Genomic DNA, 103413 nt, shown 5'->3' with positions numbered 1-103413 from the left:
CAAAAACAAGCAAAACGAGCAACAAAACAAGCAACAAATGAACAAACATATATAGTAAACAAAACACAACAACAAAAGAAAACTCAAGTCAAATCCTTTCCTATTCATCTTCTTCATATTGTCTAATAATCTTTTTTTTATACCATTTTTTAAATTGATAAATATTTGTACAACATTTTAAGTCAGTGTGGAGCGAATTCCACATTCTGATTCCTACAACTGAAGGACACATTTGCCTTTGAGTGGTTCGTGCAAACTGATGCTTGAAATCATATTTCCGCCTACTGTCCCCACTTTCTGAACTACATTCAAACAGCTTTTGTATATTAACTGGCAGCGTTTTGATTTTTGCCCTAAACATGATTAATAGTGTCTGTAGTTTCACTATCTCTTCTAGTTTCAAAACTCTTGAATGTATAAATATGTGATTAATGTGGGGCTATATGATATATACTGTAGCTCCACATTATGACCAACTGACCATTATGCCCGACAGTCGTGCATAATGGTCAGTTGGTCACATGGAATGTGTCCAGCTCAGCTCCACAAGAAAACCCACAATCATCAGGCCAGGCATAATATTTTCCATTCACCTACCACTGCTACAGATCGTACACTGTGCATATCTAGCAAGACAGACTACAGTATACATGGGCAACTGGTGGCCCGGGGGCCACATGCGGCCCCCACCTTCACTTAATGCGGCCCGCAGGTTAATATCAGAATACTGATATATTATTGACTTCAGCTGTTAAAATGCAAAACATGCAAACATGACCCGCTTTAATTACTTCAGTCTATATTAGCAGCTTACTGACTAGTATACAAAAATGTATTGACTGTTTTATGTCTATGTATTTAAGTTCATGAAGTTAACATAAGTAACTAAATGCATTTGAAATTAAATAAAAATGTTACTTTTCAGGATTCCAATTCAAAAATAGCACAAAAAAGATCAGGATTCCAATTCAAAAATAGCACAAAAAAGATCAGGATTCCAATTCAAAAATAGCACAAAATAATCAGGATTCCAATTCAAAAATAGATCTACAAGCTCAAAATTGTGTGACAAAGAGTGGCAAAGTACGGCATTAATTTACGAAAAAAAGTTAAAATACAGAGATAAGAGGTGTCTGCCCGACAGCATATGCAATGTGGCCCTCTGGAGTGAGTGTGGAAATATAGTGGCCCTCCCCATCATCAAAGTTGCATCACCCCTGGACTACAGTAATGTTTCGGACATGATATCAGTTTTAAATATCATGTCCTTATTTGATGAGAAAGGGTTCATCCTTTTTTCCCCCATCACTTGGGGAAGGTCAGTGATTTTTATATTTTTTTGTCAGATGGAGGGCATTTTATATCCAGGGGTGCCTTTCTGTACATTTTGACCAGTCCCTTAGGATTAGCAGCCGTTGTGCATTTAATTCACAAAAGGTGATTATATGTCATTAGATAATACAGATTCATTTGGCTGCTTCTTGTGTTGTTTTTTATCCTCTTTTACATTTTCAATGATTTCCCCAAATCAACATCATGTCCAGTCCCACTCCTGTCACTCAGGGAGAGAAAGTTCATATCACGATGCCCTCTGGTGGTTACATTCAGAACTACGTAGAGAACCATGATAAGATTCCATAAAGAAAGCACCTTGTGAATAGGTTTGGGATCCAGGACCGGAGGCGAAGTGGATCCAACATTGAACCAGAATGGGTTCCATCACATTTGGAACCGTTTCCGGAACCGGTTTTTATCACACTGTCAGAGCTGGTATGTGGACTTAATGTCTAGCTATACAATTACAATGCCAGTGGTTCTCGACCTTATATACATTTCAAGGACCACCATAACTCTGAGAGAGTGTACAAATGGAAGGGGTCCATTTGGTTCTCAGAGTTACAGACCTGTAAGAGTCCATTTGGAACCCCTCAAGTAACCCACAGGGTCCCTGGACCTCACTTTGAGAAGCACTACAACAATATGTGTGCAATGCTGTATGTATGATTGTATCTGTGCTTATCAAAAATGTTAATGAAGAATGCATTTTTTTAAATGTAGGAATGGTTAAAGGGAACCGTTAAGGTAGTGGTTCTCAAACTTTTTCATGTCAAGGACCCCCAAAATAATATGTATTAGGCCACGGAACCCCATCTCAAAATATGTTGTTCCAGGGACCCCCAGAAGCAAAGATTTGAGTTACAAATGTACAAATATATATATTCAAAGATTTGCACAAATGTTCATGATTTTTCAAAAATAGCAGATCTACAAGCTCATAGCGCGGCACTCGGTGCCCCGCTATGAGCTTGTAGATCTGCTATTTTTTAATAGCCAAAGTATAAAATATGGATAAAGGGGTTAAAATGATTGTGACGCTTTATTAACTGATTTAGCTGGGGACCCCCTGGTAACCCCCCCCCCCCCCCCCCCAAGGACCCCTGGGGGTCCCCGGGCCCCACTTAGAGAACCAATGCGTTAAGAAATCGGCCCGATACGAGGGAATTGTTTAAAAAAAAAAGGACCCCAACCCTACTTGTCTGTCCACTATTCACTGGTGGAATAATTTATAACAATACCACAATGTTGAAAAAACTTTTGTTTACTTGATTAAAAGTACAAAAGTATTGGCATCAAGACATACTTACAGTACCAAATAAAATAAAAACATTGTGAAGCTTATAGTGGTGAGTCAAGACGGAAGGTGTGTTTCACTACTTTAGTGAGACACACACTTGTGTGATGAAGGACAGGCACTAATCTACGAAAAAGCATAAAACATTGAAATAAAAGAAACTATACATTAGAATATAAAATAGAAAACAATAATATTAATAAATTATAAACTCAAATGTAACTTTGATGTGTATATATATATATTATTATAAATATATATAAAATCTCAAATTTGTTCTGACCTCCTGAATGTTTTCAAACCACATTGAGCATAATACGTTCTTTACCATCAGTAGTTTTTCTTGTAATAACATCCACTGTTTATTATAATAAATAATTGCTGAGGATAAAAAAAACATTCATAAATCATATTGACAGTTTGATAGGCTACAATATACAGTACCAGCATTACCAACATATTTTACATGTACCATCATATATATATATATAATATATACACTAGTCGACAGTCCCTCCTCTCCCATCAGGGTCCAGAGCTCTGCTGTGTTGTGAGCTCTGCTGTCACACCCTAGTATGTCTACCAGTGGTGGAAAAAGTACTCACATGTTTTACTTGAGTAAAAGTATCAATACTGCAACGTAGAAATACTAACTTACGAGTATTGGTATCAAAAATGTACTTACAGTACCAAAAGTAGAAGGTACTCATTATGCAGAATGTCCCATTTCACAAGTTTTCAAATGTATAAAAATCTTTTGAAAAAAGCAGATCTACAAGCTCATAATGCGTGTGAGCTTGTAGATCGGCTATTTTCAAATGGCCTAAATGTATAGGGCTGAAGTGGTTAATGTATGTTTTGTAATAATAATCTAAATCTACAAAGTAACTAAACTAAAGTTGTCAAATAATTGTAGTGGAGTAAAAGTACAACATTTGCCTCTGAGATGTAATGGAGTAGAAGTAAAAGTACTGGAAATTGGAAATACTCCACTAAAATAAAAAATACCTCAAAATTGTACTTAAGTACAGTACTTGAGTAAATGTACTTAGTTACTTTACACCACTGGTGTCTACGTAGGTGGCGCACCACCTTCCCCTCCTGTAGCTGTGCCTGGGATTGGCTCCCACAGTATATAGTTCAGTATATATTCATAATAAATAAATATACACCACAGTCAGACTCGTCAAAGCCAGTGTTGTTCAGACGCGTGTCACGGTGTTCCGCTGGTCCGTGTCCACGCGGCGGGCGTCCCCAAACGCCAGGAAGACCCCCAGGCCGGTGACGTTGACCAGAACGATGATGGAGAACACGTTGACCCAGGACAGGGTCACCTCGTTCACATAGCCAGAGAACGACACTAACAGCAGGCCTGCAAAACAACGCACCAAACACACACACACAACACACCTTTAACTCTGGCAAACCTAGGGCTTTTTTATTTTATTTTATTGTATTAAGGATCCCCATTAGCTGGTGCCATAGCAGTCTTCCTGGGGTCCACACAAAAAAATATATAAAAACTATTATTACAGTTGCAAATACAAAATGATTAAATGTCTCAAGTACTCAACACACCATACATAATGAAGCTAACAAATAAGATAGATATGTGCGCAAAGAAACAGAAAACAAACACAAAACTTTACAGTGTTAAATACAATTTAAGTTGATTTTTAACAGTTAATTTACTGTAAATGCAGCAGATGTGGTAGTGTGGGCAAATGTATACAAAATTCACATTTTATTTTCAAAACTAGCGATAACAGCAGATCGACAAGCTCATTACATGTCCCATAGCAACGTGCTGTGAGCTATTTTTATTTAATTTTTGCCACCTTACTGATGGTGTTGCCTTGACTGTGTTTAATTGCTGTACTGTCTTTAGCACCTGATATTCCCCAGCTGGATCAACACAGGTCTAATCTTATCTTGTAGAACTGCTATTTATACAATTTCATACGACGAAGTATATACGCAGGTCTACATATAAGTGGTTCAAATCTGAGATGGATCTATTCCTGCTATTCTTTTCATATGGAATTTGGTTTTCCCATAAAATTGTTTTCTATTTTATTCCTTATGTGTAAAATCTCTACCAGAGTTATCAGTTTTGCCGCAATAGGCCATGTCTTACAGGCAACGTGTAATCGACCTAATGTGATACTTACCCATGAAAGCACCGCACATATTCATAAAACCTGTAGAGAAAAAGAAGAAACATAAATAATAGATGGTGATTGAAGTGACTTTTTCTTTTTTAAGTGATTGTTCAGTAAACAGGGGTCTCTCCATCTCTCCAGCAGTGGTGGGAAAAGTACTCAAATGTTTTACTTAAGTAAAAGTATCAATACTGCAATGTAGAAGTACTCTGTTACAAGTAAAAGTCTGGAATTAAACATTTACTTGAGTAAAAGTACAAAAGTATTGGTATCAAAATGTATTTAAAGTACCAAAAGTAAAAGTACTAAAATGTTTGAAAATAGTATAAAGTTTTCAAATAATTGTAGTGGAGTAAAAGTACAATATATGCCTGTGAGATGTAGTGGAGTAGAAGTAAAAGGATAGACAATTGGAAATACTCCAGTAAAGTAAAAGTACCTAAAACATGTTACTTAAGTGCAGTACTTGAGTAAATGTACTTAGTTACTTTACACCACTGGTAAACAGAACATAGATTTTCAGTTTGGGATACCAACTGTATCAAATCAAGAGAGAGAACCCATCAAAGATCATTAATCATGAATACATAACATGACATCCCTGCCATTCAGTGCCATGAGAGGAGCCTGATATCCATATACAAAATATTTTCTCCCTGGGAAGTGGGATAATAATTACATAATAATCATAGTTTTTAACCGCTCTATTAATAAATAGTTTTGGGAGCACCTTCTCTTTCTTTACAATAATTAGGACCTACTGTTGGCACTCACCATAAAGAGCCCCAGCATGGGAAGGAGCAATGTCATGGACGTTCACAGACACACCACTGAAACACACACACACACGCGCACACGCACACACACACACACACACACACACACACACACACACACACACACACACACACACGCACGCACACGCACAGAGTTATTTTTATGAGATGCAATACACAAATACTGTACCGTTGCATGTTGAATATCGTTGCTGTCGGGCAGAAACCTCATATCAACATATTTCAACCTTTTACGTTTTTTCATACATGAATTCCCTACTTCGTCATACAAGAGTGTCGCACAGAAGGAGTTAAAATATCAGATGTACAAGCTCACATGTTCACTATTTTAAAATGGTTTGAAAATAATAAAAAATGGGTTTTGGACATAAAAGCTTTCCCTCCGACAGTGACGATATATGTTGAATATGGTCAGATAATAAAGTTTGCTTGCATCCAGAGCTAGGGGGCGCTATGAGCTTGTATATCTGCTATTTTAGAAAAATCTTTTAGCAAATCTTTGAATATATATATATATATATATATATATATATATATATATTTTTTTTTTTAAAGCAAACATTTTTAACTCAAATCTTTGCTTCTGGGGATTCTAAAAATGTCTTCTAAATCCTAACAGTTTTTTTCTAAACTTATGTTGCTATAGACCCCTTAACAGACGACGTCACACTGGTTGCAAGCGTCATACTGGTTGCAAATGAAACCCATTCTATCAGGTCTCGCTAGGACGAGCATCACTAGCCAACACACAAGAGGGGGTTGGGGTGTGCTGAAACCAGCGCACCCCGAAACAACAGGTTGAGAATTGATTGCGTGAAACAATCACCTGTGCGTCCAGTCTCAATGTTGGTAAACAAATAATTGGTCTATAATATCAGTGGTTCTCAAACTTTTTCATGTCAAGGACACCCAAAATAATATGTATTTGGCCGCGGACCCCCATCGCAGAATATGTTGTTCCAGGGACCCCGCAGATGCACAGATCTAGTAAATTTGTTTTGCTTTAAAACATATAGTATATAAGATTTGCACACATTTTCACTATTTATTTTCCAAAAATAGCCAAAAGAAATAAAAAAATGACACAGATGCGTTCCCCGGTCTTAATGAGTTAAAACATTATGAACGCATGTTCTTAACAATTTTTTTTATGAACTTACCCGCTGGTGAAGGTAGCTAAGCCCATGGCGGCAGAGACCAGGGCCAGGGCAGAGGAGAAGGACAGTGGTTGGCACAGGAGCAGGATGAATATACTGGACACACCCATGGAAAACACCTGAGAGAGAGAGAGAGAGAGAGAGAGAGAGAGAGAGAGAGAGAGAGAGAGAGAGAGAGAGAGAGAGAGAGAGAGAGAGAGAGAGAGAGAGAGAGAGAGAGAGAGAGAGAGAGAGAGAGAGAGAGAGAGATAATGAGAAATGTAACCATGTATTGTACAGTGTAACCATTGGGCCAACAAAAAAAAGAAAAGCTCCCATTCTCTGAATGTGATGTAATTGATCATTACTTTTATCATGCACTTACCTGCATGGTTTTCCTCACACATACTACGCTGTATCCTACAGGAAGAAAGCAATGTCATCAACATGTTCTGCCACCTAAAATGTACTTAAACAGATCCATAAGCACAAGGCAAATGTACTTAAATACATAAACAGAAGGAAAATGTACATAAAAACATACACAAACACAAGGAAAATGTTCTTAAACACATACATATACACAAGTCAAATTAAATGTACTTCAACACATTCATAAACACAAGGACTATGAAGGTACCTTGGCTGATGAGGGAATCTGAAAGACATCCTGCTATCAGAGCAGAGGGGACAGCGACTAACCAGGGAACCACGTTAAAAACCCATCCCTGGAAGGAGCAGAGGAAGCAAGCTTATTGTAGTTAACTAACTTTTAGTTAGCTATAAGTTTTAGTGTTAGTTTTTGTAACAGAGAGGTCCTCTGTTACTCATGTGCACATGTACATGGTAACCTTTATTTATTGAGTGATTAATTGCATAGCATATGGTCACTTTGGTATTTGCACAGCGTAATTTGCACATTGTAGTTTGCACAGAAAGGAATGCAGTCATGATTGTATTGTTGATTACATTTAACTGAACATTTTGAGTTGTGTCCTGTCCAGCTGAGCTGGCCACTCGGCTAACTAGTTCCACCTGTGGAGACAGCATGTTCGGTGATAATCTGGCAAGTGCAATATGTGTATATGAGTGCAATAGAGACCAACTTAAGTGAAATGTGAGAGGTGCAATATGGGTAATGCAAAGTAATGATTGAAAGCTTAACATTTACCAAGTTGGGCTGTTCTGTTTTCCAGTGTAATTGGGCTGGACCAAGGGGGGGGGGGGGGGGGGGGGTGTAATGTGTATTTGGACTTGTGAGGGATATTGTGTAAGGTTGTAGTAGGATTATTGTATATGGTTTATTGTAGGATTATTGTAGTAGGATATTTGTATATTTATGTATTTGTGTATTTGTTGATCTACCCCTTAACATGGTGGAGTCCAAGTCCAGACTAATTGCTCCAGCTGAGTATAAAAAGCTGCCAGTAACAAGTCTATTCACTTAGTGGTAGTATGAGAGCCAGGCACCACCATGCCGCCTGTGTTGGAGCTCCTGTGTTGTTTGTTGTATTGTGATGGTGATACACCTTTTGGGTTGCACTTTAAAAGCGCCTCTGTACTGCTTCCAGCCGCAAAAGGGCTCATTCTCACAGTTTTAGTTAGTAACATTAACACTAAAACTACATCTTCACCCAAGAAAGTCATAAAGTCAAATGTAAAGTCATGTTTATGAAACAAACTAAAAGCATAGAGAATATGTCCTTAGTTTTAATTTGCAATTTATTTCATACTTAAGTCTAGTAGCCTATTTTGGGTGGATAAGAAATCTATCTTACATATTTTAGCTGTGCCAGCTTTAACTGTGAATAAAGTTTTTTAAACGACAGAAATTACAATAAAAACTAAAAACACTAATAAAAACTCAACTAAGACTTTAAAAACACAACAATTTAAATACAAAGATTGATGGAAAACACGTGTCTCAACATACTGCACAGGAAGAAACTATAGAAAAGTATAAACAAAAGAAAAACATGAATACCATGGCATGTGGGAATGTGTCTTTGAAGTATGTTGGCAGCCACGACAGCAAGGTGTATGTGGTGCTGCTGTGGCACATGTGAGTGAAAACCATGGCACTGAGAGAGAAGAGAGAGAACAACGTTAATGGAACACATGTATAAGAGAGAACAGAGAGATACCCCTTTACAAGTAAAAGTCCAGAATTCAACATTTACTTGAGTAAAAGTACAAAAGTAGAAAGTCTCATTTCACAAGTTTTCAAATGTATAAATTGTATACAAATAAAAAAAATAGCATATCTACAAGCTTTACAAGATCTACAAGACATTATGGTTGTACTGTACCACACAGAGGGCTGTTTCAGAAGGCCCAGCCAGGTAACCCTGGATAAACTGCAGCTGGAACCCTGGCTGCTCAGCATCTGTTTCAGCTGGTTGATGGGGATGACCTGACCTGTAACACAGCGACACACATCACATCACTGAATGTTAGACCAGCGGGTCAAGACCCCCAGGGGGGTCCCCACATGATTTTAGGGGGGGTCCCCAGAGGATAGTGTAGTGACAATTTAAGGACTTTTAAGACCTCAAACAAAATAAAGAAAGAAAAATGACCATTACTGCATCAAAAGTAATCAAAAAAACGATACTACCAAATTGTCAAATAATATAAGAAAGAGGCAACAAAAAAAATGCCGTTTTGAGCTTGTAGATCGGCTATTTTCACAATAATTATCTGTGGAACAGAGTCAAACTAAATACAATGCCTCAACTCCTACAATTCCAAGTGCTTGTCAGAGTGGAGGGGTCCCCAGTTCAAATATGATTATTGGGGGGGTTGTGGCCTGAAAAGGTTGAGAACCACTGTGCTAGACCAGCGGTTCACAACGGTGGGCTGTGAGGATTTTGCTAGTGGGCCCCCAAAAAGATTTCATAGATAATAACGCCAAGTCGAACACAATGGATTGATTGATCATTCAAATAAACAACACGTGGACCCTGATCCCCAAAAGGTTGAGAACCTCTGGGTTACACAACTGTGGCGGCAATCAAAATAATCAGTTTCATTGAGTATAAATAAAATATTCAATTTCAATACAAATGATCAAGTTCTGCTGATGAGTATTTGTGCTAATGTTGTGATGGCATTGTATAGTTATTCTGTTGATGTTGTGTTGGTGTTGTTGTGTAATTGTGTATTTGTGTTGATGTTGTCATGTGTAGTTGTGTTAATTTTGTCTCGTGTTGCGTAGACTAGTGTAGCTGTGTTCTGATGTTGCATTGATGTGTATTTGTGTTGATGTTGTGTTGGTGTTGTGTAGCTATGCACAAAATCTCTGTCTGTCTGTCTGTCTGTCTGTCTGTCTGTCTGTCTGTCTGTCTGTCTGTCTGTCTGTCTGTCTGTCTGTCTGTCTGTCTGTCTGTCTGTCTGTCTGTCTGTCTGTCTGTCTGTGTGTGTGTGTGTGTGTGTGTGTGTGTGTGTGTGTGTGTGTGTGTGTGTGTGTGTGTGTGTGTGTGTGTGTGTGTGTGTGTGTGTGTGTGTGTTGGGGTGTGCTGAAACTAGCGCACCCCGAAACAACAGGTTGGGAATTGATTGCGTGAAACAATCACCTGTGCGTCCAGTCTCAATGTTGGTAAACAAATAATTGGTCTATAGGCGAGTGCGCTCCAGTGCGCAATTTCCGAACGCACCCTATGTGTGTCATGACCTGTCTGTTAGATTTTATTATGTAGTATTGTCCTAGTGTTTCCTCTTTTGCCTCGTTACTGTTACCTGTCTTATCTCACCTCCCTGTGATTGTTATTTTTCTCCACCTGTGTAGTCTCCTAGCCAATCCCTGTGTTGATTGTCGGTTGTGTTCACCTGTATCTGGGTAACCCTGTGTATTTAAACCCTCAGTTCCTCATGGTACTGCCTGCCAGCTCTTAGATGTTGTTACAGTGTTCAGGTTGACTCCTAGTGATAACCTCCAGTTAATATTTCAAGCTCCTTGTGTTCCTAGTTTTTGTCATGAAATTGTTTTCTGCCAAGCCAAAGTGCAGTAACTACGGAGGAAAAACATAATTGAAAAATGTGTTTAAAAGTGATTTCAGCTGGTCAGCCAAATTAGATATCGGCATATAAGTGATATTACAATAAAGGTACATCTGTTTTTGAGGTAATTGTTCATCCCCCAAAATCACGAAGGCTAATTTGACCTTTGCGATACACAAATAAGTGGGTGTGTCCAAAAACGTAGTTACTGCACTTTGGCTTGGCAGGGACTAGTTTCTAAGTGGTACAACGAGTACAACATGTGGGGGCGGGGCATGCATTCCCATCTGGCAGCGTTCTAGAGTAGATCAGTATAATTAAACATGTTTAATCACACTGATCTTCCTTGGTAACATCCTAAGAGGGAGTGTATCATCACCATTATAAATGTACGGAAAGAGTGTGTCAGTGAAAGTGTGTGTGAAGGTGTGTAGGTGTGTGTCAGTGTCAGGATCAGAGAAGGACAGCTTTCCCCTGTTCCAGTTCAGTTGGACTCTGATCCTCCGGGGTTTCCGTTTCACTGAGAGAACAGTAGCTGACTCTCTGGAGCCTGCTGTGTATTCACCGTCATATAAATGTATACACCAGCATTGACCCAGTCTTTGTCCCTGGTAATGTCCCTTCCTCTGAAAAGACTCTGCTAACACACCCAGTGTCCAGCTTGCAACGACTCCAACCTCCACATCCCAGCTGTGAGACCCTGAGTTGAAGCCCTCAGAACCCAGGACTCTGTACCACCAGTCGAACCTCTCGGGGTTGTCGGGAAGCGGATGTTCCTCTTCTCCACGTCTCACACTGGTCAGATCGCCAGACAGGATCCGTCTTGGATGGACAGTGTTGGGGTCCAGGATGACTGGAGTGTAGGAGACAACGTTCTTCATCTTGTGCCAGACACTGAAGGCCAGGTTGCCCAGGTGTTTGGCCTCGTCTATCGGTGCTCCCGAGACCAGCTGTGGGTCCTGCAGTGTGAACTGGACTCTTTCTATTGTGGTCTTGTAGTTCTGTGTGATGCGTTCGGCTCTCAGCTCCTCCTCTATGGCTCTGATCGTGTTCGAAAACGTTGCAATCTCTCTGTTCAGATCGTCAATCTTCTCCTTCATCGTCTGACTCTTTATGGACTCTTCCTCCCTCAGTGCAGTGATCCTAGCCTCCTCTTCCTCTTGTAGAAACTGATGAAGCTTCTTAAACTGCTCCTTAATCTTCCTCTCTGTGTTCTGGGTCTGGACCTTAATGTGTTCCGCCGTTTGGTCACAGTTTGTTTTAACTTTATCAAAGACCTTCAGTTTCTTCTGTAAGAGCTTCAGTGACTCCTCGGCTGACTCCTTGGGATCCATTTTCGGACGTTTCTCCTGTATGAAGGTGTCACACAGGTTCTTTGGGGCCGGGTTACGGGACGGAGCTTTTCTTTTATTTGTTTTCTTACAAAGTGGACATTCCATTTTTTTCTTATGTGTGCGACATTTCTGTAGACAGACTTTACAGAAGCTGTGGCTACATGACAGAACGGGATGTTTAAATCTGCCGCGACATACAGAGCAGGAAAAACCCTCTTCTGAAAAAGGCTGTGAGGACATTTAGGCTCTGAGTGACGCTACAAACACTCTTCTTTTAGAATGTTCACTAAAGATGTATTTATTTGTTCAAATCACACTCTGTTGATTTAAGAGTTCTTTATTGCCTCCTACCTGTGGAAAGATAATGCTGTGTTCTTGTTTTGGTTTCTCTGCAACTAGAATTAGAATGACGTCACTGTGTGTGGGACTCCACAGGCCTACTCCATATCCTACATAATGTAATAATGACATCATAATAATGACATCAGTGTGGAACTCCATATTTGGGCAATGGTGGAGGAGAGACACAAAGTCAGAGGTATGTGGAATGTAATAGATCATTGGTTCTCAAAGTGGGGTCCAGGGACCCCCAGGGGTCCTTGGGGGGTACCAGGGGGTCCCCAGCAAAATTAGTTAATATAGCATCACAATCATTTTAACCTTTTAAGCCATATTTTATACTTTGGCTATTCAAAAATAGCAGATCTACAAGCTCATAGCGGGCACTCGGTGCCGCGCTATGAGCATAGCGCGGCTTTTGCCGCCCTCACACCTATGTTGCACCGGCAAGCCGCCTGATGCCATGAGGACATGTCAAGGTTAGACGACTCACTCCATATTTGGGCGTAGCTGCATTGGGAACTCCTTATTTGGTTACGGCTGAGTCATGGTGACTCAGCCGTAACCAAATAAGGAGTTCCCAATGCAGCTACGCCCAAATATGGAGTGAGTCGTCTAACCTTGACATGTCCTCATGGCATCAGGCGGCTTGCCGGTGCAACATAGGTGTGAGGGCGGCATAGCGGCCCGAACCTCTATATATGGGCATATCGGTCAGATCGGCGGTTCTGTTTGCGAACGCATGACCCATCCGGTTTTGTAATACACCTTGTACCCATATCTGTGTCACTTTTATGCCCATATATGGAGATCTCTGTATCTGTCTGCCTGTGTCCCTTTTATGCATATATATGGAGATCCCTGATGTCATCAGTATGCCCACATATGGTCGGATCGGTGGTTCCTGGACAACCGGATCTCCATATCTGCCTATATATGGGCATATCGGTCGGATCGGTCGGATCGGCGATGCGCAAGTCGGGAACAATGCAAGTTGGGAATGCATGCCCCCGCCCGGTTATGCAATACCAGATCGGACGCGTGTTGAGCTTGTAGATCGGCTATTTTCAATACTAAAAAAGGAACCGTTATGGACATACAAGGTTTCCACCCGACAGTGTCGGTGAGGAGCATTGATGAAGTGATGTGTTGTGACAACATACTGTACCTTCCAGGAGGAACCGCCACACAACGAAGGCCCAGACAGCAGCCAGCAGACCGGTACCGTAGAACACACTCTCCCAGCCGTACAGCTCCAGCATGAGAGAACCCAGACCCCCCATCAGCAAGGTTCTGTAACAACAGCATACCACACATGTAAAAAGCAAGCTGCTAAAAAAACTGTGTACATGCGTCCGTCCGTCCGTGCGTGCGTGTGAAACGTACCCAATGTGGCAGCCACTGTTCATAGTGCTCATTAAAAAGCCTCTCTCTCCTTTAGTTACACGCTGTGAACAAACACTGGCCAGGGATGGGTAATAAACACCTATAGGAAAACATAATGAAATCATATATTATGTTTACAAAAGCAAAGGAAAGGAAGGTATACAGTATATTGTTCAGGTCTTCTAAAGCAGTGGTTCTCAACCTGTGCGCCAGCCTGTAACACTTGTGTTACACTAATAGTAAGTAAGTAAGTATAGGTCGGCTTATTGTCGGTTCATCAGCCAGAGTGTGGGAGTTTACTCTAAAGGTATCTAAAAGCACTATTCATGTTCTTATAACTTCAACAGTTCAATCAACATTTTGTTCATACTTAGTAGATGGTAGCAGTGTTGATTTCGTCGACTGAAACTATGACGATAAATGTTGGTCGACTACCTTTTTTCACTGATGAAAACTACATAAAAACTAAGCTACGATGACTAAAACTAAGACTTAATTGACAATTTCGTCAACAAAAAAAACGAGACTTAAATGTTAGTGAGGGACGAGTGGAGAAGAGATCCAGTAGAACTAAAAGATAAGTCATTTTATGTTTGGTTGTAAATCGGCTATTTTCAGCATGCAACCAAGTGTAAAATCTGCCATTACGACGCCATCAAGGCACCGCCAAAATACATTTTAGTCAACTAAATCAACTGTAGATTTAGTCGACTATAATCTGAGGATATTTAGTCGACTAAAACTAGACTAACACTAAAACATTTCAGATGAATATAAAATATTCAAAAGACAAATGACTAAAACTAAAACAAAGTTTGCCGTCAAAATCAACACTGGATAGTAGGTCGTAGGTACCCATGCTGTGTACCTACCTTGTAATAATCCCATGAGAAACCTGGCCATGGTCATGGCAGCCAGTGAATGAGAGCCCAGGCGCATCAGCAAGGGCGTAACGGCGGTGACGGAGGCCCAGGACACTGTGGAGAGGAACAGGACGCGTTCTCCACCCAACCTGATGGAGCAAAGGACATCCAGCAAAACTAAACCTTACATCATTGAATATCCAAATGCAACTCAGTCAAATCTAAGTCTAAATTAGAAAACGCTAATGATTATACATTTGTAACTCTGAGAATGTACAAAATGTAACATGTAAGATGGACAGGTCCAGTACAGGCAAGGTTTTCTGGACCAGGGCCCACTTGAAAATCTCTAAAGCAGGGGTCTTCAACAGGGGGTCCGGGACCCGTAGGGGGTCCTCAGTGTTACCATAGGGGGTCCGCTAAATGTTTGCGTGGTATGATATTTATTTCTACATTAACCACTTGAACCCTAGCATCCCTTTTCTAAGGAGAACTTTAGCCAAAGAAATAGCAGATCTACAAGCTCACAACGCCTCGCTCTGCGAGGCGTTGTGAGGTTGTAGATCTGATTATTAATATGCAACACAATTTTATACAATATAGAGGGGGTCCCTGCTTCATCTCTCTCTCAGCTAGCCTGAAAACCGTTGAAGACCCCTGCTCTGAAGTGTTCGCGGCCCACCCATCAGGTGGGTGGGCCCCAGCCCACGGGTTGAGAACCATTGTTGTATTCAGCGTATCTACCTGTCACTGACGTGTCCTCCTAGGATCTGTGTGAGGCAGTACCCCCAGAAGAACCCGCCCAGAACCAGTCCGGACTCCGTCTTGCTCCACTTGAACGTGGCGGCCATGGTGACGACGCAGACTGGCAGTGCCATCCTGGCGCAGTAGAGGAGACACGTGCCCAGCAGCAGCATCCAGGTCCAGGTCCGCGCCACCGGTCTGTGTGTGTGTGGGCACAAAGTAACCAAGGGTTTAGTTCAGTGTGGCTCGCAAATCTTTCTACGTCAAGGAAACCCCAAGATTACTATGTATTTGGCCGCGGACCCCCCCCCATCTGAAAATATTTTGTGCCAGGACCCCCAGATTACTATGTATTTGGCCCGCGGGCCCCCCATCTGAAAATATTTTGTGCCAGGTTTTAAAAAATATTCTGAAAACAAGATTTTTTGGAAAATATTATTATGTAGACTTCACGTCTGCTATACCATTACAATACCAGTGTTTCTCTTTTTTTGTGTATTTTGTTTCCAAGGACCGCCATAACATGACTCTGAGAGTGTACAAATGGGGGTCCCCACACCCCACTTGGAGAACCACAGTTGAAGAAGAAAGCTCAAATTAATCACTTTGAGCTCCACCATGTACCTTTTTTGAAGTGAATGAAATGATATTTCGATCAATGTGTATGGTAAGTAGCAGACAAACATGTCCGTGGCAAAACTTGTCCCTGGCCCTCTTTTTTCCCCTTTTTTTGAAAAAGATATCGGCTATACTTTTTCATTATAATGTAAAAACATATTTAAAATATCTAATCTTAAAACCCTGTAGATTTGTGGTATTGTATGTGGTACTCGTACATGATTGCATCATGTGAGGACAACAAGACAACAAGATTCCCTGAAAAAAGAAAGCTTTTTAAAGACATTGAATGGAGTCAACAACAACTATATTAACATTCCACAATCATAATCCATGGAAACCCTTGATCACACCATCAGAACATCTCACCATCAGAACGCCTCCTCACCTCTGAACAAAGTTAGGCACCATTGCGTCAAACTATTGTGACACTGCATTCCTTTCAATCCTGTCATGCCCTTCATTAAGGGACCAGTCGAAATTTACAGAGGGGGGTCCCTGGAGGAAAATAGGGGAGGGTCATGCCTTTCTAATTTTAGTCCAAGGGAGGGTCAGCCAATTCTACTTTGAATCCAAGGGAGGGTCATGCAATTTTGAATTGATAAAATAGTCCGTTTTTTATATACCTTTTTAGTACAGCAAAACAGTGGTCAACAGTGGGGAAAAAGAGTGGGAGTGAAACCCGTTTTTATTTAGAACTTAATATATATTTACATTAACTTAAATAGACTTTAACGCGTGTGTGCGGGCAGGGGTGATGGCCTCCATAAGAAGAATTTGAGGGCGGAACACACACGTGTTGCATGATGAACTACATGTAAAAACGTCAGAGGCTTGACATGTTTGACATTTCAAATCTGTTTCAATATATATCAGTACATCCCTAGGTATGTGCTGAAACCGGTTTATAATTTCATGGTACAGAAAGTACATGACGTGAATATGCGTGCAAAATGCACATGCAACGGCCACGTGAATGGCAATGACGTGCAGTACAGCACGTTAAGTTACATTTCTTTAATAAGACTTTCAGGGGTCCTCTCTCTCTCTCTCTCTCTCTCTATTCCAGGAGACACACCTTTCTATCTACTCAGATAACACCCAATACAAATTCATTAATATTAATATATAATAGTTTTGTTTTAAATGTTCTAGCCTTGATGACCATGCAGTCTTATGCAAACGTTAAAATGTAATTTAGATAGCATTTTATTTAGACAGATGCCAGGTCATTGTTGACCTGGCATCCTAAGTGTGTGTATAGTTTCAATGTACATACTTTTTTTTATTTTTTATATCATTATAATGTTTAGACTGATGATAGGTTATTGGTTTATCTATGATCCTAGATTACTGAGTTTATCTTGCTTACTGTAAATCACATCTGCTAAATGCCAAAATTGTAAATTGTAATTTGGCTTTTGTAATTTACACGGTGTCCTAGTTATTTGTGTTTGTGAAATAGCCTTATTTATTATTAAATAATAGGCTATGGGGGGGGGGGGCACCAGGTAAAATGCTGCCTATATAGGTATCAAATTCCTCAGGGCCAGCTCTGACTACTGTTACCAAATACTCAACTTTCTTCAATCTGAACAGGATTCAATGGGTTTCCCACATCGAAGTTGAGAACACTATCCATTCTGCTACCACTACTACAGATACTACACTGTGCATTTAGCAAGACTGACTACAGTAATGTGGAAAGCAAAACATCGGACGGGGATGATGGGGAGGGTTAGGGGTGTCAAGATACACTAATTTCACGATACAATACATGATGTTGGGCATATGATATCGATATGATACATTATTAATGTTCTTTTCTCATGTATCATCAACATTGGCCATCATCTTTAGTTTAAACTAACTTTATAAAGCACTTTAAAAAACAATTACAAAGTGCTTTGTACACACAAATAAATACATTTGTGCAAGCTTAAGGGAGAAGTGAAGTTCTCACTAACTATAAACCCATTGTTTCAGAGGACAGATAGACTAATATAACAAATATAATATAATATAACAATGCATGACTATAAATTCCACAAACCTCATATTCTTGTCATCTGGACTTTACCAACCAAGTGCAGCCTAGTTATTTCCAACAGCTCAAAAAAATCTATAATACCAGATACAGTATAATACCATGTAAACCATCTTAGATTAGATGTAGGCCTATTTGAGAGTGCAGAGGCATAATTGCTTTGATTAACGAGCGTCAACGAGCATCAGCTGACCCACAACACCTCCTCTCAGCAGTGCTTTAAACTGAAAGTGACTGGAGTCTGTTTCTCCAAAATACCTTGAATATGATGGAAGACATGATTAATAATTACTGTGATTATGATAAGCTTTACATTTCATATCATACACCATACAGTAAGAACTCCTATAACTTTCATAGGCAAAAAAAAAAGGAAAGTGTTTTAATAACAAAAAAATATTACGATACAGTATGACATCATGACAATACCTATCGTCACATTTTAAAACCATGATAGGCTATATCGTGGGACAATATATCGTGACACTCCTAGGCGGGGAGGGTTCATCTTTTTTTTTTAATCACTTGGGGAGGGTCATTGATTTATTTTTTTTGTCAAAGGGAGGGTCATGCCATTTTAGATCAGGGCACATACATTTTCTCCAGGGGTACCCTTCTTTAAAAATCGACCTGTCCCTAACCACTCATCATACATAAGTGGTTTTGACTCTCAAGTCTTTTTCCATTGCTGCATCGGCATCCCTTAGACTTTCTCATCAACATAGACTACAGTACCGGTTCACCTTAATGGAAACCACAACTATTAAAGTTGACAAACAAAAAAATAGTTTAGCTGGTAGTACTTAATCTATTCCTGTCCTCAAGTAAATGGTGGCATTTTCTAAACCACCATTGCCAAAATGCCATTTTCCCTCCGCTCCACAAGACACCACAATAGGGTTCAGTGGTACCTGTGGTGGTGACCTCACTTCCTCCCACTATAAAAACAGGACTGGATTCCCGTTCGCCCCTTGTCCTTTGTCTCCAAACACATGCAGCCGGCCTGTGTGTTTGCCGTGTGCTGCTGACAGGGGCGGACTTACCGTTGGGCTAGGGTGGGCTGCAGCCCACGGGCCTCCAACTGGGGGGGCCTCCGATTTTTGGGTGAAAAAAAAAATAAAATAAATATATATATATATGCATATCTTGCATATATGAATGGCAAACGGGTACGGTAATGATAAACGGTTCCTAATGTGATGGAAGCGATTCTGATTCCTCAATGTTGGGATTTGGTTCCTCCAGTTCTGTATCCCAAACCCCAGGGCCACCAAAGGCCACTGTAGCCTCAGGGAATCAGGGTATCATTTTTTGAAGGGCATGAGCTGAACCTGAGGGGCCACGAGGGCCATAGCCTTCATGAGCAGAAGTAGAAAACAATGCTTATTTTTAGGGATGGGTATTGGCAACAATCTCACGATACGATACGTATCACGATACTTGGGTCACGATACGATTATATTGCGATACGCATCACGATACTTGGGTCACGATACGATATATTGCGATACGATACATATTGCGATATCATTGCGATATATTGCGATATATTGCGATACGATACATATTGCGATACGATATATATTGCGATATATACATATATCACAACTACATATTGTATATATATACACTACATATTGAGTAGCTGCAGATCTGTGATAGGTTCTTTGAATGTTTTTTCATAAAGCCTGTATCTGAAAAAGCAAAAGAAAATAAAAAATTGCGATATGACGGCCTGGAGTATCGATACAGTATCGCGAAATAAAATATCGCGATATATCGCGAAATCGATAATATTGCCCATCCCTACTTATTTTGCTGTTATGCCGTTTTATTTTGTACATATTGAGATTAAAACTGGAATCAATTGGCCTGGACCACTGGAGTAGCGGTCCGGGCACCTAGTCTCCAATGTAGCCTGTATGTATCAAGTCCTGTTCCCGACGATCTTTGCTGCATGTCTCTCCCCATCTCTCTCCCTGTTTCCTGACTGTCTCGACTGAAAACTATAAATAAAGGCCAAAAAGACCCCAAAGACATAAAAAAATATATATAGAAATAAATATTAAAAAAAATAAACTGGACTCAATGAAATGTTTTTAAAAGAAATTGCTCAGAAGGCACTAATACTAATTGCAATTATTTCACTCCATTTCTTATGTGTAGACCAAATGCTATATTCTTCAAAAGGTGGATTCCCATTCATTCATAGCATAGCATCATATGCTAGCTATGGTTTCCTCATGCTGTTTTCAAACTGTTGTTAGGTAGAGGGGGTCAGCCTAGGCCATTGGTTCTCAAACTTGAGGGAGTTCCAGGGGGTCCCCAGCTAAATGATAGTTAGGAACCAAATGGACCCTTATGGGTCTGCAACTCAAGAGTGTGTACAAATGGAACCAAATGGACCAGTCAGGGTCCATTTGTACTTGAGTTCTGCGCAAAATTCAAATAGATTTTACAATATAAATTGGGGTCCCAGAGATATAAATGCCATTAAATGGGGGTCCGTAGCGTAATGCATATCACACTGGGGGTCCTTGAAATTAAAATGGTTGAAAATCACTGCTAAAAATCCTCTCTTATGGGGGTCATTTTTTCAAATGGGAGTCCGCGGGCTAAGTGTCAATTTGGGGGTCCTTGACATGATAAAGTTTGAGAACCACTGGAGGCTACTTGGATAAATGGTCCACAATAGGTGACAGAAAGACTTAGAAAGTTTAATTATATTTGCTGTCCCAATAAGCCACTACTCCCTGTCTTAACCCATTTTCAATTAAACACATTTTAAGGAGGTTTTCCATAATTTAGACATTGCTTTAGATGTAAGCTGTATCAGCCCCAATATGTTAGCCTATAATATTCAAACTCTCTTTAAAAGGCAGACGGACACAACTTGGAATAAAGCTCGTTCTGTTGCATCATTTGACACTTGGAGAGACTTTTATATTAAAGTGAGAACAAAACCACACTGACCTGGACCACAGCAGCAGGGGTTGATCCTCCTCTGGTCTTGGAGATCCATTAGGAGTGAAAACTTTAGTATACGGTCTTGGAGATCCATTAGGAGTGAAAGCGTTCGTATCTGGATCATTGAACAAATGTTTACTGTTGTCTGATATGTACCCGTTTGCCATTCAGAGCACACTGTAATTTTAAAAAAGTTTTTAAACTATGTCTATCTAGTTACTGTAATAGTTTCTGTAGTTACAGTAAATGGCCTATATATAGTATAAATCCATGTAGTGACCACTGCCAGAGAAACTACTGTATGAAGGAGAAGGGTTAAGACTGCGTGTAAGAGCGTTTAGGGGAAACAAGTCAGACAAGTACAACTTGTGGAGACAACTTTGAAGTACAATGCCAAGCACAGATTTACATAATTTGCATGACAACTACCTGTCACCACTCTGCTGCAGTGGGTTTCTATGGCCCTGAGAAGTTCACACCTAAAAATAGAGCAACATTGGTATATGGTTCACAAAAGTCATATTTATTTCAATAATTGCAAATTTTGATCTTATAAACTTTGAATAATAAAAGATGTGAGCTTTCTGGCTATCAATATATCCATTATGAATATCTATAAAGACAATAAAACCTTGTAGTAAATGAAGGATGGACATCTAGCAGCAGGTATTAAAAAAAAAGAAAATGCCCAGACAAAATAAACAAGCATGGCTGATTAACCCATAAAAAAATCCAATAAACATTTTACATGCGGCAAAAACAAATTAAATGCTAACTGCTTTGTACAAGTCATATGGCAAAATTAAAAAGGTACATTTCTTATCATAATCCTTTACTTAATCCCCATATTCACACAACATTCCAAAGCTTATTTCTGACAGTACTAATTTCCCCAAACCATTTAACAAAAAGTTTAAAAAAAAGAATGTCTGAATGGGTTTTAATATAACATATGATTCATGTTCACACTTACAAACATATTGATGCACCTCCTCCGCAAAGGGTGGTTCACCCAAATAATTACTTATTTTCTATCGTAATTGATAGAAAATAAGTAATTTTTGGGGGGAACTCCTCCTTAAATGAAATAACACAAAACTACAAGGCAGACCTTCAGCTAGTTTTCAAAGACAGAGAGAGGAGGCATTATAAAGAATTTCCAAAAGCATGTGGTTAATTCTACCGCAAATTCAGTAAACAAAAGGCATAATCTAAAAAGAATATTATTAAAGTGTATTCTTCCATTTGATAAAAAATAAATGTCACATTTTAATTACTGTGATAAGAAACGTTTCAGATTTCAAACTTAAGTTTCTAATTTGGAACAAAAAAGGACCACAAGACCTCTGGACCCCCAATGCGGCTTTGATCAATTCAGAGAGTCATCATATCGTCTCAGTTGGGTTGGAAACCTCATTATGTCCAAAACTGTTACTCTTCAGGATTCCAATTCAAAAGTAGCAGATCTACAAGCTCGAAACGCGTCGCTTCGCGCCGCGTTTCGAGCTTGTCGATCGTCTACTTTTGCTTTTGTGTGACGCTGTAGTATGATCAGTAGGGCGTTAATTTACGAAAAAACACAAAAAGTTTAAATATGGAGATAGGAGGTTTCTGCCCGACAGCGACAGCGAATATTTAAAGGAGTAGTTCGCCCCCCAAAAATGACTTAATTTCTATCAATTACACACAGCCTGAAGCCTTGAATTCATGGAGATTATTATTTTTTTTGTCACATTGCTAAGCCAATAATTTGATGACCGGCGGAAACTCTGAGTCTTTGAGTCTCCTACAGACCGCTGGTCATTAAATTATTAGTTTAGGAATGTGACCAAAACAAAAAAATCTCCATTCAATGCTTCATTGGGTGTGTAATTGATAGAAAATAAAGTCATTTTTTGTGTGAACTACTCCTTTAACCATTACATTTAAAGGCATTGAAACACAGAAACTGCCAGACACTCGCACCGTCATTGTTCACATTGTTTACCCATCAGATGGGTGTGTCCAAAACCTGTCCATCAGTGTTGCCAGGTCTGCATAAATAAGCGACTTTGGGCTTGTTTTCCTGTAAAGTCGCTTGTAAATATTGGTAGCAGCTGGTTGCGGTTTCACGGGCTTGTTTCTAAAGTGTAGTTGCTTATTTGGGCTTGCTTCAGTTTAACCACTTTAACCCTATACATCGGCTATTTTCAAAGCAAATCGCGAAATAAATGTAAAACATCTGGAATGTTTTTGAAATATTTGACAACACAAATCTTGTATTTGCGTCCTTGGCACAAAATATTTTTTGATAGGGGTCCGCGGCCAAATACATTAATTTGGGGGCGGGGTCTTTGAGATGAAAATGTGTGAGAACCACTGCCCTAAAACAACATTAGACGATAATGTTCGACTGACCTGCCCTAGTCGCTTATTTTGGGCTGGTTTTCATAGACCTGGTTGCTTTGTTTCTCTCGCAAAATCTGGCAACACTGCTGTGTGTCACAGCTCGGTTCTATTTTGGCGCGTCGACACGCAACACAGAATGAGATCGAGCCAGAAAGGTGAGTGTGTGTGTGTGTGTGTGTGTTTTCACTCGATTGACTGTGAAGGAAACACAGGTCTGCTTTTAAATCAAACAGACGGCGTGACGTGTGTCTTCAATGAGGCTCTCAGTGCATCAAGGCCTTTAGATTCCCCTCCATCCTGACCAGGTCTAAATTTGGGCTCCAAACATTCCACTGTAGTGATGTGGGTTAGTGATTCTCAAACTTTACAGGCCACGACACCCTAAAATAATCATATTTGAACTGGGGACCCCCCAAAATAATCATATTTGAACTGGGACACCCCCCAAAATAATCATATTTGAAGTGGGGACCCCCCAAAATTATATTTAGTTTGACTCGGTTCAACAGATAAAAATTGTTTCTCAGTTAATATTTGATTTTTTTTTTGGTATAGTTTGTTGATTAATGTTGATGCCGTAATGGTCGTATAATTATTATTATTCATTTTGTTTTCATTTTAGTCCTTAATGTGCAGATACCCTGTATTCACTTATACTGTATGTTGGTTTGTTTACTGTTGAGTGAGAAAACTATGTTTGCACATAAAGCAAATCACCCCCAAAAAGGAAATTCATTTTGAAACCCCCCTGGGGATCCCGAGCCACAGTTTGAGAACCACTGGTGCAGATTTAGTAGCTTCCACTCTCATTAACTCATTCAGTGCCATTGACTTCACCAACGTCACGTTTTTATAAGCCCAGGGTGCCAATGACGTCACCGACGTCATGAAAAAAAAATCTTTAATTTTTATTTTATTTTCAGAACCCAAGATATCATGATTTGAAGATTTGCTGCTCCATTCACTTCTTGTTTAACATCTTACTGAAAAAGGCTGTATCTCACTTCCTAAGCACTTTTTTTTTACAATGTATTTTTGGCTCTGGCTCTGGCCAAACTGCCAGAAATAAGTCAGGCACTGAATGAGTTAAGACAAAAACACGAATGGCTTGGCAGAATAACAACACATCAATGTTCTTCTTGTCTTAAAGAAGCGTCTAGTATGAACCAACAAGGATAAAAGCCGTCAGTTTAACCACTGAAACCATTAATACTTGGTTGACCGGAGTCCCCCAGGGGTCTATACTGGATCCTCCATTTTGTTCCCCCTCTACATCAAATCTCTTTGCAGAAAAGAGCCAATCTACAAGCTCATCAACGCTTGTCCATCGGCTGTTTTTGGCTAATGTTCACCACCAGAATAGGCGACAGAATAGGGTTCATGTTCTGGATGGGCGATCATGGCACACATTTTCTTTTTGATCCAATACCAAGTAATATCAGGGCTAGGATCCTGATACCGATGCTTCTCTTTACATAAAAAGGGCTGGTATTTTGTATATATCTACAGTAAAAATGGGTAAATGTGCCGTAGCTAGCAAGCGTGCCAGTGTGTGCCAGGGAGAGGGCAGAATGAGAAGTGCCGTAGTTCCAATCCGATGCGTTTATTAAAACAACGTAATAAACCCATGGTATCATATGGTATTTTAATGTGGGGATCGATTCCGGTTCTCCCTAGTTCACGTGGTTAAAAGGACAGCAAATACTTGAATGCACAATGAATGAAGTCTTAGCTGTCATTAAAGCAAAAAACTATAATAAAGTATCCTTATTTCATACATATACATGTTACCTGGTTATCACACAGTCACTGACTGATCATAAATAAAGGGGACGGGGGGACGGGCGGGTTATTCTCACTTGGGGTCCTCGATGGTTCCTTTACTAAGGTCAGTCATTTTGGGATATTTGACTTTCTTCTGGTCCAGCTCATTCTGGGCCCATAGGAGCAGCTTGAGCAGCTTGGCCAGTTTGGGTGTCGACTCACGGTTTTCATAGTCCAACACGGCCTGGTTCACTTCACTCCAAACCTAAACAACAAGCACAAAGTCAGTCAGAAATCTTAGTTTTAACACTTAAGTAAATGTACTTAGTTACTTTCTACCACAGGTGATCGCCAACCCACCGTACCGTACGTACCTTTTGCCTCTGCATCATGTTGAGCAGGTCTCCGAAGGGCGACTCCTCAGGATTGTCGAAGGCCAGCAGCGCCAGCGTTCTCTCCATCTCTGTCAGGCACTCTCTGCTCTCCTCCCCCTGCTCGGCCAACTGTGTCTGAGCAAATTCCAGCGCTGACTCAGTCTCCCTTAGCCTGATTAGTTCAATCAAGTGTTGCTGCTGCAGATGCAAAAAATGAAGAGCAGAGACTGTAAGAGCAGTGATTCTCAATATTTTCTCATTTCAAGGACCTACAGTTTGATATTATTAGGCCACAGGCCCTCCATTTGATGGCATATTTTTTCTCTGGGAGGCCAATCTTTACTGTAAAATCTTCATTTAACCCATTAATTCTACAAATGTCTTCTAAATCATAACAGTTTTCTGAAAAACTTATCTATGTCAGTCAAACCTTTTCATGTCAAATACAAAATGATATGTAAACTGCTCAAAAAAATAAAGGGATCAAAGTGTTCCCTTTATTTTTTTGAGCAGTGTATTTGGCCGCGGACCCCCATCTCAAAATATTTTGTTCCAGGGACCCCCAGAAGCAAAGATTTGAGTTACAGATGTTCACGATTTTTCAAAAATGGAAGATCTACAATCCTCAGTGTTCATTTCCCATTAAGGCTTGTATATCAGCTATTTTTGAATAGCCAAAGAAATCTAAAATGAGACAGATGCTTTCCTAATCTAATAAGGATGCACCAATTGTGAAAATCTGGGCTAATGAGGGGGGATATGAAACAACCTTTAATCTAACATTATTTTAGATGACACATATTCTTTAAGTGAAAAAATAACTTTCAAATGCCTTTTGTGCCTGCCATACATCTACAAAAAACATTGTCCACTGCCATTGGAGAATGTCATCTTTTTGCTGACAGCAGTCTAGGTAATAACAATATTAATAAATATATTATTTGATTCACAATTTAAGCAGGCGAGTTGAAAATGAACATATTCCTATTTACAGCAATGGCTCAGGGAGTGGCTCAATGGGAAGAAAGGCTTGTAAACCCACAGCTGTGAGCCGCACACAGTGCAATTAATCTTAAAAGCTCAACTGGAACTGCAAAGGCAATACAGCAAAGGACTTGCAGAATCCTGGCAAAGCAACAGAGAGCATCATGCATTTAATGAACTTCTATTCCATTGCAAGAGAACACAGGGGTTGCCTTTATCACAGGGACCCGGGTTGACACACTTTGGGATTATTTATTTCCCTAGTTCTAAACCTCAATCATTGAACCCATTGCAAAGTTATGTTGTTCATATATTGACAGAATCCGTTTTGTTTGTGTTCATTTATTATATTGTTAAAATTGCTAAAATTGTGATTCTGAAATCACAATTTTTGCCACTCAATGAATGAAAAACACAATTTAACACCACTTTAAATGCCAGTGGTGTGTGCCAACGTCATAGGCTCTATGCACAGCAGCCATATTGGAAAGAAATTGGGCCTCTTCCTTACTTCATTCACAGGTCTTAACAATGATACTAATGAAGGCTCTGTTCCATTCTGGTCTAAACAGAGTCAGGGTGCTGATATTGTGCATGTTGGCTCACTGGAAACACTCTGCTACACCAGTGGGTCTCAAAGTGTGGTCCAGGGACCCCTCATGGTCACCGGCTTCGAATGCTATCAATGCATTGAATGGGAGATTATCACGTTTTATCAGACCATTGAATGGGCGAGTAGGCGAGGAGTAGGCGATATACGGACCTACCCGCGATTTGTCAGACCATTCATTGGGCGTAATCAGGAGCTACTGACCTACTTGGAGGCGGAGCAGTCCCCACGACATAATTTACGATTCTGTGCCTATCGGTACATAACTCCAACGGCGCTGAGTAGGCTCAGGTGAACGTCACACCGCTCAGGACGGCAACTCGGTCGCTTTAGCTTCCTCGGTGGTCCTTCACGGGGTTCCAGTTCGCCTGAGACTGCGCGCCTCCGTCATGGTCCGAAACCAAAACCGAAACTGAACTATTTAAGTCATCTCCGTTGGTAGGTCAGTATGTCTTGATAACACCCAATGAATGGTCTGATAAATCGCGGGTAGGTCAGTATGTCGCCTACTTCGCCCATTCAATGGTCTAATAAAAGGTGATAATGTCCCATTCAATGCATTGAAAGCATCCGAATCAGGTGTCATGGTTCCTTGAGGTGGTTCCAAATGGCCCCTTGCAGGTGTGCAACTCTGAGAGTGTTTGTACACTCTCAGAGTTATGGGGGTCCTTGAAATAAAAAAAAAACGTTTGAGAACTTTATTGGTATGAATCATTGGTAACACCTGTGAAGGAAGTATGGAAGAGGCTGAATTTCTTTCTCATATGGCTGCTGTGCATAGAGCCTATTGCTGTAGTGTATAGCACCAAAACTAAGCACCTGAGATCAAACCAATGTGAGATTTTAGAAAGAGACACAGACTAGTTCCAGACTGGATCCCAGGAGTCCCAGACAACCTTTATACTTAAAGGACAACTTTGTTTCTTTTTTTACAACCAAGGTTTATGTAATTAAAGTAAATAAAAGATGAGTGTTAATTTTTTTTGATTTACTGCTTTCTATAGTTTTAGCGGTGGCTAAATATGTATTTTTTTTACACAATAACCCGGCGTTGTCTTTATTATTATTTACAGTAGCTCTTCTAGCCCCCAATAACTCACATCTGGCCATCAAAGACCACAGGACCTTTTTTATTGTGTAAAAAAAGGCATATTTAGCCACCAGACAGAATGCCCCCCCGCCCACTGTAAAAAAAGATCGCTAAAATTGCTAAAACTATAGAAAGCAGTAAATGAAAAAAATATATAACACTCATCTTTTATTTACTTTAATTACAAGCTAAAATATAAACCTTGGTTGTAAAAAAACTAAGTTGTCCTTTAAGACCAGATCACAAGAGCATCTGACCTTACATTAAACGACTGTTTAATTGACTGTAGAATCGGCCTCAGGTCTTAACCCAATAAGACCTGGGACGCATCTGTGTCATTTTTTGATTTGAGCTAAAAAAGCATTATTTTACACTTTAAAAAAAAAAAGATCTACAAGCTCATAGCGCGCTATGAGCTTGTAGATCTGCTATTTTTGGAAAATGTGTGCAAATCTTTGAATATATCTATTCTTTTAAAGCAAACATTTTTTATTCAAATCTTTGCTTCTGGGGGTCCCTGGAACAAAATATTTTGAGATGGGGGTCGGCGGCCAAATACATATTTTGGGGGTCCTTGACATGAAAAAGTTTGAGAACCACTGATATAGAAACATACGTTTTTCAGAAAACTGTTGGGATTTGGAAGACATTAGCTAAGAATCGGCCTCAGGTCTTATGGGTTAAAATGTTGGACTGCTTCCACACAGACACAGCCTCCTTTGTCTGTTTGCATCGCTGATCATCGCTGATCATGAAGTACGAAGAACCACTGGTGTGGTGTCACATGGCATGGACAATCCCACTCACCTGGAGATGGAAGTACAGGTATCGGTTGGTGTCCAGTAACTCTGGGTGTAGACTGTTGATGAGAGCGATGGCCTCCTGGATCTGTCCCTTCAGAATCATCTCTCTGATCTTTATCCTCTCGTCCAGAGAGTCCAGGTCCACGCTGGGCTCGATCCCGGACTCCATCCGGAACTTCTCGGCGGCCTCCTTAAAACCCTCTTCAAACAAAAGTTTAAAGAAGGATGAGTAACTCTTTAATAACTCTGAGCGCTTTTTCACAAATGCTACAGAAATCTAAAGTTAGCAGAAGCTGAACAGATAACCACACACTAGGTTTACTCCATTCTACCAGGGAAAAGTTCAAAGATTTAAAAGATTGTGTTCGTCACATACTCATACACGTGTACACAGACAGACTACGGCAGACTGTGCAACTAGTAAGGTTCCAGGGAAATATGTTTTAATGAGGAGGACAACGTTTTGACGTCGTCCTCCTCATTAAAAAAAATCCTGGGGGCTTTATTAACAGTGTGCGGACTTCCCTTCTCTTTCTTCAGTGTACGTATTGTTGTCCAGCGCCTGTGCTAATGAATTTTTGGGTGTGTGTGTGCTTTGCCTTGGGATTCTATTTCCAACAACACAAGTAGGCAGTTGTTCCACAATCACCAGAACATCTACAAACGGCTATTGTCTTTTACTGCCTTTTTTATATTTTGCGAGGAGGTGCCTCTCCTTTCTGCTGCTCACCCTGCGCCTCCGTACGCCCAGGGGCATAGCACCAAATTCTGGGCCCTGGGGACAAAGATTCACTGTGGGCCCCCCTATGATTTTTTTTCTTTAAAAAATACCAAAAAAATACTTCTTTTTTTTGGGGGGGGGGGGCCTAGTAACTCTGTCCCACTTACACCCCCCGTGACGCCCCTGCGTACGCCAATGGTACAATGAGCTTTGCATCCAGTTGCGTCTGGAGCATTGGTTCTCAAATTGACCCCCAGAGGTCCTTGAGGAGGGAGTTCCAGGGGGTCCCCACCTAAATGATAGATGGTTAGGAAACCAAATTGACCCTTATTGGTCTGTAACTCTGAGGATGTACAAATGGAACCAAATGGACCCGTTGCATTTGTACACTCTCAGAGTTAATTTAACATTGATTATACAATATAAATTGGGGTCCGAGAGATAGAAATGACATTAAATGGGGGTCCGTAGCCCTGATGCATGTCAAACTGGGGGTCCTTGAAATTAAAATGGTTGAAAATCACTGTAAAAATCTTCTCTTATGGGGGTCCTTGGCATATATTTTCAAATGGGGGTCCGCGGGCTAATAAGTGTCAATTTGGGGGTCCTTGACATGAAAAAGTTTGAGAACCACTGGTCTGGAGTACTTGTTACGAAAACAAAAGATACACTGCCACTAACTTCCGTCATGTCATTAGGGGCGGCCATAGCTGAGTGGTTAGTGAGCCCGCCTAGGGAACCAGCTGGCCCTGGTTGCCCCAGGTTCGATTCCAGGCTATCCCAACATATGTGCCGATGATATGAAATTTGTCCCTGAGCAAGACTCTTAACCCCAATTGCTCACAGGTTCTCATTGGAAACAAGACCGCAAGGACTTTCATGAACGACCTGTTAAAAGGAATTATCCTTTATCCTTATGTGTACGTGTGCTTGTCACACACCTGCAATTCACCAAGTCCAAATGGGTTTCTGCTTTGAGGCAGAGAGAATAAAGCAACCAGGTGCTCACCTGAGACATTTAATTGGATTAGACTGGGCACTAGTGTAAAAAAAAGAGGGAACAGCCTTTATTAATATGAGGCCGATACCAACATGTTTTGACCTACAGAGGTCTTCATCAGGGCTAAAATGTATTTCTGCTTTGTTCCATTACATGAGTTTAAGAATGAATTAATTATCAAAGTGTATTTGCCCCAGACTCCCGTGCAGAGTAATGTAATAGTATCAGCTAAATAGTAGACCTACCAATTCAATATTTAGCTTAATACAGCTGCCAGCTACGTGATGCAAACTTAAATGAACGTACATAACTAACCTACTTCAATGTAGGTGCGCTTACACTTGACGCCCCTTGAAACACTGACAATGATGCTCCTATCAGTATAAAATAAAAAAGTTATAATACTAGTAATGTACTACTAGTAGTAATACCTGGCACTTGGGCAAGAACATCGCTACATGCCTAAATTGTAATTGTATAATTACAGTGAATGTGTAAAAATGTGTGTTGAGTGACCATAGGCAATTTAAATGTTTAACGCGGTGGTTCTCAAACACGGCCACGGATCCCCTTCTGAAAATATGTTGTGCCAGGGACCGTCACTTACATACAAAAACATAGTTGATGTATATAATGTTAAACTGGTTAAACAGATTTTGATGCTACATTAAAGAATTTTGCTGGGGACCCTGTGGAACCACGTTGGAACAATAGATATAGTATAATAATACAATTCAGAACTAAACCAGGGAAGGAAGGAGCACACTGGAAATAAGCTTTACTGTGATTTATCATTTTGACGAATAGTGTATGTATGTACGTATTATGTTTATGCATATTCATTTAGTCAATAAAGAAACAACCGCTTGCCTGGTGGTTACTGAGGTAGGATGTGTGTGATATATAGCCTACCTGTCACCAGATAATTCATAATGAGTCGGTTCATGTCAGCTCTCTGAATGTGTACATTGTTTAATTTCTCCATCCACTCTTCTTTCGTGATGTCTTCTGTCTTTTCAGCATAACTCGTCATCATTGAGCTCCTGGAAGGTTATAAAGAATAGTTATGAAGGTTGTGAGAGAAACACTGACACAAAATGTACCTTAACACCCATACATTTATACGGTTATAATAATAAAGATTGTGTGAGAGAACGACTGCAGGGTCACAAAATGTACCACAACATAGATTTATACCTGAAAGTTATACTGAAGACTGAGAGAGAAAGACTGACAGTCTGACACCGCAGGGTCACAAAATGTACCATAACACCCATAGATTTATACAAAGTTATAATAATGGAGATAGTGAGAGAAAGACTGACACTGCATTCTGCTGGGTCACAAAATGTGCCAAAACACCCATTCATTTAAACCTGAAAGTTATAAACGAAGACTGTGAGAGAAAGACAGACAGTCTCAGACACTGCTGGGTCACAAGATGCATCGCAACACCCATACAGATTACACTCCCACCCCCTCAAAAAAAAAGAACAGATCTACAAGGCATCAACGCGTCGCGAAAGCAACGCGTTGATGCCTTGTAGATCGGTTCTTTTTAGGGGGGAAACAACGCCCCCATGCGACGGAACATAAGTGAAGCCTAAAAACAGAGACAGCCAATAAACAGCTGCTTCACAATAACAAAAACGCGCTAATACATCATGTTAATAACAGTCAGGTGTTTCATTAAAGTAGGATCATTCATGTTTACTACATTCACTGACATTTTGATTTCCAAAACAACCCCCCCCCCCCCTCCTCCTCCTACAGAAGGCTACATCGTTAGCCATGTGTTTATTATTATTAGCTTTAGAACTCACCGTGCAAAACGCAGCGTCCAGCTATTATTATTATTATTATCCCGTGCGGCGGTGAAAAAGAGTCAATAAAACAATAATTCAACGGATACGTGTTTTATTAAAAATTAAACGCACACGGTCTATTATCAGCCTCTTAAGCTGCTCCAGCTAGCTGTTAGCTGAACTACAACACTAGCTAACGACACGGTACTCTCGCGATACGCGAGAAGTGAGGATACGGAGCACCTGATTGGTTGGTGCTATGACGTCATGGTTGCCAAGGATCAGAGTGAATGACTTTATTATTATTTAAATGTATGTTAAATGTTATTTATAATATAAATCTATGAGTTATTAGATTTTAATCTACATATAGTATTTATAATATAAATCTATGAGTTATTATATTTGAATGTATATCATATTATTTATAATATTAATCTATGAGTTGATGTGGGTCGGGACCCCCACATGGGGGTCCCCAGATGACAGTGAAGTGACAATTTAAGGACCTTTTTAACCTTTTTTTTTTAAATAATAAATAAATCAAAGAAAAAGACCATTACTGCATCAAAAGTAATCAACAAACTAACTGGTCAAACATTGGCCAAATTGTCAAATTATATAAGAAGCAAAAAGTTTGAAAATAGCCGATCTACAAGCTCACAACGCCTCGTTGCGAGGCGTTGTGAGCTTGTAGATCGGCTATTTTCACAAAATGTATCTGTGGAACCGAGTCGAACTAAATCTAATGCCTCAACTCCTACAAATCAGGTTGGGTGGTCCCCAGTTCAAATGTGATTATTATGGGGGGTCGCGGCCTGAAAAGGTTGAGAACCACTGGGCTATACAACATATTTATTATATAAATCTATGAATTATTATATTTTAATAATATGATTTCTGTTATAACTCTAGGAGTTAGTCTGGACATAAGCAGTATGCGGTTGCTTAGGGCCACAACCACTATGGGGGCCGGGGAGCCCGTCATAGTCACAGAAATTGTTCAGACTAATTGAGAAACCTGTGAACGTTGGCACCTCAGAAGATCACACTTCCTGAGAAACTTTCTTTCTTTCTTCCTGTGATGTCTGCTCCTATTCAGTCATTTCTGGTGATGGCAGATCAGCTTTATTCATTTCCAATGAAGAACACACCGTCCTGGCACTAGACAGAGGGAACTAGCCCAAGCAGGGTTGAGGAGATGACTTACAGGGAAGTAAATTGGGCATCACACTCTGCGATGATTGCGCGTGTGTGTACACACGCGCCCGTGTGCGTGTGTGTGTGCGCGTGCATGTGCGTGTGTGTGTGTGTGTGATTGGGAGGTTGTGCTGGGAGTGTTTTGAGGCCACAAACAATCTTGCTTAGGGCCACCAAAGTCCTAGGGCCGGTCCTGCCCTTACAGGCGTTTTGTGTTATCCTTTTAACAATCATTGTGAATCTACCTTCATCTACTAATTGCAAACTGTTAATAAAGTATCACTTAGGCCTATACTATCTGTTATTCAATCATTCATTCATGTGTTCATATACTGTCATAATAACCAGCGTTCAGATAACCTGAGCAATTCTTGAGCATAAATGTTCATACATCAAATTCACGACACAGACAAAGAATTTCACCCATTTTTTCACATCTGTAAAGCTGTGATATGACAATAAAGTTGAGGCCAGTTGAATTTGAGTTGATTCAGTAAAGTATTTATATTTAAATCAAATGTACAATTCTGATTATACTCAATAAATAGGGCCTCCCTTGTGGAATGATCTCGACTCCCTACACAAACTCAAAACTAACCTAAAAGAATGACGTTAAAATACAATTGAGCATCTGCATATCGTTTAAGTCCTTACTGTTTGCATTTATGTCTAATAAATTATGCAATCAATCAATATTGTATAGTATTGTATTATTATGTATTACTGATTAATTGAGTACAATGGAAACAAGCCCCCCTGGAAACAAGCTTTTTATGTTAGCATAAGCTTTGACTGTTCTACCTGTACTGTTAACAAACTTGTTAATAAAGTATTCAATCAATCAATCGAACCCTTCTGTTGTAAAGGCCCCTATAAGCAGGCCTTTAGAGCTGGAAATGAACTAATAAAGTAATTTATTGTGTTTGCATATCGTGCAGTGTTGGTGAATGCCTTATATAATTCTTCCTGAAATACAATTTTAACATTATTGATAAGATGTACAAGCTGGCAATTCTGCAATCAGCAAGACAAGCGTTCACCTGCATAATTTGCCAAAAATATTAATTATTTTCTCCACGTTCTGGGCCTCTATAGGTCGGTGGTTCTCAAATTTGGGTCACCCAAGGGGTCCTTGCTTCCAGGGAGGTCCACAGCAAAATGTATTAATATAGCATCAAAATCGGTGTAACCACTTTAACCCTAATTTATGCTTCAGCTATTTCGAAAATAGCCGATTTAAAAGCTGACAACGTGATGTGACATGTTGTCAGCTTGTAGAGAAATATTTTTGAAAGATTGTGAAAGATATAAAAATATTTAAAAGGATCGATGGCTAATAAAATATGCCTGAATACATTATTGTCCTCTATCCACAAGTTTCCTAGGGCATTGTGGGCATCACTTCCGGTCGATTTGATCCCTGATACCTGATCAAATCGACAGGAAGTAATGCCCACAATGCCCTATAGGAAACTTGTGGATAACTAAGAAATAGTTAATCTTTCACTCAATAGCAATGCCCGTTGCAAGTTGATGATGTCATTTGACCATGTGTGGTCTAGCCCTATGGAATTTATAGAATGCATGTGAAAATAAAAACCAACGTAATACTTCCTAAGGTTAATATGAGCATCACATCAATATTTTAAATATGTTTTTTTTTGGCACATGTATTCCATGAATTCCATAGGGCTAGACCACACATGGACAAATGACATCATCAACTTGCGACAGGCATTGCCCCTCTTGAGTAAAAGATTATCTGTTTCTAAAATAAATAAAATATTTCAGGTGTTTTTAAAAAATATATTTTTGTAATAGAGGGCAATTATAATGTATTAAGGCATTTGGCTTATTAATAGCCAGGGATCCTTTTAATAACACAAATCGTATGGTGGTTCCTGCTTGCAACATCAAATGGGGGTTCACAGCCTCTCTCTCTCTCTCTCTCTCTCTCTCTCTCTCTCTCTCTCTCTCTCTCTCTCTCTCGCCATCAATCCTTGACATGAAAATGTTTAAGAACCAATGGTGTACTCCATATGAACCAATAAATGAACTTAATGGAAGAATGTGTGAAATGAGAGAGAGTGTGGTTTATTTTCTAGTTGGCTCCCATGTATCACTGTAAAGTTTAAACAATAATCATAAAGAATCCTTATGCTACCAATGAGTCATTCTAAGGTTCTCAAACATTTTCATGTCAAGAAGAAGTTGATATGTATTAAATTGATATGCATGTGGCTGCAGACCACATCTGGAATTATTTTGTGCCGAAGAGATAATTTCTTTGTACAAATCTTTACCTTTTTAAAAAGTTTTTTCTTTTTAACTTTTTCAAAAATAGCCGATTTACAAGCTCACAACGCATCGTGCTGCAACATGTTGTGACATTTTAGTTAGGATATTTTTGAATAGCTGAAGGTGGAAAACTGATTTCGCTGGGACCCCCTGGAATCCCTTCAAGAACCCACTTCGAGCACCTTTGTTCTATATCTAGTATTGTATTGTACCCACTATTGTACCCACTTTCACCCCGGTGTCCCGATATTTAGAGCATGTCATTATAGGCAATAATTGTTTATATAGGCAAATAATAAAAAAGAAAACTATTAAATGAATTGCAAGCTTAATTGCAATTCTGTAAATCCATTCAGTTTTCTCTCACAAATCTGAGATCTGAGCGAAATTATAATCACGGTAGTCCTGGCAATTGTTGGCCATTTCTTTGTAGCCTATAGGCCTACTCTCTGGGAAAAGTATCCACAGATGCTGACATAATAGGACCTATCTTACTTACACTAGTACAAGTACTTCATGACTTTAAAAGAAAGTAGAGTATAATTTATGGTCTTCAGTTCTTTGTGTAGTAGAATCGTTCAATTGATTGGAATCAATCAGTCACTCTCTTTCATAGCTCTCTTTAGACAGCCTCTGCCGGTCCAGGGACACCCAGGGGTCCTTGAGGGTTTTCCAGGGGGTCCCCATGGCTAAAATGACTGGCAACTCTGAGAGTGTAAAATGGAACCAAAATGGACCCTTACAGGTCTGTAACTCTGAGAGTGTACACATGGAACCAAATGGACCCTTACAGGTCTGTAACTCTGAGAGTGTACTAATGGAACCACATGGACCCTTACAGGTCTGTAACCCTGAGAGTGTACACATGGAACAAATGGACCCTTACAGGTCTGTAACTCTGAGAATGTACTAATGGAACCACATGGACCCTTACAGGTCTGCAACCCTGAGAGTGTACACATGGAACAAATGGACCCTTGCAGGTCTGCAACTCTAGTGTACAAATGGAACCAAATGGACTCTTACGGGTCCATTTGGTTCCATTTGTACACTTTCACAGTTATGGTGCTCCGTGGCCCTAATAATGCATGTCAAACTGGGGGTCCTTAAAATTAAAAAGATTGATCATCACTGTAGCCTAATAAATTAACCTTAAAAGAAGCTGAGTGGCTACAATTTGCATCTTCCCCCTCCCCTCCCCTCCCCCAAAACCTGGTTGCACGAGCGCGTGGTCGTGATGCGCGCGCGCGTCACAGCCGGGCCTTCAATGGGTGGTCGTTGGGGGCGGGGCCTGCAGTGACTTGCTGCAGCTGTCCGTGGTTGTGTGTGAGAGAGAGAGAGCGAGAGAGAGAGAGAGAGAGAGAGAGAGAGAGAGAGAGAGAGAGAGAGAGAGAGAGAGAGAGAGAGAGAGAGAGAGAGAGAGAGAGAGAGAGGATGCAACCATAGAGAACACATCATCACTCTATCATTATTATAACCCGTTGGAATAGATCTATTCTCTACAACATCTAGCGGCTGAAAGGTGAGGATCCTAACATGATGCGTCCGATGACATGTTTTTATTTAAAATCTCGACATTTTGCCCTTGATGTAAAACGTCGGTCCTGTTGGTTGTTGTTCCTGTTAGCCTCTGGTCCAGAGACTTCTCTCTAACGCTCTGCTGATAGAGCCAACATTACACTGCCGTGTGAGGTCTCCGTCTTTAGTAAAAAATAAACACAAAATTTCGCTACTCACCGGAAAAAAAGGCAGTTTTGTGTTGTTGAAAGTCTATTCCCTAGAGTGGTAAGCCTCTCAGGACCCCACCTTTTAGGTATAATACACTTTTTGGGCAGAAAATAAAATATGTCCGCCAAATGGATATTATTTGATTTATTCCACTGCGCTCCCTACAGGTCTGGTCAATGGTACTTTATATTGACCAGATCTGCAGAGGGCGCAGTGGAGCAAATCAAATAATATCCATCTGGTGGACATATTTTATTTTCTGCCACAAAAAGTGGATTTTACACAAAAGGCGGGGTGCTGAGACGTTTCCCACCACGGAGAATAGTCTTTCAACATTATAAAACTGCCTTTGTTTCGGTGAGAAGCGAAATAGCTTTGTTCATTTTTAACTAAAGACGGAGACCTCTCACGGCAGTGTAATGTTGGCTCTATGAGCAGAGCAGGCTGGCAGAGCGTTAGAGAGAAGTCGCTGACGCTCTGGACCAGGGCTACGTAGGTTCCATGAAGAGAAGAGAGAAGGCCACAGGCAGCCAGTCTAATCAACATGGATGCTGCGCTATAGCTGCGTGTGTGTGTGTGGATGGAGGATGATGCTGCACACAGATTAAGATCCAAGCATCGCCTTTTATAGGTGTTTGTAATGCTTCAAATGGGCTTGTTATGCACGTTTACTAGAGATCATGCTAGTTTATGATGAAGGTATTTTAAATGAAAAACAGGTGTCAGTATAATAGCCCCATATTATCGGTGTTAAAGCGTTTGTCTGGGGGAGGAGGTGCAAACCTATGGCATCCTTTAAGGAAAGCACTAGTTATTCTTGGAAGTGCATTTTATTATGTTCACCATGCAGTGCTGCGTCAGTTCAGTTAATATACTGTGATGCTTTCTTGCAGCATGTCTGGCTGTGTGTGTGTGTGTGTGTGTGTGTGTGTGTGTGTGTGTGTGTGTGTGTGGATGTGAATTCATGACAGAGAGGATGATGATAACCTGACAAGATGTCAGACTGAATTTACAGCATGACTGGTGTCAGTATACAGGGACACCGTTTATATCAGCAGTGCAAATGCATAGTGAAGAAAGGTTGAACATGAAATGTTTATGAATAAATATACAATTCCAATTTACATTAGGCCTGCATCAGGCGTTTAGCAGACACTCTTAACCAAGCAAATCACATACATCAAATCAAATGCAGAGAGACAGTGTAGTGCCTCAGTAAACTATAGGATCATCAGTAGGCCTACATCAAGAGACCTAACATCAGTCTAAAACGATACACTAATACAAATAATAATCTGTACATTGAAATGATAGGATACCTGGTAAATAGCATCTGTCTAAATAACCTGCTATATCATTTTTTACGTCAAGAAAAAACAAGCCTCACTGTGGGATAATAAAGGTATCTATCTATCTATCTATCTATCTATCTATCTATCTATCTATCTATCTATCTATCTATCTATCTATCTATCTATCTATCTATCTATCTATCTATCTATCTATCTATCTATCTAAAAAACATGAGAACAAAATGACCATGTCTGCATGGTCTGAATGAACCATTGTCATCATTCCAAGTCATGGGTGCATTTTACACACAGTCTGGCCTGTGTCCACAGAACCTATTGATCAGTTTGGATCTTTTGGATCAGTTTGTACATGACTGACAGTTTACTATAAACATTAATGTGAGGATTATAAATAGAGTTGACAACTAGCCCACTGTATATAGTGCTGACTATGTACAGCTTTTTGTATATTATATTAACCACTTGAACCCCAGCATCTATATACTCGGGGGTGGGGGTGGTGGTGGGGGAGAGGGCATTAACCAAAAATAGCAGACCTACTGTATAAGCTCACAACACGCAGCAATGCGATGCGTTGTGAGCTTGCAGATCGGCTATTTTTGGCAGAGAGATTTGGAAAAATATATAAAGTTGGCAAGGGATCATTTTACTTACATAGGAGTTGTCAAACTGACAACCAGTCTGAGGTCTGTTAACCCATTAAGCCCTGAGATACAATTCTACAAATGTCTTCTAAATCCTAACAGTTTTCTTAAACACTGTATAATAATATCAGTGGTGCTCAGTGGTGCTCAAACTTTTTCATGTCAAGGACCCCCAAAATGATATGTATTTGGCCGCGGACCCCCATCTGAAAATATCTTGTTCCAGGGACCCCCCCAGAAGCAAAGATTTGAGTAAAAAAATGTTGCTTTAAAAAAATATATATATTCAAATATATCCTATATTCAAAATAAAAGACTTAAAATAAAAAAAATAGCAGATCTACAAGCTCTCGGTGCCGCGCTATGAGCTTGTATATCTGTAAATTTTTTATATCCAATGTATAAAATAATGGTTTAAATGGTTTTAATGGGTTAAGCAGCAGACTAGAACATGTCTATCGTCTATTAGAAAAGGTCCCAGAAGGTCATTTGTTTTTATGTATGTATATGTTACTGTCATTTATTTTGTATTGTAATGTGTTTTTCTTTTAACTTATTAACTGTTGCTTGTTGTGAGAGGAACCACAATGGAAATAAGTCTTATAGGGCTATTTTGTGTGTATCCTCAGACTGATGTAACCCTGTGGGTTTTATTGCATTTCAAATCAATCAAATGAAAAAGAGAGAGATAAAAGCAGTCCGACAACTCAGGTCCAGTTGACTAAGTCTAGAGCATACATGGGCAACTGGCGGCCCGGGGGCCACATGCGGCCCCCACCTTCACTTAATGCAGCCCTTAGGTTAATATCGGAATACTGATATATTATTGCATTATTTCAGTTGTTACAATTCCAAACATAATTACTTCTATATTAGTAGCTTAATGACTAGTATAAAACTTCTATTATCTTTTTTACGTCCAATATATTTGTATTTAAGTTCATGAAGTTAGTATAACTAAATGCTTGTAGATCGGCTATTTTTGCTATACTTTTGTGTGACAAAGAATAAATACGGAGATAAGAGGTGTCTGCCCAACAACAATGTGGCCCTCTGGAGTGAGTGTGGAAATATAGTGGCCCTCTCCATCATCAAAGTTGCATCACCCCTGGTCTAGAGGGTTTAAGTGGTTAACCACCTGTATTATGCAAGGGATAATGTACCCTTTGCCGGTTGTTGTTGATAAATAACCCCCTGACAGGATGATTAAACACAGAGGCGATTAAAAAAATAAATAAAAAAATAGCAGCGCAAGCTTGTACATCTGCTATTTTTGAATAGCCCAATTCAAAAATAGCACCACTTTATATGTTGGTTGTTGGCCCAACATATAAATGGATAAAGTGGTTAAAAATGATTGTGATGCTGTATTAACACATTTTTCTGGGGACCCCCTTGAACCCACCCAAGGACCCCTGGGGGTCCCCTGACCCAACTTTGAGAACCAATGGATTAGATGATGATTAGACTTTTTTCTTTTGCACTTTTTGACAGAATACTGGTCAAATCATCAATAATACAGTAGGTAGTCTAGGACTCTCCAAAAAAAGAAAAGAGAACTCTAATAGATAATTATTTATAATTGACTAAATTGATTAATCTCATTAACCACTAAACCCTGTATCATAGTTCATTGTACAACAGTGGCGTACAAAAACTGTGAAAATACCCGCCGAGTCACATCGCGACGCGTTGTGAGCTTGTAGATCTGCTATTTTGACTATATATATATTTTAAATAATTGATCATTAATCGTAAGTGAGGCAAAAGTTTGAACGTTTGTTGTATTGTATGTATTATATGTATTACTGATGAATTGAGTACAATTGGCCATAATGGAAACAAGCCCCCTGGGGCTTTTTGTGTTATCCTTTTAGCATAACTGTACTACCGGTACTGTTCATAATCATGTTAATAACATAATCAATCAATCAATCAAAACAATCATGATATTGATTGGAAGTCACACCGCCCAGCCCTATAATGTCAGAATGGTATTTACGCTGGTGTGTAAAGTAACTAAGTACTGTACATGTACTCAAGTACTGTACTTAAGTACAATTTTGAGGTGTTTTTACTTTACTGGAGTATTTAAAATGTTCAATAATTTTTACTTCTACTCCATTACATCCCTTAGGCAAATATTGTACTTTTACTCTACAATTACTTGAAAACTTTGGTTACTAGTTACTTTGTAGATTTAGATTATTATTATAAAACATGCATTAAACACTTCAGCCCTATATACAGTATATACTTTGGCTATTTGAAAATAGCCGATCTGCAAGTTCGCAGCTTGTAGATTTGCTATTTTCAAAACATTTTGAAACCTTGTGAAATAGGGACATTCTGCGTAATGAGTACTTTCTACTTTTGGTACTTACTTACTTACGTACATTTTGATACCAATACTTTTGTACTTTTACTCAAGTCAATTTTGAATTCCGGACTTTTACTTGTAACAGAGTATTTCTACATTGTAGTATTGATACTTTTACTGAAGTAGAACATTTGAGTACTTTTTCCACCACTATTCACTGTAGTGTGTGTGTGTGTGTGTGTGTGTGTGTGTGTGTGTTTGACACAGATCTGGGAGGTGAGACATCATGACGGCTGAACAGCAGAGACAGCGCTCTCTGTCCACTGCCGGGGAATCTCTGTACCTGGTGCTGGGAGTGGAGAAGGTAGCCACGCCTGATGACATCAAGAAGTCTTACAGGTAAAGACATGACGTCACCTCCACCAGGTAGGGTGACCAGCAGCGTTGCCAGATTGTGCGAGAGAAATAAGCAACCAGGTCTAGGAAAACAAGCCCAAAAGAAGCAACTATTTGAAAATAGCCGATCTACAAGCTCACAACGCGTCGCACCGCGACGCGTTGTGAGCTTTTAAAAAAATAATAATAATAATATTTGGATTGAAAAAATATATATATTCTAACAACACAAATGCTCCCTGGCACAAAACATCTATGGGAATATTTGAGAACCACTGGTTTAAAAAAGAATTACAAATATGTGGAAGCAAGCCTAAATAAGCAAGTACACGTTAGAAACCAGCCCAAAAAAACGCAACCCGCAACTACCAATATTTACAAGCAACTTTACAGAAAAAGTCGCTTATAATAAGCCGACATGGCAACACTGGTGACCAGATGTCCCGCTTTGCCCGGGACAGTCCCACATTACCATGACTTTTCACGCGTCCCACAAATTGAGACACTGTCCCGCATTGTGACTGGCGATCTCCAGTGTTCAAATGTGCGTCTTAAAATCTATGTTTCATCAAAGGGCTGTGTGGAGAAAGCGCTCTATAATCACCCTCTTTAAGATGGAGATAAAACAACATCAGTCGTAAATCAATGCGCAGGTTGTTGAGAGGTGCGCTGGCTGATTGCTGCTGAAGCTCTTAACGTGAGCACACAGCCAACTGGACTGGGCCGTGTTCTGTCGGTTCTGTTGCCGACCGCGATCTCAGCGACAAGACACAGCAACGAAATTATAGGGCATTCTTTCATTTAACATCACGGTCACTCACAAACGCATTTGTTTTGTCGAGAGACGATGATCAAAGGAACCGCTGCAGCATCGTTGATCTAATCAAAAGCGAAATAGGGGAACTGCAGGAGCGGTACACCTCTGTAGACTACTAAAAGAGAATGCTCAGTTCAAGTACAGAATCAAGTAAGAACACAGTTATTTACAAGCTTGTTTTAAAAGTGCACCGCTTTCCGTTTTAAGTCTATCACTGTCTCTTTTCCTGATGTGTTTTTAAGCCTGTTAAAATAACATGAGAAATATCCCCTAGCAACATACTCTCAGCTACAGCAGGTTAATAACTAAATAACTAAATAAATGTGATATATTGGGCCTATGGTCGAATATGACATCAAGGCATTTGATAGCAACTTAAGTAATAAGAGATCATTATTGTCACGCCACCCCTTCTCTTATGGGGGTCCCTGGCATTAATCTCTTCAGATACAGGGATACGTGGCCAAATTACATATCAATTTGTGGGTCCTTGACAATTTACAATGTAGGCATTTAGCAGACGCTCATATCCAGAGCGATTTACAATTTAAGCGTTTTAAGCAAGGTAAACACATACATCAAATGCAGATAGACGGTGTAGTGCCTCAGTAATCTGGGATCGCAGGTAAACCAGGAGCCTAGCATCAGTCTAAAGTTTAGACTGATGCTAGGCTCCTGGCTTACCTGCAATCCCAGATTATACTTTTTTGATAGTATATTGTTTAGACTCTAAACAATATACTATCAAAAAATTATAATATGTACATTGATACCAACTATACAATGAAATCACATGCTGTAATTACATTTTAACATTGTGGTCAAGAAAAAAGCAAAACAAGCCTAAGTAATAAAGATATGAGAACAAATAACCACGTTCTGTCTACATGGTCATCATATCTAGGTCAGTCGCTGTAGCATCAGTGGAACAGAGGGTGACAGGAAGGGGTACGGGCCAGGGAGTAGTGAAGGGACATTCATGACTGATTTGTTCTAAATGATTCGGTCTTTGGCGTGAACGTGAACAAACTCGCTCACTTCCTGAAACGGCTACGTTCAGGCTTTCGTTCATGGTCCACCCCGTCCCCCCGTCCCCCCTTCCACAGGACGGTGGGTGGGGTCCGCGACAGACAGACAGAAGTGAAGAGTTTTTCACTTGACAATAGACATTGAATTGAAATAAAGATAAAGAAATAAAGTGCTCTTGTTCTCGGACAAAAGACTGATAGTGTTAGCACCACATTTAAGTATGAAAAGAAATAAATATGCATGGTCCTAGACAAAGGACAGGAAGGTACTGGTCAATTAACACGTTTTAGTATGAATAGAAGATGCAAATAGTATGCTACACCTACTACTATTCATGAAGGAAATCGCATAGTCATGTGAGTGTACTGACTTAGGCTGCTTTGTATAAAACATTGAATTTAATTAAACAAAGACTTTACATTTTTTATTGTAGTTATTTATTACTTCTACACATTATTATATTACAAAGAAGATAGTGCAATTAGAGCGTAAAATGACAGTGCTGTGTTTCTGTGCAGTCATGTCAGTGGGATCCGATGCACACAGTTGCATGCATATACTGTGGTAGCCCATGCGCTCGCATGCACTTCCGGGACCGGAAGTGCTACTGAACGCTGAACGTACGTGAACGAATCATTTGAACGCTGAAATGAACGTTTTATCATATCACAAATGGGGAGAGTTCAGTGCTAAGGGCTGAGGTGGAGTCTGAGGAGTTTAGTCTTAGATTGCGGCGGACAATTGGGAGTGAGTCTGTTCCAGTTTGAGTTTGTTCCACAGTTTGGGAGCCAGAAGGGAGCAGAGTTAGCTGAGTGAGCGGGAGGGGGTTGAAGCTATGGAGGTGCTGTGCCTTTGGTTGCTTTGTAGGTCAACGTCAGTGGTTTGTACTTTGGTGACATGAAAATGTATGAGTATGAGTGGGTGAAATGGTTTTAATTTTTTTGGTTATTTGTAGTTAAGAAAAGGGACAGAAAAAAGAACAAGGAAAAAAGGATAGAAACAGGTTAGATAGTCCAAATTTCCTAGTAGGGTGGTAGAAAAATAAATATGTGACCGGCCGTATCTAGCCGACAGTCTTCTCTGACCCAACGCCATGAACAGACAGTCATTGAAAATGTTTTAATTTTAGTTTTTTCATGTCATATGAAAGCAGGGAATCATAGCTCCAAATTGACATATTGGTTGTTGATTTGACCCACCAGTTTTGGAGATATGGCTTATAGAGTGATGTCCTGCAGAGATACAGCGATCTGTATACATATACATATACACATATACAGGCAGTCATGAGAAAGACAATGGAATGAGTTATAAAGCTGCATATAGTCATAGGTATGTACAGGATAATAACTGCTGTCCCTTGGGGATGTGACAATATGAAAATTACATGTCACTATTATTGTGGCAAAAAATAATTGCGATATTAATAATTAACGATATTATCACGATGATCAAAATGTGCTTAAAACTTAAAATGGCACTTTTGTTAACCACTTGAACCCCCAGCATCCCTATCGTAGGGGAAATGTTCACCAAAAATAGCCGCTCTGCATTCTCACAACGCGTTGTGTTGCAATGCGTTGTGAGCTTGTAGATCTGCTATTTTTGGCGAATTGATTTGTGTAGAGTGAAATAAGAGCGTACCAATTGCAATCTTTTCAGGTCCATTTTATCAAGTACAGAGGGTTTAAGTGTTACTGAATTTGCAGCTCAACAAAAGCTAATTCATCCTAGTGTATGACAGAGGACAATTTCACGATAAATTAAAATCTCCGCAATACGATTATAGTGACCCTTTTTTTATCCTAATAAATGATAATAACGATTATCGTCCCATCCCTATACTGTCCCTTGTGTCCCTCAGGAAACTAGCGTTGAAGTTCCACCCCGATAAGAACCCCGACAACCCAGACGCTATAGAGAAATTCAAGGAGATCAACAACGCACATGCCATCCTCAACGACCCCACCAAGCGCAACATCTACGACAAATACGGCTCCCTGGGCCTGTACGTAGCCGAGCAGTTTGGAGAGGAGAACGTCAACACATACTTTGTGTTGTCCAGCTGGTGGGCCAAGGTGAGACTCAGTCCGTCAGGATAGTTAAAATAGTAATAGTAATTGATAGTGTTCTATCAATTACACACCCCATGAAGCCTTGAATTCATGGAGATTTCTTTTAGATCTTTTTAGATTTGTTGACCGCCGCCGGTCATCAAATTATTGCCGCTATTGTAAGTGTAAAGCAGGCTTAAACCGGTTCCAGAAACTTTTCCAAATGTGACGGTACCGATTCCGGTTCCTCAATGTTGGATCCGGTTCCTCCGGTTCTGGATTGAAAAGTTTTCACAAAACACCTTCCTACTCCATTTTCTAACATAAATATATAATATAATTTAAGGATGTAAAAAGTTAAAATAACTTTGGCGCTGTTTTTGATCAAATTTTCCCCTTTTATTTCCATTGTCTTTTTCTCATTTATATATATATATGTTCGAAATAAATAAATAAGTGAAAATTAAATGAAAAACCCTCATAAGAACAGCATACGTCACAACATACAATAACGCAAAGAACCCACAAGATGCGCAAGTGTAAGCGCACAGACGCTGTTTTACTTCGGCTCCCATGTTAATGAATGCAGCCGTTCTCACGGGCCGCGCACGGACACTCCACTCGCGCATGTGAAGAAATGTGTTCTGCACTGGGCGCGAAATACCTGTGCGTGTCCACACGGGTATTCTCATAGAAATACAATGAGTCATTAACCATTGTGGGATGAATCGAGTTAAATCAAGTCATACAGTTTGCGTATAACCAGTATTCCTGTATTTTTTAAATCATGCTTTTTCATTAGTATAGTATGCAATTAAATATTCTCAATTAAGGAAGACTATGTGCTTGCAGGTCAGCTATTTTCGAAAATGTTGAATTTTGCACCCCAAAAAATATTTCACATGAAAATATTTGAGAACCACTGCTATACTGTTGATTATTTTAATGTCCATTGGTTGTACTATATGCATGGATTAAAGTTCTCAGTTGCTATAAGATTAAAGAGCATTAGCATTAGCCTAACAAATATTCAGCTGTTAGATTGTTTTTTAATACCTGCGTACATTCTGATTACACTGTTCAACCTCTCTCTTATCTGTTCTCTGCCATCTCAACACATCTCTCTCCTGGTTTTTCCCCCATGTCACCTTCTCCACACACACACACACACACACACACACACACACACACACACACACACACGCACACACACACACACACACACACACACACACACACACACACACACACACACACACACACACACACACACACACACACACACACACACACACCACACAGGCTCTGTTTGTGTTCTGTGGCCTCGCCACCGGCTGCTACTTCTGCTGTTGCCTGTGTTGCTGCTGTAACTGCTGCTGTGGGAAGTGTAAACCTCGGCCCCCCGAGGGCCAGGAGCAGGCGTTCTACGTGTCCCCCGAGGACCTGGAGGCCCAGATGCAATCTGACGAGAGAGGTGAGGACAAAGCACTGGTCAGGTTAGCTGATTACCAGTGGTGGAAAAAGTACTCAAATGTTTTACTTAAGTAAAAGTACCAATACTGCAATATAGAAATACTCTGTTACAAATAAAAGTCCAGAATAAAGAATTTACTCGAGTAAAATGACAAAAGTATTGGCATCAAAATATACTTAAAGTACCAAAAGTAAAAGTACAAAAATGTTTGAAAATAGCAGATCTACACACTCACAACGCGTCACGATGCACATGCGGCCCCCACCTTCACTTAATGCGGCCCGCAGGTTAATATCGGAATGCTGATATATTATTTATTTCAGCTGTTACAATTGCAAACATGACCCGCTTTAATTACTTCAGTCTATATTAGTAGTAGCTTAATGACTAGTATTAACATTCTATTGTCTTTTTTTTTTACATCCAATGCATTTGTATTTAAGTTCATAAAGGTAACATAAGTATAACTAAATGCATTTGAAATTAAATGATAATAACTTTTCAGGATTCCAATAAAAAAATAGCCCAAAAAAATGTGAATTCCAATTAAAAAACAGCAGTTAGCTGATTACTAGAGCGATGCCTAGGGTTGTCATAATCAAGCACTGGACAGTTTTAGCTCTGCAGTTCCCAACCTGTGGGCCAGGGACCACTGGTGGTGGGACATGAGGATATTGCTAGTCGGCCCCCAAATAATTGGCAAAACACTAAAGGTGGTTACACACCGGCGAATATGCGAATATACGCGAAATTCGGACTCGTTCCGAATAATTAAAAGACGCTTTTTTCGCTCCGCGAAACTGGTGTGGAAGCTTGCATTGACTTTAGAAGGTTTTAAAAAAAAACGTATTATTCGCATCAAAAAAATCATTACAAATAATTGTAATGATAATAATAACATTAATATTAAAAGATTGACGTCACAAATGTCATGGTATTTCTTCTCTTAACACTTGATCCAAGCCAGAACACAATCCTCTGAGTGATCGTTAAAGTAAACATGCTCTGAAAATGCACGCGTCACACCCATCTGATGATTTGAGGTTTGAAGTTGAGCGGTCAGACGGCGCTCGAGTTACAATTTACAGTTTAGATACTTAGCAGATGCAGCTTACAATAAGAAAGGTAATCACATATGTAGTACATAGAATGCAGAGCAGAGTGTTGATTTCGTCGACTAAAACTATGACGAAAAATGTCTGACTACCTTTTTTCACTTAAGAAAATGAAATAAAAACGAAATAAAACTAAGCTATGATGACTAGAACTATGACTAAATATACTGCCAATTTTGTCAACAAATAAAAACTAGACAAAAATGTTTGGGAGGGACTAGAGGAGAAAAGATCCAATAGAACTAAGACAAGTCATCATGGGTGCACGCGGGTGTCACAGACCGAAAATAGTTGATCTACAAGCTCACAACGCATCGCAGCGCGACGCGTTGTGAGCTTGTAGATCGGCTATTTTTGGCATGCAGCTAAGTGAAAATCATTTTGATGCCATCACGGCCCCCAAAAACTTATTTTTGTCGACTAAATCAACTGTAGACTATAATCTTATGATATTTAGTCGACTTAAACTAGACTAAAAGTAAACATTTCAGGTGACTAAAATATGTCTAAAACTAAACAGAATTGTATTCAAAAGCCTATGACTAAAACCATATCAAAATTTGCTGTCAAAATCAACTCTGATGCAGAGAGAGAGTGTAGTTCCTAAAAAAACTAGAATCCCAGGTAAACCAAAAACCTAGCACACAGATTACGTCCATTTATAGATAGATTTCTCGTGACACGATCGGCGTTATTGTCACTCTCGTTTCTCACAACGTTTTGCTGCCGTCGTTTTCTCCCAACAACAGAGACCGGTGGCGAGCCGATCGTGCTGCAACCCTCCGCGACAGAGACGACCCAGCTAACGGCGGACGGCCAACAGTCCTACCACACCGACACCGGCTTCAACTAACCTGCGCCCTCCTGCCTGCCGGGGTCACCCGGACCCCCGCGGCCTTCCGCCTGCTTCCCTGCTCCAACCTGAAGATGAATGAGAGGGGCGAGACCCGTTTCCACTGCTGAACGAGAAGCTGTGCAACCTTTTAGCAGAGAGAGAGAGAGGAGAAGCGAGCGCGGTCCCTGACAGGAACTCATTACGATTGATTCCCTTCCATGTTCCTCTTCGGCAGTGGTTCTCAAACCTTTTAATTTCCAAGGACCCCCCATAACTGTCTCTGAGAGTGTACAAATGACCCCTTACGGGTGCATTTCGGTTCCATTTGTACATTCTCCGAGTTACAGACCTGTAAAGGGTCCATTTAGAACCCCCCTCAAGGAACTGCTGGGGGTCCCTGGACCCCACTTTTTTGAGAACCGCTGCTCTTTATTGGTACTTCTAGGCCTTTCTCCTTTACAGTTCACCCTCCTCCTCTGCTGTCTGTCTCCCTCCCATGGTTTGCATCATGGTGTAGCATGCACTGTTTTAAGAGAACTCATCCTCTCCGGTTTTCCTTTGATCCTTTTTTTGTGACATCTTTTGATTTGAGGAATCGTTCATTCCTTCACGTCGACGCCGAAGTGTGTGCAATATGTTCATATAAGTGTCGTCCACTATGGGGGTAAAGTTTACTCGATGTTTTGAAGAGAGGTGTGTGGCTCAGGGAGTTGCTGAGATTGCGTTTTATGTTGTCCTAGTTTGGTTTGGTGTTTAAATTGAAATCGACAAAGCTGTCGTACACGAGGAACGTTCTCCATTCAGGATTTTTTTTTTTTTTGCCATCGACAACACGTCATAGTTCCAAAATGCCAATTCCTCTTTACCTGTCTCATTGTCTGAGCTGTTGTGTTTGTGGTTTGGACCGTTGCTGCTCCCTCCAGTGTTTTGATTGTGATCAGTTTGGTTGTTAAAAGGGAAAAGGGACTTTATGAATATAAGGTTTATTTAAATCCGTCACTTGACACAGTCGATGTAACTAATGCCTAATTTATGTACCGTCATACAACGGTGTTGTGCGCCGAAAATAGCCGATTTACAAGCTCGTAAATCTGCTGTTTTCGGTGCCATCGTAAGACGAAGTATAAATCAGACTTAGCTTTAGTTGGGTCGGGTCTTTGGTGTCTGAGCTTTATTTCCATCGGTACCTGTAGGGTGTGATGATGAGCATTGACGTAAACGTTTTGTTGTTGTTGTCGGTTTACACTGGTTTTAAGTTAATTCATCTCATTATGGGATGTTTTCATCCCAGGTTGACTGAATGGTGTTCAAAGGTGTTCCTACATGAACTCTCACCCTACAGTACCGTAGCATACAGTACTGTCACTATGTAGGGCTTCAGTGGAACATAAACAGCACCTTTTTCATCATTAGTTTTTAATCATATCAGCGGTGTGTGATTCATTCTTGTGAAATTCCAGATCACGTTCAAAAAGCATAACTATGATTACAGTGGGAAATGCACGTGCGTGCAATTGCTTATCTATGGAAGTGCATTGCTGCCATGCCAGGAATAAAAAATAAATCCCATCACGTTATGATGTAACGTTTCTTGTTATAAGATGTTTTTCATGTTATAACAAGATATAACTTCATAAGTGATCATGTTAACATGTTAACTTATCAGGTTATAACAAGAGAAAGGTATCACGTTATAACGTGAAACATTTCATGTTATAATATGAATGAAATGATTTATTTCCTGGCATGGCAGGAATACACTTCCGCACATGTATGTATCATACTTATAAAATAAAGTGCTGCTCCTTAGAGAGCACCTAGGTAAACCAATGTTTAATATCAAAGTCTAAATCAATGCAGAAATAACACAACAACGGACATTCACTGGATGTCTTGGCATTGTACTCCATTATTATTTATGTAGAGACATTAATCTTGTGTTTTCTCTTCACATAAAGAAGCGTGGAGCATGACCCAGTAATCCTAGACAGTCCTAATCCCATCTGTAGATTGATGGTACGATCAATCTCTATCACTCACTACTCTGCACTACAGATGTCTGAGTCTTTAATACAAGTCCATGTGAAGTGGAACATCATTTTCTTTTGATGTGAAGGCTGCCTACATGATAATCTGTCAAAAATAATTCCTAGCATTGGAGAATATAATAAGATTATCCTCATCTTTTTTATTTTTTTATTTATGTCTTCAGGGGAAGTCTGGTGTTGACTTTCTTGGTCCAATGCTGTAGTTGTTTATCATTGTTGAATATTACAAATCATATAGATGCATAAAGCTCACAGAAGCAAATCATCTGTGAGTCGGCATTACAGGCAGCTTTGAACAATAACAACGACAATAGACACTAGATCTTTTCATACCACTGAATATGCATAGATATTTCCACAAAATTGTGTGAATTGCCATAATCCATAATCTTTGCCACTTTGTTTCATAACTGCTAATAATGTGTTTCAATGGTTTACAAGGGTGGGCTGCTACTTCCCACCTTGCTCTAGTAACGGTATGGGTGATGATGACCCCCTGTAACCCCTGATAAAACAATAGATGTACCTGTCAGCTGTTTCATTGACATACTGGATGATAATATTAATGTTCTACAGTCAGTTCAGTTGAATGCAATGTGTGTTCAGAAAAAAAAAATACAACTCTAATGGATCAATTATCAGGAAATGGCTCCATGAAAATATCTCGAGACAGCATAGTATATAGTGTAACTATAGTGAAATGGTTATATGATGCATTCTTTTGGACCATTATTTATTTCACTATTTTTGTCATGTTTCAAATGATGATTGGCTATAAATTTTCAATGGTATGGTGTTGTGATGTGGCCATTAAATTTTGCGACGCATGGTTTAATGGTTTAAAAGGTTGCTTGTACTGTACATACACTTAGGCCTCTATGAAGTATAAATCTTGACCTTTATGTTGTAGCATGGTAACTGTACGTGTGTCTGAAAGAAAACTAATGGATCTGATTTACTGTTGTTGAATAAATGTTCCCGAACATTTGGGCCTGTGTCGCTGGGGTGTTGTGTCAGTACATGTTTCACTGCAACTCACATTATATATTCATGGAAATGGTAGAGAAAAGTTGCACCTGGCAACTAGGGCTGCAACTATAGATTATATTCTAAGTGATTATTCCATCGATTATGTTTTTGTGCAATCAAATAATCAAGAAGACAGTTTTTTGATAATTTGTTAGATTTATATATATATATATATATATATATATATATATATATATATATATATATATATATATATATATAGCTCAACACATTGACACAAACAAATTCTAACCCTAACCATTGTTATATATAATTGACTGAATCGATTAGACTGATTAACAATTAACAGACCCTATTTAATACTTTGTTGTACAACAGTGTCACATAAAAATAGCCGATCTACAAGCTCATGATGTGTCGTGAGCTTGTAGTTTGGCTATTTTCGCTACTTATGTGTGACATTGTAGAACGAAGAAGTAGGACATTAAAGGTAGGTTAAGTGATTTTTTTCTTTTTTTTAATAAGTGTTAAATAGCTCTATATTCTGAACTCATTAATATAGAATGTTTGTTCAGCAACAGGGGCCTGTCTCCCTGTCTCTCCATCTCTTTAGTAATCACAAAATGTAGTTTCAGGTTGGGATACCAATTGTTTCGAATCAGGATAGAGAACTCGCACCGGATACAGATTAAACAAGTGAAATTGGAAGTGATGACGCAGAGAAATGAACAGACAAAATTGGAACTGGAACACAATAAAAATGAATCTGATAAAATGGGGTATAGACTACTCTTTCCTGATTGGCTGATGATTTGCAACCCACCTGAAATGTTTATCAAAGAGCTGGAGAGACAGGGAGACACCTGTTACTGAACAAACACTCTATATCAATTATTACTATCAGAATATAGTGCTTAAACCTTTTAACACAAACACTTTTGTTTTAACCAAAAAATATCCCTTACCCTACCTTTAATTTATGAACCAACTAAAAGCTGAAATATGGAGATATGAGGTTTGTGCCCGACAACAGCGATAAAATAATATCCCATGGCACACTACGGTTATTATGGCTGCGATGAGGAAATATATATTATTATTTTGTCAGCTAGAACCAGAATGTATTTTACACAACTAGAGATGTTAGTGCACTGCAGTGTTTCAATACGGCCAGCAGATGGAGTCAAATCTCTAGTTATCATCGACTTATTGAGAGTCATGTTGAGAGTCACATAGCTGTAGCTGATGGTTGTAAGCTTTACTTTACATATTTAAAGACCACTTACAGAAAATGTAAAGAGGAAAACAATTCTGTCCCAAATGTGTTCTGTTTAATTATATTAATACATTGACAATACAAAATGTGTTTGTGTATATGTATAATAATCATAATCATAATAAATTCCATGTGATTATGGAATTTATGGTATTCCAGGTGGTAGCCAGGGCATACAGCTCACTTACACATTTTGCGATTTTTTTTAAATGAACAAACTCAACAATTATTATTATTATTATTATTATTATTATTATTATTATTATTATTATTATTATTATTACTACTTTGCTTTACTTTACTTTATTTGTTTATTTAGACGAGACACCGCATGTTAATATCAATACAATGTACATACATCGAATTTTGGCAAAGATGACAATTAAATTAAAACCATAAAAACAAAAACAGGCAGACAATAGAGTATTATATTACACACACCACCAGCCACCACACTATTAACCTCATCACCTTCAGCTGTGAAAAGACTACAAAATGCGTCGCACCTGGTCACCGGGGAGTGACGTCATCAAAATTGTCGTCGTCATCATCATCATCAGCGTCCTTGTTGTTAAGCCTAGAGAACTAGCCTAACGTTAGCTTGTTCTAAACTAAACTGTCTGCGAGGACAAAGGAGCGACGATGCACAGACAAGGTAATTTTATGAAGGATTACTTCTACTGGAACATCAACTACTGCTGGTTTTGAAGTGAAACGCTGTAGTTTGTCAGTAACATTATACTTTGTGTCGGTGTTCTGTGTGAGAATTGTGTTGTGTTGTGGTCCTGAACCATGACTGTCATATCATGACCGTCATGGATGAACGTCAACCTGGTGTTTGCTCTTTCTCCATTTACGGCCCGTACATCTACATAAACGTTCAGATTTCAAATATGAAGTTCTCACCTTATGGCCATGGATGTTACAATACTGTACGGGCCCTCAGAAGTACCTAATATATTTCGTATTGTTCAATAAAAAGCATTTTAATCCGATCGTTGGCCATTTTCTCCACGCTTTCAACTACGCGACCCTATTGGTCGGGAGGCGTACTGCACTTTCTGATACATTATAACTCTATGATAAAATGGCCACCGATTGGATTAAAATACCTTTTATTGAACAATGCGGAACATACGGGTACTTCTGAGGGCCCGTACATAATTGTAACATCCGTTGCCATGGTGTAAGCACTTAATATTTGAAATCTGAACGTTTATGTAGATGCACGGGCCAAAAAGGTAAGAGGTTGGAAGTTCATCCATGACGGTCGTGACAGACGACCGTCGTTGTTGTGGTGCAACAGTAGATGCTGAGTCCATTACTGTAGCAACAGGTACAGACAAGATGGAGAGCATTCAGCATCCTGGACAGTGACACTACATATTATCATTGAATGAATGAGTTTTATTTCGAACATTATTTAAAAAAAGACAAATAGAATACAAAACAGAAGAAAAAAACAACAACAATGTCCGAAAAGGAGTAGGATGAAGTCTAAAACTTATGAACTCCTACCCCCTTTTTCACTAGTGATTTTCAGGGATGCCAACATGGCCCCTCCTCAACCAAATACTCTTAAATATTACATTTGTATATGCCTCCTTGAAGTGATTCATAATAATAGCTCTTTGTGTTATCCTTTACACCATTTGTATAATCATACCACAGTACTTTTTTGCAAACTGTTAGTGTTCAATCAATCAATCAATCAATGGACTAATACTTACATCTTAATAATTATTATAATAATGATTATTACTATGGACAGCTGGAGTCATCATGTTTGCATCTGCATTCTTGCTTTTACATGATGAGAGCTGTCACGATCATGACGTTTTTAGTTTATATATAATTGTCATACAAATAATCGTGATTAATTGGTTTTTGCCATTGAACATATAAATGAAAATTACATTTCTGTTCGCCTTTTTTAGGTTTTGTAAACAAATTGCTCAGGACAAATAACTCGAACGCCCATTACTGAAATATGTAATTCAGTTATGAATATTTGATTGTTCCATGTCAGCCACTTTGTTTTAACGTGTACTTTTCAAAGGCTTTGCTGGAGAAAATGTCTCTGCTGGACCAATGCATTACAGCACTGGACCTAGAAATGATATCTCACCCCCTGAGCTGACCGAGGAAGAGTTGGACGATCTGAGAATTGAATTATTAAAGGTTTGTATTCATAGATAATTCGTATTTATTTTTCTCCAGATAAGACTATTGTGCTGTGTGCATATTATTGCTATTGGGCAGAAACTTCTTATCTCCAACTCCATATTCTTACTTTTTGTGTTTTACAGGCGTCGCACACAAACATAAAAAATCAGATCTTGAGCTTGTAGATCTTTTGCTATTTTTGAATGTAATCCTGAAAGGTTTTGGACATATGAGGTTTCCACCCGACAGAGAGACAATATAGTATTGTGTAAAATATCCGTTATGCTTTTAAGACATTTTATTTTTCATTTGCCATTGCACAGACTGAGGATGAAATACAGACTTTGCGACAAGTTCTTTTGGCCAAAGAGAAATATGCGACGGACATCAAGAGACAGCTGGGTTTGAATCCGCTCGACAACTTCAAACAGAATCTGTCTAAAGGCTGGCAAGATGTCCAAACCTCAACCCCGTAAGTACAGGATGTTAAACAAATGATTATAGTAATAATATGATTTTCCATCTTTATGTGTGTGTGTATATACAAAGTATGTACGCACATAGAAGAATGAGGTTTGCGTGTTACACTGAATAATGACAAAGACATTAACACATTATTTACACTTTTCTCCTAAACAAATGCAATAATATGGAATCTGGCAACTATGTGATACCTGTAATTACTTTTATTTTACCACGAAGAGGTTATGAAGACCAACTGAAAATGCATGCTTTTGTAGCAATACTCTAGTATGGTCATATGTAGTCTGATCACTAATGTTGGTGTGGGGGGTTTGTTCTCAATGCTTGGTTCAGACTGTTCAGGTAAATCCCATTTTTCGCAAATCTGATCTTTAGGACTGACTGTCCACACTGTTATTAAATCTGATCTTTAGGACTGACTGTCCACACTGTAATTAAATCTGATCTTTAGGACTGACTGTCCACACTGTTATTAAATGTGATCTTTAGGACTGACTGTCCACACTGTTATTAAATGTGATCTTTAGGACTGACTGTCAGTGTCCACACTGTTATTAAATGTGATCTTTAGGACTGACTGTGTCCACACTGTTATTAAATGTGAAATTTAGGACTGACTGTCCACACTGTTATTAAATCTGATCTTTAGGACTGACAGTCCACGCTTTTCGTCAAGTAAAGCCATAATGCCACAAATTATAAATCAGATATGAATCACATTTCAAACCACCTAGGAATGTGGTTCACATCTGATTGACAAAAATAGTGTTATACCTGCTGTTATTGCGGTCATCACTGTTTTTACTATTGTTTCTATTGCTTGTATCTTGTTCTCTCTCTCCTTCCCTCTTTCCCTCCGACATGGTCTCTGCTCTAATATATCGTTGCTGTCGGGCAGAAACCATTTTAACTTTTTACGCCCTACTTGATCATACTGCAGCGTCACACAAAAGCACCAAAGTAGCAGATCTACAAGCTCGAAACGCAGTGTTCTTCGAGCTTGTAGATCTGCAATGTTTTAGGCCCACCCCACAGAGACAATATAAAGTGTCTTGAGACAACATGTTATGATTTGGCACTATAATGAAACTTGGTGATTATTTTATTTTTTGTTCAGACTTGGTTTTAATCTGATTCCAATCTGGATTGGCCAAAAACCAGGTCTAAGCTGCCAATCTGAACATGGCCCTAGTGCCATAGGGTTACATAACCACATGCATGGCTGTCATGGTCTCTGTAAGTGTTGATAATCCTCCGATCTGTGCATTTTGTTCTATTTCTGCAGATACATTACAGCCTCTGCAACGTTGGATGACATCAGTCGCTCTGATGCGTGAGTAGTAGTGAAGTATTTAATGTTCTACTGAAACGATGCCTAGAGTATAATAATGACGATGATGTTCCCTTGGAGTTGTTGTTCTGCTCCACTCACGTGTTGAAGAGGCTCTTGTTTGGAAGACTGATGGGATTTTCCAGATCAAATAGGATCAGTGAACCTGTTTATAGCCTGACTTAAGACCGAGCCGGCCACAGTGTGAGACTGCAGGCAGGGTGAGACTACTGTTTGTTTGAAACACAGATGGCAATGTGGTTCTCATGACAAGGTCTTATTGACGAGTGACACAAGCGCTGGTGATGGAGTAGACAGTAAATTGAGTGATTTTCCACCATTCAGATTCTAGGCGTTGCCTCTGAGTCACTCTGCTACACTTGTACCTGTATGAGTGAGGAACATATTAAACCCTCTTTGAGTTTAGGGGCAGGGAGAACAAATCAAACATTAAATATAAGCATGTGAAATGTTTGAAGATAGATGGACAGCTGGAGCCATATTATTGACGTGTCATTCTTGGATGGATTGGGATTTTGACTGAAAAAGGAACTATGCAATGAACGTTAGATTCTAATAATGAGCTTTAACATCCTTCCTTGATATGAATCCATGTGATTTGACCATGTGCCATAACACGCCATAACGTTGTTTCCATGGTTACAGGTACAAGAGGACCCAGGAGACCTTCTCCCATGTGGGTCAGGTGACCTCTGCTGCTCTGTCCAGCGTGGGTGTGGCCATCACCAGGAGACTGGCAGAGATGAGGTACCCCTCATACTTTACAACGTTCTCCTCGTTGTTCTTGATGTCTTCATCTTTTCTCCAGCCACCCTGTGCACCGTTGAAAGGATTTGTTGCCTCAAAATTGTAACGCAATCATAGTCGGCAGAGAGATCTGTCTTTATGTTCTCTAGTTGTGTGGAATATGATGATCCTGCATGCTGATGTCAAGAAAAGAGAAAGGAAACATGTCTGTCACCCCTAGCCTGACACTCCGCCTGAATTTTCGTTTCACTCCGTTATTCAGTCTGAATAACTGGATTAACCCAATCCCGATTGGGCCGTGCCGCCGGTTCGATGTTCAACCGAGAAAACCCCGCCTTTTACAGCGTCACCAGACTGAATGCGAGGCTAGCGATTTTCAGGGTCTGGAGCCAGGCTATGTCACCCCCACATTCCTAGAGAGAGTCATTCAGCAAAAAAAATGGGGGGATTTCTTTTTTTTTTTTGCCTCTGGGGGCACCACCTCCTTTTTTTTTTGTGTATAAACAGGAACTCTGTTTGGCTTTCTTAGTCCACTTCCTCCCGGGTGCTTCTGTGTTTATTCCTACTACTACCAACAACAACACTACATGTTTAGGGCAGTGGTGCTGACAGAGAGGTTCTAGACGGTGTGACCAGCAGCATGGAGGACAAACGTTTCCCAGTGGAATGTGTCCTGTCTTGTGTAGTAAACACAATGAACCTAATGCCATCACACCAGTAAACATTCAACATAATCCAATCACCACACCAGTACATCTGAGTTTAACGCAACAATAGCTTTCCAGTTTACCAGTCTCTGCCAGTGTTGCCAGATTCTGTGAGAGAAACAAGCAACCAGGTCTAGGAAAACCAGCCCAAAAGAAGCGACTCTGGGCCATATGAGCACTTTATCATATACATCAGCTATTTGAAAATAGCAGATCTACAAGCTCACAAGCTTGTAGATCGGCTATTTTCAAATAAAATCTTGCGGGGAAATTATAATAAGCAGATCTGGCAACCCTGGTCTCTGCTGTCCTCCTCTACTGTGTGAAGTGATGACATCATTAAGTGTGTGACCTAACGTGTGTGTTTATCTTAACCCCACGATGTGAACAGAGCTCTGCCGCTCCCTGCCCCACCCCGGTAAGACCCTTTCATTAAGTGGTAAGACCAATTAGTCTCATTGGAATGGTGTGGCGTTTTATGTTTGAAGAGCACTTTGCATGGGTATTGATCATTAAGTGTGTGTGTATCACTTGCATCTGAATTTTAATGCGGTGACTGGGTTTAACACGGACTGTAGAAACATTAAAGGTAGCGTCAAGTGATATTGTTTTGGTTAAAACTAAAAACGAATGTGTTAAAGCTCTCTGTTCTCATGGTAATCAACTAAAAAACTGTTTTGTATGGTAATCAACTAAAAAACTGTTTTGTAGAGTGTTTGTTCAGTAACTGGGGTCCACCTGTCTTCCCAGCTCTTTAATAAACAGAAAATTACTTTTCAGGAGGTTTACAATTTTCATTCAATCATGAGAGAGAACCCCTCAAATATCAGTTTGTGTTCGAGTTCCAATTTTGTCGTTTCATCACTTCCAATTTTACTCGTTTATCGTGTATAGACCAATTATTTGTTTACCAACATTGAGACTGAACACACAGGTGATTGTTTCATTCAATCAATTCCCAACATAGGGTGCGTTCGGAAATACAGCAATGAGCGCACTGGCCAATACAAACTAATAAGCGAGTGTGCTCCGGTGCGCAATTTCCGAACGCACCCTCGGTGCTGGACCTGTGCGCGCAATACTGGTTCTTATCGCTTGCAACCAGTGTGACGTCGTCTGTTAAGGGGTCTATAGGGCATAGCGGTGGCGGCCATTTTGTGGCTCCACAGATAGAAAACCCATTACTTTCCCCCATAGAGATTTCCGAAAATGTTTATATAAATTATTTTAAGCCTGGAACCAATAGCCATGCAGGCTCCTGGTGAATCATGACCATAAAACTTTTGATTCTGTGTCAAAAGGATATTTGAATATTTAATCATATTATATGGCTGCTATGCCCTATACTGTATGAGTTCTCTCTCCTGATTGCACTCGTTTATCCTCTTAATATAGTTGGTTCCTTCCTTCTCTTTATGTAAAGTGACTTTGGGTTCTTAGAAAAGCGCTATATACATTTTTGCTATTATTATACTTTATGAGTTCCCTCTCCTGATTTCACTCGTTTATCCTGTATACAGTATGAGTTCTCTCTCCTGATTGGAGAGAAGATGGAGGATCCCTGTTATTCAACAATGGCACTATAGCAATGATTAGTATGGAAATATAGAGCTATTTAACACTTATTGCAACAAAAGAATATCACTTAAAAATACACCATTGGTTCATCATTATTCTCCAATTTTATTTTCTAACCATATGAAAGGTCCTGTTTGTGAAATGTTTGAGACTAACCTACATGATGATCAATGTCAAATCTTTATACTTCTCACTTTAACGCTCTGAATCTAAAACTTCCTCTCTCCTCTGCAACCCTGACACACAGTCACTCCATAAGTGTGCCTACTATGAGGTAAAAGCTTAAGATTGTTTGCTTCCGTGATGATATTATATGGTTTGGTAGTAACTGTTATTCACGTAGGGATGTCTGTACAGTACAGTGTACAGTATGTGCTTCACTTAGAAATTAGATTTTAGTTTGCTTTTATTGGCTGCATTCCTTTGTCTTCCCCCAAACCAACCTGCTGCTCTTTCTTTGCGATCCGTTGTGAGCCTGTAGATCGGCTATTTTTTCTAACACTGTCGTGCAATGAAGTATAAAATGGGAATTAAGCTTTGTTGCTTTTAATCTAAATATCTTGATCACTTTTAAAAGTAATCCATAGAATAATCGCTAAGAAAATAGTCGATAGTTGCAGCCCAAGTCATCTAATTCCAGAGGTCAAAGGTGACCTGTAGCAACAGTTTTGTGAACGTCTTACGCGAGCATAGATTTTATTGGCATACTAATGTTCATAAAATGCACATTGGGCTGTCAATCAAATCTGGTTGTAAATGACACGCCCATCAAGAACTTCAAGTAATATGTTTTTATCATTGTAGGTAACTGATCTTTAATAATATTTGTTACCTCAGCTAAATGTAATTTATGTTAATGTTTGCCTTAGACATTCCTCTACATTCAAGTCTTTTGAAGAAATGGTTGGTGGTGTGAAGGTGAGTTTTTAAATAAGTTTATAAATCTGAATACCGTCACTTGTCAGGTGAAAATCCGTATGTGCCGTATGTTCACTTCAAAATGTAACTTTTTGCAGTTATTAAGTCACAAGCACCTTGTTAATACTTAATGCGTTCAAACAAAGCTCACAACGCGTTGTGTACTGTATATAGGCTACTTTGCACAACACTCTTAGTCTTGAGGAAGTAGGGCATTCATTTACAAAGCATATAAAGTTGAAATATGGACTTAAAAGGTTTTGTTAACTCATTATGTCTTCTGTGCTGATCTTCACTTACAGGAGAAGGTGACGGGTGGTAGTCGAGCAAATACTTCTGGTTTCTCCATGTCTTAACTCTCAAGATGGACCCTTCTGATGTAGACTGACACATCTGGCTTTTCATAACTTTTAAAGTCCCAACACTGATGTGACATTGTGAACTGTCTTTTCTGATTGTAAAAACATGACGTTTGTTGTGCAAATTTGCTGTGAATTATTTATCAGTAAACTATTAAAAAACTTTTTTGAATGTTGCTTAACCACTTACTTAAATCCTATGTTGTACGCAAAATACTGAAAATAGCCGATCTACATGTAGATTGTCTATTTTCATTGAATGTTGGCCTATTTTCGCTAGCCTCGATCTCCAGGCTTTTATTGCTTAGTTTTGCTAAAAAATAAAAGCCTGGCCCAACTATAGCCTGTACTGGGTATGAGGAAGTGTTTCATTTCCCAACCAACCAGAGTGCAGTGGGCGTCGCTCATAATGTTGCGTTAACGGGGCGGGGGTTGACGGACAGATCGGTGAACCAATGGGATCAGGCGCCGTCTCTCGCCGGCTCTATACACACGCCCCTTTATACACGAAATCAGGAGGGTTGCAGCAGGCTAATTTTCGCAGGATATTCTGCTATTTTTGTCAATTGTTGGCCTAATATGAGGTGCCCAGAATAGGGATGCTAGGGCTTGTGGCAAGTTAAACTACCTTTTAGAAATCTTTGCATTTATTTTCCCCATCAAATAATTGAGTTGCTTGGACCAAAGCTATTCACTACATTTACCAAGCTCGAACAGCAGAAAGGCGGTTACACACCGGCGAATATGCGAATATACGCAAAATTCGGACTAGTTCCGAATAATTAAAAGACGTTTTTTTCGCTCCGTGAAACTGGTGTGGAAGCTTGCATTGACTTTATAAGGTTTTTTTTTAAAAAAAGTATTATTCGCATGAAAAACATCGCCCCGGTGTGTAAGGACCTTATTGTCAAAGTTACATTTTCGTTGCAAGGTAATTCAGTTGCAAGTGCACATTGATTTAAAGTATGCCGGTATGCCCAGTTGGACTTGAATATCTAGATCTGGCGTCATACTAAGTCTGTACACAAAATGTATATTTATGTCAGAACTTTAGATTTGAATGACCTCCTTCTGGGGTTATGAGATATGAGTTGCCTGCTAGTCAGAATTGTCTAATGAGTTAACGGACTCCTCTCAAAGAGACTCTAGATGCAGGCAATTCAATTTCTAAAAACACATCTCAGCTGACTTGTTTTCAGCTGGTTTATACATACTTGTGTTCTCATAGAAATTATGTAGGTGTAAGTTTGTTCAACTCGGGCGTCATTGTTGGTACATTCTCACTAACGGACAATATAATTTTTAATGGAAACCTGAGTGGGTAGTCATTAAAATGTACATCTTGTGTTGAAGTTTTCATAGAGAACTTATCAATGCATCACCGACACCACCTCATGAAACGATACTTTAACAAGAATCGGTCTAAGTCTATGATTGGCTGACTTTTCTTAATGATATGCAGGCAAAGGTTCATCTATGGCTAGCTTTGCTTTCAGCATAATTTTACATTGTTTGTGCGACCCCTGTGTCAAAGAAATGTTCTCATTAAAAAATGCCATTAGCTTTTTACAATGTCTGTCCGTGGCTAATCTCACAAACAATTTGATTGACTGATTGATTGAATACTTTGTCAGAATTGTAAACGGCACAGAGGTAGATATTTAGGCTAAAAGGATGACGCAAAAAAGTCCTGGGGACTTGTTTCCATTGTGCTCCCATGTATTCACTTCATCAACATAGCATATTAACACATTAGTACATGTCATCAACAAATATATAACTATATGTATAGAGGAGAAAAAGGGAAAACGGCAGCAGTAAATGACACCTCCTATGGCTCCAGTCAGTACCAAGTTTTCATGTGCACACTGCCAGAAGTCCAAGGAATTAACTCCCAGAATACTTTTCACATGATTTTTGTGTGTATGAATATTTAACATTCTGGGAATTCATAATTCACTGATCCACTATAAGTCTTGCCCAAATATGGAGTTCCACACTGATGTCATCAATATCCCAAGGGATTCTTATGCTGTTATTAGACCCTGTTTTGTTAAAATGAATCCAGGCATTTATGGTTACAAAGATGGGAAAATACTAATGTATCCCAAAATACTGTACATTCAACCCTGCCTTAAAAAAAAGTAATTGGGCTTTTGGAATGATACATGCCCCCCCCCCGGTCGTTAATATCATTCCAAAAGCCCAATGACTTTTTTAAGGACTTGGGTACTGTCACAGTAAATGAAACTATGAACAAAATGAACACTATTACCCTCACGTTCCTGTACCCCTGTCTGTCTGTAGGGACCATGTATTGCACAATGACAGTTTGAAATGTGATTGAACTGTTAACTCTGAAATACGATTAACTGCAGTAAACCTTTAACTTAAGAAAGCTAGTTAGAATGTACATTGAAAGTATAATGACTATATATTGTTTGAAAGAGGGAGAATTTGACAATAGTATTTTTGAATGTTCAATCAAAGTCAACTGAATGGTGTAATTTGTCTGTTCTCATTGTAGCCTACAGAGTCCCCTCAAACCTTATACCGTTTTACCAGACAGTAAGAAACGTCCACTCAACAACAGAACTTAAACGGCCTGTATTCACAATTCATCACTCAAAAACGTGTTCCCTGACCGGGAATCGAACCCGGGCCGCGGCGGTGAGAGCGCCGAATCCTAACCACTAGACCACCAGGGAGTGGTATTGAAATCGGGGCGTGGTTCAATAATAAAGGTAAAATCTGATTTGCCGATGTCGCTTACAATGTTTAGGGGGGCAAACATCTTATTGGCTCAAATAAATATTTTCCCCCTTAAATGTTTAACCGGGAGAAAGACTGATTCGCTTCATGTATGAGGAAAATCGGATTGGCTCCGCCCCCTCCAAGCGTCAAACATGGTCAACATTCAGCCGTAAAATAGGCCTGATTGATACATGACTGTATGAACTTCAACCTGGTGTTTGCACTTTCTCCCTTTTTTGTCCGTATATCTACATAAACGTTCATATTTCAATTATAAAGTGCTTACCTTATAGCCACGGATGTTACAATTATGTACGGGTCTTCAGAAGAACCCGTATTTTCCGTATTGTTCAATAAAAAGCATTTTAATCCGATTGGTGGCCATTTTCTTCTTATGTTTTCAACTACGTGACCCTATTGGTTGGGATGTGTATTGCACTCTCACATTATAACTCTATGGGAAAATGGCCACCAATCGAATTAAAATGTTTTTTATTGAACAATACGGATTATACAGGTACATATGAGGGCCCGAACATAACTGCAACATCCGTGACCATGGGATCAACACTTTACATTTGAAATTTGAACGTTTATGTAGATGTACGGGCTGTAAATGAGGAAAGTTCAAACACCAGGTTGAAGTTCATCCATGACGGTCGTGACAGATGACCGTCGTGTGATCCCTGGCTAGACGTAAAGCTACTCTGTCCAAAGCCAATTTGTCCTAATCTGTGATTCTCAACCTTGTTTATTTCTAGGACCACCCGTTTGATATACACCAGTCCACGGACCCCCATCTATGGCATTCTTTTAATCTCTGGGGCCCCAATCTATTGGTTGGTTACTGTAAAATCCTCCGTGTTAATTTAACTCTAACCAAATGAACCCGTAATAGCGTCGATCCACTTGAGGTCCCAGCCAGACGGACCCGACGTTGAGAATGTAAGAACAGTGGTGGAAAGTAACTAAGTACATTTACTCAAGTACTGTACTTAAGTGCACTTTTGAGGATTTTTTACGTTAGTTTTCCAATGTTCTGTACTTTTACTTCACCTCCACTATCTCAAAGGTAAATATTGTACTTTTTACTCCACTACAATTATTTGAAAGTTTTAGTTACTACTTATTTTGTAGATTTTTTTACATTTGAAAACTTGAAATGGGACGTTCTGCATGATGAGTACTTCTACTTTTGGTACTTTAAGTACATTCTGATGCCAATACTTTTGTACTTGTCTTTTACTCAAGTACATATTGATACTGGCATTTTACTTGTAACAGAGTATTTCTACATTGCAGTATTTATACTTTAACTTAGTACTTTTTCCACCACTAGTATGTAGGCTACATGAGGCAAGGCAAGGCAATTTCAAGTACAGCATTTCAACAACAAGGCAATTCAATGTGCTCTACACACTAAGCAAAGGAAACACAATTATACACTGACATTTACAGGACCACAATGGAATCAAGCCATTGTGTTCTAGGGCTTTTTGTGTTATCCTTTTAACAATAATTGTAAACCGTACATCTGTACAATTTGCAAACTGTTAATAAAGTATTCAAATCAATCAAAAAAAACAAACATTAGCTGCATAAAACAAAATAAGTAAAAATGAGGTAAAAAAGAATCAATAAAAAAGGTTAAACATAAGATGCAAAAGTGGTAGGTATAGGTCCACATAGTGGCAGGTAGGCCTGTGTATCTATAGGCCTATATCACGCTTCGTCATGCTGAAAGGAACAGATGTACATGCGAACACGCGTTCACTTGTACATCTGACTGGGTGTGTCACCCACTGGGTGTCTGTCACCCACGCACCCAAGCACGTTTTGCCTGTTCAAGCTGTCTCTCTCCTCTCGGTCCGCCCACATGTCCCCGCCCTCATGGTGACAGCATTGTCATGTCACCCATGGGTGTCACCAGTGTGCTCCAGCTGATATAAAGCAGCCTGGGTGTCCTAGTTGCTTTAAGAAGTGGACATCACCCTGAGAGAGAGAGCTGCTGTGACCACAGGACACTATATCCACTAATGGGAAATAATAATAATAATAATAATTATTATTATTATTAGACTTCATCGACTTTGGTGATATCATCATTCCTTCACCTCATTAAAAGGTAGGTCTAAAATATGATACAAACTTATGTACAGTATGTAAAGTTATTAGCCTGTAACGTTATTAGTAAACGTATTAGCCACAGTGTAATTGTCATTGTTAATGTATAGGCTATAGTATGTGACCTAATTAATATTAGACTGAATAAAGGTAGGTCTAAAATATTATAGAAACTTATGTACAGTATGTAAAGTCATTAGCCTATACAGTATATAGCCACAGGGTAATTGGTATTGTTAATGTATAGCAGGCTATGTAACCTAATTAATGTCAGAATAGTTGCATAAAGTTGCTACAAAACACATGTCTATTCCACATGTCTTTCGCCTTAAGCTTTTTTTCTTTTCTTTTTTTAACTTTTGCATAGGATATTGTGCACTGCATTGTCTTTTTCTATGTACAGTATGTAGGGTAGAGGTAGAATGTATTTGTGGATGTACCTCTACAGTATGTATGTATTCTACTGTGTTTAGGTGCAGTGCAGACTGGTATATTCTATGTATTCTATTAGATCTAGTGCAGACTGGTCTGCTATAATCTCAGTGTCCATCTGGAGGTCCGGTAGAGGTCTGGTGTTTGTCTGCTCTGTCTGGCTTCACACCAGATGCTAGACTGATCTATTTTTAGAGCTTACCTTACAATAACATGTTTTACTAAAGAGCTGGAGAGTTGGGGAGACCCCCTATTACTGAACAAACACTCTCTAGTCTATAGCAATGATTATCAGTAGTGTTATTTAACATGAACAAAGAATATCGCTTACACCACATGTAATTCAGATATATTCATCATTGTAGACTAAAGTTTCCTTTTAACATTTGGGATTGCTTGCATACTAGTACTCTACAAGGGTGCATGGCTTGCAGACACCAGTACCACAGTGCAGTACAGTACCATAGGGGCCATGTATCATCACGGTCAAGAAAAGTATCAAATGCAACCACTTGACTTTCAACCTGGCATCCTTATTTTGGGTGTGACATTACATTGGCAAAAATAGTCAAAAACATTTTCAACATCTTTGAAAATAAGTTTAAGAAATTGCGAAAACAGCTGATCTACAAGCCCACAGCACTTGACACCACGTTGTGAGCTTGTAGATCTTCTAATATGCAGTATTCATTGCATTAGATGTACATGGGGCTTATGTCTACCAAACGTGTGGGCATGCGTGCGGGCCCATTTGGGGGATCTCAGCTCTGTCAGATATAAGAAAGGGAGCTCCAAGGAGAAAAGGTGGGGTCAGTCAGTGTCAGGTTGCCATGCACTAGGTGGCCATGTGGACCCGGTCTATTCCAAGTATTTGAGTCAGTTGAAACCAGATCCCTCCCAGCAGCAGCTGGGGTTGTTGGAATAGAGGACATTGACCCATTGAGCCAGCTTTTCTCTGAACATGCCACATTTGAGCCAGCTTTTCTGTGAATGCTGTCACTCACAATGTTCTACATTGATTCTCTCAGTCACGTTGTCTTGTCTCATACCATATCTCTAATCTATCTATCTTAAATGGGATTCTTTACATGCAGGGTTTTTGCAACACATGTGCAGGCAAACAACATGCAATGCAACTATTTTAGTGCACAATTGTATTCCCCCCCCCCTTTTTTTTCTTTTCAGATAAATAATAAATAAGCTTCATTATGTATGTCTGTTTTTCCCCTCCCAGGTTAAACCATTTCCCACCCTTGAGCAATCTTCCAGTGTCTGACAAAATGGCATCAATTCCATCCACCGGGTCCCTCATCGCTACGCATGACTACTACAGAAGTGAGTGAAATTCATGGTTCATGACGATTCTTTCTGAGCTCTAGATTGGTTTTAGTCTTCAAGCCTGTTTGCGTTCTCTCATTGATGTACTGATGTATTTGTTTCACAGGGAGAGTAGGGTCCACCTCTAGTAACACCTCCTGTGGCAGCTCCGAGTACGCAGGAGAGGTCATCCCACACCCCCCAGGTAAAGGATACCCCCCCCCATACAAATGCATTCTAAACGTCTCCCTGTCTGACGGTCACTTTGTACCTTACCATCTCCCTGTCTGTCTGCGTTCTCAACAGGTCTGCAGCGACAGGACTCTGGCCACTGGTGGTCCTCTTTTTTCTTCCCGAAAGGGAACATGCCCGGCACACAGAACGGACCCGATTCTCTAAAGTGAGTTTAGAAACGATGAAAAATCACACATATCTTGGGGTCAGGGTTAGTTTTTTTTGTTCAAAGGCCCCTTGGGGATCTCCCGAGCTCGTTTCTGACCGTCACGTTTGTCTCTTTCCAGGAACGGATCTTACACGGTGGCCAACGGTCAGGTGACTTGTATCGCCAGGGAAATGGTCAGCATGCAGCGAAGGATGAGTGAAAGCAACATGCAGCGGAGAATGAGTGAAAGCAGTGACAGTGGCAGCGGGAAGTTTGAGACGACCAACGCACAGCCGCCATCAACCCCACCGCCAACGTCCTCCTCCTCCTAGAGGCGACTCCTTCCTCCTCCTCCTCCTCGCCGCCTCCTCCTTCATATGAGCCGGAGACGGATGGAAGCTTGTTTTTTTTAACGCCACAGCAGGACTGTTACATTCAAACCCACACAGGGTTACCGTGGCGCTGCTTGCCAATGCGTCAGGTGCACTCTCATCAGTTAACCTGATAAAGGTTGTTCACCCCCAAAATATATATATTTATATATTTTTTATTATAGACCATATGTGGGTCTGCTCTTTCATACTCAAAAAGGTTACATCATCCTACAGAATGAAGCCTATATTTGTGCTCTGCCGTGCGCCGAAAATAGCCCACCTACAAGCTCACAAGTGAGCTTGTAGGTGGGCTATTTTTGATGTACGAAATCGGGCTTCTTATGACGCTACAGAGAGGAGCAGATGTATTGTACCGTCCAGACAGAAGCACTTCTTGAGTGTGTGTAGATGGCTGCATCAATTAGCTGGTTGCACAACAGTTGCGTCATCATCACACCCCTGGCTCAGAGTCAGGCCCAGATGTGACTGCTTAAATATGCATGGCGCTTTGGTGTTTCCGGATTTGAACTCCGGTCTCCTGCGCAAAGTGCTGAGATGTTATATTGTATTAACATACTCTATTGAACAAAATAAAATAAAAATATTCACAAAAAAAGTTACATTAACTCAGCCATCATCCACTCTACCTACTGTATGCAGTACCTGTAGAGAATGTTAGTTATTATTGTATATTATGTTTTGTCATGACCAAATTAAGATATTGAATGTATGATGTGTTTTTCTGTTTTGTTTTTGCTATATAATGTTTTTTACTGTCAAATAAAAGTTTGCTGTCAGTACTTATGTGTTGCATTGTATTTTAATGACCTCCCTTAGATTTTATAGTCTGGTTTGTTTTAGTAGCCTATGCAAGGTACTACGTTAATGACTCACAGCCTGGCATGTTATATTATTTCATTATTGAAGAAGGCTACTTCCATCATATTCAATACATAAGCTTTACATAAGCCGTTTAGCTTTGATCTTCAAACGTTCAAACTGGGTACCCATTTGGGCAATGACGTTATACCGTAGGCAAAGATTTTCTTTCTTATATGGCACATTCACACTTACAAATCTCCCTCTACTTTGTGATGACACTGCACAAAAATGTAATAAACAAAGTTTCGAATACAAATTTAAAACAATGTGCACATGCATGATGCTCAAACCAAGAATAAAATATAATGGCAGGATGTGCAACCAATAAACTTTGAAAATAACAATATGAAAAAAGAAAGTTATCTTTCAGAAATGTTCCGGAATGATCTGAAAGTTTTGTAGATTGGTTATTTTTGTGACACGTCATACGATTGTTGTAGCTCTGCACACATTCAATGATAGCACAGTAAAGGCTGACAGACAGGTGTTTGCAAGTTAGCGCACATGGACAAAACAGCTATAGAGCTTAAGTTAATCTAAACTAGCCAATGTATCAAAATACACGTGTTTTATAATCTCAGAGTGATCCCTCCTCTGAACCTCCTTTGCCTAACAAGGCAATGCCTATTCTTAAATTAATCTGATATCAAGGTGTTTCAATCATGTGAGCATCCAGCATCAGCATCCATGTTGTTGTTACAGTGTCTCCTATCTTTATGTTAACCCATTAAGACGGGGAAAGCATCTGTGCCATTTTAGATTTCTTGGCCATTCCACAAAATAGCAGATTTACAAGCTCATATAGTTTATAGCTATAATATTATTATTATTAATATCAGTGGTTTTCAAACATTTTTCATGTCAAGGACCCCCAAAATGACATGCATTTGGCCACGGACCCCCATCTCAAAATATTTTGTTCCAGGGACCCCACAGAAGCAAAGACTTGAGTTAAACATGTTCGCTTTAAAAAATAATATATACATTCAAAGATTTGCACACATTTTCATGATTTTTCAGATCGTAGATCTGATATTTTTGAATAGCGAAAGAAATGACACAGATGCTTATGTCGGGCTTGATGACTTAATCAGAGACCTTTAGGGTCCAGCTGAGCACACACACGTGTCCAGTAGCAGGTCTGCTTGACCCAATGGCCCATAGATGTCAACACCTTGCAAGCATGCTCAGTCATACTGGCCTACTATTCTCACCCCAAGAAGTCAGACATGTGACTTCTTGGGACGAACATCCCAAGAAGTCAACCCTTGACTTCTAGGGGGGGGGGGGGGGCATGTTGTCTCATGCCAGTCTAAATGAGAGCTCAAGATAGCAGATCTAGAGCTTGTAGATCTGCTATTTTCGGAAATGTTCCACCCAGAATATTAAGGGTTGAAGTGGGTAAGAGGTTAGTGCGTTGGCTAATCATACACAGCTTACACACAATGCCTCACCTGATGAAGTATATGGGTCAACCTCACACAGACTGTTATATCAGTCACAGTATACGTTATCATATAAGTCTGGTATAATATCAAACTGATAAGCCAGACGGACTGTTATATCAAAGTGAATCGCTTACATATTACTAAAACTGTCTTTCACTGCTATTAAAGGAGTGGTTCACCCAAAAAAATTACTTATTTTCTATCAATTACACACCTCATGAAGCCTTGAATTCATGGATTTTTTTTTTTTGTCGCATTCCTAAGCCAATAATTTGATGACCGGCAGAGTCTCCATACTGAGTCTCCTATTGACTGCCGGTGCCAAATATATTTTTGAGATTTATTTTGTGATGTGATATCTGCAGTGATTCAAACGGCTCTGTAGACAGTTTCTGGTGCATTCAAAATGTTTAACTTGATTGATCCCTGATTGAATTGCCACACACAAGCTATATAGATACTGTATACAGTTGGTGACAACCTGAGTTGATGGAAACATATACAGTAACAGGCAAAAACATCTCTAATTTAACAGATTACGGGCCCTTGGTTCCATTTGTACAGAGTTAAATTAACCCTGTGGATTTTACTGTGTGTATAGCATTAGAGAGAGCGTACAGAAGTAACCAAATGGACCCTTATGGGTCCATTTGGTTACTTCTGTACGCTCTCAGAGTTATGGGGAAATTAAAACCGTTTGAGAACCACTGAGCTACAAAAACCTTCATGGAGCAGGGTCACCTCAATACCAGAGCTTAGTTCAATACACTCTAAAAATCCACATGGGCCTCTGTTGCACCCTGAGTCACTCTAACCCGTAACCCCCCTCCTCCTCCCAGCCACCCATGTCCCAGTTCCTGGCAGACCGTGAGAGAGAGAGTTCCTAGTGTCTAAATTTGTCCTGTATGTGCACGATGCTGTAAATCAAAAACACCCGCTAAGTCAAGTTCACTGGCCTGGGAAAAATCCCATCCTGCACGTTGCAACCGAGCACGCTCAGCGGCCAGACGAGTTTCTTTAAACACCTGACACACTCACACACACACACGCACGCACGCACACACACACACACACACACACACACACACACACACACACACACACACACACACACACACACACACACACACACACACACACACACACACACACACACACACACAGTGAGTTATTCAGGTCACTGTGTTCAAAGTTTACACAGCGAAGGACAAACTCTACCCCAGACACATGCTAACGCATGCTAACGTCAGGCAGACCCTAGAGCCTAGGGTCTGCCTGACATTTCTTCCAGTTAAGAGGGAGTTTTTCGTTGCCACTGTCGCAAAATTGCTTCCTCAGGGTGGGATTGTCGGGTCTCTTCTCTACATGTAAAGTGTCTTGAGACAACTTGTTGTGATTTGACACTTTAATAAAATTGAATTGAATTAACGCTAACCCAGGCACATGCTAACTCTACCCAGACACATAAGCTAAATAAAGTACAAAAGGACAAAATGGACAAACAAGTCGGTATCGATCCACTTCCTGGTAATCTTTTTATATCCACGGAAATGACGAAACAGGGAATGATAGCTATACACGTGGACATCATTTGCTGTTCGGTACAAAACAAAAACATTTGAAATCAAAGGTTTTGCCTTGTCAACAACATGCTGACCCAGAAGATGAAAAGAAAGCCTAAGGTTGAATTAAATTCATGTTGCATGTTGGTAACATGGTTCTAGAGTGCAAAGGTAATCCATAATTGTAATCAATAATGTACTGTAGCCTTAGCCTAATTCATAATACCGTATCTGAGATGTCATGGAGAGCCATAAAACAGAATAGTCTGCTTAAATAGAGACAATACAACAACATTTGATTGATAGGTTTCACTAAACAAAATGAGGGTATTTCTTTATGTCGAGAAACATGCGTCTGAAAAGTGGTGGGTGACACACTCGAAATGAGCAGATATATAAGCTTGAGCTTGCAGATCTGCTATTTTCGAATAGCTGAATTTTAAAATAGGGCGTAAGTGGTTCATGTATGCTTTTGTATTAATGGTGTAATTCTGCAGAGTAATTAACTAAAGCTGTCACAATTGTAATAGAGTAAAAAGTGCAATATTTGCCTCTAAAATAGTTCAAGTTCTTAAGTCAAGATTGTACATTGAGGGGGTGACTGGGTCATCATGGGAAATGTAGACACCTCCAGTCATTTACATGACATTTACATCATGACTCCAATCTTGAAATATAATTTACGCATTTCAATAACTGATCCCTGGTAAGTTTTAACATTAGCTGGGTCAGTTGAACACCGACAGCATCAATCTGGGTCAAAGGCATCAGTTCTGAATCCTAATTTAAACCATGAGCCCTGAGCACACGCACCATAAATCACACTTTAGCGTCTTCTGTTTTACTACAGCTTTGTGTGACACTGTAGTATGATGAAGTAGGGCATTCATTTACGGAAAGAAAACGTGAAAAGTTGAAATATGGAGATAGGATTTTGCCTGACAGCAGCGATTTGTTTATTTTCACAACCAAAGTTGAGCAAGTTCACAATAAAAGCAAAACATCAAAACCAAAGAAATCAGACTATTATGAACACAATGGCAGACAGCGGTGTAAAGTAACTAAGTACATTCAGTACTGTACTATTTTGAGGTATTTTGACTTAACTGGAGTGTTTCCCATTTTCAGTACTTTTACTTCTATTCCACTACATCTCAGAGGAAAATATTGTACTTTTACTCCACTACAATTATTAGAAAACTTTATAGTTACTAGGTACTTTGTAGATTTTGATTACTATTACAAAACATACATTACCCTCTTCAGCTCTATATAGCCTACATTTCGTCCATTTGAAAATAGCCGATCTACAAGCTAACAATGCGTTGCGATGCTATGCCTTGAGAGCTTGTAGATCTGCTATTTTCAAAAGATTTGCATACATTTTAAAACTTGTGAAATGGTACACTCTGTGTAATGAGAACTTTCTACTTTTGGTACTCGAAGTACATTTTGATGCCAATACTTTTGTACTCTTACTTGAGTAAATTTTGAATTCCGGAGTTTTACAGGACTTTTTCCAGAGTATTTCTACATTGCAGTATTGATACTTTTACTTAAGCAAAACATTTGGATACTTTTTCCACCACTGACCTACACTGACGCAGTAGTAGGCTATGCCTGACGCATAGCCTACTGCGTCAGGCATACCTCTCTCTCTTTGGGGCAGTGTGGGGGGGCGGGGTGTCTTTATGACTCATGCTATTTCAGGCCTCAATTTGATAGTAGCGTGAAGGTGTGCACGTGCACGTGCATGTGCATGTGCATGTGCATGTGCACGTGCAGTACACGTGTAGTTCACGTGTCTCCAGAACTTTGGACGTCAACACAAAATGTTCCATGACATGGTGGTCTTATCATGACTGTTTTCAATGAATGTGTGTTCAGGTCATTTTGTTAAATGGTGAATAATAGTGCATTTTATATATCCAAAGTGCTTTATAATGTGCATTACATTCAATGGGGGCAAGTACCACAATCACAACGCATCGCAACACAACGTGTTGAGCTGGTAGATCGCCTATTTTTAGAGAAGAGATTTGATGTATAGAGCAAAAAAGAAAATGAGGGGTACACTTAAAGATCCCTGGGGGATACCAGTCAACCAACATTGAGAGAGAGAGGGGTCGTTTTCTGTCTTAGATGGAAGAGGGTTCTCCTTCATGCTAACCAATTATAATAGAGGCCTGTGTTCACAATGTTACATCAATAAAAGTACAAAAGTATTGGCATCAAAATATACTTAAAGTACCAAAAGTAAGAGCACTAGAATATTTGGAAAATAGCAATGGATTGTAATGGAGTAGAAGTAAAAGTACTGAAAACTGGAAATTCTTTAAAAAAAACCCTCAAAATTCATTAATGGATGGATGGATGGCTGGATTAATGATGGATGGAGTACTGTGATTCAGTGCTGTGAAGAGATCACACATGGACAAAGATTGGAATTCCTAAATAAAATAATACTATTTGTGAGGAGGAGAGAGACAATCTTATACACATTTAAGCTTAGAAACAGGTTTGAAATGATTAACGAGTGGGTCCAGTGAAGGTTTTTAAAGCAGAGGTTGAACGTTAGCAATAAGACATGAATTACTTTATTAATTTGTAATCCACGTAGAGTATCAAAAATAAATGTTGAGATTTGATGTATTGTACGAGGTTTGGCTAAATCAACTAATTCCCATGTTCAGTCCCTTGGCAGGTTACAATTAATACACACATGCAAGACTGGAGAAAATGGACTTCTTGCTGAAGTTCCACAGCCAGGATAAATACATGAGTAAACAGATATCTGTGTGTCATGTTTGTGAAAACAAGGTGTTCAACCAAACAGGACTTTAACATGTACAATTCTACTCTCTACACGTGATTCCAGAGGTTAAGTCCTGCCAGGGATGGTTGCACTCCTATTGCCTAACATAGTCTGGCAAAAACACTCTCTCTGGAACTAAGAACCATGAAATTAAGAACCTTAAAATAGAGATGACATTTGAAACTAATATATTAAGTGTGTGTGCGTGCATGCGTGTAGCTTTAACCACTAAAGGGCCGTCCACACCAAGCACTAACTATAAATATATAGTTTTAAAAATCCTTCTAAATCGAGTGGATGGCAGAGTCCCTGTCACAACTATGACAACAGTGAAGATTTGCAGTGGTGTGGGCGGCCCTTTAAACCCTCTTATGTCAAATAGCCAACATTTGACATACTGTGCTACGCGTTGCAACACATTGTGAGCTTGTCAATTGGCTATTTTCACTGAATGTTCACCTTTTTCTGCCAAATTTTCGCCTATTAATATGACATCTAGTCTAAGTCAAATGTTCTGAATATATAATATCTACAATTGTTACATAAGACAGGGTACAACGTCATTTCAATGTGGCTGAATATGACTACTGTCACAAACAGGACTTAAGGATGTGTATAGGGTGGGACAATGGTACTAAGTTCACCTATCAGCTTGATTGATTAGGTCAATCAAAATCAATATGTCCTATTGAAATTAATTCCACAGCCCTGCCTGTGTGTGTGTGTGTGTGTGTGGGGGGTGTGTGGTGTGTGTGTGTGTGTGTGTGTGTGTGTGTGTGTGTGTGTGTGTGTGTGTGTGTGTGTGTGTGTGTGTGTGTGTGTGTGAGAGAGTGAGAGTGAGAGTCCTTAAACCACTTAAAAATCTACTTAGTTGACCAGGTTGTGTGGGGTTCAAGTGGTTAAATCTGGCTGTGTGTTAAGGGTTAAAGATGCTATTTATTGTGGCAGCTCAGGGGGAATGGAGGCAGGCCTGACAATAAAGTAAGGCCTTCGTTGATTTGTTTCTCAAATTTGATCTTTAGGACTGACTGTCCACACTGTTATTTGCAAGTAAATCAGGTCAGGTTTGTGTATTCTGCCAAAAATAGCCAACCTCCAAGTTCACAACGCGCAATTGTGAACTTGCAGATTGGCTATTTTCAGCTGTTCAACAAAGTATACGAATCAGGCTTCAGTGTCCGAGTATCCAGACTCAAATTTGAGTCACATTTCAAACCACCTATAGGACATGTGGTCCAAATATGACTCACAAGAATCAGTTTCCATGTGGTTTTATGCTGTTCAGACCTGATCAAATAAATGTATTTCCAATCTGGATAGGACAACAATGTGATTTGGGCTCCCAGTCTGAACAGGGCGTTTTAGTGAGCAGAGAGACCAAGGATGGAAAAACAGAACAGCTTCATTACGTTGAAGGAAGTGATGTTGTAGAAAGCTCATCTACCAGATGGTTCCATGGTTCCTTGCCTCTACAACACATACAGGTTGTTGTCCTTCTGAACAAAGAGAACTGCCCATGGGGGAGTTGGGGGCTTTTAAGGGTTCCTTAATTGATTTGCTGCCACAGGTGAGTCCTGGTTCAAAGTGTCAATTGGCTGCAGCACTTGGAAGAAGATAACATTTCACTTCTACCACCCCACCTAGCTCCATTTGGGGGCGCTGTTTGTCTGGATGTCCTTAAGATAAATTACTGGACATAATAATGTAATAATACTAGTTTAATCTTACACTGGAATAGACCTTTTCATAGCAGCCACATTGGCATAAATAGCTGTGTAATGTTACATCCTGTAGGCCTACAAGTTTCACCAATGATACGAATTAAGGTTGTGTTTCATTCAGGTCAAACAGAGTCAGGATGCTGATATTGCGCATGTTTATTTAATTATTGAATGAAAATATACTTACAGTAGCTACAAAAGTAAAAGTATGTTTTGTCAAACCATCTACACTTCGATTATTTTAGAATAGCTGACATATAAAATAGGGCTTAACTATATGTTTTATAATAATAATAATATAAATCTGCAAAGTAACTACTAAAGCTACCAAATATGTTGACGCGTAGATATGTTTGATAGTTATGTTTGAATATATCACAATTTAACATTTTAATTAAAAATATCATGTCCAGATATTTTTATCAAACTGTCCACCACTGTTTAAAAGTGAACAGGATACATCATTTCTTCATGGTTGAGTTTAGCTCTGGTCCATAGCGTTAGGAGTTTTCCTTTTAGACTTCAGCTGCCCTCGTGTGGCCTCAAGGTGAAACTACATCACTCCTGTTTCACTCTGGTATCCATAACAACAAACATAGTGGTGTTAAGACCCAGAAATATGCCGTTGAATCTAACTAAGGGTGCGTTCGGAAATACAGCACTGAGCGCACTGGCCAATACAAACTAATAGGCGAGTGCGCTCCGGTGTGCAATATCCGAACGCACCCTAAGTCATGATGCAAAGGTCCCCTTTGCATCATGACTTGAAGTTAAATGTTGCTTAACACCTCCACTAACAGTCCAATAAGTATATAAACAACCCTGTCAGTTCAGAGAAACCTGTATTACCTATTATTTAGTCACAACAAGCGCTTGTTAATAATTTTCATTGGTTCGATATTTATATTTATTACACGGCTTGGTTGAATGCTCGATTCTGATTGGTCAGTCATCGGTCATTATTTCTTGATAATGACCGATGAGCTCTATAACGGACCGCTGTGTAATCAGAGACTCAGAACACCTGCCTGTGCCAACCTGCGCTGCTTGGTTTTATACTTTATCCAACATGACAGCCATGTAAACAAACAACCAATGTCATTTACAACTAAACGTTGCTCTCAAGAATGTTTTTGAAAACATTTGAAGTGAGAAATAGACGATGCAATAACCGAAAAGTGATTCTATTTGATCCACTGCACTTCCTTGTTTATCGTGGCGCATCGACGGGGGAATACCAAAACGCTCGCCCCAAAACACAGTCGCCCCGGGGCAAATCCGGCGGTATTACAGGCAAATCGGCGGTATATAGAATGGGGGGCGAGTGTGTTTTGGGGCGAGTTTTTTTTTTTTTTTTTTCCCGAGGCGAACTTGTCCGCCCAGCCCAATACTTATGGAATACTTTCATTGCCGTAAGCAAGGAAATACTTCGTTTTGTTGTTACTTTTGAGTCCATTTATTTATTTATGTATTTAAGTAGCCGTGTAATAAGCGGGATAATGCATGGGGAGGTAGTCATTATTGAAATTTAAAGCCCTTCAGGGTGATAATGCACCTCGGCTCCGCCTCGGTGCATTATCACCCTGTCGGGCTTTAAATTTCAATAATGACTACCTCCCCATGCATTATCCCTTGCATATATTCCCCCCCCCCTCTACACCCTAAACGTCGTTGCCGAAAATAGCCGATCTACAAGCTCACAACTGCTGCGACACGTTGTGGTGAGCTTGTAGATCAGCTATTTTCGGCTAATGTTCCCTCAGAGTAAGGATGCTAGTGGTTAATGTAAAAAATAAAGAAAAAAAAGTTTCTTTCACACAAATATTTGGCGCCCCCCCTGTAGTGACTTTGGGTTGAGGACCCCCTGACCCCCTGCAGAAGACCCCTGGCCATATGAAACTGGGGACCATGCAACATTGAATCCATAACTCAATGTTGCATGGACATCTTTTCAACAGACCTCTCGGCACACAACCGGATGACGTCCATACGACGTGCAAAGTCAGACCTCAGCTGCATTGCAATAAGACGTTGAAACGACGTCCATGCAACGTCGACACGACGTCCAAGTCAGACCTCAGCTGCATTGCAATTAGACGTTGAAACGACGTCCATGCAACGTCGACACGACGTCCAAGTCAGACCTCAGCTGCATTTCAATGAGACGTTGAAACGACGTCCATACAACGTAGACACGACGTCCAAGTCAGACCTCAGATGCATTTCAATGAGACGTTGAAACGACGTCCATACAACGTCGGTCCGTAGTGGAACTGCCAGAACGGACCAACGGCGGACCAACGGACCAACTACGTCCAAGTCAGGACCTCAGCTGCATTGCAATGAGACGTTGAAACGACGTCGAAACGACGTCCAAGCCAGACCCCATCTGCATTGCAATTATATGTTGGCTTACGGTAATCTCTGGAGATCAGGCTGGTTGAAACTACGTCGCCACACACAACGTTCCTCTGTAACCAGTGGTAGAAAAAGTAGCCTACTCAAATAATGTTTTACTTAAGTTAAAATCAATACTGCAATGTAGATATACTCTGTTAAGTAGAAGTCCCGTTTTCAAAATGTATGAGTAAAAGTACAAAAATATTGGCATCAAAATATACTTAAAGTACCAAAAGTAAAAGTATACTTATTGTGCAGAATGGCCCCATTTCACAAGTTCAAAATGTATAACAAATCTTTTGAAAATAGCAGAACTACAAGCTCTTGTACATCTGCTATTTTCAAATGGCCAGGACCAAAGTGTTATTATTATTCTGCACTCCTGCACGTTGACATCATGTATACACTTTACATTACTTAAGACCATTTTTCACAAATTTTATTTTATTTTATAACAAGTAAAAAGTAAAAAGTCTGTTTACTGTATATATCTTTCTTTCTTATTGCTACTCGTAAATGTTTTTGAATATTGTATATTATTGTATGTCTTTAAATGTCTCGATGAATTGAATACACAGGACCTTAATGGAAAAGCCCTGAGGGCTTATCTGGGTCATGCTTTCAGTATTCTTTTGTATAAATCTGTGCCACCATGCCTTTTTTTGTGTGCAAACTGTTAATAAAGTATTCAATCAAATAAACAATGTATGTATATCTGTTATTCAGTGACACACCTCCTCCACCAGGTGGCGAAATATATATTATATACGTAGATTACAGTAGGAACAGAGAGCTTGGTGAAAATGTCTCATAAAGGAGGTAAAATGAGTCAAATGGAGTCTGTACGGCTGAATATAAATGAACACATGACGTCGGTGGGAGAGGAGATATTGTGTGTTTTGGAAAAACAGCGTGGTGTTGATGTTTGTAGTGTGAAGCTTAATGTCAGAGTGTTTGTGTTGGAGCGCCTCAGTGCGGCTGCAGAGTTCATGTGCAACCTCTTCCAGAGAGAGATAGAGACACTAGAAACTCTGCTGGAGACACAAAACAAACTGCTGGACGTGATGCTACAGCCACACATCAAACTACACAGAGCAGGTTGGTCTCATTCATTCCCCACTGAGCATTTTTCGGGCTATTAGACGTTTAAAAAACGTCTAAGGTCTAGGCTAAAACCGGGTTATAATTGGTCTAAAAGTGAAAGTTTTTTCAACGTCTATTCTTAGCCTAGACGTTGATTAGCTGTTTTTTAAGCGTCTATATATAGACCGTCTATATCATTGCCGTTGAAATGACGTCTATAATATAGACGGTCTAAATATAGACGCTTAAAAAACAGCTAATCAACGTCTAGGCTAAGAATAGACGTTGAAAAAACTTTCACTTTTAGACCAATTATAACCTAGTTTTAGACGGAGGTCTAATAGACGACTATGGCTCAGTGGGTCATGCTTCATGTCAAACACATGTTTTTTTTAATTTATTTTTTACATATGTTCAACACAAGCCTAATAGCTACTAGTAGCTACGCTGCTAGCTTAACTACACTTTGAGTTGTGGTGCTGATTCTGTCTCTTCTGTCCTCCTTTTGTCTGTGTAAAGAGGTTTCATCTGAACATGAGGAGAGGAGCCCCAGTCTGATCCAGAAGGAACCACAACCTCCACAGATTGAACAAGAACAGGTGCAACACTGGCTCAGGTAAAAAATAATAATAATAATAATACAAATATAGCTGCAAGCAGCAATACAGGGGCCAATAAATGCAATATGTGCAATAAGCCATAGAAACATAGGGTGCGTTCGGAAATATAGCACTGAGCGCACTGGCCAATACAAACTAATAAGCGAGTGCGCTCCTGGTGCGCATTTCCGAACGCACCCATAATAGATTGAACTTGAGAGAAGGTAGACCATGCAATAAAAAAAATAAGCATCGGAAACAGCTGAGTAGAGTTCTGATGGATTGTGGATATTAAAATGCAATGCAGTTATCAACACAAAAGCTTGCCAATTTCTCAGCGTCATCTACGCAACAAAGAATTGTAGTATTCTAAATACTGAGTCTATAGCTTTTCATCTGGCCTGTTGGTTTTGCCGGGTCTGGAACCAAACATGTGACCTTCTGTTTCCCAGGCGTCCTCTCTACGCATTCAGCTATAAAACAACCCTTTCTAAGTGTGCTGAAGCATAAGGTTTTGCCTTCCGTCATGTGCCATGCCCCTGTTTCACCAGGACATACGTCACAAAATTGAAAATAAATACTGTCAAAATGCCATTTCATGTTGTCTTTAAAAAGCAGACGTGCGTAAATTAATTAAGTCATGATTTCTGTGCAACAATTTAAATTAAGCCTGAATGAGCTGAGGTTCGAATAGGGGACCTTCTGACTGATGGGTAGAAACTGCATTTGTTAAATCTTGTTAGTGATGCGAACTATTGTTCATTTCTCTGAACCGGGTCATTCAGGGTCGTTCAGTAAAAAGATTCGTTCAATTCGTTCATTTCGTTCACTCGTTCGTTCAGTACTTTCGGAAGCTCAGCGTTGCGCGCATAGACCCGCTCAGCACTCTGAAACATTTCGTTCACGTTGACTGACTCAACAGCGAAGCACCATGTGATGTACACCTTGCAATCTATTGGCCAACCGTCGCTTCAGGCTATGGGTTTGTTGCTGGGAGTGGGAGGGATGGGTGACGTTACGATCACTATTCCATAATGTCAACTATAAAGTGCAATACAAACGTCTTGTTTAAAAAATAAATAATAATAATTCGGTATCAGTAGGACTATTTAAAATGAGGGTCCGTCAGTCAAACTACAAAATGTATCTTTTCCCTAGACTCCCTGTACCTCCCTGTGTGTAAAGAGGTTTCCTCTGAAGAGGAGAGGAGCCCCAGTCTGTTCCAGGAGGAACCAGAGCCTCCACACATTAAAGAGGAGCAGGAGGAGCTACTTCAAAGACCAGAAGAGGTTGATAGGCCAATGCTGACATTACTAGCAGTGAAAAGTGAAGGTGATGATGGTGTAAACAGAGACACAGAGCCTGTAGCCAGCACCTCAACTGAACACATGAAAACACAAGAAACTCTTAGAGAATCTCTTTAAATTTTCAGGGCTGTTTTAAAAGAGCCCAGCGAACTGCAGTTTTTGAGGGACTATTCCAAACCTGGGTGGCAGTGCTGTAGAAGGAGAATTTGCCCATGTTTGTTTTGTGGGAGGGTGGTACCAGATCGTTGTTAACGCTCCCTCTAGTTTTGTGACTGTGGGTGTCGCTAACTTTTTGGAGGTATTTACTCAGATATGCGGGAATAGGGGGCATATTGGGCAAATTTGCATTTACAATTTTGAAGACCAATCCCATTTTTAGTTGTTTAACCCTGTCTTCTACCCTGAGCCAGCCTAGGTTGGCAAAATGGGTGGGTGAAAGGTGGGTCATGGGCCCCAGACCGAGGAGTAGCCGAATCAGTTTGTTTTGGGAGGTTTGAAGCTTAGTCTTCAGTGATACTGAGGTGTTGGAGTACCAAGAGGTGCAAGCATAGTCAAAAAGGGGCTGAATCAGGGCCCCTGAGAGGGTTCTGAGTGCCTGAGGGTTGACAAAAGAGGAAACTCTGCCCATAAATCTGGTTCTCTGGTTTACTCTTTTGACCACCTTTGTGGCCATGCTTTCACCTGTCAGGTATTTGTCAAGAATACAACCCAAATAGGTAATCTCTTCTTTGCTAGAGATTATTGTTTAGTTTTGCTAAAAAATAAAAGCCTGAACCAGCGAGTCGGTGTACTCGGTATGAGGAAGTGTTTCATTTCCCAACCAACCAGAGTGCAGTGGGCGTCGCTCGTAATGTTGTGTTAACGGGGCGGGGGTTGACGGACAGATCGGTGAACCAATGGGATCAGGCGCAATCTCTCGCCGGCTCTATACACCCGCCCCTCTATACACGAAATCAGGAGCGTTGGGCAGCCTATGCTAGAGATAACTGTGTCATCGACTTTGACCTTGAAATCCTTTACAATACATTCATCTGACTGAGGGAATGTTTGGTCCCAAAGAGAATGGATTCAGTTTTCCCAAGGTGTAGTGACAGTTTGTTATCGGTAAGCCAAGTACGGATTTTGGAGAGTTCGTAGCTGAGAGCTTCCTCAACTTGCAATTTGTCCTCTCCGAGATCAGGAGTGCTGAGTCATCAGCGAACAGGAACAATTTGCAGTTACAGGCAGCATTCATGTCATTAATGTATAGAAGAAATGGGGAGGGAGGGATGAGGACATGGTTCCGTTGATGTCAACCACTTGTTCTCTCCCATCTAAGTAAGATCTCATCCAGTTTAGAGATGTGCTATCAAAGCCAATCGCCCTCGGCTTGTCAAGTAGAATTGAATGGTTTACAGTGTCGAACGCCTTTTGGAGGTCCAGCATGACCATGCCGCAGTACTTGCCCGAATCTACCTCACGTTTGATGTAGTCGGTCAGATACAGTAGTCATGTGTCAGTGGAGTGGGAGGTTCTGAAGCCCGATTGGAATTTGAACAACAATTTACGCTCGCTAAGGTAATTGTTGATTTGTTCTTGAATTAATCGCTCTACAATCTTTGAGATGGAGCAAAGGATGGAAACAGGCCTGTAGTTGCCAGGTTCTAGTTTGCTTCCTTTTTTATGCAGAGGGATTACTCTTGCCAATTTGAATTCTTGAGGGACGTGACACTGGCTGATGGATAGGTTTGTAATGTGGGCTACTATGGGGGCAATAGAGACAGCTGTGTCTGTCCAACCTTTGTGTAAATTTGACACAAAAATCAGTCATGACTCTGGCATTTGAACGGTTTACTTTTCTACCTTTACATGTGCCTCCCCTTCTAATATTCACTAAATGTTTAACATTTTTCCCTCAACCTCTTTCTCTCTACCCCTGATGCTGTAGCTGGCCACTGAGATGTATTACCTTTGGACGGACACACACACACACACACACACACACACACACGCACACGCACACACATACCATATTCACATGGTGGCCATTTTGCTATCAAGTTAATGAAATGCCACCCCATTGCCACCTAGTTTTTTCAATGCAAAATACCAACATGGCCGCCGTGTGAATATGGTCTATGTTACATCCTGTAGGCCTACCATAGTACTTAATTGTTAATTTTTTGCCAGCCTCTTTTCTGAAATGACTCCTCTGTAAAGAACAAATAACATGATTTCTTGTATGGGTCATTGCAAGACAAATAAATAATAAATACAGCAAACAAACTTGCCGTGACGAAGATGCTGATGATGCCAAGAATGATGAATAAGGTGAACTGGCTTTCCTACTCTTTCTGCATCCAAGATGCGTAACGTCAGCGAGGAAAACACTGCTGTCGGGCGTTCCACTCACATGACAGCTGCTCCGTGTCATCCTCCCTGCTGAGATGCAATAGCTGCCTCTACCTGTTTTCCTCCCCAAAAATTACAATGGCAGAGATTATAGAAACTCCAGCGTCATCTATCTATACATTAGGAAAGTCTCAGAGTTTCCGTCGCCACTGATTTCATTGTTTCGGGATAAACACAACAACATCTCACTACAACACTAGCCACTACGTGCGCGATTAATTTACGTGTGGCGTAGGCTACTTTTCATTGCTCACTACACATTTGCCTCCTCGGAGCATAATTAATTTCGTCCAGCACAACTCACCACATTACCGACCACACCGGATGGGGAAACACTTTAGCACCGTTTACCGTGAGCACACCCGAGCGGCGACAGCCACACCCCAGTCAAAACGAGGCGGCGGCCATTGAAATCTCTCCATCAACACAACAACAACAGACGTGAGCCCTTCGCTTCAACCCCCGCTCTGGCTTTCGCTTTCAGTTTGGTAATGTCTCTATCCCACCACACTCATACTAATATGTCCATCATTTTCGTGCCATGCACATCCCAAACAATACATTATTACCCGCCAGCGTCTAAACGCAGCCTCTAACACTGCCGACTCGCCACTCAGTCAGGATTGCCAGGATGGAAAAAAACAAGCAACCAGGTCAGTGTTGCCAGATTGTGCGCCAGAAACAAGCAAGATGGTTCATGAAAAAACAAAAGCCAGAGGGAGCAAGACTTCTGAGCCTTTCAGATTTTCCATCAATTGCACAAGGCCCACCCATCGCGAAAGGCTGCCGTGTTAAGTGGTCAGATGGGTGGTCCGTGAACGCTTTCATGATTTTCGAGTGGGCCCTGATCCAGACAAGGTTGAGAACCACTGTGTTAAAGTGATGTTTAACTTTGGTAGAACTTTGGGTTAAAAACTTACTTAAAGGCATACTAGGTAACGTTTTCAACAAAACTAAAGTTAAATTGTATATCTTTTGTGAGTGGCAAAAGTTTCACAACACCCACTCCATGAATTTCACCCCCGGAAGCCTTTTATTTATATATTTACTATTGAACGGTGAAGGGGGGGACTTTCCCGGGGAAATTACGTCATCTGGCCGGAAAACGGAGGCGGAAATGCACTGGTTTCCTGTTTGGCCAGGAACTAACGCAACGGTTTCCTGTTTGGCCAGGAACTACCGTGCTAATAACAAAAAGGAACCTCACGCTGATTTTAAGAGAATGTAGGATTGGAAGATCGAAAAAGAACAGAAAAAGAAAGCACAGCTCATGGTAACTAATGCTCCACTGGCTAAGAGAAACGATCCGTAGATAGTATAAAACAATTAAAAGATCGCTTTTTGAAACGCTTCCGGCTTCCGGTGAAAACGAATGGAATTCTGGGTAATCGAGGACTACGGAAATTGTATGCAGTGACGGTAGTGACCAGCAGAGGTTGCTAAAAATCGTTATTCGTGATTCTGCATTGTACAACTTTAAGTGCAGCTCTCAAGTAAAATGTACTTTATTATTGTCCACCACTGCCCTACTGTAGGCTACAGTACCTTGGTGTGAGCTGGTTGTGTGTGAAGGTTGAGGAAAGTGATGATTGGAGATGGTCAAACACAGGATCAGGACCACTTATCATTGTCTTAAGTCCACAGCATAGTGGCCAACACTTTTGTCAGCGAAGATATTTGGTGTAGAGAGAAAAAGAAGGGGACCTAGTATAGACCACCAGACCCTGGTAAACTAAGTATATAGGATTTAAATGGTTAAGATATTGTAAAGGGTGAGGATCAATCAACTCCTTCTGAGAGATAAGGGGAGACTGCAGTTTCTCCAACACACCAGTAGATGGCGATTGAAACAGATAATAGAACTTGCTTCATAATGCCCAGTGATAATGTGCAAACTTGTGCAAATCTAGTCTAGTATGTATTTATTCTGTGATACCATCAATATTGCAATGCTAAACCACAAACATGTGCCTGACTGAACCATGCAGACAGACATGTGGTCTGTATATGTACTGTAACTATATGCATATGTATAATAGGACAATGGAGTTACTATTTATAAATACCTGTACATACTGTATCTGACCTACTCACTACATACTAAACCAATCAGAACTCCCAGACAATCAGGCACTGCATGGTCTCTTAACTCTACAGCTAAATCTGGTTTAGGTGCATCCATTCACTATTTCCCAGTCGTGCGTGTGTGTGTGTGTGTGTGTGTGTGTGTGTGTGTGTGTGTGTGTGTGTGTGTGTGTGTGTGTGTGTGTGTGTGTGTGTGTGTGTGTGTGTGTGTGTGTGTGTGTGTGTTGGTTGAGGTGGTGTACTGAGGTGGTGTACTGAGGTGGTGTACTGAAGGCCATGCTGAAGCAGAAACCAGACTTTGCTTCCAGCATTGGCATTTTATGTTACTCTCACATCATATCCTATGTTTTTTTAAAACATAAAAGCACACATCAGCATATCACTGAAACAGGAAACTCAACATTTGATTCACCAAAGTTTGAGTTTCACCTGCATTTAAAAATAAATAAATATATCCTTTGGATGCACAATGCAAATATTCTAAATACAAAACAGTGGCCATTCATATATGTTCTTTATTCTATTCTGTATTTAATTTCACGTTTAAATTGGAAAATGATAAAGTACATTTATGTCAAAGTAGCTCTGAATACTGAGTCCATAATTGATCATCTGTGTGGGCTGCTCTGCTCTGGCTGCGAGTTAAATGTGCCTTTCTCTTATTCAATAGACTGCGCTATTCTCCATGTTCACTTGAAGCTAACTGGCTTTAGTGTACTGTCTGCCTGCTAAACTCTTAAACACACTTTACTCTCACTTCTATTGTTGTTTCAATGGGCCTGGGAGGTGCAACTGCTAAGCCACACCTCTCACCTTATTGAGATGGTTTGGACATGTGGAAAGGAGGGATGTGGGGTACACTGGGAGAAGGATGCTGAAAATGGAACTGCCAGGTAAGAGGAGACGAGGAAGGCCAAAGAGGAGGTTTATGGATGCGGTGAGAGACGACATGCAGGAAGATGCAGAAAACAGCACCAGATGGAAACGGATGATCCGCTGTGGATACCCTGGTGGTCATTAGCCGGAAGAAAAAGGAAAAAAAAACTCAAAAGTCCTAATGGCTTCCCTCACTGTGTGCTTTCACAAAAATGTTCGCTTAGGTTTACGCAATGGTCAATGGTCAAAATAGCTGATCTACAAGCTCACAACGCGCCGCATCACCCAAATAAAACATGTAGAAAACTGTTTTTAACTTTGTTTAGTCATAATGAAGATCTCTCATAAGAGGGATGGTGGTGAAATGTCATGTTTCCTGTCTATACAGAAGGTTCATGTGGAGCCATGCAGGGCAGAAAGAGATGGGCATTATAATGCCCATTTCCAATTTTGATAGTAGTTCCTTACAGAACCGGTTTCAGTGGAAATGGACTCAGAACCATGTAAAGTATTTGGGGGTAAAGATTATAGATAACTTGGAAGAATTGTTCAAAATAAATTATGTCCCAATACTTGAATCCATAGAGGCAGACCTGAAACGATGGCAGACGCTTCCAATATCTATTTTAGGCCGTGTAAATGTTCTAAAAATGAACGTCTTACCTAGACTATTGTACTTATTTCAAATGCTTCCTATAATGGTCCCAGAATATGTGTTTAAGAAAATCCAATCTTTATTTTCGTCTTTTATTTGGAGTGGTAAAGTTTCTAGAGTTCGTTTAAATGTATTGTACCTCCCTTTGGAGTTGGGTGGGCTCGGGGTTCCAAATATGAAATTGTATTATTGGGCAGCACAACTAAAGCCATTAAAACAATGGTTTAGTGAACCATGTGCATGGGTCAGAATAGAAAATCATGATATGTTACCGCTGGATTTAAATCATGCTTTGTATTGTGGAATGAAAAATCTAAAGAAAATAACAAATAACCCGTGTATACTCCACTCTGTGAATATATGGGATTCTGTCCATAAGTTTTTGAACTGGAGAAGACCTCTATCACCCTATGCTCCCATTTGGAAAAACCCCACATTACCTTTTATCTTCAATGGTAGTATATTTAAGCAACTGGTGGACAAAGGTATTTCAACTTTTATAAATTTATACAAAAACGGAATTTAGCTTTCTTTTAGAGAAATCCAAGAAAAATTTGGTATACCTAATTCACATTTTTTTTGTTTTTTACAAATAAGAAGTTTTATTCAGTCCACACAACATACACTTGACGAACCAGAACCCTCTACAATGGAGAGGATCCTGAGACAAACAGAAAAACCAGTAAAATTATTGTCTAAATTATACCATGGGCTGATAGAGGCTTTTCCAGCTAATACTTTGGCTACAAAAATAAAATGGGAGACGGATGTGAGAGAGGGCATCAGTGAAGAAGAGTGGGTACAGATATGGTCAAGCATACATTCCGAATCATATAATTGGAGACATAAACTTTTGCAATTTAAGATCGCACATAGAACATATTATACTCCAGTGAAATTGAACGCTATGCATCCAGAAATGTCCTTTCTATGCTGGAGATGTAAGAAAAAAAAAGTTTCTTTTCTACATATGTTATGGTCCTGCCATAAACTTGTCCCGTTTTGGGAAGATATATGTTCCTTTATGTCCTCTTGTCTTGACCTTAGGCTGATGCCCTCTCCTCGCCTCTGCTTGATAGGTAATTTCAAACATGGTGACAGTTACCAAAGAAAATTGAGTAACCTGGCATTCGTCGCTGCCAAAAAATTTATTGCTGTAAATTGGAAAGCCCCTTCCCCCCCAACACTAGCCCAATGGAAGACAGAAATATCAAGTTATATACCTCTAGATTACTTACACTACAAAATTAAAGGAAAGTTGGACATCTATGATAAAATATGGACTCCATTCATATTCTCAGATGGGCTGATGTAAGAACTAGACCGTGCATTAGTAGCAGCTGGTTGTGCGCTACGTGCTATCTAAACTGGCTTCAGGAAACACCATCGTCGTAGGTTCTCAAGAGCACAGCGTTACGTGTCTGCTAAACTAAATTCGGGAAACAGCACGCACGTAGCCTACTCCTGGGAGAGGCTGTAGCCCTAGTGCTGTCCTACGCAGCTCGTAACACCCTTTGTAGCGAAATAGATCTATGAAAAGACCGACCCCCCCCACACACACACACACACACACACACACACACACACACACACACATAATTTATATATATATATATATATATATATATATATATATATATACTTATTTATTTATTTTTTGCCGGGCCGGCGCGTAACGTGCGACGCCTACCCAAAAAAACAGACATACAAGCTATCAACGCACTGCGATATGGGGTGTCGATAGCTTGCAGATCTGTTCTTTTGGGTAGGGCGAGCGGCTGCGCTGCTTCGTCCTCTATGCATGAACCCGAAGTTTACAAATTGTACTCTCACGGATGATCTCTGATCTGATCATCTGATAAAAATATTAAGCAAGCCAAGTTAACTAAAGGTAGATAAATGATGCTGAGCTAAACATGAAATGGATGAAAGTCCCCAGTTCCTCTCACAAAGTGACAGCTGTTGTGCTCGCCATGTTTATGAATGTTTAAAAAATCTTTTGAAAATAGCAGATCTACAAGCTCACAATGCGTCACAAGCTTGTAGATCTGCTATTTTCAAAAGATTTTAATACATATTAAACTTGGGAAATGGGACATTCTGCATACTTTTACTTTTGGTATTTTAAGTATATTTAATTTACTTGCATAATGGGGACACTTTAGTGTTTTATTTACCTTGCAGATGTCACCTCACCGCTTCATAAATATATTATTCAAACGTTGTATTTGGAGTGGACTGCCTCAGGACATCTGACAGTTGGCTCTGTCACCTACAGTATTTATATCAGATGATAGGATCATCCGTGTGAGAGTAGGCTACAATTTGTAAAAGCCGGGTCCATGCATATGTAGTGGAACGCAGTGAGCTGGGATTGAACCCGAAGCCACCACACTAGTGATGTGCGGGTCAGGTTTTTTCATGACCCGCCCCGCCCCAACCCGCCACGGAACCCAACCCGCCTCAACCCGCCCGCGAACCCATATAAATCTATGGCTCAACCCGCCCGCGACCCGCGGTGGGAATATATATTGTATAGCGCTCTTTTAAGTACCCAAAGTCGCTTTAAATGTCTACAGTAGCACAACATTGTCATGGGCTAAATAAACAAGCATGTTGTTCAAAATTGTTCTTTCTTTTTTTTTTGCGTGTGAGAGCGGCTGACCCGCTCACCCGCAGCCCGCATAATTGCCTCTGAAATCCTGACTCGACCACCCGCGCCGCGGGTTGACCCGCGGGACCCGCGGGTTACAGGTCGGCCCGCTCATCACTACACCACACCCAAACAGCAGGTTTCAGGGAAATGTGGGGACAGTCCGGCAGCCCCTGAGGTGGGGTATGACATTTGGTAGGCCTATATAGTTTTTTTTATTGACCTTCTGTTACAATTACTTTGATGTGAAATGCTAGTTTGCTTGAATATCTGGTAATAACATCCTTTAGTTCTGTTATATTGATAAAAAAATTGGCTCAAATGTTTTTGAATTCCTTACCTCAAAATGTATTTGGAAGTCAATTGAATTCTCAGACGAATGACGAATTGACTTGGCTTTTTGACAATAATGTGGTGGCCATTTTGTATTGATGCCAATTAAACATATTTCCGCAACTAGGATTTCTTTCTGTATGTTGTTCTGGTGACTTAATTGAAATGGTCCTATGAAGAAAAAAAATCTCTTACAATTACTTTGATTTTGAGGTCCTTGATTTGAGCTTAATGCTGACAGCCTGTCAGCAGATGGCTTCATGAATATATGTATCTAGCCAATATTAGGCCAATAAAAAAAAACGATAAACCAAATGTCATACTTAAGCCAAAAAAGGCCCTTTGGCTGCCGGACTAGGAGGCCACAACTTAGAAGCACAAATAGATCAATATTAATGGAAAACTGGGAGGGCAGAGCCAGTAACAGTTATACCAGATAATGGGGAAGATGAGTAAAAAGTTAAATCACAATGAAAGAATAAAAAAAAGAAATGCAGAACAGAGAGAAAGTAAAGGGAAGTGAAATGAAATGACGTCTGTAGCCATACAGAGTGAGGAAACGGCTTAACGGGAATCACAACACTGAACATGAAGTGACACCAAACAATGACCCATCAAGGACTGACTGGGACAAGAACATGAGCATAACATAGAAATACAAAACCTAGACAAGACAGTGACTGTCAGGATATGTCTCCTTGAGTTTTTCTGTTAATGTTATCTGTCTGTATTTCTAACTTGAGTCCATCTGTGTCCTGTTTGCCCCAGCCAATCCCTGTGTTAATTGTCTTTTAGTTCACCTGTGTCTAGTTAGTCTTGTGTCTATTTAAACTACCTTGTGTCTTCCGTGGACTGCGGTTTTGTAAATGTTGTAAAACTATGGTTTCTGGTACAGTTCTGTTCACCTTGTGTTCTCAGTATAGTTCCTGCGTTTGTTCTACGCAGGGCCTCAGGGTGGGCAGGTAGAAATTATAGGTGGGCAACTAAATATCTATCCAGTATCATATCAGTTTATCTATCTATCTATCTTAGGCTTTCCAACTCCCAGACATTATAATAAGAGTCACACCCCCCAAAAGCCTTTTTTTCTAAATGCATTGAAACTATGCATTTAGAAATGCATAGAAACTATGCATTTTGGCACATTTATACCTATAACACACAATACAAACACAACAGGTATTACACCTGCATCGCACTTACTGTAACATGGTTGTAAGGTCTATTCATACCATAATCACAAGGAAACGAAATGCAATGCTTCATACACCAGATATGTATTGTGTATGTGTGTTTTGCAGTTTGACATTGGCAGTTGTTTGCAAAATGTGTCAATCTATTTGCATACATCCACACAAAGGCTAGTAGTCTAAATATGAATACACAAAATGATTTTTGGGGGGGGGAAATATTAGGACAATTTTTAAGAAAGGTGATACTTTTTCAAACAAATTAAAACAAAAGATACGTGATTACAGATTATCTGTCATCAATTGTTAGAGATAATTTTGTCTGTGAGTGTTTGTTATAGGGGTGTCATGATACACTAATTTCACGATACGATATTGGGGTCACAATATCGACAATATTATTATTATTACTTTTTTCCCCCCAATTATCATCAACATTGGCCATCATCTTCAGTTTAAAAGTGCTTTATTTATAAAACACATACAAAAGTTAGTACTGCATAAATATAAATTCCACTAAACTCATACTCATAGTCATATTCTTGTCATCTGGACTTTACCAACCAAGTGTAGCCTAGTTATTAACAGCAGCTTGAACAAAATATAGAGCCAGCCCTGAGAGGGCTGATCCAATCTAAGATTAAATGTTGGCCTATTTGACAGTGCAGAAGCATAATTGTCTTGATGCATATAACATTAATGAGCGTCAACGAGCGTCAGCTGGACACAGACACACACACCTGCCCTCTGCAGTGCTCTAAACTGAAAGTGACTGGAGTCTGTCTCATTTATCTCCAAAAGCAAATATGATGGAATATGATTAAGGATTCCTGTGATTATGGTAAGCTCACATTTCATTTCATATCACACACACCATACAGTAAGAACTCCTGTAACCCCCCCCCCCCCCCCCACCCACCCTTTTGATGTGGTGGTCTGGTGAAACAGAGTCAGAGTGCTGATATTGTGCATGTTGGCCCACTGGAAACAGGTACCCTCATGGTTACTTTAGGGTGGTTCCAAATGGGCCGTTACGGGTGTGTAACTCTGAGAGTGTACAGATCCTTTTGGACACTTGACATTTAAAAGTTTGAGAACCACTGTGCTATGCTGAATGGAAAAGAGCCTTCATTAGAATCACTGGTAACACCTGTGAAGGAGGTGAGGAAGAGGCCCAATTTCTTACCAATATGGCTGCTGTGCATAGAGCCTATTGACCTGCTCGGCATCTGACTGTCTGTTTGGGTCTTACAATTCCTTGAACTTGACCAGCCTGCCTGTTTGGTTCTGCATCAGAACAGTGTATCAACACTGCCCAAACTGTAAATTCCTTTTGAGACTCAATCCCCACGTTCAAATATCAAATGAAATGTTTATTTTTGTTTTTCTTATGAAAATGAATGTGTATCGAATGCTGACAAAGTTAAAAACTTTAATGTAGTACATTGGATTGGGACTACTTCTCTTTCTGCCCTCTCCCTCCAGTCCTCATACACACACAGGCATTACACACAGGCAGGCATACACACACAGGCACACCGATTATATCACACACAGTCAACCGGACAATAAGGTCGGGGACTAGAGAATTCAGGAATTGCAGAGAGACAGAGATGTGTTCTTTGGAGTTATTTCACTCCAACAAACAAAAATGAGGCAACATTTGATGTGTGTAAAAAGTCAATCAAATACTGCGGCAATACCACAAACCTGATGAAGCATTATGAGAAACACCCACGCAAAAGAACGTGGCGAGACAGTGGCAGAGGCCAGAGGAAGAGACGGAAGGAAGACAAGCAAAATGTACCCACACACTCAGTGAATCATTTCCCCTTAAGATGAATCTCATTGTTTCACAACCTCTGAGTTACTTTTCCATTCTTGCATAAGATGACTATTAAGAGCGCAGTTTTTACCCATATTGTACCCACTCTTAATACCGTTCTTATACAAAACATGCTCTAATACACATTCGATCATGTTTATGTTTATTTTATTTGACATAAAAAATTACATTGGACAAACCAGATTTATTTTTGTTTTTTTCAACACAGGAGGCTTTTCTAAATAGAATAACACTAATCTAAAAACTAATCAAATAATCGAAAAGAAAACAAATCTGATCAGACCCATTTAATTAATTGTGAAACAAAAGCAACATAATAATTCCAATAACCAGTCAGAATCTATTCATGTGAGCACTGTTTTAACCATGATTTGAGTCCTCTGTTAAACACATTAGCCATCAGACTCTAGTTTTAGATCCGTGGGCATAGATTTCCAGAGCTTTGCCCCATTTACTGAGACCAAATGTGTTCTTGCATGTAATGGTACATCATATTCTTATTACATACTGTAGCATTAAAGCAGTTTATACTCCATCCTGTAGCTTTAACAACTGTTGGTCAAGCCAAAGCCGCTATTATGGAGATTGATGATGACATGTGGGCCAAAGTAACACCCAACATCCAAAGTGAGGGGAAATATGTCTGTCAACTATATCTATCTGTCTGTCTGTCTGTCTGTCTGTCTCTCAGTCTCAAACTTGACGATTGGCAATTGGGATGGACCAATGGTTTCAGAGAACCAAAAAAACACACGAATATCTATATCTGTCAGCCTGCAGGTTTGAGAAAGAGGCAGAAATTCTCAATGGCCCTGAGTGGAGTGTAAAAAACGGCTTATATTTTTGCCTATATTTCGCCTTACACCAAAGTCCAAGTGACATTTATCAAGCGATCCTATACAGCCAATCCTAGCGTACATGTGATCGGAGCTTTGATAAATCTGACGTCTGAAAACGAGCATCACTTAAATAACACGCCCTTAAACATTCTCGAAATGCCCCGATTTTACGACATGAAGAACCAGAATACGACCAAACAAAGGATGGAAAGCCAATAAGAAAGAGTTTCACCTGCTCGCCTCGCTGCCTGTGAAGTCACACACACACACACACACACACACACACACACACACACACACACACACACACACACACACACACACATACACATACACATACACATACACATACACACACACACACACTTGCAAGCCCAACTGCGTAACGGTACAATCTTTGTCAAGTAGGCTAATAGCCTACTTGAATTATGATATGATGATGATTATGATACCAATCACATCGCCATGAATGGAATACGTTTTTATATTAATTTATTTAACCCATACCAAGCAGTGCACGTTCGCATTACACTAAAATAAAGCAGTCGTGTAGTCCGTGAGACTCGGGCGGTCTGCAGTGAGTCCTGTGCCGTGCCGCGTTAATGAGAGATGGAGCCTGGAGAGAACATTAATGGATGAAGGCTGGTGTGTGTTGGGTGGGTTAAATGTCCGATCTCCCGGTGGCCATGAAAAGATAACAGCGGCGCCGCTGCGCCGGTCCAAACTCCCGAAAATGCTCTCACATAAGCGCTCGTATATTTTGAAAATAGCAGATCTACAAGCTCGTAGATCTGCTATTTTCAAATAGCTAATGCAGACAGATTTGCAATCTTATCTGAATGACTGTTAAAGCAGTTTGTTTAAATGAGTTTATAAAATGTTATATTTTCACAGGGATTATTTATTAGTGTGTTAGATATACATTTTGGAGTGGAGACATGTGTCCAGATGCCTGTCAGATGGTGAGACAATGCTGCTCCGCAGGTCTACAATGGAACAAACGGGTGCAGCCAAGTCAACAACTGCCTCCGACCTGACGTGAGATCTGAGCGGGCCGTACGCTAAAGTCAAAGACAGGATATATTGATAAATGACGAAAGTTGATAAATGAGGGCCAGTGTGTTCGGAAGATTGTATGCATCAGCTTCCCTGATTGGCCGAACCTTCTTGAAAAGGCCTGTGGAGGTGATGTACACACCAGGAGGTGGTGTACCTCTGAGATTGCAGTTTGGTTGGTTGGTTCAATGGGCAATCTTGCCAGTTCTCTTGTTTACTCTGGCAGGGTGCAGGTCACAGATTGTTATATCCACTAGGCCTACAGGCAGGGAGGCGGAGCTGATGTTTTCACCCTGTATGTTCGTCTGTCCTTCCAACTGTCCATCTATCCGTTTTTGTGTACAGCTAATCTCGAACACCACAGGACTGATCGTAGTCAAACTTTGCATGCACACTCTCAGTAGGCTGGAGGGGTTAAAGTTAAATGTGGTTGAACTTTGAGCACAGCGGCTCTGTGATCACGGCGACACCAGAGCACAACGAGTGTGATAAGTGACAAACCACTCCTCATTGAAATCAAAGCTGCTTGCCGCCTATGCACATCCTGTGTGAGCTTATAGAAACCGGAGGAGTGTGGTCAGAGCAGAATATAGCTGAAGCAGCACAGACAATTAAAGCCTCTTTTATCAAGGTGCTAGTTCAAATAGAGAATGACTGACGTTTCGATGCTACTGCATCTTCCTCAGAGTCATAAATGGCAGCAAATAGGAGGCATTCATATACAAAGGTAGCGAGGGCATGTGCTCTCAATGATAGTTGGCTCTCTGTAATACGGTATTTACACTGTTCTGCACGTGACAGCCTCTGGAATACGGCAATCAGTAGTGATTGACACAAAGTTGGCTCTGAATGCATGGACTTTTGAGCAGTTACAGAATCAAAAATACAATAGTTTGTCCATGTATATTGCCATACAAAATCAGTTAAAAACAACAGTGTACATAAAAAAATACGGGCCAAATATATTAGGACAATGCATAGACTTAAATATACAGTGAACTTTAAATATAAAAGAACACAATGCAAGGGAACACACTCAGAGTAAATTGCTGTTGTCCTGCTCCTGTGACGCACCGGGCTTGCCTCGTTTGGCTGAGGCCCTGCAGTAGCCACTTCTCAGAAGCGGCTACTGCTGCTAAAATGGAACCGCAGTTCCTGCTAAAATGGAACCGCAGTCTGTGCACTAAAGGGAAATGAGTGATTTTAACATATCTGTAGGTGGAGAAGTACGGGTCATTCTGCCTGGTCAGCATTAGCTGATCTTGCTGAAAATACAATGGAAAAAAAAGTTACCATAATTGTAATTCATGTGTCTCTAGTCAGTCCCATTGCTACCATGCTATAATCTATATAGGTATAGGTATACGTAGACATTATTTTAATTCAGAATAAACACAGCATCTGTGGCCACTGTCAGCTTATGTGTTTACTGGCTGAGGTGCATATTATTTCTGAAATAAAGAGGTGGATAAATGACGCTTACCCTCCACTACACTGTGCCGTTCAGTCATCATCTGGTCCTGTCAATGCTGTATCCGCTGGAAATCACACTTACATGTGGAAAAAAGTTAAACAATCTAGGGTATCTATCAGATGTTGTGTCAATGAAAAGTAATTAATTTAAGACCACTGGAATTTGTATATCAAACTTTTTAATGTCTTAAAGAGTCATCAATATTCAAATGAAGGCCTTAAAACTTTTTAGTAACCTGTGGATACCCTATTTAAAGGTTGTATTGTAAATGGGGTTAATTTTCTTATTCATTCATATTGTATGAATATTAATGAATAATATATCACCAATCTAATTTAAATTATTGGCTTGTATATTGCTGGATAGATCATCCAGCAATATACAAAAAGACAAAAAACTTGTATTTCTAATCAAGGAAGTTTATTAACTAAAATGCACATGCCATAGACAATATGAATGTTCAAATACATCCGTGTTACAAGATGTAATATATGCTGTGGTCCCTGATTCGAACTTTATGTGCTAAATATGATGCACACAAACTTTTCATATTCTGAAAATAATAAAAATTTACACTGATGACATATGACATAATAAAATCAATGTTTTAATGTCTCTTCAAACTGCATTAATAAGGCATAGTTTCAGCAACACATTATCAAGATGGGGAGGGGCAGAAGAATGTATTGTAACAGGTCAAATAAGAAGTACCGGTAGTTAATTTATGTTCATTCATATGACATGTTTTGATCAGATGTGTGATGCCTGCTGTAAAACACATTGCAGCATGCAATGCAGGGGAAGAAGCTTTGTTAACATTCATTAAACATACATGATTTCATAAATGTGGAACATTCATTACTATTGCAGTGTATCCAGTTGAATTCTATTGTTTTTGACGACACCATTAAAGATGAATGACTCAACAATCAAACGTGACGAAATGGTAACCTTGTTTCCGTTCTGATCAGTTTGACGTCAGATACTTTTCAGATATAATTTAACTTGAGGAAGTGATCACCCTCAGATGAATTCAGACACTGGATTGTTGAAGATGAATAAACTGCATCTTTTCATTGAATATCTCCTCTTCAGATGAAGGTAATGTCTCTTTGACTTTAACTGGAAGTGAATTCAACAGGGTCCTAGGATGAAATACCACAAATGTTATGAGAATTACATTGTATAATATGACTTTAATATAATATGTATATGTTAATCCATATATAAAGGTTGTAGTGTAAATAGGGTAATTTTGTGATGAATTAACATTGTATGAATATTAATGAAACAATATATCACCAATTTACCTGTTATAATAAAACTCAAAGTCTGAAGGAAGCTATATTCTTGGCTGAGGCGGGGTCATAGATCATCCAGCAATATTCACAAAGACAAACAACTTTTATTTCTAATCAAGGAAGTTTATTAACTAAAATGCACAAGCAATATGAATGTTAAAATGCAGCCGTGTTACATGTCATTTCTGCTGTGGTCCCTGATTAGAACTTTATGTGCTAAATATGGTAGGCCTATACTAAAGTTGTGAGCTCAAAGAGAGAAAGATAGAGAGAGGTGGAGGTAGGCGATGGAGAAGAGAGTAATACACACAGCCTAAACACTAGTTTAAAGAGCCCTGTCAATAAGTTGATGAAAACAGGCCTAATACACACTACAATCCTATTACCGTTTCGCATCAGATGATGGGAACAGACCTTTGATTGACAGGGGTCACTTCTCAAGTGCTGTGTAGAACAACTTTTCTTCGACACTTCGTAAGTGCCAGCAGGTCTTCACTGTTAACAACAGTCAGTAGAATGACTTTGGTCTTTGTGCTGATAGCATTAGAGTCTATAAATCTTCATGAAAGAGCGAGTGTAGGTGCTAGTGTCAGATATTGTTGATTTAGGGAAAGTTCCTCTCACCCCAAATTAGCACCCACATACAATGGTGCGGCTTTCTCTCACTCTCTACTTTCCTCTGGTGTGATGAAAGGCACAACTTTGAATCCAGCAGTATGTTTGTTGCAGCAGATGAACGCAGTATTGAATGACTGGAAAATGTCAATGATTCTTGTAGTTCCCATTCAAATTGAACCATTCAAAAATACACCTAACTGACGCTAAGACAAGACATGAGGATTCAACATACACGCATAGACAAACGTAGACAAAACACTGAGTTTGGGCATGAGGAGGTGGTCAGTTATTGTCCATCCCAATTACCATCTAATTAATGTATAAACTCAATCCTCTCCTTGTCATTGGCTGTATGTAAAATAATTCCAGGAAACACAGGAAGGTAAGGTAGGTCTAGAAAGAGAGAAATCTGAGCCCACAATACTAACTCATTAACTCAATCTATAGTTAATTCCTGTATAAGGATTTATTCATTATATTCAATATTCTCCTACTGCAACTTAGTGTCACACCTCTGATTTTCATTCAGAGAGAATATTGGAAATATAATGAATAGTCAAAATGATAATAAAAATGTACCTTCGTGCATAAGTGAGAGTATGATAAACAGTTATACTTAATCGTATCATGTGAATGTTGACAAACATAACAGCAAGCTTACACAGTATAGGACACATAATAACCACTTGTTTAATATGGATAATAACTATGAACGTGAATAAATGTCCCAACTGAGTGCTTGAGGATCGATAATCTGAAATTCATACTGTAGGTCAAAATTTGCAGTTTGCACAAGTCCCATATCTTGTCCTGGACCTCTAGGATTCTAGGAATGAATTGGCTTGTGTGTGTGTGTGTGTGTGTGTGTGTGTGTGTGTGTGTGTGTGTGTGTGTGTGTGTGTGTGTGTGTGTGTGTGTGTGTGTGTGTGTGTGTGTGTGTGTGTGTGTGTGTGTGTGTGTGTGTGTGTGTTTGCAGTGGTCTGTGTAAAAGGGGCATTTGACCTTTGGGGTCAACGGCTCCTTCCTCCTTATGCTTGTGGAGTTGTGTCCATATGCTTCAGCATAATAGAGGCCATAGTTTGGATCAGAGAATGGTTTGATTGTAGTTGTGGATTATTCAATTGATAAACCCACCAAACTCATTACAAGGTAGTGAAAGTGACTTTGTTGTTGTTGAAAAGGTTAAAGCTCTATATTCTGATGATAATCATTGCTATTGATAGAGTATTTGTTCAGTAACAGGGGTCTCTCCATCTCTTCAGCTCTTTAATAGACAGAAACAAAAAAATCAGGTGTGATGCCAATTTCAGTCAATCAGTAGACTATCTATTTATCTATCAGTCCGATGTCCCAATTGCAATTTGCAGGACCGGCCGCTGCTATAAGCAATATAATCGGTCGCTTAGGGCCACAACCACTAGGGGGGCAAAAAAAAAAAAAAACGTTCATATTGTAATTATGTCATGTATCTCATATCCAACAACTAGCGTTATTATTTTAGTGTGCAATAAAAAATGACACAATGATTTTATAATGGGGGGTGTTGGGGGGGGGCCACCAAAAAATCCACGAAAATCCTAGGGCCGGCCCTGGCAATTTGCATTTGTTTAGGTTAGTAACTTAAGGTTATAGTGAGGTTATAGGCTTAGTTATAATGCGCGCTGTCAGACCAATGGCACTTCAGAACAATGGGCTGTCGGACTATTAGATGAATCCACAGCGCACAGTGTCATTGCTGCGGTGTCCAAATGCACTGGGGTTGGTGTAGACGCCGTAGTCAGGGAACTACAGGGCAGCGCTCCGTCGATTAATCTATACAAGGGACCAATCTGTTCATCAGGAGCAGTTAAGTGTACACCTAACAAAAGTGTTAAGTGTACAATATCTTAAAACTTTTTCTACTAGGAGCTGAAACGGTGTGCGGACTTCCCCTCTTTTTCCTAAGTGTACAATATCTCCCTTTTAGTTGTTGCTGGGGGAATTTGCCGCAGCTAGTGCATTTGCACACATGTTGAATTTGTGCACATAAATTGTGTACATGAATTCAATTAATTGTACGATTCTAACAATTGTGTTCCAACTTATGTAGATCAAAATGTATATAATACTTATTTATTTTCTTTGTTTTCAGTGATGGCCAGATAGAAACACCAGGTAACAATAGATTGCTACTACCACATTGGTGAGCCATGCATGCAAGTCTGACAGCTTGAATGAGTTTGACAGAAACACATTTCCTTCAATAACCTGAGAACACATCTGTGTGTCATTTTACATTTTTAGCTATAACCATTATTTTATACTTTGGCTATTCAAAAATAGCAGATATACAAGCTCATAGCGGGGCATCGAGTGCCCCGCTATGAGCTTGTAGATCTCCTATTTTTTTTAAATCGTGAACATTTGTGCAACTCTATGAATGTAAATTCTTTAAAGCGAACATTTGTAACTGTCAAATGTCTCAACAAATGTCTTAATTTTTCAGAT

The 103413-nt window shown here is 39.9% G+C and overlaps 5 protein-coding genes across 7 annotated transcripts; 3 read left to right on the top strand and 2 right to left on the bottom strand.

The window, feature by feature from the left end:
* Positions 1 to 3116: 3116 nt before the first annotated feature.
* On the bottom strand, positions 3117 to 21222 carry LOC308097515 (voltage-gated purine nucleotide uniporter SLC17A9-like). The gene is made up of 13 exons (XM_080445334.1): positions 21031 to 21222; positions 15393 to 15590; positions 14658 to 14797; positions 13786 to 13885; positions 13568 to 13692; positions 9037 to 9145; positions 8712 to 8808; positions 7368 to 7455; positions 7113 to 7147; positions 6752 to 6867; positions 5569 to 5624; positions 4804 to 4833; positions 3117 to 4004 (listed from the first exon to the last, which is right to left on the bottom strand). The coding sequence occupies exons 1-13, from the start codon at positions 21189 to 21191 to the stop codon at positions 3835 to 3837; spliced, it is 1425 nt and encodes a 474-aa protein (XP_080301460.1). The 5' UTR covers positions 21192 to 21222; the 3' UTR covers positions 3117 to 3834.
* Positions 21223 to 21536: 314 nt separating this feature from the next.
* LOC308097190 (glucose-induced degradation protein 8-B homolog) lies at positions 21537 to 32738 on the bottom strand. Of its 2 annotated transcripts, none has more exons than XM_080444849.1 (5): positions 32582 to 32738; positions 31671 to 31801; positions 29042 to 29238; positions 25551 to 25748; positions 21537 to 25441 (listed from the first exon to the last, which is right to left on the bottom strand). In XM_080444849.1, the coding sequence occupies exons 2-5, from the start codon at positions 31792 to 31794 to the stop codon at positions 25268 to 25270; spliced, it is 693 nt and encodes a 230-aa protein (XP_080300975.1). In that variant the 5' UTR covers positions 31795 to 31801; positions 32582 to 32738; the 3' UTR covers positions 21537 to 25267. The 2 variants fall into 2 exon arrangements, with proteins under 2 accessions (XP_080300975.1, XP_080300976.1); XM_080444850.1 differs by having other exon boundaries at positions 31671 to 31798.
* A 4723-nt stretch (positions 32739 to 37461) lies between these two features.
* LOC308097050 (dnaJ homolog subfamily C member 5-like) lies at positions 37462 to 52806 on the top strand. Its single transcript, XM_080444631.1, has 5 exons — positions 37462 to 37583; positions 42334 to 42465; positions 46173 to 46386; positions 47665 to 47836; positions 49701 to 52806. Exons 2-5 carry the CDS (start codon positions 42353 to 42355, stop codon positions 49802 to 49804), a joined length of 603 nt encoding a protein of 200 aa, XP_080300757.1. The 5' UTR covers positions 37462 to 37583; positions 42334 to 42352; the 3' UTR covers positions 49805 to 52806.
* A 1840-nt stretch (positions 52807 to 54646) lies between these two features.
* LOC308096922 (tumor protein D54-like) lies at positions 54647 to 62578 on the top strand. Of its 2 annotated transcripts, XM_080444443.1 has the most exons (9): positions 54647 to 54755; positions 56160 to 56281; positions 56590 to 56738; positions 58035 to 58082; positions 58746 to 58847; positions 59946 to 59972; positions 61380 to 61406; positions 62002 to 62050; positions 62353 to 62578. In XM_080444443.1, exons 1-9 carry the CDS (start codon positions 54743 to 54745, stop codon positions 62404 to 62406), a joined length of 591 nt encoding a protein of 196 aa, XP_080300569.1. In that variant the 5' UTR covers positions 54647 to 54742; the 3' UTR covers positions 62407 to 62578. The 2 variants fall into 2 exon arrangements, with proteins under 2 accessions (XP_080300569.1, XP_080300570.1); XM_080444444.1 differs by lacking the exon at positions 61380 to 61406.
* Positions 62579 to 67146: 4568 nt separating this feature from the next.
* Positions 67147 to 70592, top strand: LOC308097521 (pancreatic progenitor cell differentiation and proliferation factor-like). Its single transcript, XM_080445341.1, has 5 exons — positions 67147 to 67288; positions 68954 to 69054; positions 69164 to 69241; positions 69343 to 69436; positions 69558 to 70592. Exons 2-5 carry the CDS (start codon positions 69000 to 69002, stop codon positions 69748 to 69750), a joined length of 420 nt encoding a protein of 139 aa, XP_080301467.1. The 5' UTR covers positions 67147 to 67288; positions 68954 to 68999; the 3' UTR covers positions 69751 to 70592.
* Positions 70593 to 103413: the final 32821 nt, after the last annotated feature.

The sequence above is a fragment of the Gymnoscopelus braueri genome (genome assembly GCF_963280865.1).
Source record: "Gymnoscopelus braueri genome assembly, chromosome: 12".
Lineage (NCBI taxonomy): Eukaryota > Metazoa > Chordata > Actinopteri > Myctophiformes > Myctophidae > Gymnoscopelus > Gymnoscopelus braueri.
Note: the sequence above shows the minus strand (reverse complement) of the source record. Positions and strands in the feature narration are given on the sequence as shown.

Excerpts from the sequence above, each read along its gene's own strand:
- LOC308097515 (XM_080445334.1), bottom strand. The coding sequence starts at position 21,191 with ATGGCAAACGGGTACATATCAGACAACAGTAAACATTTGTTCAATGAT. Across the intron at positions 13,886-14,657 it reads TCTCATGGGATTATTACAAG|GTGTTTATTACCCATCCCTG; the intron begins GTAGGTACACAG and ends GTTTTCCTATAG. Across the intron at positions 8,809-9,036 it reads CTGAAACAGCCCTCTGTGTG|TGCCATGGTTTTCACTCACA; the intron begins GTACAGTACAAC and ends CTTCTCTCTCAG.
- LOC308097190 (XM_080444849.1), bottom strand. The coding sequence starts at position 31,794 with ATGATGACGAGTTATGCTGAAAAGACAGAAGACATCACGAAAGAAGAG. Across the intron at positions 25,749-29,041 it reads ACCTGTACTTCCATCTCCAG|CAGCAACACTTGATTGAACT; the intron begins GTGAGTGGGATT and ends TTGCATCTGCAG. Across the intron at positions 25,442-25,550 it reads ACATGATGCAGAGGCAAAAG|GTTTGGAGTGAAGTGAACCA; the intron begins GTACGTACGGTA and ends CTTGTTGTTTAG.
- LOC308097050 (XM_080444631.1), top strand. The coding sequence starts at position 42,353 with ATGACGGCTGAACAGCAGAGACAGCGCTCTCTGTCCACTGCCGGGGAA. Across the intron at positions 46,387-47,664 it reads TGTCCAGCTGGTGGGCCAAG|GCTCTGTTTGTGTTCTGTGG; the intron begins GTGAGACTCAGT and ends CACACCACACAG. Across the intron at positions 47,837-49,700 it reads GATGCAATCTGACGAGAGAG|AGACCGGTGGCGAGCCGATC; the intron begins GTGAGGACAAAG and ends TCCCAACAACAG.
- LOC308096922 (XM_080444443.1), top strand. Across the intron at positions 56,282-56,589 it reads TGAGAATTGAATTATTAAAG|ACTGAGGATGAAATACAGAC; the intron begins GTTTGTATTCAT and ends GCCATTGCACAG. Across the intron at positions 62,051-62,352 it reads AAATGGTTGGTGGTGTGAAG|GAGAAGGTGACGGGTGGTAG; the intron begins GTGAGTTTTTAA and ends CTTCACTTACAG.
- LOC308097521 (XM_080445341.1), top strand. The coding sequence starts at position 69,000 with ATGGCATCAATTCCATCCACCGGGTCCCTCATCGCTACGCATGACTAC. Across the intron at positions 69,055-69,163 it reads TACGCATGACTACTACAGAA|GGAGAGTAGGGTCCACCTCT; the intron begins GTGAGTGAAATT and ends TTTGTTTCACAG. Across the intron at positions 69,242-69,342 it reads GGTCATCCCACACCCCCCAG|GTCTGCAGCGACAGGACTCT; the intron begins GTAAAGGATACC and ends CGTTCTCAACAG.